The 144179-nt window shown below is 40.1% G+C and overlaps 1 protein-coding gene across 7 annotated transcripts; it reads right to left on the reverse strand.

Annotated features, from left to right (window-relative positions):
* Window positions 1-7842: 7842 nt before the first annotated feature.
* LOC124622961 (solute carrier family 25 member 45-like) lies at window positions 7843-111469 on the reverse strand. 7 transcript variants are annotated; one of them, XM_047148759.1, is made up of 7 exons: window positions 111341-111468; window positions 77383-77477; window positions 45977-46089; window positions 39436-39685; window positions 20619-20745; window positions 15852-15961; window positions 7843-8471 (listed from the first exon to the last, which is right to left on the reverse strand). In XM_047148759.1, exons 3-7 carry the CDS (start codon window positions 46028-46030, stop codon window positions 8206-8208), a joined length of 807 nt encoding a protein of 268 aa, XP_047004715.1. In that variant the 5' UTR covers window positions 46031-46089; window positions 77383-77477; window positions 111341-111468; the 3' UTR covers window positions 7843-8205. The 7 variants fall into 7 exon arrangements, with proteins under 7 accessions (XP_047004715.1, XP_047004722.1, XP_047004730.1 ...); XM_047148766.1 differs by lacking the exon at window positions 111341-111468 and adding an exon at window positions 86714-86737; XM_047148774.1 differs by lacking the exon at window positions 111341-111468 and adding an exon at window positions 83296-83342.
* Window positions 111470-144179: the final 32710 nt, after the last annotated feature.

Raw genomic sequence — 144179 nt, forward strand, 5'->3', positions numbered from 1 at the left:
GAATATTCTAGAATGGGTTGCAGAATTGTGTGAGTGGGGTATTTGTTTGAAATGACACTGAAGTTGTTTTTGAGCTGTTCAGCAACTGTATCATTTGAAGTGGTCTGACTGTCCCCACCTCATAGTTGCCTGAAGTTGGTTTATTAATATTTGGAGTAAATTAGTAACTTGGCAGCTGATCACATTTTTACAGCACTTGCCATGCTGAGATAGTGACACATTGCAGCAAATGACAGGGACCGTCGAACTTAAACAACCACTTCTGTTAATAATAAAAATACTTATCTTCTTTGATGCTCTTATTTGTTATGTATTGATGGCTCGTTGTTCTTTTCCTGCATCTAGAGGATGATCAGGTTGACGTTTCAATAATAATATGAATTCTGGTGGACTTTCTGCAGGGTTACACACATATTTTCAGTCATTTCACTTCACAATACAAATCAGTAAAATACACATAACTCTTTCCCCATCATTGCACTTCAAACTCATACAACCAACTGCCCAAAAGAACAAAGATTTATTGATAACAACATATAGCAAAGAAATTACTATCATATATCAACCTATATATGCAGAACAATCTTTAGACAATATGTTTCATAAACAAAATACAATTAATTGCCTATCTCTTTTTTTAGACACCCATAATCATTGTTATAATTACATTAAGTATTTATAAACATTCACATTTTGTTCCAGAATATTGACAAATGCTGGCACAAAGATAAAAACCACAAGAGCAGAGAAGGCTGCGAGACAACGTCAGCCAATAGCCCACTGACTAGGACCACACCACGACAGGAGGTGCCTCTACAAGAAGAGAATATAAATGATGCTTCTGTGAGCCTCGGCTGCACAGTACTAGACCAGCACTAGGAGAGCATTACAATAGCAGCTATTAGTAATCCATATCCATTGCTTGTATGGACATAGTATATAGAGAAAGACACTGATTGTTTGCCTGTCACCCATCAATTGTGACACGTTCTTGTAATACAATGTTAAGTATAGTCTATCTTCTTTATTGTAATAAAAACTACTAATGTGATTTGCTTTAACTGTTGTATAGTATTTCAAGAATACAGCATCCTTTAGGCACCCTATACAAGATGAGTGGGCAGGACCCCGCATTGGTGACGAGAACTTACAAATAAATCCCCGCTCCTGACGGCTGCAGAATTTTTTGTTTGCCTTTTGCTAATCAGTGTTTTCAGGTGGTAATTGCAGAAAATTTCTTTGCTTTTGTTCTTATTTTGCTTGCATGCTTTGTCTGTTTGTTGCATTTGTGTCTTCCAACATGCCCACCCTGCCTATCCCGCCCCCTGCTCAGGCACTACAGCCACAAGCATAAGATGCCACACGGCTACTACAGATGTTTCAGTCCCAGACACAGCAAATCTCTACATTACTCAACATGGTGCAGCAGCTACTGGCCAATTATGGATGCCCCACAGAACAAGCACCAGCTATAGCAACACCTACTGCTATACCGCCTTTTTGACAGTTTTGTAAACAAGACAAGGAATGGCTCAATTGGTTGTCCCAGTTCGAGGAACACCTATACGTCACAATGTACCAGGTACTGTGAAACTTCCCTATCTATTATCCACAGTAGGAAGTGCAGTGTCCTGCCTCACAAACAAACTTTTTCCTAACGACACTCCAAGTGAACTTAGTTACAAACAGGTGGTACGCTTGCTGACAAACTAGTATGACCAGCAAGTGAATGTGGTAGCAGCTAGGTATCAATCTTTAATTGCAAAAAATGGCTGGAACAAACTTTTCGTAGTGGGTAACAGATTTTCTGTGTATGACAAGGAAATGCAAATTCACATGTGCTTGCGGTGCTTTATATTTAGATGTGATATTGCGTGATATGATCGTGTACAATGTACCTGATGTCAAACTCAGAGAACAGATTTTGAAACAGTCTGATCCACCATTTCATCAGGTAGTGCAAATACTGGATCAGTATGATTCTGGTGCCTTGTCGGTTCATAAATTTGAACAGCCAGCTATTCTTCAGTTTGTCAGTAGTTGTGATCAGCCCATTCGGCAACAGCAGCAGCTCACCATGCCGAGTAAACAACATTCCACACTGCATAAGCAGTTCGCTACACAGGTGACTACACAGGTGAACAGAATCAAGTCTTTCCCCTGGTGTTATTCATGGCACAAACGCCACGACTGCCCCTTCTGACAAGCTCAGTGTTATGCTTGTTGTATGAAAGGACATGTACTATCCTTGTGTTTGCAACGGAACAAACATAAGAATTCGGCCCATTCACAAAACTCTAATCACAAGGCCCATCTCATTAATGCAGTATATTCAGTCTGCAATAGGCATTCACAAACCTGGCATGCGAGCAGTTTCTTCAGTGATATGCCGGTTGAACAAACTCTTTGTTCATTTTTGGAACATAACCTACGACCAGATTAGAGACAGAAGTGATGACACTTTCTGCAGGACCTGAGCATCATTTTGCAGGACAATGCTCAAGCATGTACAGTGCAAGCTGTTTGACTGATGGGGCTACTAAGTGCTATACCACCTACTGCACTCCCCTGACTTAAGCCCTCATGAGTTCAACTCGATTTCTAAATTGAAGGAAATACTTCACCTGATTTGCTTCAGAACTGCTACAAATTCGTCGGGCAATAGAGCGCACCACTTGAACTGTTGACACAAGTGGCACTGCTAACAGTATCCTACAACTTCCACATCACTGGCAATGGGTTGTACACACTGTTGGTGACTACTTTGAAGGTCAGTAAAACTATTTTCCACGAGCTGTAAAGAAATAGTTGCCACTATTAAAGTTCCAACCCTTGTATTATATTCAGTTCATATCAAATGTTGAACAAATAGCAGCTCCATCGCATCACTTGCATTGCAAGAATGTCCCCTTTGTTTGGACAGATGAGTGCCAAGTAGCTTTTCAAAAACTTAAAGATGCATTGCTCAGTGATCGATGCTTAGTTCACTTTGATCCTGACAAACCAGTTGTATTGCAAGTTGACGCTTCCTCTTACAAAATCAGTGCAGCGCTCTTGCACAGAATTGGTGTTGCTTTCACATCAGAAGTGTCATCCCAAGCTCCTGTGTAACTATTCACAAACTCAGAAAGAGGCATTGGCTGTTGTGTATGTTGTCACCAAATTCCACCACTATTTGTATGGTAGAAAATTCTACTTAGTAATGGATTACAAGCCTTTGCAGTCCTTGTTTCATCTGACAAAACTGGTTCCTGTATGAACTGCCCAAAAATGGCAAAGATAGGCTTTGATGTTATCTGAATACCAGTAAGAGATTATGTATCATCCGACGACTGAACACGGTAGTGCAAACATGCTTTCACATCTTCCAATTGGCCCTGATATAGACTTTGAAGCTTCTGCTGCACCTTGTTGTCATACTGATGCTCAGGATTTTGAATTGCTTCAGTCTTCTCTGCTGAACTATAGGAAAATTGCGCAGGCCACAGAAGCTGATTCAGATTTGAACATTTTGCTAACATATATTCACACATCTTGGCCTCACTCATTGAACAGTATAAAGAACTCTGTAGTGCACCAATACTTTGCACATTGGCATAGCCTCAGTGTACAGAAAGGAGTGATTCTTGGTCAAAATGATAGTGGACAGTCACATGTGTTGATCCCTAAAGCTTTGCAAAAAGATGTGTTGCAGTTACTTCACCAGGACACTCGGAGATCATTTGTATGTAACAGTTAGCATGTTGACACTGTACTTGGCAGAATATGGATGCCTAAATAGAACAGATGATGTCACAGTGTCACACATGTGCAGAAAATCAGTCCACTCTGCCACAAAAATTCTCTGCTTGGCCTAGGTTGCAATCACCATGGCAACATGTGCACATAGACTTTTCGGGACCTTTTTGGAACACTCTTTGGTTGATTGTGGTTGACTCATATAGCAAATTTCCTTTTGCTGTGCCAATGAACTCGACAACATCCTGTAGCACAATTCAGGTGTTGTCCTCTATCTTTTGCATTGAAGGTTTACCTGTCAGACAACGGACCTCAGTTCATGTCAAATGCATTTGAAACATTCTGTGAACACAATGGCATACAGCATGTAACTAGTGCACCATTGCATCCATAGTCAAACGGCAAAGTGGAACATTTTGTCAGAACCTTTAAGCAGCAGATGGCCAAACTTCGCTCTGTACACACCAGGAATCAAGCATTGCAACTGTTTCTTGCCTCCTATCATTCACATCCACAAGATGGACTATCACCGGACCGGCGGAATTGCTTCATGACCCCTGCCATCGGACACTGCTCCACCCTCCCCAGCATCCGGCACCGAAGGAAGGCTGCAAGTATCACTTCAAACCAAATGATATTGTCTTTTACAGGATTTTTAGCAGCAGCAGATGGTGGGTGCAAGGTGGATCATCTGTTGCAATGGTGCTTGCATGTATCTTATTTCAGGTCCAGATGGCTGGCAACACCGCTATGAAAATCAACTTCACCTCTGTCATGTGCACGTATGATCTTGCAGTGTCTCTTCTGCCAGATTCATGGGTCCAGAGGACTGCGTAGCCACAGCAGCTGCCAGAGGGTGTCCTCACAACACCACAGGATGATCCTATGGAGATGGAGCCTTCATCTCCTCCTCCTCCTCTTGTCCTATCGATGGAGCTGGACCCGCCCATGCCACATCATTCACCGTCTTCTTCTTCTGGTTCCTGGCATCAGGAGGGGGATGCATACCCTTCTGGTCATTTTCTGGGGGATGTTTCCACCAGAGCACAGGCCAGATGGCAAGGTATGACCGGAAGCTTGACGTCCCCTGCCGCCACACCTTCCGATCCTGTGAGGCACCCACTCTCCTGCCTGCCCCACTGTGGTCGCACACCCCACATGATGACGGTATGTTGCTTTGGGAGGCAGAAATGTTTTGGTGTATTGACAAGCACTGGCATGAAGATGAAGAACACAAGAGCAGAGAAGGCTGTGAGATGATGTCAGCCGATAACCTGCTGACTAGGACCACACCATGATAACAGTGACCTCTACAAGAAGAGAATATAAGCATTGCTCCTCCCAGCCTTGGCCACACAGTACTAGGCCTGCATTAGGAGAGCACTATGATAGCACTTATTAGTGATCCATATCCATTGCTTGTATGGTCCACCCCGATAGTTGAGTGGTCAACATGATGGACTGCTGTCCTACGGGCCCAGGTTCGATTCCCAGCTGGGTGAGGGATTTTCTCCGATCAGGGACTGGGTGTTGTGTTGTCTACATCATCATTTCATCCCCATCCAGCATGCAGGTCACCCAATGTCGTGTCAAATGTAAGAAGACCTGCACCAAGGTGGCTGGACCTGCTCCGCAAGGGGCCTCCCAGCCAATGATACCAAACACTCATTTCCATTTCCATTGCTTGTATGGACACAGTATATAGAGAAAGACACTGACTGTTTGCTGTCACCCATTACTTGCAACACGTTCTTGTAATACAAAGTTAAGTATTGTCTATCTTCTTTATTGTAATAAAAACTATTAACGTGATTTGTTTGAATTGTTGAATAGCAGTCCGAGAATGCAGCATCCTTTAGGCACCCTATACAAAACAAGTGGGTAGGACCCCACACATTTAAACATTTCTGCATAGCTTTGAAGTAATGGATTTTTGTTTTTATATCTTTGGTGCAGTATTGTTCACTTCCTATGATCCAAGATTGTTTAGTATATTTATCTCATCATAATCAGTTTCAAGGAACCAGTTATTAATTTATTATGGTTGCCAAGTACTATGTCTATCCATAATAACTCACAAGAACTATCTATTTCAATTTTCCTAAATGCTAAACTACTTCTGACAGCAATAAAAACTCCACCACCAACTGTATTTAATACATACTTTCTGAATGCGGTTATGTCCTTTATAAAAATTTTGACTCAACTTAATTCCAGTTTTAGCCAGCTTTCCATACCAATAAAAATTTGAGATTCAGTGTTTTTAATTAGTGCTTGAAGCTCTTGTCCTTTCTAATACAGCTACGATAATTTATAACTACAGCATTGATTGTTTATATGTTACCCTCTTCCTGTGTTCATCCTTCACCCTACAAAACTAAAGTCCTTTTTGCACTTTCCTGGGATGCTCTAACCTAAAAAAACTGCTCAGTCCACTCCAAGCAGCCCTTGACACCCATGACCTATTTAGTGGAACCCAGAAATCCAGCACCCTATGGCGTAATTCAAGAAATCTGCAACCTACAGGATCACAGAACCATCTGAGCCTCTGATTCAGACCCTCCTCTCAGCTTTGTACCAACAGACCACAGTTGGTTCTGTTAATGAAGCTCCACTTTCATCTTGCAAGCAAGACTGGCAATTTTTACTATTTCAGCTAGCCACCTGAAAGCAGAGAGAATCTCTTCCAATCCAAAGCGACACACATTATCAGTACCAGCATGAGCCACCATCTGCAGTTGGCTGCATGCTGTGGTCTTTATGGCATCTGGAAGCACCTGTTCCACATCTGGAATGACTCCTCCCGGTATGCAGACAGATTGAAAACTGGATTTCTTCTCCTCCTTCGCAGCCTTATCCCTAAGGAGCGTCATTATGCACCTATGTTGGAACTATCAACCACCAGTAATCCCTCACACTGTGACTGCCCAAACTTTGCAGGCTGAGAGGATTTCTCTGGAACAGGCCAAGTGACTTCATCTGGCTCTGGGACTTCATCAGTCGCAGACAGCGCCCAATACCTGTTCATCAGATGGACTGGGAGACCCTCCAACCGGCCCCTCAGAAAGTCTTTTGCTGCTTGCCACACCTTGGAACAACCTCCCACTAGACCACAGATGAGGGATCAAGATCAGTTCATGGGGCAGTCACATAATGGAGCGTTTGAAGGACACATGGCTCATGCTGGACATCCCTCCGATTACGCCGTCTGGTTCCCCGCAGTCATGCTCATAGGCAACAGCTCAAGCTGCGTGACTAAAGACAACACTGGCTGGAGCTGTTAGTGAGGGATCACCAACTTGGCTCGCAACTGAACACAGCAATTACAGTTCTTATCCATACTAAAGACAGCCTGATAAATACCCATACATGCACGAAATACAACAGTTGACGCTAAAGAACGCTGATGAAATTTTAAATAAGTTGCTTCTTGTGAGAAGCTGTGGCAACTCACAATACTCTGAGGAGCTGCTGGTACTGCTGCTGTTGCTAGGAGAGTTACCATTTGACTCTTTATTCTATGAAATTCATATTTGCTGAATGTCCTGTGGAGTGGTGAAAATTGCAATATCAAAAATTTCACTTAAGAAATAAGAAAAATAATATATGAATGAGTAAAATCAGCAGATAATGGAATTATTATTATTATTTCAATGCAAGCATGGAAAGGTAATGAGTAGCAGAATCTGTAATGTTTTATACCCAGAATCTCCTTCTGTCAGACTTATTGGAAAGAAGGGAGATAGCATGTACTGAATTCAGAGAAAAACACTAAAAATCTAGAACTGAAAAAAGGTAATAATTGACAGTATGATATGAATTTGATTGTTCCAGCCAGCAAAAGTGATTGTGTGTGTATAAAAAGCTTAATAAAGTAACTGACAGTTATGGGTAGCTCTTCCTTCCTATTGCAAACATCAATATGATGTGAACTTGAATTCAGCAACTTTGTTTCAGATGTTTTAGTCTAACCAGGTGCCATAAAACATAATTTGTAAGAGAAAGGTCTAAATATTATTATTATTTTGGACATAATTTTTTATACATTCAAACTAATGAATCATATCACAAGCATAATGGATATGTACAACGAAGAGACCACATTAGACATAATAATTCAGATATGTTTAAATAAATATTTGCCAACACTAATATTCTAAAAGCATTTATGTACAAAATACAAAACCATAAATAATCAAGTTCAGAAATCTATGATGGTACAATTAGCAAATAATCCATTATCAAGAGAGAGATAAGGAAAATGACAGAGAGGTGACCTAGTTATTGATCTGCTGTCTTTCTATATTCTTTCTGCAATGTTTTGTCTAAGCAGTTATAGTAGTCTTGAGGAAAACTGCTTAACAGTGTTATAAAATTAAATTTCTTACACTGAAATTATTTCCTATAAATACTGAGACCTTGGTATTTTTAATGAAAGGTTAACATTATTATTAACTGATACAATGATTATTTATTGCATATTTGTTGTCCAAGATAAATACTTTCGAAAAATTGTAAACTTTTTTCTAGTCCAAGAAATGTTGCACCATTGACAGGAAATGCCCTTATAATTGTCATACAGGAACCTCTAAAAAATACTTTAAATCCATCACTTTGATAACTTTTGATGAAACAATCCATTAAACTTTTGTATTTTGGATTATCAGGGTTGTCTGCCTGGATCCTTGACTTCATCACATCAAGTGGTATAATACTAATCCAAGACAGCATACCTATAAGTAATCACAAAAATTTCATTTTCAGATTCCTGAGAGATTAAAAAAGATACCACACAATCAAAAATAATTTAAATATTGTTATTATGTTTTAGGAAATGTGAAACAATTACCAATATATAAATGCAGAAGACTAAATTAGAAAGCTTCATATTATACAGTGAAAGAAAATAAGTTATACTCACAAGGTATGGGAGCTCTGAGGCATAAATAATAAATATAATGTACTCCAAAATCAAACATGTACAACAGCAGGAGGCACAAATGATTGTGATTGAGCTTAGGCTTGTTCTGTGCGCCTATGCCATGCAGTCTCTGACAGCCAATGAGCATTCAGTAGTGTTCTCAGCGCTCTGCTGTGAATGTCATAACTAGTGTGAGCATTAAACATGATGGGAGTGATTTATTTGGCAATTTTTTATTGCAGATGTTACGAGATGTGTGATGTAACAGAAATTAGTGGCAGTTACACCATGATTCTTACCACAGCAGAGTGTGTAAGTGAAAATATAATGGCACAACAGCTATTAAATTATTTAAATATGATGTTCTGATAATTTTTATTCATAAATTTTTGTTTGAGTTTGTTTCATGTCATGAGGAAGAGTTCCACAATGCACCAATGGCAGTACCTTCATCGCTGCCACCAGAGAAAATAAGCCAACCACTGCTACACACTAACCAGCAGCCAGTATGAAGAAGATTCTGCCAGCTGCTACTGCTGATCTCTGCCCTCGTATGAATTCCTTACAAAAAATATTGTAACTGAAAAATAAATTAATAGCTTACTGTTAACTGATTGACATGTGGTGAGATTATTTAACTGTCAGTAGCAGTTGTGAACTTGCGTGTAGTTACTACTTTGTAATAAAGTCCACAAGAAGTGAAAATTAGTTGTCTGACTTAACATTCAAGCAGCATACAGTGGTACATTGTACACAAATATCAAACAGACAATTATCTCAACTGTGTTGCTTGAAAGAACTGTGTTGATTCAAAAGTACTGTGGAGAACTGAAAATAATTTGAGACTGATGATTTACATGAATAGGACATCTCAACCAGAGATTAGTCAACTGCGCTGCCCATTCCAGAGACAGGCTTTATCACTGACATTTTAAGTGAAGTTAACGTGATTGTGGACATGGAAAAATTGGAAGATTATTTAGATACTTGCTCTAAGTGTGAATCATTAAGTTTGAAGGAGAAATAAATACATAAAGTTGCATTGGACAAATAAGTCATCTTGGAAACACACATAAATCAGCAGTAGCAGATCATGCTCTGGGGAAATCATCAAATTCTTTTCTCTGATAAGGAACTAAAATTTTGTAAAGGTCTAATTATTATTCACTATGATGTAGAAATTCAGAATGATAAAAAAACTTACTTCATGGTTACAAGTAAACAATTTTGCAATTTTGGATAGCTGAACTAGTTTATGTTGGAGAATGTACTACCTACATCTCCATTACCTCTGAAATTGTCCCCACAGTATGAGATAAAATGTTAGGCATCAAAATATGCTTTAAGCTACAGCCTGATTCCTGGGAAACCAGTGTTGCCAAGTTTGTCTGGGATCTGCTGGTTTTGTGTGGAAGACAACAGCCTTTACGGAACATGCGCCATCAAATCTCAGCTGCCTATATGTGACTTAAGGCAGCTTGTGTTAGTAAAGCCTCTGTTGATGACAACCTTTTTCTTATTGTTTTGGCCAAAATTTGGTGGTTTCTGGGCCATATACTATGTTTTTAACTTTCAAGTATGTATTCTCTTTTTTAATTTTATCTTTGGAATTTTCTTTTCATCCAGAAAAATCTGAACTCATGTCACCAAACATGCATTTCACTCATAGTAACGGAGCTGCACAAGGGTGCCCATCTTCAGCTGTGTTTGACAACATTTTTGACTTGTTGCACATGTATTGCATACTGTGGTTATGTGTCCACAGTGATGACACCTGAAATAACAGATATGGCTCATGGACATATATTCTCCTTTACAGGCAGCTGTTATATGCTCAGGCAAATTTGCTTTCTGTACCTATTCAGCTTGATGTGATGCAACTGTTTCCATTATGATGAGGGTCAGTGTGCTGACCAGTCTGGATATAACATTTAGACAGTTTTCCCCACCCGACTGGGTGAAACTGGGCTGGTTCACAAGCCTTACACAATTTTCAAATGTTAAGAAAACTTTTGCTCACTTTCACCAGCACTATACACAGATAGTTGGTGTACACATATTCCAATCTGGTGGGGGGAGAGGGCTGGAGAGGGGAGGGGATGGGAGGGAAGGGGAGGGGAGGGAAGGGGTGGGAGGGGAGGAGTGGGGAGGAGAGGGGAGGGGACAACAGGGTGGCAAAAGGAATCCCATCTGGTCACCCCTTAAATTAACAATGCCAGAGCCATTCATAATGATGCCAACCCTGTGCTAATGTGGGACCAAGGCACAAGGAAAAGAAGAAGGTTGACCCCCCAGAAAGGAATGTGTTATGAGATGACTGAGTTAACTAGAGCTAAATACCCAGTTTTAAAGGAGGTCAAGTTACACTTTGACTAAGAACTCTTAAGGTATAACAGAGGCTACTCATTTTGCACAATAGGTTAACTCAGTGGATATTCCATTAAATATGCTATGTGTTGTTATGCTCTGATATTGTTTTCTGAAGTGAAGTCCTAAAGTGGACTGTATGAAACCCTTTTTGTTCAGCGGGTGGTACTCTTAGCAGATGGTACACTGCTCCTGGTGGGACTGTTCTTATGTATTAGACTGCATGCCACTATTTTCATACAAGTGACTAGAATTATCAAGGTCAATGCAGGTGGGGCACTGCTTATCTTTACAAGCCTTATCACACTGCAGGTGTATATCTGCTCCACTTTATTGGCAGACTTTGGGGTTAAACTTCTTTATACCATCCTGACAGTCCAGGAAATTAAGACAAGGTCCCTGCTCCCTGTGATAGACAAGCTTCTACCACCACACTGCATGGTGGTTGCTGAAGTATTCACAAAGCTTGGTTGTTCATGTGAAATATGAATTATGAATAATTGTGCAGTGGGACAAACTACATAGACCTAACTTTTGATGACTTTTGATTACCTTTCACATGTATGTCCACTGGAATACTCTGGGAAGCTCCATTATCGTACCAATTTTAACTAACATCCAGTTTTCCTACAGGTGAAAATTTAGGCAAAATTGTATATTTTTATGAATAGAAAAATCTAAGAGCAAAAATAGTTACAAAATCTGCTGTAAAATAAAAATTAACTAAAAACTGATGTTTCCACAGTATGATGTGTAAAAGATAATTTACATTTTTGTAAATCTGTGATTTTGCATGATATGAAATTGTTTTTCATGGAGTTAATTACATTCTAAAAACATAAGCCGAATATTTGCCTAGCAAAGAACAAATTACCACCTGTAAAAAATTAAATAAAATTTTGAGATTTTGCAAGAACATTTGGTATGTGTTATTATTTGAATGACTTAAATGATGACAAATTGTGATACTTTCAGACATAATTTATTTTCAAAATTATGTACCTATTAAATTTTCCCTGTTTTAAAGTGACGGTGATAAGATGACTATCTCTCTATGATTTAAGGTTTAAGACTTGTAACTTGTAAAAACATTGTCGTCATTTATAAACAAATACAAGAAACATGGATGTTGAAAATGTTCCAAAATATTGCAAACTTTAATAAAAACCATGTATTGCATATTTTAAAACTGAAATGTCATCAAGCACTGTACAAGTAAAAGTGGTATCAAATGATTAATTTTGTCTAACTGTCAAAGCTTCACCTTCCTGCTCTCCCCATAAAATTACCTCTCTGCAATTTTTCTATGCAGATTTACCACATTTTATAATTTTGTAAGTAGATTAATATAAATGACAGATTACTGAAAAATAATGCGTAAATGAGCCATATCCATGGAAATATTGCACACAACAAATTAAATGTATCATTATAATAAATAAATAACAAAAGATAGACTTTCTGAAGAAAACTGGAAGGCAAACAAAACCAATACATTTTTTGTTTATGGCCAATTTTGCACAATGATTTAGCACGATGTCTAATAAAGAACGGACTCATACTATTACTAGTGCAAAAATATTAATTATAAATAAAAGAAAAAGGCTATAATTAGTAGTTGAGAAAAGGAATTATCTTTTTAATCTAATTTTAAGTTTCATGTTGTTGCTTTCAGCAAAGCAAATTACTGTTCATGTCACTGAAGTCAATATTGGCCGCTGCACTGTATTCTATTGACAAGATAGTTAAATCTGACAAGTTTGGTAGTTAAATCTCATAATTAACTCCACATAGTTTTTTTTTCATGGCCTTTAATTTGTGTCTCATCAACTGTGGACTTTGCTGTCTATGGGATGGCTTGCATGCATCAGCAATACAATAGCCATACCATAGGTGCTACCACAATTGAGAGGTATCTGTTGAGAGGCCAGACAAAAATATGGTTCATGAAGAGGGGCAGCAGCCTTTTCAATAGCTGCAGGGGCAACAGTCTGGATAATGGACCAATACGGCCCTGTAAGATAAACCAAAACAATCTTGCTGTGCTGGTACCACAAACAGCTGAAAGCAAGGGTAAACCACAGCCGTAATTTTTCCTGAGGGCTTGCAGCTCTACTGTATGGATTAACAATGGGGCATTCTCTTGGGTAAAATATTCCAGAGGTAAAATAGTCTCCCATTCAGATCTCCGGATATGGGTTACTCAGGAAGAAGTCATCAGGAGAAACAAAACAGGTGTTCTATGGATCAGAGTGTGGAACATTAGATTCCTTAATCAGGCAGGTATCTTAGAAAATTTAAAAAAGGAAATGGATAGCTTGAAGTTGGATTTGGTGGGAATTAATGAAGTTTGGTGGCAAGGATGAACAGGACTTCTGGTCAGGTGAATAAAGATTTATAAACATAAATTCAATTAGCAGGACTGCAAGAGTAGGTTTAATAATGAATAAGAAAATAATAATGTATGTATGCTACTGTGAAGAAGCATAAAGAACAGAATATTATAGCCAAGATAGACAAGAAGCCCACACCTAGCTCAGTAGTGCATTTTTATGTGTGAGGTAAGTCCACAGATTATGAAGAGAATGAAGAAATGTATGATGAGATAAATTATTCAGATAGTTATGGAGATGAAAATTTAATTGCAAAGGGGGATTGGGATCCAATAATAGGATAAAGAAGAGAAGAAAAATTGCAGAAGAATATGGACTGGGAGAAAGGAAAGAAAGAGGAAGCTGTCTGGTACAATTTTGTACAGAGCAGAGTTTAATCACCATGAACACTTGGTTTAGGCATCATAAAAGAAGGCTGTATACATGGAAGAGATATGGAGACACCAGAAGGCTTCAGATTTATTACATAATAGTAAGACAGTAATTTCAGAACCAGACTTTTAACTGTAAATTGTTATCAGGGGCAGATGTGGACTCAGACCACAATTTATTATGAACTGCAGACAAAAAAAAAAAAAAAAAAAAAAAAAAAAGATAGGAAATTACAGAGATGGGACCTGGATAAATTGAAAGAACCAGAGGTTTCTGATAGTTTCAGAGGGAGCATTAGGCAATGGTTGACTAGAACAGGGGAAAGGAATACAGTAGAAGGCAAATGGGTAGCTTTAAGAGATAAAATAGTGAAGGCCTAGTAGAAATCCTTGAATAATGTTGGAGATACTGAATTTAACTGATTAAAGGAGATACTGAATTTAACTGATGAAAGTAGAAAATATAAAAACGCAGCAAATGAATCCATTGAAAGGGAATACAAATGCCTAAAAAAAGAGATTTACATGAAGTTCAAAATGGCTCAGCAAGAATTGCTAAAGACAAGTGCTTGTGTCTGTGTATGTGCGGTTGGATATGGGTGTGTGTGCGAGTGTATACCTGTCCTTTTTTCCCCCCCTAAGGTAAGTCTTTCCGCTCCAGGGATTGGAATGACTCCCTACCCTCTCCCTTAAAACCTACATCCTTTCGTCTTTTCCTCTCCTTCCCTCTTTCCTGACTAAGCAACCTTTGGTTGCGAAAGCTTGAATTTTGTGTGTATGTTTGTGTTTGTTTGTGTGTCTATCGACCTGCGAGCGCTTTCGTTTGGTAAGTCACATCATCTTTGTTTTTAGATATATTTTTTCCACGTGGAATGTTTCCCTCTATTATATTCACTTGCTATTCTATCAGATACCCTGAACTGTTCTGGTTCATCTGCAAACAGCATAATTATATGCCTCAGAACATGCTTACTGACGTTTGAGATCCTACAACACTACAGTGAAATAGCAGTAAGATCTTCATTGCTGAACATGAGCTAGCTGTGTAGGTGCAGGTATGAGCAAAAAACTCATTGTTGCACCATTAACCATACTAGCGATAGATGACACTGTCATCACCATATTGTATCATATCATATCATCAACATCATTGTCATCATTCTTATTTTTCCAGCCCCTGATTGGGTCTGTCTTGCACATGAGCCTCTCCATCTTTTCCTGTGCCCCCACAACATTTCTCTCTCCATTCTGTCCCAAGCTTTTCCTCTTTTCTTAAAAAATTTTTTCACTCCAACAATTCATGTTTCTCATGATCTTTCTCTAGGTCTCTTTGTGATACTGCTCAGATAAAATGACACTACTGAAACTGCATTGTGACAACAGGATACACTTACAGTTATGGACTGAGGGAAAGGCTGCTTCTTGTTGGTAGAAGATTACAACACAAGTGATAAGAGAACACGAGTACCTCTCTTGGTTAATTTGTAAACTGTCATTCCCTTTTGCTTTTTCTTCCTTGTCGATACCTATGCCCTTGGTAGGACCCTATCTTACCAAAAGGTTGCCAAAACCAAACTCAGCCATTAAGAATGAGCTCCCTGGCATGACCCAGGAGGCATGCAAGCTCAAATAGAAAGCCATTAGAACAATGAAAATTACTACCCCAAAAATTATTTAGAGTTGGTGGAGAATATAAATTAGGAAATAGGTGGTAGATTAATGGTAGAAGTTCCAAACCATAAAAAAAGGACAAGATTGTGACTGACGGAAAGTGGATAGAAAATGTTATAAAACTTTCAGGAGCAGCATGGACAAGAACTCAATGCATAGAAAAATCTGTAGGCGGCCTTATTGAGCAATGGATGGAAAAGAGGACCCTGTGTATAAAACCTTGCTTATGGCCAAGCCTGTCAGTGGCATTCATTTAAAGTTCAGGTTCCACTTCCAATTTCAATGTGGCTTCACAACTCAGTGCAACTTATCCCTGGTTGTAATATTCCAATTAAAGTAACATTTCAAACTATCTCATTAAATAACAATACAAAATTATAAAAGTGTTACCTGCCATTCCACCTGCAAATATTATGCTTGATACAGATTTCTGTTGAATATTATTTGTGGCACTCAATGCTTCATATACAGCTGTGTATATACCAGATGAAAAAACATCTCTGTGGAAAAAGATACAAAATCCATGTGTCACCCTCATGTTTTCTTTGAATTTCAGTTCAATGGGTACATCTCATTTTAAATAGTGGCTAATATGTCTTCTGCAAAAACTCAAAGAGAATTATTGACAAGTTATTCATTTCCATATTTCTACTTTTAACACTCTACAGATAATGCAGACTGACGCTATCTTTGTTTCACAGTAAGGCACTGACGCATTTATTTGTGTACACGTTTGTTTCAGAAGTTATTTCATGCAATGTCACTAACATTGCTAGTGTGGTGAATTATAGTAAAGTTAGTCCCTGGTCACATTGTACAAACATAAGTTAATATCACCAGCACATGAAAATACAAGACAGTTATAAATGATTGCAGTGATTTCATAAATTCACCATAGCTACATTAATTGACCTATTGTCACAAAACTCAACACTCATATAGAAAAAGTAAATAAGTTATGTATTGTTGCACCCATACTGCAGATTTCTGCCATGAGAGCACAGCAGGTAGCAGTTTTCCAAAATGGTGGCAAGTGCTGAGAAAGTGTTTGTTGTGCTTGAAATGTTTTCACTTCAATCTGTCATAACAGTGCAATGACATTTTAGAACGAAGTTCAACAAAGATACAACAACTACCATCTTCATCTGGTGATGATAGGTGCAGTTTAGAACTTGAAGATACCTCTCCAAGGGAGAATCAGTGGGTCAGCCTGTAGTGAGCGAAGAAATGGATGACCACATGCAGGCGAGTTTCGTATGTAGCTCATGGAAGTGGCAGCTGCTGCGTAAGAGCACAAGAGCACGTGAACATCCTGACTTTCAACATAATGCAGATTTATTGGTTATTTTTCTTTGAATGCTCTTAAATGTAACACAGATGCTGCAATCTGTCAGATACAGCATGTAATCTACTGCGCTACTGCTCCAATAGACTCCATGAAACTTGGCGACATGGTCGTGAGAACACCTTCAGTTATGCACGTTTTAAGATGTGCAACTTGCATAATGTAATTACCCTATAGGCCAAATACATATGGATTTGATAAACAATGTACATGGTTCATAATGTGCACAGGTAGTCATTGCCACTCAACTAGAAGTTTACGTCAGTTCCATCAGATTATAGCACACTGCGGCAGACTTTTATCCCTGTTCACTTGGCATAAATCCTGCTAGATGATAGTACACTCCTCAGATATGCTAATTTACTCACTATATAGTAAAATTAGATCAGATGTCAGTATATTTTAAAGTTTTACTGACAGTAAATCTATTTGGTGGGTTTCTGAATGAGTTATTGTATATTAACTTATGAATTCGATCATACAGTAATCCATTTGAGGCACTGAGAATCACAAGTGCCTCACGCACATCACTGTCTACTGTGAGATTGTAGCATTTATTCATGTTTCTGAAATCTATTGATCTTATGATGAGTCAGGTTTATCTGTGCTGTAAGCCCACATTCTATGCTTGAAACTTCATGAACAGCTGTATCGCTAGTTTCTCTGGTTTTCATTTAAATGTGGGATTGATGGCAGTGTGGTTTAGGGTCTTATGGATCTCAGCACCTCATTTGTATTCTAGTCAGGTTACCACGTTAGTAGACATTACTACTTGAGTTTAATCATTTCCACAAATGGCAGTTTGTGTTTGGAGCTGATTGTTCATTGTACAGGAATCAGCTTTCGTGTGCAGTGTAAACATGAAGTATGTTGAATCAATTTTAAATTCTAACAGAAAAATAAAACTGTGAGAACAGGTTGTGAGCTGTGCTCAGGTAGCTAAGTTGGTAGAGCACTTGCATGTGAAAGGCAAAGGTCCCGAGTCTGAGTTTCAGTCTGGCACATAGTTTTAATCTGCCAGGAAGTTTCATATCAGTGCACACACTGCTGCAGTGTGAAAATCTCATTCTGGGAATAGAAAAGTAAATTACCATGAAAAGTTTGCCACAAAGGAACTGGGGCCTCTGAGAACAGATTCAGAGAGTGGTAAAATCAAATAAGCATGACTACAAGCAAACATTTAACAAGGAAGTGTACAGTTAGCACAAGTTGTTATGTGGGTGCAGAGTAAGAATATCCGATTTTCAGACCAGAAGTAAATTTGTGAACTAATACATCTGTTAGGGGATCTTGTACACTTGTCTGAAAAAATGGAAAAGTGTGGAAACTCCAACTCACACAAAGTGCGAAATGGAGAGTTGCGAAAGTTTACACATTAATTTGTTGTTGCCCTAAATTGTACATAATTATGTACAAAACAACAAAGTTCAACAAAAACAATTCTTTCTTTTGTCAGATAAGTTATGCATCTTATTCTTTATATGATGATAATAATAATAATAATAATTACTGTAACAACAGTTATTACTGTTGTTACTGTTGTTGTTATGGTCAGTGGCTGTAGTTGTATAAACTTGTTGATAAGCATAAATGTTGTACAACAGATACTATTAATTTCACACTCTCAAATTTATGTGAATCTAAACATTTGTGAACACCCAGAATGTTTACTCACGAGCCGCCCTTGCTCTCACATGACTATGAACAGAACAACCAGGGAGCTGAACATACCACAATTGACCATTCAGAAGATCTTAAGGAAATGAGTGAAGCTGAAGCCTTACATTATACACTCCTGGAAATTGAAATAAGAACACCATGAATTCATTGTCCCAGGAAGGGGAAACTTTATTGACACATTCCTGGGGTCAGATACATCACATGATCACACTGACAGAACCACAGGCACATAGACACAGGCAACAGAGCATGCACAATGTCGGCACTAGTACAGTGTATATCCACCTTTCGCAGCAATGCAGGCTGCTATTCTCCCATGGAGACGATCGTAGAGATGCTGGATGTAGTCCTGTGGAACGGCTTGCCATGCCACTTCCACCTGGCGCCTCAGTTGGACCAGCGTTCGTGCTGGACGTGCAGACCGCGTGAGACGACGCTTCATCCAGTCCCAAACATGCTCAATGGGGGACAGATCCGGAGATCTTGCTGGCCAGGGTAGTTGACTTATACCTTCTAGAGCACGTTGGGTGGCACGGGATACATGCGGACGTGCATTGTCCTGTTGGAACAGCAAGTTCCCTTGCCGGTCTAGGAATGTAAGAACGATGGGTTCAATGACGGTTTGGATGTACCGTGCACTATTCAGTGTCCCCTCGACGATCACCAGTGGTGTACGGCCAGTGTAGGAGATCGCTCCCCACACCATGATGCCGGGTGTTGGCCCTGTGTGCCTCGGTCGTATGCAGTCCTGATTGTGGCGCTCACCTGCACGGCGCCAAACACGCATACGACCATCATTGGCACCAAGGCAGAAGCGACTCTCATCGCTGAAGACGACACGTCTCCATTCGTTCCTCCATTCACGCCTGTCGCGACACCACTGGAGGCGGGCTGCACGATGTTGGGGCATGAGCGGCAGACGGCCTAACGGTGTGCGGGACCGTAGCTTAGCTTCATGGAGACAGTTGCGAATGGTCCTCGCCAATACCCCAGGAGCAACAGTGTCCCTAATTTGCTGGGAAGTGGCGGTGCGGTCCCCTACGGCACTGCGTAGGATCCTACGGTCTTGGCGTGCATCCGTGCATCGCTGCGGTCCGGTCCCAGGTCGACGGGCACGTGCACCTTCCGCCGACCACTGGCGACAACATCGATGTACTGTGGAGACCTCACGCCCCACGTGTTGAGCAATTCGGCGGTACGTCCACCCGGCCTCCCGCATGCCCACTATACGCCGTCGCTCAAAGTCCGTCAACTGCACATACGGTTCACGTCCACGCTGTCGCGGCATGCTACCAGTGTTAAAGACTGCGATGGAGCTCCGTATGCCACGGCAAACTGGCTGACACTGACGGCAGCGGTGCACAAATGCTGCGCAGCTAGCGCCATTTGATGGCCAACACCGCGGTTCCTGGTGTGTCCGCTGTGCCGTGCGTGTGATCATTGCTTGTACAGCCCTCTGGCAGTGTCCGGAGCAAGTATGGTGGGTCTGACACACCGGTGTCAATGTGTTCTTTTTTCCATTTCCAGGAGTGTAAATAACTTTAATCAAAATCAAACAATGGAAAATACAGGATGGAATGTAACAATATTATGAGGTGGAAAGTTGTTACCATATAGCAGAGATGCTGAGTCGCAGATAGGTGCAACAAAAACACACTCACAATTATAGCTTTCGGCCATTAAGGCCTTTGTCAACAATAGACAGACACGTATGATTCTAAAATCAAATTGCAATTTTACTTTGAGCTTAATTTGTGTATACGAAATTTATGCAACTATTGAGAAGAATAATTTACGTATGAAATTTTATTTCACTGGACTGATGTAAACTAAGATAATTAAAAGTATTGTAAAAGAAAATACAAATTGGAAGTGATGAAACCACCTTCGCAGAGGAGAGTCTATCAGAAAATGAAGTCATGGAACATTGATAATACATTTCTGCATAGCTAACAAATGTGCACAATGTAACTTTTTGTTAGTTTCCACCCACATACAAAGAAGAATTAAGATTTAATAGATACTATTATTGGTTCACGTTAAGCTACTCTGTAAATCTACTCTAAGCTTCCATCTATTATAATCATAAGATTTTAGTTGCAGAATATTAACATTGACTTTTACCCACCTACCGGTAGATTGTACAGCGGTATCCTTTATAAAATATTTTGAATCCATAATCTTTATAAAGTCCTCGTACAGATCCGATAACACCACTGTACTTAGATTCATATTGCATTTTCCAAATTGATGGAAGTCCTAAGGAAAGATATAATACTGGTCAGAATGTTTAATTTTAAGAAATTTACAGATAATCTGCATACAATTAATGCTAAGTCACCGTATCATGTTTAAGAGAAATGCTAACTGCAGAATATTATTTCATGTTTATGTTTAATGAGAAGTAGGACTGTTGATATTTTAAAAAATATTGGGAATCTGATATGCCAATATTTAAAAAATATCATTATCGGCTCTCAAAAAAAGTACTGATATAGCGATGGAAAAATATTGACATAACAACCTATAAAAATATCAGCTGCAATTTATAAATATACTGCCCATTTTAGAGCTGTATATTTAAGTATTGATTTATCTAAAAACAAAGATGATGAGACTTACCAAACAAAAGTGCTGGCAGGTCGATAGACACACAAACAAACACAAACATACACACAAAATTCAAGCTTTCGCAACAAACTGTTGCTTCGTCGGGAAAGAGGGAAGGAGAGGGAATAATAATAATAAGAAATTTAAAGATAATCTGCATACAATCAATGCTAAGTCACCGTATCATGTTTAAGAGAAATGCTAACTGCAGAATATTATTTCATGTTTGTGTTTAATGAGAAGTAGGACTATTGATATTTTAAAAAATATTGGGAATCTGATATGCCAATATTTAAAAAATATCATTATCGGCTCTCAAAAAAAGTATTGATATAGCGATGGAAAAATATTGACATACCAACCTATTTATTTCTATTATCTTTAAATTCCTCCTTCCCTCTTTCCTGACGAAGCAACCGTTTGTTGCGAAAGCTTGAATTTTGTGTGTGTTTGTGTGTCTATCGACCTGCCAGCGCTTTTGTTTGGTAAGTCTCATCATCTTTGTTTTTTTACACACACACACACACACACACACACACACACACACACACACACACACACACACTAACACACAGCACAAATGTCTGCAGTCTCAGAGAGCTGAAACCACACTGCGAGCAGCAGCACCAGTGCATGATGGGAGTGGCGACTGGGTGGGGGTAAGGAGGAGGCTGGGGCAGGGAGGGGGCGGGATAGTATTGTGGGAATGGCGGACAGTGAAGTGTTGCAGTTTAGATGGAGGGCAGGAGTGAAGGTGCGGAGGGGGGAGGAGGTAAGTAGCGGAATGAAGAAAAATAAAAAGAAATTAAAAGACTGGGTGTGGTGGTGAAATGACGGCTGTGTAGTGCTGGAATGGGAACAGGGAGGAGGCAGGATGGATGAGGGCAGTGACTAATGAAGGTTGAGGCCAGGAGGGTTATGGAAACCTAGGATATATTGCAGGGAAAGCTCCCACCTGCACAATTCAGAAAATCTGGTGTTGGTGGGAAGGATCCAAATGGCACAGGCTGTGAAGCAGTCATTGAGATGAGGGATATCATATTTGGCAGCATGTTCAAAAACAGGGTGGTCCACTTGTTTTTTGACCACAGTTTGTCGGTGGCAGTTCATGTGGACAGACAGCTTGTTGGTTGTCATGCCTACATAGAATGCAGCACAGTGGTTGCAGCTTAGCTGGTAAATCACATGACTGGTTTCACAGGTAGCCCTGCCTTTGATTGGATAGGTGATGTTAGTGAGGAGACTGGAGTAGGTGGTAGGAGGATGTATGGGACAGGTCTTGCATCTAAGTCTGTTACAGAGGTATGAGCCATGAGGTAAGGGACTGGGAGCAGGGGTTGTGTAAGGATGGACGAGTATATTGTGTAGGTTTGGTGGACGGCAGAATACCACGGTAGGAGGGGCGGGAAGCATAGTGGGCAGGACATTTATCATTTCAGGGTACGCCGAGAGGTAATCATATTGATTTATTATTAGATACTTTGTACATTAACATGCTAGCAGCCTGCCTATCCCCCTTAGAGCAAGAACTGAAAGGAAAACAATACACGTTCACATTTGGCAATAGTCACTTTGCTTACAATGGTAACTGCATGTTAAATGCCACAATAGAAGGTGTCTGATAGGTTTGTCATTCGGTTTCGTCAAATATCAGATTTGTTCTTTTCATTTCTGCCAATGCCAATGACCTAGCAGTGGTAATGTCAAAACTGCATAGTGAAACTAAATGTTGCAGTTTTTTTCTGGTAGCACCAAGTGCCAATTACATCAGCATTTCCCTCACACATTTCCACCCACTGCAAAGACAAAGCTTGTCATTTAGATTTTTCCTCATCATTTTCAACAATTGTTTTTGAAGAATGCGAAAGTGAAGAAACAGCATATCAGTTGTGTTAAAAATCAATGAAGATAAATGTGAATTTTTTAGAACTATTGGAAGCTACCATTGTCTTGTGCATAATGTAATTTGTAGCAAATTGGCATTTGTAATTCAGATAATGTAACAGATACTCTAACAAACATATTGTGTTGCATCTAGTTTTCCCTTGAAGAGGAGTAGCCCAATACATCACCTGTATTCATTGCAAATTAACTCTGTTTTTGAGTTTGCTAACTACTGTAGTTAACCTCAAAACAGCTGAATACATCATCTGCATTCATCATACATTAACTGCATTTTTGAGTTTGCTAACAACTGTAATTAACCTCAAAATGTTTTAGGAAACTAGTAATTTTTCTGTAACCTTAATAGTATTCTCATCTTGTGTATTTGTTTTAATTCTCATAGGGCATTAGCAATTTTATAGTTCAACAAATTAAGAGATAATCAGTGGGATTACTTTGTTCACTTCCTTGTAATGCATCACACCAGCCAAAATGCAACCCCAGTGTGAAAACTGTTCTCGAACACAGAATGGGTTAGTTGACAATCATAAGCAGCTGGAAATCACCTTGACTACTATCAGATGATTGGCAGTCACTGCAAATCAGTGTGTTGGAAGACCTCCCGAGAGCAGTATATCTATGATACTGGTACCAGAGCTACTTCAAATAGTATCCTGTCTCTTCTGCAGAGAGTACAGGATCTGCCATTACTCATCCACTTGACTGTACAGAATGGTTGCAGACCATGGAGGACTCAGGGTGTTGTATGTTAGATCAATTGCCCTAACTGTAAAGTTTGAGGTGTTGTTTTTCATTGAGTTGGCCTCACTTCACCTGTTTTGGGGAAACTATTTTTGTCTGGTGTCAAGAGGAGGCAAGTACAAAAGGGTATGGGTCTATTAACTGTCAGCAGTTCAAACGTATGGCGAATGATGGTACCCCTCAGGGAAATGGCAGCAAGGAACAGGAAGGGACAGAAGGTGCACTCAGTGTGTAAGCCAGGGGACCTCATTCAACACATTGAAGAGGCTATTCTGTCAGCCACTGAGTGATACAGTGTAACCACCTGCAAATTGTAGGGCACTTTGGAGCGACTGTGCTCTGGGGTCACACGTGGATCATTGCATTGAATGGCAGAGAAGACTGAGAAGACAAGCCTTTCACATGGAGTTTCAATGAAGCTCACAATTTGCAGCACTATCTCAGAACTGATCATGATCTTCTGGTTCTGAGTTGAGTGGAAGGACTGAACCAGAGACTTCAAAGGTTCTGTGATGAGCTAGGCTGCAACTTCCTGGACATGGGCCATAGGGTTGAGAACTTTAGGGCCCCCCCTAAATGGGTCAGGTGTGCAATAGACAACAGGGGCTGCTACTCAGGTAGGTGACTGTGTGTGGGGTGCACATAAAGGTTTTTTAGGTTAGGAGACCCTCCATCCAATCCAGATAATGATAGTTGTAGAAAACCCAGAAGCATCAGTGTATGATCGGAAAAAATGCCTCCCACGGGTCCTAATGTCCTAATGGTAAAGTGCCAAAGCATTCACGACAAAGTGCCATAGATTGAAGCACTCATGAAAATCAGTGGACTTCATATAATACTAGGAACAGAAATCTGGCTAAAACCTGAAATTGGTAGCAGTGAGATTTTTGGGGAAAATTTGAGTGTATATCGAAAGGACAGGTGAATGGGAAATGGAGACAATGTATTTGTGGCAGTAGACAAGGAACTCAAATCTACCAAGGTAGAAAGAGATACTGCATGTGAGTACCTAGAACAGGTAGTTAGGAACCCCACTCAATATGGAAATATATTGGATCTATTGGCAACAACCAGTCCTTACCTCTTTGAGGATTTCCACACTGAAACTGGTATTGGTGACCATGACGTGGTTGTGGCAACAATTATTACCAGAGTGCAAGGACAACTAAAATGCACAAAAAGATATGTATGTTCAATAAATTAGATAAAATATCAGTGGTATCATATCTCGATGAGGAACTTGAAATTTTCAACACAGGGCAGGAATATGTAGAGGAACTGCAACCAGCAGTACAGTTCATAATGGGAGGGAACCTCCATTGTATACAGTCACTGTAAAGAAACTTCTAAGGAAACCGAGATTAATGCACAACAGGTGTAAAACCAAGCAATCCATGATGCCTTCAATGATTACTGTAGCAGAATATTTTCAAATGATATTTCATGAAACCCAAAGAGATTCTGGTCTTATGTAAAGGATTTTAGTAGCACCAAAGTTAATGCCTAGTCCCTAGCGAAAGAGACAGGAACTGAAATTGAGGGTAGCAGAGCAGAAACTGAAATGCTTAACTTTACTTCTGAATGCTTCTCTACAAAGGAAAACCAGGAGAACTGCCCCAATTTAACCCTCGTACCACTAAAAAAATGAATGAAACAAGTATTAGTGCCAGTGGTGTTGAGAAACAGCTGAAATCATTAAAACTTAAAAAAAGCTCCAGGGCCTGTTGAAATCCTTGCCAGATTCTATACTGCATTTGTGGCCTAGTTAGCCCCTCTTGTAACTATAATCTATCATAGATCCATTATTCAAAACACCATGCCTAGTTCTTGCAAAAAAGCACAGGTCACACCAATCTACAAAAAGGGTAGTGAAAGTGATCCATAAAGACACCCTTCAACATCCTCGATATCAGTCTGTTGTAGAATCTTAGAACACATTCTGAGTTCAATCATAATGAGACATTTTGAACAGAATTCCAACCAACATGGGTTCTGAAAACACCAATCATGTGAATCTCACCTCACACTTTTCTCACAGGACATACTGAAAGCTTTGAATCAAGGCAGCCAGGTAGATAAAGTATTTCTCAATTTACAAAAAGTATCTGACTTAGTAGTATACCTACATTTATTGTCAAAAGTAAGATCATATGGGGTATCAAGTGAAATTTGTGATTGGACTGAGGACTTTTTGGTAAGGAGGATGCAGAATCTTGGCTGGAGAGTGTGAGGTAACAGGCAAATTGTGGTGCCCTGAAAATATTCTAAGTTGGTGTGGCCACTCGGCCAGCCGGGGCCCAGCAGCAAACATGCGGTGGCGGACGTTAGCTGGGCGAGAGGGGTAGCCCCAGCGCATGGTCCAGCCACATAGCTGAGAATTCCATTGTCAATGAAAGAGATTTGTATGCCGAAAGTGCCAAGGATGGCTGACTTTGTGAAACCATCATGGCACACATTTCACAGTTTGTATAGAAATTAATAGTAGCCAGATGAATGATGAGACCTCAAAAAGAAACATGTACATTACTATTATTTGCATGACGATTCTGATAGTGTAATCACATTTTCAATACCTTTATTAGTTTAAAGTTTAGTCTCTGACGGTAAATTATACAAGTAACATCCAGCAATGAATTTCCAAAATTTAAATGCTTCATCCGATTTCGTCGATCGATGTGTCTTTAGAAAGCTACTAGTGTAAACCTAAATTGGCATGAATTACAGGCATGTAACTTGAATAGTACATGAGTTACTGGAGGTCAAAGCGGCCAATTACTATCAATTGCGTCAGGCCATAAGTACTCCACAGTTACACGAAAAAATGGTAGCAGCATGCTTGTAAATATATTTATTCGTCTATGTATTTGTTTATATTCCAATATATACTATTCATGAAGAAATTGGTTAAATATTTACTGTATGTTAGAAAGCACAGAGACATTAGGCTCCTGGCCTAACTTTTGCTTCTTTTCTTTTGAAATATTTTTATTTAATTGTTTATGTATTTAATAATGTGTGTTAGAGCATGTTTATGGTCCAGCTGTAGGAATATTTATTTTATTTCAAGGATTTAAATGTAAATCCAGTATTTTGAATATGTTTCAATATGTTTGTGAGTGCATGTTGGCTTGGAGACATGGAGGAAGCACTCTTGCCAATCACAGCGCTTGTTACTAAGAGAGATATATGGAGGTTGGGGAGGAGCATCGTTTCTGGAGAGGACATGATACAGTGGGCAGGATGGCACAGGACATGGACAATATGGCACATGACACAGGAAGTGCTGGACACGACAGCAAGACAGATGTGGAGTTGGTGGAAAGACTTGGACAGTGGAGCAGTTTGCATGTGGTCACGAAAGATAGAAATATTTCAGAGTGCGGAGCTGTGCTCTTGTGTGATTTCCGTGGCTTCTGCAGTGAAGACGTAGTGTGCATTTAGAAGTGAACATCTTGCAAGCTATGTTGTTGTTCATAACTAATTACGTGCAGTAGGAATCTATTGTTTCCCTGTTATTCAACTCATATTTTATTTAATTGCTGGACCATCAACACCAATAATTGTTTTGCAGAAATATATCGCATTCTCAAAAGGACTTCTACTATCGTACTCATCATTTAAAGTCATTAAGATAGTACCTGCCCTCTCAGGGGACACCGCCTTATAGTAGGCACCTTCAGTGCCGGGCGGGAGGGTTTGCGTGCTTCGGTGAAGTCGAGAGCTATGCCGGCGGTAGCATAGCTACTGGCAGGGTCTCCCAAGCCGGACTGGTCCCGACAGAGGAGCCAGACAAAGTGTGTCCCACAACATAGGGCAGGGAGGGCTCTAGAGGCGTAGTGAAGCCAGCTTCCCTAGAGGAGTAAACCTCATACAAATCCTGGTCCTCCAGGTTGGGGGTTGGGCATGGGGCTAATAACCCCATACTGTAAAAAAAAGAATATTATGGAAATTCAACAGAAGCTTCGGAAACTGGATGGAAAGCATGTATCACGACCCTGGCAAAGGAAACGGATAAAGGATCTAACAGTAGCATCATGGAATGTGAGGACAATGCTTCAGCCTGGAAAGATGAAAGAAATAGCCAATGAAATTTTAAAATTCAAATATGATATTGTAGGGCTACAGGAAATAAGATGGCAGGGGAATGGGCAGATAGATAAACCTGAGTACTCATTGGTATATAGTGGACCAGAAGAAAGAACAGGCCAACTTGGAACAGGGTTTATAATAACTAGGGAAGTTAGGAAAAGCCTTCTAGAATTTGAACCCATAAATGAAAGGATGTGCAGACTCAGACTAAAAGGTAAATTTAGGAATATATCAATAGTTAATGCACATGCACCAACAGAGGAAAAAGAGGATATAATTAAAGAACAGTTCTACGAAGACTTGGAAAAAGTATACGGTGCAGTACCTAAATATGACCTGATGCTAGTAATAGGAGATTTTAATGCAAAAATAGGGAGGAATGAACATCTGTATGGAGTTTCTGGAAAATATTCACTACATGAAGAAAACAATGAGAATGGAGACTTATTATGCCAATTCGCAGCAAGGAATAATATGATTATTAAAAGTGCCTGCTTTCCACATAAAAGGATCCATCTGGGAACTTGGAAGTCTGCAGCCAATGGAGTAGTCAATCAGATTGATCATATTTTAGTGATTGCACGCCACTCCACGTCAGTTACGGATGTACGGAGCTGTAGAGGACCAAACTGTGATTCAGACCACTTTCTGATAAAATCAGTCTTGAGAGAGAAACTGTCACTAACAAATGGCAACAGAATGGGAAAGATGATGAAATGGAATACAGACAAACTGAACATCCCTGATGAAGTAAAAAAATACCAAGTAACGCTAAGCAAAAAGTTGAACAATGAAGAGACCACAGTAGGAGTAGATGAAAGGTGGAACAGGTTTGAAAAAGCCATTAAGGATGCTGCAGAGGAAATAATAGGCATAAGAAAGAACAGAAGAACCCAGGAGTGGTTTGATGAAGATTGCAGGTCAGCAATAGAGGAAAAGAACAGGGCAAGAACAAAAATGCTACAGAGAGAAACCAGAAATAATGTGGAACAATATAGAGAATTAAGGAGAAGAGCTAACAGACTGTGCAAGAGAAAGAAAAGAGAGTGGAATAAGAAGAAATTTCAAGAACTAGAAGAACTAAAGGAACAGAGTGAAATAAGAAAGTTCTATCATGCCATAGGCAAAACGAAGAATAGATTCCAACCAAAAACAATGGCCTGTTCCAGTAAAGATGGGAAATTGATAAGGGAGGAAGAACAGATAGTGGGAAGATGTGCAGAGTATTTCAAAGATACACTAAGCACCAGCCTAGAAGATGAAGAGACAGCTGCACAGGAGGGAAGAGTGGAGCTGGAAGTAGACAATGAAACCAATGAGGCAAGAAAACCAACACTACAAGAGGTCTCCCAGGCTGTGCACAAGTCAAAAAACAATCGAGCCCCTGGGGAAGACAGCATAATTGCTGAATTAATAAAAACTAGTGGTGAGGCTGTAATAAAGGAACTGCACACATTAATATCAGATATATGGGAAACAGAAACTATGCCAGATAATTGGAAAATTGGAATAATAGTCCCCATTTATAAGAAAGGGGACAGAACAGCATGTGAAAACTATAGAGGTGTAACACTCCTAAGTACAGCTTATAAGATCTTCACAAGTATATTAAACGAAAGGATACGGAAGTGTGCAGAAGGCATACTAGGGGAATATCAGTGTGGCTTTCGACTGGGCAGAGGAACAACTGATCAAATATTTGTGATAAGGCAAATGATGGAAAAATTCTATGAATATGGTATAGATCTGCATTTCTTATTCATCGATTTCAAACAAGCCTTTGACAGCATAAATCGGCAAGAACTATACAGAATACTAAAAGAAGTTGGTATATGTGCTGAATTAATAAGACTAATCAGAATGACAATGACAGAGACGAGAGCAAAAGTAAAGGTCCTTAGCAGAACAAGTGAAAGCTTTGACTTTAATAAAGGTGTGAAGCAAGGGGATAGTCTCTCCACTGTCCTATTCAACATTGCCCTGCATAGTGCAGTAAATAAAATCAACAAAAGAGGCACCATATTTATGAAAGCTACCCAGATATGTGCATACGATGATGACATTGCTATAGTAGGAAGAAATACCAATACACTCCTAGAAACATACCGGGCAATGGAAACAGAAGCCTTAAAAATTGTCCTCATAGTAAATGTAAACAAAACAAAATATATGGTAATGTCACAATCTGAGGCCAGAAGAACCCCTAAAAACCTAAACATCAATGGGAAATGCTTCAATGGAGTGTCCTCTTTTAACTACTTGGGAGCCCTAATAACAAATGATAACAGTATTGGAAAGGCTATAAGGGAAAGAATACAAGCAGGAAACAGAGCTTACTTTGCAAATATGCAGCTTTTCAAAAGTAGCCTTGTTACAAGAAAAACTAAATTGCTAATATATAATTCCCTAGTCCGCCTAGTTATCACATACGGCTCAGAGGTATGGACGTTGACAGAACATGATAAAAATGCTCTAAGAAGCATTGAGCGGAAAATACTACGCAAAATCTATGGGCCAATAAGGGAGGAAGAAGGCTGGAGAATACGCTACAATGCTGAATTATAGGAGTTAATACAAGGCAGGGACATAGTAAAATTTGTTAAATCACAGCGAATACGATGGCTAGGACACTTGGAGAGAATGGCAGAGGATAGAATTCCAAAGAAAATGATGAAAGGTATGATCCATTCAGTTAGGCGAAAAGGGAGACCTAGAAGAAGATGGATCGATGAGGTAATAATGGATATCAGCAATATGGGAGTCCAGGAGTGGAAAAGAGCAGCAAATAACCGAGAAGTGTGGAGGAAGATTGTTGAAGAAGCCAAGGCTCACCAAGGGCTGTAGAGCTACTGAAGAAGAAGAAGAAGAAGAAGAAGATAGTACCTGCAGATTTTATTTAATTGCAATCTTTCATTTATAAATTTATACGTTACATTCATAATTCACAATTGCCGAGTGAAAGAAACCTTCGACCATTCGATTCATGTGTGTATTCTTACCATATACTGTAGACTCAGCAGTATTTGGCCTGTAATGCAGCAACTATGTATCCCAGCCCCTAGACAATGAAACCAGCCAAAACTTTTCGTATTGCAACTCTGAGTCGGAGGGTATGTAGCTGAGGGCCCACATCCTTTCGTCGTTTTATTGTTAGAAAGCCAGCAAGAGTCATAATGAGATGTTGACATAACTTTAGGTGTGTCCCAGGGAAGTGTGCTGGGACCCTTACTGTTCACGTTGTACATTAATGACCTTGCAGACAATATTAATAGTAACATTTCGCAGATGATGAAGTTATGTACAATGAAGTACTAAGTGACAGAAGCTGCATATATATTCAGTCAGATTTGATAAGATTTCAGCCTGGTGCAGAGATTTGCAACTTGCTCTAAATGCTCAGAAATGCGAAATTTTTACACTTCACAAAACAAAAAACTATGGTATCCTATGACTATGATATCGATGAGTCACTGTTGGAATCAGCCAACTCATACAAATACCTCGGGGTACCGCTTTGTAGTGATATGAAATGGAATGATCACATGGATTCAGTTCTGGGTAAGGCAGGTGGTAGACTTTGGTTTATTGGTAGAATACTGGGGAAGGGAAATCAGTGTACAAAGAAGATTGCTTACAAATCACTTGCACAACCAATTCTAGATTATTGCTCAAGAGTGCGGGACCCATACGAAATAGGACTAATAGTGGGTATTGAATACGTACAGAGAAGAGCAGCATAAATGATCACAGGTTTATATGATCTGTAGGAGAGTGTCACAGATATACTGAAGAAACTGAACTGGAAGACTCTTAAAGACAGATGTAAATTATCCCAAGAAAGTCTATTAATGAAGTTTCAAGAATGAGTTTTAAATGACAATTGTAGGAATATACTTCAATCCCTTAAGTGTTGTTCACGTATGGATTGAGAGGATAAGATTAGAATAATTACTGCACACACAGACACATTCAAACAATCATTTTTCTCGCACTCCATATGTGACTGGACCAGGAAGAAACCCTAATAACTGGTACAGTGAGATGTACCCTCTAATATGTACCTCATGGTTGTTTGAAGAGTATAGAGGTGAATGCAGATGTAGAAGAATGGTTTGGTTTCATATAGAGGTGTGTACTTTGTTTTATGTAGTATGGTACGAAATAGAGCAGACAGGGTCGGTGTACCAAGAAGAGAGGACATAAACCTGTGATGAGGTATTAGGGGAGATAAATTTGGGGATGATTTAGGTACATCATCTCTGAAGGGAAAAGAAGGAAACTGGATGTGAAAAGAGTATGCCTGAGCAATGAGGAGAAAATAATATGTTACTTCAAAAAGTAATGAAACATTTAATTTTTTAGACCTACTCTGATATTGTGCAAAATAAAGGTAGCCTGATTTGTAAAATAATAGGGGATTAAAGTAAAGAAGAAGGTAATAAAGATATCAAAAAGTCTGAAATTGGGTAACTGAGGTAGTGCAGATAAAAAAGGCAAATTTAAAATAATAAATTAATACAGGAGTTACGTGAAAACTTTAAAGATTTACAAGTCTTCAGAATGTAATTTCAATAAACTGACTTTAAGTCAAAATAAAACCTTTTGTGAAACTACACAGGGTGGTTCAAAAAACCATTTACAAACCTAAATCATACATCGGGCATACAACAAGGATCAGTAATCACGTAGGAATAAGGCTTCACAAACTCCATGAGAGGGCTCTTCGGTCACGAGAAGGCATTATTATACAAACATTGGTGAAGTGCATGGAGACCATCGTCATTCACACCACAGAAGTGTTGGAAGTTACATGACTATCTACATGTACCACTAAATAGCTGAGAGGCATTTGATTCATGGTGCGGCCAACCACCTTTCAACACCAGTTGGGCAAAAGTGGCTAATTGCATGTCCACCAGCTGGATGCTGGTCACCAATGAACAACACAGACATTTGCGGGGGAAGAAATGGTGCAGCATATGCTGTTAACAAGTACCTAATTTTCTGTGCCACCGATATCATCCAACCATCTGTATGGCATATTATACATGAGAAGGGGCTGCATCCATTTCATTTCCAAAGCATCCAGGCATTGCTACTGGGGGACTACAAACAAGCACATGTGGTTTTCTTGGTGGTTTCTGCAGGCATCTGCTGTAGACTGAAACTTCACCGCAAGTGTCCTCTTCACCAATGAGGTTGCATTTGCACTCACTCAAAGGTGTGATGAATGTTCGCAACCTGCATACGTCGGTGGATGTAAACCCACATGCTTTATGTATGAATGCCTCACAATGTAAATTTACTGATAATGTGTGGGCTGGCACCACTGGAGACCATTTAACTGGGCCATCCAGTCTCCCAGATCAACTTGATGGTTGCATGTATCTCATATTTCTGCAAGAGGTTTTGACAAACATGCTGACAGCCATGCCTATTTGTTACACATTCAGTTTCAGCATGACTGAGTTCCCATGCATTTCAGCAGACAAGTGAGGTCACATCTCCAGGCAACCTTTCCTGGCCAAAGGATTCGTCCTTTGCGGGCCACTTGCATGGCCATGACAATCACCCGATCTGTCCCCAGTCCATTTTTTCCTGTGAAGGTGCCTGAAGGGCCTTGTGTATGAAACACTTCTTACATCACCAGAGGACCTAGTGGGTAGGACTGTTGTGGCAGCAGGATATATTTGAGATACACCAGATATTTATGAGAGAGTGTGCTGTTCAATGCAGTACCAATGTCAGGCGTGTGTCGATGCATCTGGACAAAACTCTGAGCATCTCCTGTAGTGGACATCCATTTGTAGCATGTAACTAAATAACAACAATGGCATTTAGTAGCCCTGGATGGCATTTGCGGCCCTCAATTGCTATGCAATTTCTGATCCATGTTGTATATGCGAAGTGCCATGTCAGTCTGTAAACGTTTTTTGGTTGGCCCTATATAGTGGCCAGAACCTGTTATGCCACTTATGAAAGTACAATGGTTTTGAAGATTATTTCTTGTAATTATAGCCTGTAGGCCTAAGCATGGTTTATTTTTATTATTGAAGCTCATACGAGAAAGTGTGCTCCTTTAAGTTGAAAAAAATCTTGCTGCTGTAACCATTAAGTTGTCAAAGAGCCAGTTTTCAACATCTACTAGTCATAAACACTAATAATAAAAATAACAGACTACCATAAATGTCTGTTACGGTCAAGCAACAAATTGTCAATGATTTTAGTACACTACTTTCACCTCTACAAATTTTTCATTAACTTTCAAATATTTCTGATGAAAACTAGGAAGCTATAGTACAGGGAAAGTATATTGTGCGCAGAGTCTAATCTCTTTGTCAGAAGTAAAATCAGGAATGAATATCAAAAGAATCATTTTTTAAACTGTCTATGCTTTGTGTAAATGTGTGTAAGCAGATGTAGCAGAAAGTGTTATTACTCGCAGATGAAGTCTGAACATTACAAACATATCATATTAAGTGTGCCATGTAGATGTACCATATGACAACAAGAGCATTTGTCTCATGTGAGGGGAATGGAGTATTTTGTGATAAGAAAGTGGAAGGGCAATTTAGTGATATGAAACACCAAATTGGACATAGTAATAAGTATTCCGTGTATCGCTATTCCACCCTGGAGCAGCACAGAATACCCAAGAAATTACATTGTAACAACAAAGGTGTATTGAAATGAGCCAAAGAGATGCTGATGTACAAGAAAGGTATTATATTTTGAGGAACTAATATCTTACATTCATGAAGAATGTTTATTTTTGAAATACTGTATAAGGCAGAGGAAATAATATTTCTCTCAGTATAAGAAAATAAATACAGCTCTGTTGACAAAGTCTTGGAGATCAAAATGGAAAGTATATTAATATCCTCAAGCTGCTGGTATGTATCACTAACACAGATCACACAGTAACAGCTGAATCACAGAGTAGATGTGAAAACATCTATATTCACCTACAGAAAGGAAGTTCAGCAGCCAAGCTTCTGCAGGAAAGTTGATGACAATGTTTTGGAATATGAAAGGTCCACTGCTGATTCATTACACTCCTAAAGGTCAAATAGTAAATAATGACAGCTACTGTGATATCTTAAACACAAAATCACAACAAACAGGAGACGGAGGCTTACAGAAAGTGTGATTTTGCTTCAGGATAATGGACACCCTCATACATATAGTAAAACAACCCAGGGTCATTCAAAGTTTGGTTTAGAGCTGCTGGCACACTGTCCAGTACTGATCTAGCTGCAAGTGATTTTCATCTTTTTGGTCTGGGGAAGTAACACCAAGACGAATTCAAGTTTTCATCAGATGATGAGATTGTGGAGGTGGTGCAAGAGTGGATATGCATGACACCATAAAGCTTCTTCCATGACAGAATTAGGAAGAGATGGACCAAATACATACAAGTTGAGGGGGAGTATGTATAAATCTGATATTACTGGCAGTGTTCCTTTCCCAATGAAAAGCTGAATTTAAAAAATTGCCCATACTCTTTTATTTACCCTCATATTATTGTTTGCTTGAAACTTTTATTTTTTTGCTTAAGAGTTGCCTTTCCCCTTTCAAGATTTTCTATTCTTTTATCTACATCATACATGAAACACTTTGTACAGTTTGCCTAACATAATTGTCTCTTTTGTCTTTGTCTGTATAATCTTCATTTCTTAAGGTACCAGTATGCCACTTCATGATTAATTTTACCTCATATTTCTCCCTATTCTTAAGTGACCACTAATAATCTACATTTATGATTTCCTACCTGGTTAGTGTGTCTTTGCAGCTCTGTATCACATTTATTCTGCATTTAGTTGGCTGCCATCAGTTTAATGTCTGAAGTTGTTTCTGACCATTACATCATGTACAATTTTCATAAAATATAGCTGTTTTATTCAATTTAGCTCTTGTCAGGTCGTCTTTCTATTTACTTTCTTCTAGAAAAAAAGAGTTACAGGTGGAAATGTTGTTCTTGTTACTGTATTCGACTGATATATGACATTTATCATTTCTAGTATCATATCCAAAATATCCCATTGAAGATGTTTCTTTAGTTTTTGTTCTATTTCCAATTAAAACACTTGTTATCAGCTCATAGTGGACTTGCTGTCATTTTTCATCTTCTATAACTTCTGGCAGAGGTCTTCTACCTCTTATTGTAAGTGAGCACATACACTTTGATAACTTATATGGGATACCTTCTGTTAATTTTTTTGTAAAAATAGTCTTGCTCTTCTGCTTGAAATTCCGCGAATACTCACAATTCTGATTAATTATCTTGTTCGCAACAAAGGCTGCACCTGAATGTCATCCATTCCCCATTTCTCTGTAATAAAATGTGTATTCTGGGTTTTATTCTATTTGGTCTTTATTTTAATTGCGAATTATGAATGTAACATATAAATTTATAAATGAAAGATTGCAATTAAATAAAATCTGCAGGTACTATCTTAATGACTTTAAATGATGAGTACGATAGTAGAAGTCCTTTTGAGAATGCGATATATTTCTGCAAAACAATTATTGGTGTTGATGGTCCAGCAATTAAATAAAATATGAGTTGAATAACAGGGAAACAATAGATTCCTACTGCACGTAATTAGTTATGAACAACAACATAGCTTGCAAGATGTTCACTTCTAAATGCACACTACGTCTTCACTGCAGAAGCCACGGAAATCACACAAGAGCACAGCTCCGCACTCTGAAATATTTCTATCTTTCGTGACCACATGCAAACTGCTCCACTGTCCAAGTCTTTCCACCAACTCCACATCTGTCTTGCTGTCGTGTCCAGCACTTCCTGTGTCATGTGCCATATTGTCCATGTCCTGTGCCATCCTGCCCACTGTATCATGTCCTCTCCAGAAACGATGCTCCTCCCCAACCTCCATATATCTCTCTTAGTAACAAGCGCTGTGATTTGGTAAGAGTGCTTCCTCCATGTCTCCAAGCCAACATGCACTCACAAACATATTGAAACATATTCAAAATACTGGATTTACATTTAAATCCTTGAAATAAAATAAATATTCCTACAGCTGGACCATAAACATGCTCTAACACACATTATTAAATACATAAACAATTAAATAAAAATATTTCAAAAGAAAAGAAGCAAAAGTTAGGCCAGGAGCCTAATGTCTCTGTGCTTTCTAACATACAGTAAATATTTAACCAATTTCTTCATGAATAGTATATATTGGAATATAAACAAATACATAGACAAATAAATATATTTACAAGCATGCTGCTACCATTTTTTCGTGTAACTGTGGAGTACTTATGGCCTGACGCAATTGATAGTAATTGGCCACTTTGACCTCCAGTAACTCATGTACTATTCAAGTTACAAGCACATCTGATAACCATACTATATCCCATTTGATTTTATTCAACACAACTTTCAACTTCACTAACTTTTGAAACAACAGTTTTGACTTTTATTGCCCATAAATAAATGTGAAATGAGATTTATTCATCAATTTTCAAGTCATTGTATAATAGAACTGTCTTGTTTGACAATAAGAATGTTTTAGGAGAAATACAAAAATTTATATATTTTATACAAATTTCTGAGCTATAGCTACACAAACATCTATTAAAGTTTTTCAGTGCACAAAATAAAATACACTCCTGGAAATTGAAATAAGAACACCGTGAATTCATTGTCCCAGGAAGGGGAAACTTTATTGACACATTCCTGGGGTCAGATACATCACATGATCACACTGACAGAACCACAGGCACATAGACACAGGCAACAGAGCATGCACAATGTCGGCACTAGTACAGTGTATATCCACCTTTCGCAGCAATGCAGGCTGCTATTCTCCCATGGAGACGATTGTAGAGATGCTGGATGTAGTCCTGTGGAACGGCTTGCCATGCCATTTCCACCTGCCGCCTCAGTTGGACCAGCATTCGTGCTGGACGTGCAGACCGCGTGAGACAACGCTTCATCCAGTCCCAAACATGCTCAATGGGGGACAGATCCGGAGATCTTGCTGGCCAGGGTAGTTGACTTACACCTTCTAGAGCACGTTAGGTGGCACGGGATACATGCGGACGTGCATTGTCCTGTTGGAACAGCAAGTTCCCTTGCCGGTCTACGAATGGTAGAACGATGGGTTCGATGACGGTTTGGATGTACCATGCACTATTCAGTGTCCCCTCGACGATCACCAGTGGTGTACGGCCAGTGTAGGAGATCGCTCCCCACACCATGATGCCGCGTGTTGGCCCTGTGTGCCTCGGTCGTATGCAGTCCTGTTTGTGGCGCTCACCTGCACGGCGCCAAACACGCATACGACCATCATTAGCACCAAGGCAGAAGCGACTCTCATCGCTGAAGACGACACATCTCCATTCGTCCCTCCATTCACGCCTGTCGCGACACCACTGGAGGCGGGCTGCACAATGTTGGGGCGTGAGCGGAAGACGGCCTAATGGTGTGCGGAACCGTAGCCCAGCTTCATGGAGACAGTTGCGAATGGTCGTCGCCGATACCCCAGGAGCAACAGTGTCCCTAATTTGCTGGGAAGTGGCGGTACGGTCCCCTACGGCACTGCGTAGGATCCTATGGTCTTGGCGTGCATCCGTGCGTCGCTGCGGTCCGGTCCCAGGTCGACGGGCACGTGCACCTTCCGCCGACCACTGGCGACAACATCGATGTACTGTGGAGACCTCACGCCCCACGTGTTGAGCAATTCGGCGGTACGTCCACCCGGCCTCCCGCATGCCCACTATACGCCGTCGCTCAAAGTCCGTCAACTGCACATACGGTTCACGTCCACGCTGTCGCGGCATGCTACCAGTGTTAAAGACTGCGATGGAGCTCCGTATGCCACGGCAAACTGGCTGACACTGACGGCGGCGGTGCACAAATGCTGCGCAGCTAGCGCCATTTGACGGCCAACACCGCGGTTCCTGGTGTGTCCGCTGTGCCGTGCGTGTGATCATTGCTTGTACAGCCCTCTCGCAGTGTCCGGAGCAAGTATGGTGGGTCTGACACACCGGTGTCAATGTGTTCTTTTTTCCATTTCCAGGAGTGTATATAAAAGGCAAAATTTCATGCTATGTGCTGCATTCACAAAATTAGCCAGGCATGCCCCACGGCCTGATGCGTTGCCTGAGATCTCAAATCCACAGCACCAAATATTTATTCATGTGGACAAGAATACTGACACCTCACAGGCTTGCATGTGGCCGTAGGGATCTGAAAATCCTATTTATTCTACATAACAGAGGCTGAAGAGATTTTCAAGACACATGAACAGTAGTAAACTCTGATAGAATTATATACACTATGTAAATTTGTACACATCATAAATTTGTTATTAATATTTGGATTTTTGCCTAATCTTTATCATTATACTAACTGAAAATCTTGGGTGGAATAAAACTGTGAGTGTTTTCTTTTGTCATACCATTGTTTGTCTAAAGCTTTATGTTGATCAAGAAAATAGTCTCTTGTATGGTTAAGACGGAACATGGGAGGTTAGTAAGAAAACTTTTAAAAAACTAAAATCATTTAAATTAAACACTAGAGAAAATCATATGCATTCTAAAACCAATGAGTTTTCACAAACAAATTACCTGTCTTGGACTGAAGCTTTATTTTCAGTACTTCAATAGGGCAGTTAACAACACTCAGCAACAGGCCTGCAATACAGCCTGCAGTAAAGACATTCCAATTCCAAACATTCGGTTTTTTTGTTTTCTCCTCAGCTTGAATACCTTGAGGTTCGAGTACTTTAAGTGTGTTTCCATAAGATCCAAAAAACAATGCATTCAGCACACCAGCTGATATGATTGGAAAGGCCATTCCTTTGTAAAATCCTCTTATCTGAAAATAGACAACTTTAGTTTATCGTGGAATTATAGAAAAGAAAAAGGCATATATTGTCTCTGTTTTTGAATCCTTTCTTTAGTAGTCACTGTTTTACAATATGGGAGTAATGCTACCTTTTGAAAGAGTCTATACCAGCTCTCAGACATGTTGATGTACTGCATCTGCCACCAGGATCTCATCCCTATGAAACAAACTGCCCTACATTTCCTCACTAAAACATCAGGCCCCTCCTAGAACTAACCATGATTGCTGGTTTCAAAGCACCCACTGAATGTATATATACCTTAGTAGATCAACACCTGTAACCTATAGTACGAAGACTTTCCTTCTGTATTAAAGACACGAGCCATTTCCTAGATGATCTGTAATCTACATCCATCCCACTCCTACTACATACCTTGACTTTCACCATTGATGTCACCTCCGTCTATACCAACGTATCCCATGTACATGGTCGGTCTGCTGCTGAACATTACCTTGACCCATGCCCACCTGATTCCAATACTATGATGTCCTTCCCACTCACCTTAATCAACTTCATACTTACCATCAACTACTTTATGTTTGAGAAGCAGACATAAAAACATATCAGGGGTACAGCCATGGGAACCAGGATGGCTCCTCCGTATGTGTCAAGTTCACTAGGACTTTTCTGAAATTCATGTCATTCATCCCCTTGTTTGGTTTAAATACATTGATGATATCTTTGTCATATGGACTCACTGTGAGGCTGACCTGTTTAAATTCTTGGAATCTCTAAATACATTTCCCCAATTAAATTTCACGTAGACCTATTCTGAATCCCATGATGTTGACTCATTCTCAATAAGGGTCAGCTACACACTTCTGTTCACATTAAACCTACTAACGATATGGAGTACTTACATTTTGAGTGTTTCCATCCTTTGCATGTCCAACATTCTCTATCATGCAGACTTGGGATTTGAGGAAAATTTCTTTCTTTTCATGCAGACTCTTTACAGCAATACACCACCCATCTCACTTCGGCTTTCACTGGGTATAATTACCCTACCTGCCTAGTTCAAAGGAAGATTTACTGGGTCATCACATCCAACCCTGATATTGCTGATCCCTCAAAAAACAGCTGAGGAGTACACCTCTCATTATTATTGTGGCCTTGAATGTATTAAGCAGCTACTTCAACAAGGTCATGACTTCCTAAATTTCTGTCCTGAAATGAAGTCCATTCTCTTGAAAACTTTGCCCACCATATCTCTAATAGCTTTCTGGCACTACCACCCTCCCATCCCCCCCAACCCCTCCCCCTCCATCTCCCCCGCCCCTCCACTCAATTGCTGCAATTCTCTGGTCAGTCCCTATGCTGCTCCTGCACCCATTCCCCTATCCTATGGCTCATACCTCTGTGACCATCCCCATTGTAAGACTTGTCCTATGCACCCTACAGTCACCACCTATACCAGCCCTGTAGCTGGCAAAATATATAGTATCAAAGGGAGAACCACTTGTGAAACAGTGCAAGTTTTGTACCAGCTGTTATCTGAACACTATTCAGCCCTTTACATTGGTATGACTATCACCAAGTTATTGGGTAGGCTTAATGAGTGTAGACAGAGGGTGCATACTGTTGGCACACATTATCCTGTAGCAGAGAATGGTCTGCAACATTATAGTTGTGACCTCAGTGGCTGATTCACCACACATGCTATCTGGAGTCTTCTCTCCAACAGCAGTTTCTCAGAACTACGCAGGAGGGAACTGGTGTTACAATGTGTCCTTGTTTGTCATCATTCACCTGGGCTTAATTTATGTTAATTTCTTTGGTCTCAGCATTAATTCTCAGTAACTATTCCTTTCTTCACTCCCTTTTAGTTTTGTATACTGAAGAGGCAAAGAAACTGGTACACCTGCCTATGATAACGTAAGGCACCTGTGATCATGCAGAAGTGCCGCAACACGATGTTGTATGGAGTCAACTAATATGTGAAGTAGTGCTGGAGGGAATTGATGCCATGAACCCTGCAGGGCTGTCCATAGATCTGTAAGAGTATGAGAGGGTGGAGATCTGTTCTGAACAGCACATTGCAAGGCATCACAGATATGCTCAATAATGTTCATTTCTGAGGAGTTTGGTGGCCAGCGGAAGTATTTAAACTTGGAAGAATATTCCTGGAGCCACTCCATAGCAATTTCGCACATGTGAGGTGTCATATTGTCCTGTTTGAATTGACCAAGTCCATCAGAATTCACAATAGACATAAATGGATGCAGTTGATCAGACAGGATGCTTACATATATATCACTTGTCAGGATTGCATCTAGACGTATCATAGGTCCCATATCACTCCAACTGCACACTCGCCACATCATTACAGAGCCTCCACCAGCTTGAACAGTCCCCTGCTAACATGCATGGCTCATGGACTCACAAGATTGTCTCTGCACCCATACATGTCCATTCGCTTTATACAATTTGAAACGAGACTCGTCCAACCAGGCAAGATGTTTCCAGTTATCAACAGCCCAATGTTGGTGTTGATGAGCCAAAGCTTTGTGTCATGCAGTCATCAAGGGTATACAAGTGGGCCTTCGGCTCTGAAAGCCCATATTGATGGTGTTTCGTAGAATGGTTTGCACGCTGACACTTGTTGATGTTCCAGCATTGAAATCTGAAGCAGTCTGTGGAAGGACTGCACTTCTGTCACATTGAATGATTCTCTTCAGTCATCATTGGTCCCATTCTTGTAGGCTACAGTGACAATGGAGATTTGATGTTTTACTGGACTCCTGATTTCACAGTACACTTAAATGGTTTTATGGGAAAATCCCCATTTCATCATCATTACCTCAGAGTTGCTGTGTCCCATCACTTGTTTGCTGACTATAACACCACATTCAAACTCACTTAAATCTTGATAAGCAGCCATTGTGACAACTGTGCCAGACACTTGTTGTCTTATATAGGTGTTGCCGTCCTCAGCACCGTATTCTGCCTGTTTATATATCTCTGTATTTGAATACACATGCCGATACCAGTTTCTTTGGTGCTTCAGTGAGTATCTCTTATTTTCTGACCTGTCTATTTTTCTCCACCCTCCACCTCTACCACATATAATACATTTAGCTTTCCACCCTTATTAACTCTTGCATGTTATTTTGCCAGTAATCTTTGTCTTGCTTATTACCATACCTTCCACCTTTAAGTTCTTAGGTCTTCAAATATTGTCTGGTGTAGTGCTGAACAGTCAGTCATTCCTTCTCATCTCATTCAGTAAGTCTCCCCTGACTCTGGGTTCTTGGCAATGTCTCTGAACTCTCCCCATTTCCCAAACCTTACCAGTCCTTTTTCCTTAATCCCTGTTCCATCCTCTTCATCTCTTCTTTCATAAGAAGGAGACACTGACTCTGAAAGCTTCTATGTTTACTTAACATTTAGGTATGTTTTCTCCTGCCACAGCGTTATGAGTATATTTTTTATCTAGCCAGTTACATTATAACAAATAAGAAATCACACAGTAATTACATGAGAAATAAAATCTTGGTAGTGCTCAGAGTTATTCTGCTCAGAACTTAAATATAGTAATGTCTTTCCTACACATTGCAACATTCCTTGACAGTTACTTTTTCATTAGTTTTGATTTATAGTTGACTTTTTAAAATATATTTTTCTTTGTTCTTCTTTCTGGTGAAGGTAATTTCATCTGATTTATTTATAGTGACATGTTTCTTACAGTTCTGTACTGTTCTTGTTGGTGAGTTTCTTAAGTTAGTGCTATATGGTGACCACTGGACTACCTTTCACTGAACAAACATTTTAAGCACTGTGCTGCACTAAGCTAGTTAGTGGAAAATGTAACAATGTAATTACAAGTATTCTCTGATGTGTGCGTGATTTTTTTTTTTTTTTTTCTTTTTTTTTGGGGGGGGGGGGGGGGGGTTTGCATACGTCCTGGTTGTGTGGGTGCGCATTTTTGTGAGCATGTACGCCTTTCTTATTCGACTAATTTGCACTGATTTTTTTATTTATTTCTGTGTGCGACAGAACTAGCAGAAACTTGCCATGATGTATTTGACACAGAAAGATCTATTACAGAATACTCCCAGAGGAGGGTAAGCTATTTTAGTTAACCATCCTCATAAATGTCCTGTTCACACAATATCAGAGTTTCACCTATAACAAAGCCCATAATGTAAACACTGTATACCATACCAAAATGCCAATTAGTGTGCACTTCACTGATTGCATTACAACTGACTCTGACCAGTCCTGGGCAGGATTTGTAGAGGGAGCTTCTGGAGACAAGTGCTCTCTATATAGTGGCACTATGGTGGTCACCAGTAATGTTGCACTAACTACTGTTTCCATAGTGATGTCAGGTAGCATTACCATATCCCATTCACCCCAAAGTGACAACTGATGGAGCAAAATGTAGGTGGTCTATGGTCTGGGCGGGACATCCCACTGGACGGAGCAGTAGATCAATGTCCTTGGGCACTGCTGCAGAAGGCCCAGGCAGGATGAGGCTGATGGAAACAACACAGGTTGCCCCACGACTGGAGGGACTGCCGGGGGCAGAAAATGAGGCAGCTGCTGAGCTGGGTGGTTGAGACAAAGTCAATTTTGTTGGTGCTGTGGAAGTTCATCTGTGAACAACACAGTATACACCACAGAAACATGAAATACTGAGAATATCCTGTGGATACAGGGTAGATGGCACCTGAACTCATCAGCCCTTACATGAGGCATCCATCTGGAAGGAAGAGGCCTCATTGTCAACATCTGCTGGGGTGAATGCAACATGTCCAAGTGAGTGCAATGAAGGTAACCATGAAGATGCTACATCAGGCTGTGGCCTTCACCTGGGGAGGCCCTGTAAGTTATTAGAAAATTGCAGAGGCCATTAGGTGCAGTGTTGGACATAATTTCCTTGGAGGAGAGGTTGAACCACAAATAGGTCAAGGATGGTTGCATGAAAGAACAATAGCACAAGTTCCATTTTAGCCCTGTACCTGTATTTGTAACTAGAGCTTGAGGTTGTGCCAGATGTCCTCTAGAGTCATACCTGTAATCAAGATCACACCAAAGTATGTGGTTTAATTTGAAATACCTTGTAGCAATTGATCCATGAAATGCTGGAGTATAGGATTGGCTGAAAATATTCCAAAAGGTAACCAATTACGATAGTAAAGGCCATATGACATATTTAACACTAGAGAAGCTTCTGGCGCTGGAACCAAGGAGACTCAAAAATATGCCTCAATGAGGTCAATGTTACTGAATAAAGTGCCATATGTAGAGTAACAGAATAGTGGAAACTGTCATGCTGCTGTTCTTACCTCCTTAGCAAATACAGGTGTTAAGATGACTTAATTACATTTAATGCATGTAAAGGTATTTGATTTAAATTTATATTATTACAGCTGCTTATTGCATGGATGTTTGGTTTCTTTGTTTCAAGATGAAATGAAGGACAACCAGATATGCCAATGGCAGAGTTTTTGCTGCTCTGGCCAGAGATGCTGAACTGTCCACTGCTACAACTGAAGTGACAACCAGCAATAGTGATAAGATCCTGGCAGCAACTGTTGCAAAACTCTGGTTCCATTGGGCATCAGTTGATGCTATTGTAATTTAAATAATCTAACTGTAATTGTAATGAAAATGTAATGATAGAGAAGTAAATCTGCAGTTGTCTGCTACTAACAACATACATTTTGACACTGTCTGTCTAATTAGAAGGCAGTAAACTTGTACAGAGCTGAAAGTTAATTTTCCATCTTACTTGCTCATGAAATGATGAAGCAATTTTATTTACAAAGAAATATTAAATGACAGTTTAACACTGTTTATACATTCAGGTATTAGAAGAACTTTTTCAACCATACAAATAGTTTGAGAGTACGATCACTGTCTGAGATAATTAAATTTTGGATCAAATTTCAATAGAATAAAGCATCTTTGACTTGCTATTGACTGAATTGCAGTTTCTAGAGAACAAGTAAATGGAAAGTTTATTCCACCCAAACCACATTTCAATACAAAGGCTCTGCAAGTTTAACAAAGAAATATGGCAACAAAAATGGAGGTAGCTTTACTGAATAATACTTAGCAATGTTTTGAGCTTATCACAGTGTGTGCAGTCATTTTCAGTATATTATTCAAGTTACAACATGTACTTCATAGACCTTTCCTTGCTATATTTGCTTATAATATAGCAAAATAAGAAATTACGCAGTAGTACTTTCAAAAAAAAAAAAAAAAGTGTTGCTTCCAACACAAACAATTTTTATGGCCTTCAAGCTTACCCCTTCATGTTTGTATGTCCGTCTGATAACATCCACTAGGCCTGTATCACCCATTAACTGTTGACGCACTTTTATTGTGTCTGCTGGGTGCCCAATTACAATGCCACATATCCCTGTAACAGATTATAATACATGCTTCTTTATAATAAAAAAATTAATTTTATGAAATTTGTAGACAGACATGTGGATATTTCTAACAACTTTTCTTGTCAACATTACAAATTAATGCAACATGTTAGTACCAATAACTGGGTCCTATATGTTGCATTAATTTGTAATGTTAACAACTGCAGTTGTGAGAAACTTATATGATGTGAATGCCAAGTTTTGCAAACATTTCATATGTTATCTTTCTTTCATACAAATTCTAGCTTAATTCTCCAACTTTCAGATCAAAAACACATTACTTTCAAGTTAAAACTGAAGTGTAGATGCCATGTTTCGTGCTAATCATAACAGCAGAAACAGCATCAGTATAATAATATTACATTTTTCTAAAAATACCTTTCATGTTAGACATGATAAATAGTCTCTAATAAAAAAATATCACATTAAAAACGCCTAGCCTGACATGAAGCTGTAAGCTCCCTCCAACCACGTATAAAAAAAAAAAGACAAATTTTTCCATGTAGATTGGAAAGTTACACCTTCACTATCAGTTAATTGGAAAAATAATTTCCCTGCCATTTCATTACAAAATGCATTATCAGTTAGCAGATACAATCAAGCTGGTTCACATCACTGTCCATCGCATCCCTAGACACTTCTTTGCTGGTCATTGGGGCTCAATTTGAAGCGGGATCCATCACCGAAGTTAATTCTACTCCAGTCAATGAGATTCCAGGCCAAAGACATGTCTGTTGATGCCCCAGACAGTGGTGGGATACCAAAATGACTGTTGCTTGCCATATGACCCAACAAACAGGAGTGATGGTCTGGGGTTGCATTTATTTCCTTAGCAGGGCCCCTTTTAGTGTCATCTGAGGCATCCTTTCAGTGCAGCGATACCTTGATGATATTCTATGTCGCATGGCAAGCCATCCTGGGCTTACATTACAGCAAAATAATGCCCAGCTGCACACAGTGGGAGTTTCTACTGCTTGTGTACTTGCTTGGCAAACCCTACCTTGGGCATCAAGGTCACCGGATTTTTCTCCAGTTGAGAATGTTTGGAGCATTATGGGCAGTGCACTCTAATAAACTCAGGATTTTGATGTTCTAATGTGCCAATTTGGCATAATATCCCTTAGGAGGACATTCAATATCTGTATCAATTAATGGCAAGCCAACTGCTTGCATAAGAGCTAGAGATGGAACAATGTGTTATTGACTTCCTCAATCTGTGAAGCTCTTTCTCTTGAATAAATCATCCAGTTCTTCTGAAATTGTAATCACTTGTTTGCTTGTACATGTACATGTACATCACATCTACCAATTTCTAACTCATTTGGGTAATACCTATGCAGCGCAGCTTTTTTTTATGTGGTACTATAGTGGACCTAGTTTCAATCCTTGGGGAACCCCATAAGTTATTTCTCTTCAGTCAGAAGCCCACTCACATAGGTCGCATTATTATGTATAACTTTCCACATTCTTTTTGTTAGGTTTGATGACATTATCCACTGTTTTCCTATACCACCAGCTCCATAAAACCTCAATTAGCTCAGGAGGCTATTATGATTCAAACAGTCAAATGCCTTAGGTAAGTCACAGAAAATACCAATTGCTGCTGTTTTGTTATTTAGTACTTGTATATTCTGGGTAGTGAACATTTAAATGGCATTTTCAGTTAAGCAACTCTTCTGAAATGCAAACCATGATTCCCTTTTGTTACTCAGTGGGATACTATTCTAGAATACGTCACCTGCTCAGAAGTTTTGGAAAATGATGTCAGTAGTGAGATCAGGTTGTAGTTGCTGACATCTCTCCTGTTACCTTTCTTACAAAGGGGTTTAACAATAACAGATGCCAAACTCTGGACAAATGCCCTGAGTTAGTGATGCATTATATATTTCAGAAACACCATGGCTCATTATATGGGAACAAATACTTAGCACTCTATTGGAAACACCAGAAAATTGAGAAGTGATTTTTCAGAAGGAAAAGTGGAGGAGGCATGCATAACATTGAATTTCATGTATGTTGCTGTTTCGACATACTGTTTTGGTTTTTCCTCTTGAACAGTTTGTTCTTATATTTTCTACTTCATTTAAGAAATGATTATTAAACAGACCTGCTACCTATGACACCACCTGCAGCTGTTTTATTTAAATCAACAGTGATGTATTCCATTAAGTGGCTGTTTTCCTGTCCCTCATTTTACGACATTCCACAGAGAATTTCCTCCTCTAGAGTAATGGTGAGTAATGAAGATGGAAGAAGTAGTGATAGTGTCAGTGGAAGTGGTGGCAGCAAAAATTATCAGTTAAGAAAAGATGAAATTTTATTCTACATACAAAAGCAGAAAATTACAGGGTGTAAATGGAATTGCGAAAGTAGAACAAAAGACATGTTTAAAGGACTTTAGAGCTTAAAATCCAATTGTGCCAAAAAGACCCCACAGCTCAACAGAAGGAATAAGGACAAATGGGCAAAGAAGGAGGAAGGAAAGAATATTAAGATTTAACTAACATCTTATTGACAGTGAGGTCTTTAGAGACACAGCAAAAGTTTGAATTGGAGAAGGAACTTGGCCATGCCCTTTCAAAAAGAACCTTTCTGGCAGTTGCCTTATGCAGTTTAGGGAAAACCTGAGAAAATATAAATCTGGATGGGGATTTGAGGAATTGTCTTCCTGAATGCAAGTCCAGGATCTTACCATTGTGCCACTTCACTCAGTTGAAGAGAAAAGTAAGGAAAGATGGCAGGAGATGCAAATATATTCATCCTCATTACAGCAAGTATAGGGAAATCTAAAGCAACTAAATAAAACCATATTAGAAAAACACAGTGAGAAAATTCGAGGAGAAGATAATGGAAATAAACACTACACTGATAAGCATGAAGAACAAAACATGAAAAAATTGTGCCTAATTATCTGTTATATCAAAGTGTAGCACTTTATCCTATACTTTTAGATGGGGAATGCTACTGGTATGGTATTGTGAGCAAACAACAATGCATGGAGTAAACATGTCGCTAAGCCCTGAAGATGTTGCAAAAGCTATTGCATTGGTGGAAGATAGTCATAGTGTGCACTACTTTGCAGTGGTATTGGAACTACACTTTTGACATATGCCAGAATCATAAGAAGGTACAGGGAAACTGGAGGCTAAGCAAGGAAACTTGTATCAGGCCCAAGAAGAGCAGCATCTGCAAGAAGATGACCACTTCTTACAACTTCAAGTTCTCTGCCACCGTCTCATCACTGAAGCATGAAATCAAATCCAAGTTTGAGGGGCCAATGTTAATGAAAGAACTATCTGAAAAAGACTGGAAGAAGCCAATTTTCAATCCTGAAGATTTGCTATGAGCCCAGAACTCACCAGAGAGCATCGCACTGCTTGCCTACCTTTTGCAAGGGAATATTGATGCTGAAGAGTACAACAGTGAGTGCACAAATGTTGTTCGCCATTGAGTCCTGATATGGCCTGTGGCAACCTGATGGTAGAGAGTGGGTAAGGAGAAAACCCATTCTCATTCAGGATGCCTTCTAGGTGGTTCCCTACTGGAGTGTGAGGAATCAGTATAACTGCTGAAACGAATTTGATCTTCAAGGAGCATGGGAGCTTTACAGCACATCAGTATGCCTAGAAAATCCTTTTGGAGCATGTTGCACTCAGCACTATTTACTGATGATGGTTTTACATTAATGCATGACAGTGCATGCCCACATAATCCAAGAAATGTGCAAGAGTTCTTGGATGAACCAGGGATTCACATTAGGGCTTGTTCTATTTGAAGCTCTGATTTAATCTTACTGAGCACATACAGGACCAGCTGGAGAGAAGGGCCCATCAGCACTACTCAGAGACCCTACAAGGCCTATGGGAACCCCCTTGAAAGAATGGGAGGTGATTCCTCAAAAGGACATTGCAGCATTAACCAGGGGCAATCTTGAAAGACTGGATGCCATGATTGGTGCAAGAGCAGATATTAATGCTTTTGAAAATGCATTACCTTTATGAGCTTCCTCATAATTTGCCTGAAGTGTGATTCCATTCATGTCACTTCCATGTCTCTGGCTTAATTTGTTTATAATCCCTTTTCTGATAGATTTGTAGATAAATCTACATCATAATATTCTATCACAAAGTACTACTTTAGAGTCATAAAAGTGACAGGAATTTCAAATAAAAATTTACAATAAAATTGTTTCAAGAAATTGCAGTATTCTGTTTTTTATTGTGTCAGTCAGTGTAGAAAGAGGATGGGGGAAGAAAATCACTGGAAGAGAGAGAGGAAACATGGAAGTATAAAATTTCAAGTAATATATTGTAAATATACACAGAACCACCAAGAGACTGGTATAGGCATGCGTATTCAAATACAGAGATATGTAAACAGGCAGAATACGGCGCTGCAGTCGGCAATGCCTATGTTAGACAACATGTATCTGGTGCAGTTGTTAGATCGGTTACCGCCACTTCAATGGCAGGCTGTCAAGATTTAAGTGAGTTTGAACATGGTGTTATAGTTGGCGCATGAGCAATGGGACCCAGCATATCTGAGGTAGTGATGAAGTGTGTATTTTCCCATACAACCATTTCATAATTGTACCATGAATATCAGGAATCTGGTAAAACGTCAAATCTCCAGCATCGCTGCAGGATGGAAAAGATCCTGCAAGAATGGGACCAACAATGACTGAAGAGACTCATTCAATGTGACAGCAGTGCAACTCTTCTGCAAATTGCTGCAGATTTCAATGCTGAGCCATCAACAAGCGTCAGTGTGTGAACCATTTAATGAAACATCATCAACACGGGCTTTCAGAGCCCAAGGCCCACTTGTGTACACTTGATGACTATATGACACAAAGCTTTACACATCACCTGGGCCTGTCAATACAGACACTGGACTGTTGATGATTGGAAATATGTTGCCTGGTTGGATTAGTCTCATTTCAAATTGTATCAAGTGGATGGACGTGAATGGGTATGGAGACAACCCCATGAATCCATGAACCCTGCATGTCAGTAGATGATTGTACAAACTGGTGGAGGCTCTGTAATGATTTGGGGTTTAAGCAGTTGGAGTCATATGGGATCCCTGATATGTCTTGATATGACTCTGACAGGTGACATGTGCGTAAGCATTATGTCTGACCAACTGCATCCATTCATGTCCCTTGTGCATTCCTACAGACCTGGGTAACTCCATCAGGACAATGCGACATCTCACAAATGCCGAATTGCTATAGGAGCACTCTTCTGAGTTTAAGTACTTCCACTGGCCTCCAAACTCCCCAGATGTGAACATTATTAAGCACATCTGGGATGCCTTGTAACGCGCTGTTCAGAAGAGATCTCCTCCTTCTTGTACTTTTACAGATTTCTGAAAAGCCCTGCATGATTCATGGTGTCAATTCCCTCCAGCACTACTTCAGACATTAGTCGGGTCCATGCCACGTCATGTTGTGGCACTTGTGTGTGCTCATGGAGGCCCTACACAATACTAGACATGTGTACCAGTTTCTTTGGCTCTTCAGTATACATCAACCAGGCCCACAACACCTACAAAGATGCTGCCATCATCAGGGAAACATTGGGCAGAGGTTGTCAAGTTCTCTCAACTGTGCTCTGAACTGCAGATATGCTCAGTCTTCAAAAAGCACATGAACTATACTGAGAACTTGGCTAGCTTCTTGTCATATACCAGATCTGCTGTAATATCTGCACAACATTTTATGTGGACATGACAACTGATCAGCTGTCCATATTAATGAATGGCGACCACCAAACTGCGGCCAGGAGCAGAGTTGATCATGCAGTACCACACATATTGCCAAACACAACATGATCAATTTCAATGGGCACTTCACAACCCACATGATCTGGATTCTGCCCCACCAGTCTCTCTGAATTAAGTAGATGGGAATTTTCCTTGCAAACTGTAATCCTCCCTCCTGGCCTCAACCCCCTGCCCACACCCACTTCCTCCCTGCTCCAGGTTCCCAACTTCATTCCTCATGCATCCATACTGTCTTCATCATAGTCTCCTCTGCCTCTGTTCCATCTCCCCATCCCAATCCACACTTCACATCATCATATGCAGAGAGAGAGAGAGAGAGAGAGAGAGAGAGAGAGAGAGAATGCACAGAAGTGCACTGTCTTTCTCTGTATCTCTGGGAAAGGTATCACCTAAAAGCTAGTAAAATTCTCAGTCTTATATGTGTGTCTTTTAAAGCCTCAGCACCTGAACTAGCTCTAGACTTACATGTCAAGCATAGCAGTGAACAAGAAGTACAGGTCTATAGTATTGTACACACAATCCTTTTCATTGATCAGTTGTGTGTTCAACACCAAACAGATTTTGCAGCCATACTCATGCACTTTCTCACTTATCTTCTCAGAATCCAATTCCTTTTTTATTGTTCTTTTCTTTTCTTCCAGTAATCTTTCATCTGTTCACTATGATCTTTTGTCCTGTTCTCTGTTCACCTCAGACCAGTTCTTTTCCTCTCTCGTCCTTAGAAACCTTCTATATCAATATTTTTCTCATAAACACTTTTCTGTCAGTTGTATTTTCAGCTTTTATATGGATCCAACTTATTGTTGACCTTTTATCTCACAAATATTGAATATCTTTTTGGTTAATCTACTGTCTTCCATTCAATATAAATGTCCAAAAAATACCAATCTTCTTTGTCTCACTATTTCAAGTATGTTCTGAATGTTTTAATAAATTTCATTGTTACTTCATAATTTCCAACCTTCCATAGTTTTTTGTGGGCCAAATATTTTTCCAAATGATTCACCATTCTAGTCTTTCTAATTTATTTAAATGTAGTTTAATGCTATATACTTCCTTCCATAGAGACATTCTGGCTTTACTACTGTATTGTACTACCTTGTTTTTGCATTTTTAGACAAGCATTTTTTTATTGTGACATTCTTTAATAATTATACCGTATGCTCTTCCCATTTTATGTATTCTTTTCTCAATAGCATCTTTTTCCATACCTTTTTCTTGGATTATCTCCCCCAAAATATTTTACTTTTTTTACCTTCTCTATTTTTGCCAATATAAATTTTTATGAATTTCAGTGTATTTTTAATGCTTGTTTAACTTCATTTATTTATCTTTTATGCAGGAATTCTTAAGTCAGTCCTACAGGATATTTATTATGAAAGACAGCAGATGTCACATTTTCAGAAAGTACAGCAAAGTCATCTGCAAATCGAGACAGTTTATTTCAACATTTTTGTTTTCCCTTCTCAACCTTGTTGGTGAGCTCACATGTTCATTTAGATTTTCATTCCAAATTCTTACTCTTTTTCTAGAATGCAATTAAAAAGAATTTGGGACACTCCATCAGATTGCCATACACCTGTGGTTATTTCAAAGAGCTGAGACTTTTCCCACAAAATTTCACTTTCTGTACTGTCTCTAAAAGTTTTTCATGAACTACATTTGCTAATTTAGGCTTTATACCAACTTCTCAGAATATTTTATCTATAGTTTTACTGTCAACAGAATCAAAGTCCTTTTTGAAATCAACAAACATTGCTATAATATCTTTCATATTCAGTAATTGGGGTGAATTATTGACTTCAGATACATTCATAACTTGTTTAATTATATTAGCACCATTTTATTACTATTTATTGTATAAAAGTAATTATCATTCTTTAAGAAAAAGGGATGTAAAAAGTACTACACATGTAAAACCCTGGTTCAGTGTAAGAGTGTGTTGTAAGGTACAATCTTGTCAGGTAAAAATAATTAAATAAATAACCAAACTGAGACTACAAAAAGATCAATATTAAAATTTACATAATAAAGAAATATTATCTAAATCTTTGTTAAGGTTAAAGACAATATTAACTGTTTCCATATTCTAGAATATTCGATGTTTGTATCAATAGCAGCACTCTCTGTCAACGAGGCAGTTCCATTCTGTCTGTATGTTGGTGTCCATAATAAATGTGCTTTCAGTGCTAAGTGCTGTACGTCACTGATGACCCTGTTTCAAATTTGGACTTGATTGTGTTTATAATGTGGGATTGTTTGATGGAGACACCAGGTACTTCAATACATGTACATTATATTGGCTTCAATTAGGCAACTTATAACACACTGGCTACATGAACTGAAACTGCAATACAAGCAGTGCATCATTCTTAAGGTCCATAGGATGGCACAGCCCAACGGTAATTTGCAGACCCAATGGTTTGTCCCTATGCCACATTGTGAATCCAAGTGAGAAATGTACCAAGGTTTTCTGGTAAAGGATGTCATGACAACAGAGGAATTAATCAAGTGGGGCCAAGACATTTGGGGAAAAAAAGCTTCCCAAACGGGTCCCTATAGCAGTTGTGGAATACTGCTATGACCTCACCACTCTTATATGTCAGGTAGTAAGGGAAGAAATACAGCAGTTTATGGCAGTGAAAAATATGAGACCAAGAATGCAAGAAATAGCTGTTATGAACCTTTAAGACGAGGTGTGTCAGTCTTCAGCATCAATCTCGGCCACCAGACAAAAGTGCCAATGAAGAATGGACTCTGCCATGTTGGACTTATACCACAGCCATCAAACACTAACTCAGTATCTGACCAACACAAGTACAACCAACTCCTCTGCCAAGTACAACACCCCACAGAAAAACAGACATCTTGAGGACAGAGGACAACATCCTAATATGTTCCCATTGTGTACACCCTAGACACATTGCACACTGCTGCTGCAGAGGAAAAAGACAAGTGTTCAATGACTATTATGCAACATAATGTCAACCATCACAACAGACCTATTCACAGCCATTACCTGCAGATGATTCTATTTGACCTGTAGAAGGTAGCCCATCGTCTATCCTGGCTTACCGTGACAGAAGGGGTGAGCAGCAATCTGTGGCTGTTTGCTGTTGATGCTGAGAAGTGCAGGAAGCTTTGTGGTTTAGTGGCTGTAGGAGGATACAAGATGACAGACAGAATTTGTAGATGGTGTGAGAAATGGCAGCTTGCTCTGAATGTAGAAAAAATGTAAGTTAATGCAGGTGTGTAGGAGAAAAATCTTGTCACCTATTATAGAAAGGATAGGTAGCTACTTACTGTAAAAATGACACACTGAGGTGCATACAGGAACAATGAAAAGACTGTTAGAAATTGAGCTTTTGGCCAAAGCCTTATCAGTAAAGAAAAACACACACACATTCACACAAGCAAGCACAACTCACACACACGACTTCTATCTCTGTCAGCTCAGGCCAGACAGAAACTGAAAAGCATCGAACGGTAGCAACAGAACATAGTGGAGTGAGGAGGGGAAGGGATAGCAGAGTATGGGTGGGGGAAGAGGAAACAGTGCTGCCTGGGAGAGTGTGGAGGGACTAGAGGTGGGAGTGGGAGGGGGGGGAGTATAAAAATAGTGAAAAGGAAAGGAGCAGAGAAGATGGGTGTATTGGCAGAGAGCAGTGCACAATAAAAATAAAGGTGAGGGGACATGAGTTTTGAGGAGATGATAGGACAGATGAAGCAGAAACTATCTGACAGAGGGTATGGGGACAGTAGGTTACCATAGGTTGAGGCCAGGAAGATTTCAGGAGCAGAGAACACATTGTAAGGATAGCTCCCATTGGAGCTGTTCAGAAAAGCTGTTGATGGAGAGGAGGATCCATATGGCCCAGGTTGTGAAGCAGCCACTGAAATGAAGCATGTAATATTCACATGCATGTTATGCAACAGGTTGGTCCACTTCACTCTTGGCCGTAGTTTGGTAGTGATCCTTGCTGTGCGGGATTAGCCGAGCAGCCTAAGGCGCTGCAGTCATGGACTGTGCGGCTGATCCTGGCGGAGGTTCAAGTCCTCCCTCGGGCATGGGTGTGTGTGTTTGTCCTTAGGATACTTTAGGTTAAGTAGTGTGTAAGCTTAGGGACTGATGACCTTAGCAGTTGAGTCCCATAAGATTTCACACACATTTGAACATTTTTGGTGGTGATCCTTCCTCCTGTTGGATGGCTGATTGATGGTCAAAGCAATATGGTAAGATGGCGCCAATAGGAAAGTGTAGTGACGCTTCTCTCTCGTTAAAAAGGCAAAAAATTAACAGTTCTTCGTGTAGAGAATGTAAAAAGCGGGTGATGAAGGGTATTCTGTGTATCAAATGCAACTTCTGGTTACACGAAAAGTGCGTGAAAGTAAATCTAAAGTTCATCAACGATGATTTTCCGTGGACATGTCACGGTTGTTTACCTGACGAAACGGCCGATCTTGTAAGTGCAGTTGATACAAAAAACGAAATTATAAAGTTACTACGAAGTGACATTGAGGCATTAAAAACCGAACTTTCAACCATCAAGAAAGAAAACGATACATTAATACAAGAAAAGAAGTCCTGTGTGTGTAAAAGCCATCAAACGGAAAAGCAAGTAGATCTCAAAAATACGAATGACCGATCGTACTTTAAAAACAACATTTCAAGTGTTCCCGTTGATGTCTCGGTAAACTCAGTAAGCCAAAAACCGGAAGATAAATATAAATGGAAGGTGGTGACATACAGCAAAAGGAAAAACAAGGCGACAGATACGCAACAAAAGGAAAATGACTTTTTAATAATTGGCGATTTGCTGCTGAAGAATATCGCTGTCCCCAATTGCAAGATCGACGTACGACCTGGTATTAGAACGGATCAACTCGGTAAACATTTTAAAAATATGGTAAATGCAAGACAAGATACTACAGAACCAGATTCTGAAACCAGACATAACCATAATGGGGTGTTTATACATGTTGGGACGAATTCGTTAAGGAGCAGCAGTGAGGAAGAAATGGCAAGCGAAACAAGAAACATGATTCGTTCTGCAAGAAATATGTATGCAGGATCTCATCTGATACTTAGCGGAATCATAAACAGAATGTCAGTGAGTGAAAAATATATCGCCAAAATAAACTGTGCTCTTAAAGAACAATGTGATCGTCTTGGGGCAATTTTTATAGACCCAAACAAATTCCTATGTGAAAACTCACTAGCGAAGGATGGCTTGCATTTAAATAGACTGGGGTCTGTAACGTTCAGCAGAATGTTTGCAGATGTCTGCAAAATCATTAGATGCAAGGGAAACTAATATGGCCTGAAGGGGATGAAAAATCATACACTCCAGCTGGAAATGAAAAATATAAGCACCATACAAAAAAAGGCGATACTAAAGAATTTGCCCCAGAATACAGCTCACAACATGTAAACCAACAAAAGAAAAATTACATAAAAGTACTTCATCAAAATATTCAATACTTTGGTAGCAAAAAATTAGAAGCAGAAGTACTCCTGAGTGAAGTAAGACCAGACATATTATGCATAAGTGAACATGGACTAACTGAAAGTAAAATACATAATGTGGCAATAAAGGACTACAAACTAGCTAGTTACTTCTGCAGATCTAAATATAAGGGTGGTGGCGTTTGTATATATATTAAAACAGGTACTCTATCAAAGAATGTAAACAGTGAAGCTGCTACATTTCCCATAGCTAGAGAAAAAGACTTTGAAGTTACTGGTATAGTGGCAGAAAATTTTAGAGTGTTTTGTGTGTACAGGTCACCATGTGGCAATATTAGCATCTTTCTAAAAAAAGTTGCTAGCTTATTGAGAATGAATATGAAGATAAATCTTATTATATATGGAGACTTCAACATTGACATGGGAAAAGACACAAAAATAAGACAGGATTTTGAAGAATTGTTAATACAGCATAACATGAAAGTGACAATAACTGCACCAACAAGAGTGACTTCACAAAGTGAGACAATTATTGACAACATAATTACTAATATGTGTAACTATGAGTCACATGTAGTTCAGACAGAAATATCTGATCATCATGGACAACTAATCAGCTTTTGCAGAAGTAATGACACAGTATCAGAACCAAAACAAACAACCAAAGAAATTAGGATCATCAGTGAACAAAATATCAACATCTTTAGAACAATGTTAAGTGAGGAAACCTGGAATGAAACCCTACAGGCCCAGAGTGTAAATGAAAAATATGATGCATTTATTTCAACAATTAAGTACCATTTTAATGTAGCATTTCCCAAAGTAAAGAGACAAGAAAGGCATCAAGATCAAACACAGTGGATTACGAGTGAAATACTAGAACAGCGAAGGAAGCTTCAGGACGTGAGACGGATGGCCGAAGCTGAAAACTATAAAATGTTAAAAAAGAAGTATAGAAAAACAATAAGAGAAGCGAAAGCAAGAGCAATTGACACCACTATAGCGAACTCAAAAAACAAGGCAAAGGCAGCTTGGAATGCAATCAATGCTGAAAGAAAGGAAAAAGATGGGTCAAACAAAGAAGAAGGTATTAGGTCAATTAAAGTAGACAACACAGTGGTCACAGATGGTATGGAAATAGCAAACATACTGAATAATAACTATATCAGTGTAGTAGAAAACCTAAAATTGGAAAGAAATAGTCAAAAACAGAAGGGTATTAAGGTACCAAAAAGATCATGCAGTACTATGTTCTTAAGACCAGTCACGGAAGATGAATTGCGGAAAACTATACAGAAACTGAAGTCCAAGAAATCAGCTGGTGATGATGAAATATCAAATCATGTAATAAAGCTGGTATGTGAGGAGATAATAACACCACTGCTGAACATAGCAAACTGTTCTTTCAGAGATGCAATTTTTCCAGAAAAACTGAAGATAACGAAGGTAGTGCCAGTGTACAAGAAAGGGTGTAAGGATGATCCCAACAACTACAGACCAGTTTCATTGATATCAGGTTTCTCAAAAATCCTAGAAATGCTTATGTATACCAGATTAGTTAACTATTTGGACAAACATAACATTCTCATGACCTCACAACATGGTTTCAGAAAGGGTAAATCTACAGAATCAGCAATTGTCAGTCTAACAGAATACATTTTACAGTCCTTAGATGAGAAAAAGGTTGTCTCTGCAATGTTTCTGGATCTTTCAAAGGCATTTTACACCATTGACCATGAAATGCTGATACAAAAATTAAGCAACTATGACATTCGGGGGCAACCAGGTGAATGGATAAAATCATACTTGTGCAACCGCAAGCAGTATGTATCATTAGGAAACTCGTACCAATCAGGAACCAAATCCATCAAATATGGAGTGCCGCAGGGTTCGGTAATGGGGCCATTGTTATTTAATGTATCTGTTAATGATATAGGTGTTGAGGAGGAAGAAAAGAAAATATTGTATGCTGATGACATGACAATACTAAATAGTGACCAAAATATGGAACAGCTTGAGAGAAGAGCATACATATCTGCAAATGTCACAGCTCAATGGCTGTTGGAAAATGAACTGGTTAAAATCTAAAAAAGACTATGTATGCAGTGTTTAAAAACAAGGAAAAGGCTGTAGACATGGATTTAGAGGTTGACGGAACAAGGCTGGAAGAAGTAGAATCTGCTAGATTCTCAGGTATTCTTGTGGATAATGAACTGAAATGGAAAAAACATATTAATAATGTCTGTAAGAAACTGAGCTCTGTCATATTCTTAATGATGCAGCTATCACAGTATTCAGACAAGAACCTTCTGTGTACAGTGTATCATGGACTTTTCGAACCATACTTACAGTATGGAGTGACGGTGTGGGGAAACTCAAACAAACAAGAGACAAAACGAGTGTTCACATTACAAAAAAAAAAAAAAAAAAAAAAAAAAAAAGCAATTAGGACCATTTTAAGAAGAAAGACCTCTGAAACACGCAGAAACTGTCTCAAGAATTTAGGTATCTTAACTTTTTCATCGTTGTATATATACAAAACAATAATGTACATCACAAAAGGTAGTGGGGACTGGATTACAAATGCTAGTGTACACACCCACAATACAAGAAAGAAGAATGAAGTACGGAGCATACCCCACCGACTGGCAATGCTAGAAAAAGGACCCCAGTACTCTGATATCAGACTACTAAGAAGTCTGCCCAAAACCCTGCAAGATAGTGTACTTCACAATGAATTTACAAAGAAACTTAAAGACTATCTCATTGAAAAAGAGTTTTACAGTGTTGCAGAATACTTATGCCATTAAATTTGTTACTCATTATCAGTGATGTAAAAATGTAAGCTAAAGGTGTAGAAAAATAATTGATAAAGAATTTTAATACTTTGACATGTCCTATATTACACGTACATTTACTGTACACAATGTAATCTTACAGGATCAAATAAAATTCAATTCAATATAAAAATCTGAGCATGTTTGCATCAGAGCTATTACACAAAGTGGTTGCTCCCACAGGTGGCCCATCCTCTGATGTGGTAGGATAAGCCTGTGACAGGACTGGAATAGGAAGTGCTGAGTGGGTGTACTGGGCAGTTCTAACACCTGGGTCTTCCACAGGGTACTACATGCCACGTGGAATTGCCACCAATGCCAAACCAACACATTCAAGCACTTTTACTGGATGGGGAAAAGCTAAAATTTAAAAAAAAAAAAAAAAAATGATTTTTGCAGTTCCTCCAAGGAGGACAAACACTTTCTTTATCTAGACAAGATGTTAACTAGGACTTCATTACATTTAGAAGCATAGTCTCAGGAGGATTTGAGAATGTGAAATAAGCACATAGTGATGCTGTCCATTGCATCCAGGATTATGTAAATCAGCAGTGGCTGATAATGGAGCAGAGAAATCTTGCAGATGCTCAAGACGTTCCACCCACAGACTTCAAGGAAAACCGCCTGAGCAAATACAGGTCAGCGACAATGATGTCAATGCAACACTGTGTTACCTGTGCTCTGTCATTTGTGGACCAGCCTCCAGCTGTGAGTGGTGTCAGAGACAATACTGTGCATAAAATCAATACTCTAGCAGAATCCACAGTCTTCCACAAGGTTTAATGTATGGCACCAGACAAGTTACATGCTACAAAGGCAGCAATCAATGAATTGTCACAGTTGAGGATTGTGCAACTTTTGGATAGCACTTGGGTCTCCCTTATTCACTTGGTTCTAAAAAATAATTCCTATAGATTGTGTGGGGACTGTTAGGTCCTGAATGCTTGTATGGTGACAGATGGATACTCCATACCCAACATTCAGGATTTTGTACACACATTAGCCAATGTGTCAATTTTCAGTGTCCTCAACTGTCAAAGGGCATGTTTACGCATTCCTTTAGCCTTGAAAGACACACCAAAAATGCCATTATTATGCCTGTGGACTGTACAAATTTCTTTTCATGCCACTTGGTTTAAATTAGGCTGCCCAGATATGGCAGCATTTATTCAACAAGGTCCTCCATAAATTTTCTTTCTACTTCCCTTACTTGAACAACATTCCTATATTCTCAGCATCTTCATAAGAGCATGAGGAGGATCTGGGGAAAATCTTTGAAGTGCTAGAGACATTTGTAATACAGGGCATTAAGTAAATAATGCAACACTTTTTTTTTATTGGCCAATTTTGCCTGAAAAATATGGACTTTGTTGTGGGACACCATGGAATATTCACACTTCAGTGCCTATAGTTTCGTGAAGTTTCAGTAGGTGGCAGTGCTATATGTAGCCTTCAAAATGATGTCTGTAGTGGAGGTGCATCCCAGGCAGAGAGCTGTAATTGAATTTCTCTTGGTGGAAAAGCAGAGTATTGTAGATATTCATAGGAGCTTGAACAATGTTATGGAGACTGGCAGTGAACAAAAGCACAGTGAGTCATTGGATGAGGTGTCTGTCATCATCTCAACAAAATCATGACAAACCTGCTCTAACTCTTGTATGGAAGCCAACTGCACACAGCTGTGACAACTGCAGTGTTGCAGTTTGTAAACTCTCTCACTTGAGGTGATCGATGGACCACAACCAAACACCTCGCTGGTCAACTGGACACTCATCCACCAGATGGGGTACCCAAAGGTGTGTGCCCACCAGATTCTCTGCTGGCAAACAGAAGGCCTTAAGAAGCAACAGAGAGCCATCCGTGTGGAACTGCTTTTGTATTACAAGACTGTTTGTGACAACTTTTTGTTGAATATCATTGCAGGTGATGGTGCATGGGTTCATCACTTCGAACTGGAAACAAAATTGCAATCCATGGAGTGGTGCTACACCATCTCTCCTACAAAGAAACAGCTCAAAGCTGAGCCCGCAGCTGGTAAAGTAACGGCAATGGTCTTCTGGGACTCTGAAGGGGTTATTCTGTTTGATGTCCTCCCTCGTGGTGGCACAATTAACTCTGAAGTGTATTGTGCTACCCTTCTTCTTCTTCTTCTTCTTCCATTGGCACTACATCCTGGGGTGTGGCTTGGCCTCCTCAATTTTCTGCCATTCCTCTCTAGACTTCGCCGTTGACCTTCAGTTATGGCAACCGGTGCTTTCCTTGCAGAATCTGTCACATTACATGTTCAGCCCATCTAAATCTACACTGCTTTATGAACTTGACCACATCATCCTCCTTATAGTAGTCATAAAGTTCATCATTCCTTCACCTCCTCCAGGTCCCATTTTCATATAAAGGTCCAAAAATACTCCTCAATATACATGGTGATTCAAAAAGAATACCACAACTTTAAAAATGTGTATTTAATGAAAGAAACATAATATAACCTTCTGTTATACATCATTACAAAGAGTATTTAAAAAGGTTTTTTTTCACTCAAAAACAAGTTCAGAGATGTTCAATATGGCCCCCTCCAGACACACGAGCAATATCAACCCGATACTCCAACTCGTTCCACACTCTCTGTAGCATATCAGGCGTAACAGTTTGGATAGCTGCTGTTATTTCTCGTTTCAAATCATCAATGGTGGCTGGGAGAGGTGGCCGAAACACCATATCCTTAACATACCCCCATAAGAAAAAATCGCAGGGGGTAAGATCAAGGCTTCTTGGAGGCCAGTGATGAAGTGCTCTGTCACGGGCTGCCTGGCAGCCGATCCATCGCCTCGGGTAGTTGACGTTCAGGTAGTTACGGACAGATAAGTGCCAATGTGGTGGCGCTCCATCCTGCTGAAATATGAATTGTTGTGCTTCTTGTTTGAGCTGAGGGATTAGCCAATTCTCTAACATCTCCAGATACTGTAGTCCAGTTGCAATAGCACCTTCGAAGAAAAAGGGACCAAAAACTTTATTGGCTGAAATGGCGAACAAATAAACAACTAAATGAAACTTTATAGCTCCCTTAATTCGCCGACAGATAGTGCTTAGCTCTGCCTTTTGTCGTTGCAGAGTTTTAAATTCCTAAAGTTGTGGTATTCTTTTTGAATCACCCTGTACTTCTTTCATGTCATCTCAGTTTGTTTTCACCCTGCTTTGTCATTGTCCATGTTTCTGAGCCGTAAATAAGTACTGGGCATATCAGCGTTTGTAAAGTCGGAACTTAGTCCCTCGTGATAGAAGCTTGGATTTAAAATGTTGCAACATTCCAAAGTAGCATCGGTTAGAAGCACTTATGTGAGCCATAATTTCAGTACAGGTGGTGCCATTTTCTTCTATCTTTGAGCCTAGATAGGTGAAACATTCTGCTCGCTCAAATGTCATTCGATCAAGGGTTGTCGGCTGTAAGGATTGGTTAGTGCCATTATACATATACTTCATTTTTCCTTCATTAATTCTCAGGCCCCTCTTTTCCGCACTCTGTTTTAGAGCTGAAAATGCGCTTTGTAGATCTCTAAGTGTTCTGCTCTTTAAATCCACGTCATCTGCATATCCCAGCAATTGTACAGACCTATAGTTGATAGTACCTCTTGTCTGAATACCTGATTCGCATTCCACTGTTTCAAGTGCGATGTTGAAAAGTAAGCAGGAAACTCCATCTCCTTGCCTTATCCCAGTTTGAGTGGGAAACTGAGGTGATAGCCTGGACTGCACTTGCACAGTACACTGGGGGTACTTCAGGGTTACCTCTATTAAACACACCTACTTTCCAGGCACTCAAAATTCCTTCACTGCCTCAAAGTTTGGCCCAGTTTATTGTGTCATATGAAGATTTAAAGTCAATGAAAATATGGTACACACCAACATTGAATTCACTGGTCTTTTCTGCTATTTGTTGGAGAGTAAATATTTGGTTTACAGTTGACTTTCCTGGTCTGAACCTGCACCCCTTGATAGCTTCTAATAAGGTCTTCTGCTGTAGGTGAAAGTCTATTAAACAGGATACTTGATAGTATTTTATATACAACATTTAAGAGTGTTATGCCCCTGTAGTAGCTGCATTCAAATAGATCTCATTTCTTATGCACCATACATACTATTCCTAATTTCCATTCTTCTGGCAACTCTTCCTTTTCCCAGATGAGGCACACAATCTTGGAGATCCTATGATTTAGCCCAACTCCTCCAGCTTTCAATAGTTCAGATGTTATATTATCAGTCCCTGGTGCTTTATTGTTCTTTGATCAGGCAACTGCTTTGTTCACTTCTCCTTGGGAAAGGGGGAGATACTATGGCATCATCTTCTGGAGAGACTGGGATATCTTCAATAGGGGACTCTGAAGCATCCAACAGGTCACTGAAATACTCTACCCAATACCCCTTAATAATTAGTTAGTAATGTCCCATAAAATTTTCTAACATCATTTGTTTTTCAAATTGTTTCCGGTTCTTCAATCTGCTTTCTTTCTCATTCCCTTTTCTTTCTCCAATACAGTTCCTTCTCTTCTTTCCTTTTTTCTTGATAATTTCTTACTGCTAGATGAGTATATGATTCCTCAGGCATTTTCCTGTATGACAGATTTTTCTCCTGACTTATTATCTTACATTCTTCATCAGATCAGGAATTCCTTGGTTGTTTTCCTTCTTTCCCTAGCACTTCTTCTGCTGCCTTAATGACTGCATCCCTGCAAGCATTCCATTCCTGATCCAGATTATCACTTAAACTAGGGATGTATAATGAAAGATTCTCAGTAACCTTCTCAGAGTATGTTTTAGAGATATCTTCATTTTTTTAGCTTTGATACCATGTACTTACTTTGAGGTGTTCCTTTGACTTTTCTTGAATTTGATATTCTAGCTCTTAGTTTCACAATTACAAGGTAGTGGTCTGAATCTACATTAACTCCTATGTCAGTACGTAAATCTAGTGAGGCCTCACAACAAAATCATGCAAACCTGTCTATCTTCCATATGGTAGCTGACTGCACACAGCTGTGACACCTGCAGTTTTGCAACTTGTGGATACTCTCACTTGAGATGATCGACGGATCACAATCAAACACCTCACTGCTCAACTGGACATCTCTGTTGGTAGTGCTGACACATTCGTCCACCAGACGGGTACTCAAATGTGTGCGCCCACTGGATTCCCCGCCACCAAACAGAAGACCATAAGGAGCAACAAAGAGCTACCTGTGTGGAATTGCTTTTGCGTTACAAGGCTGATAGTGACAACTTTTTTGTTGAATATCATTGCAGGTGATGAAGCATGGGTTTATCACTTAAAACCAGGAACAAAATGGCAATCCATGGAGTGGTCCCACTCCATCTCTCCTCCAAAGAAAAAGCTTAAAGCTGTGCCCTCAGCTGGAAAAGTCATGGCTATGGTCTTCTGGGACTCTGAAGGGGTTGTTTGTTTGATGTCCTCCCTCATGGTGGCACGATCAACTCTGAAGTGTATTGTGCTACCCTGGGGAAGCTAAAGCGATGACTTTAGAGTGTTCTTCACCACAAAAATGCAAATGAACTTCTCATTCTCCATGAAAAAGCAAGGCTTCACCTAAGACTGGGCATCTGAGAGGACCTTGCAAAACTTCACTGGACTGTTCTTCCTCATCCACCTGACGGAATGGATCTCACACCTTCTGACTTCCAGCTGTCTGCCCCAATGAAAGATACACTCAATGGGCAGCAGTGCATGGATAATGGGGAAGTTATTGATGCATCAAGATGTTGGCTCGATGTCGACCAGTAGAATGGCACCATGTGGGAATACAGACTCTCCCAGTAAAGTGGTAAAAGTCATTGCACTGAATGGAGATTATGTTGAAAAAATAGGGCTTTGTAGCCCAAAGAATGGGGAGTAATATGGTGTACTGGAATACTAAATAAAACCACCCTGCTTTCACACAAAATGTGTGTTGCATTACTTACTGAACGCTTCTCATATTTGACAAAAATGGAAAGTGCCACCTGTGCAGGCAGGAAGTTACCGTTTTAGGCCACTAAGCAATTTGTACACCACTTGGCCAATACAAGAGCAAATTAAACTCACGAAGCGGATGACTCAACTGATAACTTTTCACAAACTATGAAGTTTCCTGGGGATTGTAAACTTCTACTGCTGCCATATACATTAACTAATATTTTAGCCAGCAAGAATGTTCATGACAAGCAGACTCTGAAGTAGCATGAGCAGATGCAACAAATATTTGATTCAATGAAAGGTTACCTCCACCAAGCAGCAACCCTGGTACATCCCTTGCCTTCAGCACACATATATTTCAAAGGATGCCAGTGGCACTGCCCTTGTTGCAGTTTTACAACATATGACAGAAGGTCAACAACAACCACTCTGATTATTTTCTCAGAAACTCATGGAATCACAGCGAAAATGGTCAGGTTGACGAAGGGTTATTGGCACTCTATGAAACGGTCCAACATTTTTGTGATGGCATTAAAGGATGCCCACTAACAATTTTCACAAATAATTAATTGGGTGGTGGTGGTGCAGGCTATACTCAATCCAGGAATGGCTGGTACACTCCACTGGTTCTCTCACTGCAGTCTTACAGGATCATTCACAACGACATTCATTATACTAAGGTAGCAGACAATGTAGTGCTCAAGTTTCTCTCTCATATCAACTCAGTGAGTGCCAATATAGATGATGAATTGGCTGAAGTGCAGCAGCACAACCTGCAAATTGCAGCACTCCTGCAAGACAGCATCACCAAATTGATACTGGAACAAGCAACAATCTTTAGTATGGACAAACAACTTTGGTGTGGTATGTCACGACATAGGTTATGTCCAGTTATTCCACAAAAATTCTGCAAAGTGATTTTTGTTGATTAGTACAGTATGTTGCATGCTGGAACTGGACCAATCACCAGGCTGGTCAGAGATTCATGTGACCTAATGTGAAATCTGTCTTCAGGGAGTAAACATGATCATGCATCAACTGCTAGGGCAGCAAGGCCAAACGTCAAGCATTTCTGAAACATGACACAAATACAATACCAAAGGGCTCATACAACACACACACTTCAGCCTAGTGGGAACAGTACATAAAATAAGGGAAAGGCAATCACTCACTTATAGTGGATCAGTGTGTGGAGCACAGAAAGACATAACATTTGAACACTAGCTCTCTTTTTAGCAATAGTATACACATTGAAGCAGTGGTACCTCTACCAGAATTCAACAGCTATGGTTATATCCTGCCAGCAATAGATACTGCCACAACTTGGGTAGAGGCCTTTTGGTGGATATGACAGGAGAGAGTACAGTTCTGGCTTTCCTACAGATGCTGATAGCAAGGTTCATCTGTCTTAAGTCAGTCACCACAGACAAAGGATGCCAATTCAAGTCACACCTTGTGACGGTTTGCCTTCTTTATTTCTTCATTTGTTGTCCTTGGTGTTGATGTACTGCATTGTGATACTGTCTGAAAAATGGGGTGTGGAAGTACAACACTGACTACTTTAAATAATATAGTCGACAGGTACACAGTTGCATTTCACAGAAGTTTACCTTCATTGTTCACAAACCCCCCCCCATGACACACAGTTATATATGGCCAGTGCACTATTGTTTTAACTTTCCAAAAGCCTCATTAATAGTTTGCAGGCAAAGCTCCACATACTGCTACAATAGTTTACTAGTGAACATCTACAAACAGTAAAAACCTAACCACAAAGTTCACAGTTCTTGAAGGATAGAAAGGTACATATGGAGCAGACACTCATTGTTTTAACTCATGGCCTAATTGTGTTACACTTATTTCACGGATGCATTGTTGTTAATCTAACCAATACAGGTTGCTCGGCTGAAACTTGGCTGTGGAGTGACTGTCTCGGAACCAAAATATCCTCACAATAATAGGTACTGAAACTTCACATTGTCCAATGTTTAATTTACAGAAATTACAATTACAACTTAACTCATTAAATTAACTGAATACATAAAAAAAATCAGTCTTTTCAACAGTTTCTTCTACTACAAGAGTTGGGCCTAATTATTTGTTTAAATCATGAAATTAACAAATATAAGTATGCAAACAATAATTTGGACAAAACTGTTAATTACCTCAGAATTAATTAAGAGCCAGCTTTGCTAACATGTTTTCGAGTAGAGCCAAATAGTTCCTTTAAGAATACTATTAGTTGTTCCTCCAAATGTTTATAAATAGTACAGAAATTATATTTGTATAATGGAAGGAAACATTCCACGTGGGAAAAATTATATATAAAAACAAAGATGAGGTGACTTACCGAACAAAAGCGCTGGCAGGTCGATAGACACACAAACAAACACAAACATACACACAAAATTCAAGCTTTCGCAACAAACTGTTGCCTCATCAGGAAAGAGGGAAGGAGAGGGGAAGACGAAAGGAAGTGGGTTTTAAGGGAGAGGGTAAGGAGTCATTCCAATCCCGGGAGCGGAAAGACTTACCTTAGGGTGAAAAAAGGACAGGTATACACTCGCACACACGCACATATCCATCCACACATACAGATACAAGCAGACATATTTAAAGACAAAGAGTTTGGGCAGAGATGTCAGTCGAGGCAGAAGTGTAGAGGCAAAGAAGTTCTTGAAAGACAGGTGAGGTATGAGTGGCGGCAACTTGAAATTAGCGGAGATTGAGGCCTGGCGGATGACGAGAAGAGAGGATATACTGAAGGGCAAGTTCCCATCTCCGGAGTTCGGATAGGTTGGTGTTGGTGGGAAGTATCCAGATAACCCGGACGGTGTAACACTGTGCCAAGATGTGCTGGCTGTGCACCAAGGCATGTTTAGCCACAGGGTGATCCTCATTACCAACAAACACTGTCTGCCTGTGTCCATTCATGCGAATGGACAGTTTGTTGCTGGACACAGGCAGACAGTGTTTGTTGGTAATGAGGATCACCCTGTGGCTAAACATGCCATTCATGCGAATGGACAGTTTGTTGCTGGACACAGGCAGACAGTGTTTGTTGGTAATGAGGATCACCCTGTGGCTAAACATGCCTTGGTGCACAGCCAGCACATCTTGGCACAGTGTTACACCGTCCGGGTTATCTGGATACTTCCCACCAACACCAACCTATCCGAACTCCGGAGATGGGAACTTGCCCTTCAGTATATCCTCTCTTCTCGTCATCCGCCAGGCCTCAATCTCCGCTAATTTCAAGTTGCCGCCACTCATACCTCACCTGTCTTTCAAGAACTTCTTTGCCTCTACACTTCTGCCTCGACTGACATCTCTGCCCAAACTCTTTGTCTTTAAATATGTCTGCTTGTATCTGTATGTGTGGATGGATATGTGCGTGTGTGCGAGTGTATACCTGTCCTTTTTTCCCCCTAAGGTAAGTCTTTCCGCTCCCGGGATTGGAATGACTCCTTACCCTCTCCCTTAAAACCCACTTCCTTTCGTCTTCCCCTCTCCTTCCCTCTTTCCTGATGAGGCAACAGTTTGTTGCGAAAGCTTGAATTTTGTGTGTATGTTTGTGTTTGTTTGTGTGTCTATCGACCTGCCAGCGCTTTTGTTCGGTAAGTCACCTCATCTTTGTTTTTATATAGAAATTATATTTGTTTATACATCAACAATAGAATTTAAGTTATGAATCAATTACTGATTTCACCCTATAACAAAAGATACTAACTAGGCATAGTCAAAATAAATTAGAAAATTAATTACATACATAAAACTAAGCACAAAATTAGATCTGGTGTTATATTCTATAAAATTGAGGGCCAACCTTCCTCTTTTATGAAAATGCAGATTATATGCATGTATGTTAATGATAATTAGTTAAAATTAAAAAAATGAATTCCAAGGAGGCAGATGACAAAACAAGAGGGGAAGTAAAAATATCCCAGCTTGCTTTGTCACAACCGATTCTCCAAACTGTACAAATTGTACAGTGTTCAATGCTTTCAGACAACAGCATACCATTCCCAACGTAATAGCCTTGAACATTGTCACTCCACACTTAAGACAGTACTAATGTAACACATTGGCCAGTGGACTGAAGCACTGCCTTGGATGCTGGTCCTCCTTGGGGGAATGCCTACAAAGCAGATTTACAAGCATCCATGGCAGATATTTTATGTAGAGTATGTCTTGTTCTCACAGCAGATGTTATGAATCCTGTTCCACCATCTGCTGACACTGTGTTACTGGAATTGGTAAGGCAAATCAAGTGATATATTGCTCATGTCAACACACCTCCTCTACAACCTCATGGTGATCATAAAATGTTGGCAGATCGTGCACAAGTACTGCTTCGCTAAGGCAATATTCACATCTGCAACCGTCTTACACTGGTCAACATTATTCACACCTGCAACCGTCTTTCACTGGTCAACATAGGGTCCAAGAACAAGATGAACAGACGTTCTACATCTATGTCTATACTCTGCAAACCACTGTGAAGTGCATGGTAGAGGTTAAATCCCATTGTACCAGTCATTAGGGTTTCTTCCCATTCCATTCACATATGGAGCACAGGAAGAAAGATTGATTGAATGCCTATGTGCATGCTGTATGTATTCTAATCTTATCCTTGTGATCCCAATGTGCATGATACCATTTAAAACCAGTTCTTGAAACATTGTTAGAGGACTTCCTTGGAATAGTTTACATCTATCTACAAGAGTCTGCCAGTTCAGTAAATTCATGTACAAATTCAGTGCCATTTTGAAAGTCTAGATTAGCATATTTTACTGTTTGCATTGCTTCTGCATAATTTTTCATTGATTGTATCAATACCTATTTGTATTGTGATATACTGTGAAATTTTGAAGAGCTGCGAGGGCCACAGTATAGTCTTACCGTTATTGTCAATTGTAGGCTTAAGCTTATTTACACTCTCTTAAAGTTTTTGAAAACAGTAGGCCTATCCTCATTCAAAACAATAATTCTTTAATTTCGTTGTATAATTATATGAGAAATGGTTGCTTCTGAGAATTTTCAGATGCTTACAAAACTATATTTTTGTAAGTTTACCGGTACAAGGGTTTTGGATATGTAATTTATTTCATAGCAAATCAGCATTTGTGGTACACAGTTACTGCCAAAGAATACATCACCCTTGAATTTCAAAGTATTTCAATGAAGATAAATATGCATATATGAGAACTTCCAGAAGCTACCATTGTCTTTTGCATAATCTAATTTGTAATAAATAGGCATTTGTGATTTGATTACTGTAACAGATATGCTAACCAACATATTGCATGAGATCTAGTTTTCCCTTAAAGAGGAGTAGCCATATATACTATCAACATTCATAGTAAATTAATAGTAAATCAATTCTGTTTTTGAGTTTGCTAACAAATGTAATTAACCTCAAAACGTTTTAGGAAACTAGTAATTTTTACCACAGATATTCTGTCACCTTTTCAGAAATCTCATTTTGTGTATTTGCTTCAATTATTAAAGGGAATTAGCAACTTTTTAACTGAACAGATTAAAAGATGATCAGCAGGCTTAATTTGAAGTTATTTGTTCACTCTCGTGTAATATATGGCACCAGTTAAAAATGCAGCCATTCAATATGTTGAAGAGACTGTTCTAGCGGCCATTTATGGATACAGTGCAACCAACTGCAGAGTGTGGTGCACATTGGAACAAATTATGCCTGACGACTGCACTCTGAGTCATACATTTGTCATTCCAGTGACTGGCAGAGAAGTTTGAGAAGACCAGCCTTGCACATTGTCCCCAGAACTGATTGTGGTCCTCTTGTTCTGAGTCAATGGAAGGACTGAGCCAGAGACTTCAAAGGTTCAGTGACAAGCTAAGCTGTGACATCCTGGACGTGTGCTGTTGGGTTGAGAACTGTGGGTCCCCCTAAATGGGTCAGGTGTGGACTACACATCAGAGGCTGCTAAGTAGGTAGCACAGGTTTTTTTTTTTTTTTTTTTTTTTTTTTTTTTTTTTTTTTTTTTTAAATAAGCAACTCTCCATACAATACAGATAACAATACCTGTAGGAAACCCAGAAGTATTGGTGTAAGATTGAAAGAAATGCCTCCCACAGGTGAGAGTATTAAAATCCTAGTGGTTAACTGCCAAAGCATTCACAACAAAGTATCAGAGGTTGAGGTTCACCTGAAAAGTTGTGAAGCTCACATAATACTTGCTACAGAAAGGTGACTGAAGCATGAAATTGATAGCAGTGAGATTTTTTGGGAAAATTTAAGTATATATCCAAGGGATAGGTGAATACTTATAAATGGGAAATCTTCCATAGTTTCCTCTCACTTTCTGAAACTAGTTTAGAACCCAGAAGAGGATATTGGACGTCTGCCTGAAATATAGCTCTTACAAGCTGACACACCCTCTGAAGAGTTTCATCACCATTTTCCTCTCATGGAAATTGTCAACATTGAAACACCACTCTCACAACAGGATGACACCAACCACATCCCTCACTCTTGTTACGGCTGTGTCTTTAGGGCCCCATAGTAACTGAGTCAACACCTGTGGGAGTAGGGGTACCACCTCAGAACCATGCAGAAATGGTCACAAAATGCTCCACTTGGCAGCCTGCAACAGAACAATAGCTGTAGGAGACCCAGAAGTATCAGTGTAATATCAAAAGAAATGACTCCCACAGGTGAGTGGGCAGGGGTGGGAGATCCCTCTATGGGGATTTCGTACTGATCATCAAAATCAATTGTGCACACAGTGACCTTAGTAGGTCTCTTTGGTGTGCTATTTCATATCTGCTGTTAAATAGTGATTCAGTCTACTCTTTGAATCCAGCTTATGATAACCTGTTTGTATGACTGCATGCATGCACTATTTGTAATAAAGTATCACAGTTTAATCCTCCTATCTGCACAATTATTTTCTAATTCAATTGTGAACTTAAGACTGGAGTGTCTTGAGTTCAGATGGTCAAGAAACTCATGCAGTTCTTCCCAGCCATGTGGCCAGATGACAAATGTGTCATCAACGTACCTAAAGAAACAGGTTGGCTTGTAGGCAGCGGTCGTAAGTGCCACATCCTCAAATCTCTCCATAAACAGATTTGCCACTACCAGAGATAAGGGACTACCCATCACCAATCCTTCAGTCTGTTCATAAAATTGGCCTCCACATAGGAAATAGGTCGATGTGATATGCTTGAAAAGGTCCAACACAGCTCCACCAAATTTTTCACTGACTAAATTGAGTGCGTCCTGAAGTGGTACCCTAGTGAACAGAGTCTCAACATCGAAGCTGACCATGGTGTCTTTGTTAGAGATTCGTAGGTTTTTGAGATGTTCCATGAAGTCTGACGAGTTGCAGATGTGGTGGACGCACTTTCCCACATACGGTGCTAACATCATCTTAAGGTGGGTGGCTGCGAAGTTGAGGCCCATTCTGAGTACTTTTAAGGTGGCATCTTCTAATGGGCGACCACTCAAATTTACCACCTTGCAAGTATCATGTGCCTGTTGCACTTTTTTATCCATGCGCTCAAATTTTGCCAGTTGTTGAGCTCTAGCGTTGTGTTTAATGCATGCCGCCAGCAACCATGATGTACCGTCCATCCTGTTCCAGTCCTATGGTGCTAAGCTGTTTGCCAAGTCCAGATGTAGTAGAAGCAGATTCCTGGAGGTGATGTCCAGTCTATGCTGCATATCATGGATCATTTCCCTTACCAGGGCCATACTGGCACTATGCCACTTAAAAAGTACTCAGAACGGGCCACAACTGTGCAGTCACTCCTCGAGACCTGCCAATCTCCAGCTTCATCAGTTCTGTGGAGCAAGTGGTCAATACACTACCATCAAGTGCTGCAGAAAAGATTTATAGAGATACATGCAGGGCACTCACAAAAGCCAGACCATCCAAAACAAACATTTCAAGAGATGAGAAGATGGCCCTCAAGAGTTTGCGGGAAGATGAAAGTGTAGTGGTGCTACCGGCAGACAAGGTGAATTCTATTGTCATACTGTTGAAGATCGACTATGACCAGAAGATAAGTCAGCTTTTACAGGACCCTGCTTATAACTAGAGAATGACCCCACCAATAGAGTGGACAGGAAAACCAGAGCTCTGCTCAAGAAAACAGGATGGCCTGAGAAGGTTGTCAAGCAACTGAAAGCTAAGGCACTAGTACCACCTAGATTATATGGATTGCCCAAGGTCCATAAAGAGGGTATCCCGTTGTGTCATAAGTTAAGCAACATTGGTGCAGCCATCTACCCTACAGCCACCCACCTTAAGAAGATGTTAGCACCGTATGTGGGAAAGTGCATCCACCACATTTGTAATTCATCAGACTTCATGGAACATCTCAAAAACCTAAGAATCTTTAACAAAGACACCATGGTCAGCTTCAACGTTGTGTCTCTGTTCACTAGGGTACCACTTCAGGACACACTCAATTTAATCAGTGAAAAATTTGGTGGAGCTGTGTTGGACCTTTTCAAGCATATCTTAACATCGACATATTTCCTATGTGGAGACCAATTTCATGAACAGACTGAAGGAGTGGCGATGGGTAGTCCCTTATCTCTGGTAGTGGCAAATCTGTTTATGGAGTGATTCGAGGACAAGGCACTTATGACCGCTGCCTACAAGCCAACCTGTTTCTTTAGGTATGTTGATGACACATTTGTCATCTGGACACATGGTCAGGGTAAACTGCACGAGTTTCTTGATCTGATCTCGAGATGCTCCAGCATTAAGTTCACAATGGAACTAGAAAATAATTGTCAAATTACTTTCCTGGATGTCCTGGTGAAAAGAAAGACAGAAGGCACATTAGGCCATAGTGTGTATAGAAAACCTACACACACCGACCTATACCTACAGGCTGACAGCTACCATCATCTGGCACAGAAGAATGGGGTGCTGAGAACACTTTTTCACTGAGCCAAAACACTGTCAGACTTGGACAGCTTGGCAGCAGAGTTAGAACACCTACAGCAAGTGTTTGATGACAACGGATACTCAACAAGGGACATCTGCAAGACGCTACATCCCTCCAAATGACCTGATACTGAGGGAGAAGAACAAGAAGAAGAGGCCAGGAGGGTAGCCTTTCTACCGTATGCAGGACCTGTATCTGCTAAGATCAGCAGAATACTGAAAAAGCACAATATCGAGAGCATGTTCTGCCCACAAAACAAGATCAGAGCGCTTCTTGGAATGGTTAAGGATGACCTGGGATTGAGAAAACCTGGTATCTACCATATACCATGTGAATGTGTTATGTCTTACATTGGCCAGACCACCAGGACCATTGACATAAGATGTAAATAGCACCAAAGGCATACCAGGCTACGACAAGCCACTAAATCAGCAATAGCAGAACATTGCTTGCAATTTGAGCGCACCATGAATTATGATAAAACCAGGATCTTATCTCAGACCATCAAATTGTGAGACAGCGTCATCACTGAATTGATCGAAGTCAAGATGGCAGAGAACCTGATAAACCGGGAAGCTGGATACCAACTCAGCACAGCATGGAGTCCGGTTTTGGACCTATTACAAAAACAATGGGAGAAAACACAAGACCAGGAGAATGACAGGGGCACTGGAGAAAGTTGGAACAGTCGCCAACAGCAACTGCAGCCTGTCAACAGTGCAAGGAACATGCCTGGTGGGCACAGACCTTGTAGGGAATGCCATGAAACAGCTGCCACTGGAGAAAACAGCGGAAGTGGGCATGGACAGAAGACAGAACACCTGGTGACCAACAGACATGGTCATGCTGGAGAAAGTCGGAACAGTCACCAACAGCAAACGCAGCCTTTCAACAGTGCTAGGAATGTGCCTATCAGGTGCAGACATAGTAGTGTACACCATGAAATGGCAACCACTGGGGAAAATAGCGGAAGTGGGCATGGACAGAAGCCAGAACATCTGGCGGCCAACTGACACGGTCGCAGCGGGAGCAGATGGCATAGGGAATGCCAGACACTGTCCAGATATAAGTAAGGGACACAGTCAGCCTGTCATTCAGTCACACGAAGCACCTGATGAAGATGTCGAGGTACGGCATCGAAATATTGTGTTAGAAAAACACAGACCACCGGCAGTACACCCGCTTCAACAAAATGTCAACATCGCTTTGGTTCACTCCAAGACAACTGGACACTACTGTTGTTGAGACCCCTTCCTGGCACAATGTAACAATTTGGACATGATCGTACCGTGGTATTGACCATCTAGGACGACATGAGCTGTGTACCTCCTTCCTGGTGGAATGACTGGAACTGATTGGCTGTCAGACCCCCTCCATCTAATAGGTGCTGCTCATGCACGGTTGTTTACATCTTTGGGTGGGTTTAGTGACATCTCTGAACAGTCAAAGGGACTGTATCTGTAATACAATATCCACAGTCAATGTCTGTCTTCAGGAGTTCTGGGAACTGGGATGATGCAAAACTTTTTTTGATGTGTGTATATTGAGTTCATCAGAAGAAAATGCTGTACATGGCCTGAAACACCTTTTTCAAAATTACCATAACTATTTCACATATATAGACAGCTGTTTATCACTGCACTGCACTTCCAATTATTAAGTGGACTACTAACTAATTAGTTACCATCACAAACAGCGCCACCATCATTATTTTACTGACAATGAATATGTTCTGTCCTTAACTGTATCACAACTGACACAAATAATTTTCAGATCCATTTATAAAATTTTTAATGACTGTCAATACATCAAAAGAATAAGTTATAGTTCAATAAAAAGATTTTCCAGAGCATGTCATCTTTCTTTTGATTTTTGTCTATTATTCATATTGTAGTCTCACTTTCTTTTTTGATTTTTTGAAGCATTGTGACCAGTTTTGTTTGCATTTGTTTATTTATTTCCAATTAAAAGCATCCTCTCTCTCACCTTCTTTTTTTCATTACCTGTTAAAAGTACCCTCCATCACCTTCTTTCTAAATTCAACTTCAATCTTTTGAACATGTTTCCCCAAAATCTACTTAGCCCTCCATCTTATAACTGTAAAGTTAGTAGGACTGCATCATTCCTTAAAAATTATTGAGTAATGTTAGCTGCACACAGATATTACCAGGAATTACATAACTGCCTAATTTGTAATGTCTGAGATAGGAATGACAAATTTGTAGAAAATTCATCATGAAATTGAAGGTAATATAATGTGAAGTTTTTACATTTAAAAAAAGCTTACTCCATGAGCTCTCTGTCTATTGTCCACTTCCAGAGAAAATCAGTCCCAGTTGAAAGAATCTGCATGCAGCTTGACAGCAACCATGGGATCATCACCTACGACACCAATAATGTGACCACATTTAAATATCAGATGGTCTAACACCACAGTCAAATTACTGACATTTTACTTAGAAAATAAATCCAAAATCAGCTCTATCATATTGTAAAATATGCATTGTAAAGCATCAAAAAAGCCTGTGGCTACCTGCAGCAACTCATATCTGAGAAACATTTTCTAATCTGAACTTTTGTTGTATTTTGTTTCCCTCAGAAACATAATGCTACTCTTTATTTTACAGAACACTCTGAAGTACTGTGTTCTTGATGCAATGGAAGAAACAAATTAAATAATTTAGTAGCATTTTGCTTATATAAGCCAGTAGACATGCATCCAGTTCCCATCTCATGGCAATTGTATATTGCTAACAATTCATGTTGTTTTACGATTTGCAGAGTCTTCTCCAATATAAATACATGAAAAAAAGTTCACATCACCTCTGTTCCAAGAGTTCCGGGGCCTGTACAGAAAATTTGAATAGAGATCAACATAAACGTCATTTCCACCCATTTTATTGCTCATGAAAACCACACAATTCATGTTGTACCACCATAAAGCGAGACCTTAAGAGGTGGAGGTCCAGATTGCTGTACACATCAGTACCTCTAATACCCAGTAGCACATCCTCTTGCATTGATGCATGCCCTTATACATCGTGGTATACTATCCATAAGTTCATCAAGGCACTCTTGGTCCAGACTGCCCCACTCCTAGATCCATCAGAGTGGTTGGTGGGTCATGTCATTCATAACAGCCATTTTCAATCTATCTCAGACTTGTTTGATAGGGTTCACGTCTGGAGAACATGCTGGCTTCTCTAGTCGAGTGTTGTTATCCTGAAGGAAGTCATTCACAAGATGTGCACAATGGAGGCACAAATTGTCGTCCATGAAGAAAAATGCCTCACCAATATGCTGCTGATATGGTTGCACTATCGGTCGGAAGATGACATTCACATATCGTACAGCCATTACGGTGCCTTCGATGACGACCAGCAGCATATGTCAGCCCCACATAATGCTACCACAAAACAGTAGGGAACCTCCACCTTACTGCACTCGCTGGACAGTGTTTGTAAGGCGTTCAGCCTGACTGGGTTGCCTCCAAACACATCTCTGACGATTGTCTGGTTGAAGGCATATGCAACACTCATTGGTGAAGAGAATGTGATGCCAATCCTGAGTGGCCCATTCAGCATGTTGTTGGGCCCATCTGTATCGTGCTGCATGGTGTCACTGCTGCAAAGATGGATGTCCCCATGGACATTAGAAGTGAAACTGCACATCATGCGCCTATGGCACACAGTTTGAGTCATAGCGTGACGTCCTGTGGTTGCATGAAAACCATTATTTAAACATGGTGGCATCGCTGTCAGGGTTTCTCCAAGCCATAATCCATAGGTAGCGGTCATCCACTGCAGTAGTAGACCTTGGGCAGCCTGGGCAAGGCATGTCATTGACAGTTCCTGTCTCTCTGTAATCTCCTCCATGTCCCAGCAACACTGCTTTGGTGCACTCCGAGATGCCTGGACACTCCCCTTGCTGAGAGCCCTTTCTCACACAAAGTAACAATGCAGATGCAATCGAACCATGGTATTGACCATTAGGCATGGTTGAACTACAGACAATATGAGCCGTGTATCTCCTTCCTGGTGGAATGACTGGAATTGATCGGCTGTTCGACTCCCTCTGTCTAATAGACACTGCTCATGCATGATTGTTTACATCTTAGTGATATCTCTGAACAGTCAAAGGGATTGGGAACCCGGGTGGTGCAAAACTTTTTTTGATATGTGTGTGTGTGTGTGTGTGTGTGTGTGTGTGTGTGTGTGTGTGTGTGTGTGTGTTGTTGTTATTGTTGTTGTTGTATGGGTCTAGGAGAATGAACCTACTAAAACAGGAAAAATTATCAATGTAGAAGTGTGAGCTGTGTATGATTCCCTGGAGTGATGTCACAGTGTAATTGGCTTACTGGACTTATTGATATTCATCTAGTTATGTAAGAGTTCTTGAGCTGGCAAGAGTTTGAGGGAAATTCAATTTGTGTTATCCTTGTAATTGCTGATACATGTAACAAATACATTATTCATGTTCATGTACATTATTCATGTTAATGTTGGTGCAAGTTATTGTCAATTAGATAATTTTGTTGAATATTAAAAGTTTGTATTAAGTTTAAAGTTGGCGAGATGAAGGTGTAAGATTCTAGATTTGAATCAGCACAAGAAATTGGATTCATAAATAAAACAGATGCATGGTGGTGTGAATTTGATCACTAAAAGTGAAGATAGTCTTCAGAGGTTGATACAATGGGCCTGGATCCTCACAAGTGATGCCCTACCATCCATACTTCAATCTACTGTGAGAAACGTGGAATATTAAGAAGAAAAGTGAAGGTGTATCCAAATGCTACAAGTGCAGAGGGGTGGAATAATAGAAAATGTACATAAAAGAAGAAAGTCACTCAAAGTCAGCACATAAATGAAGAACAATGATACAACTACAAGAACTGAATATGTGAAAGAATAGTTCCTCCAGAAGTAAAAGTGAGGGGCTTTTTGTGTATTAATGCTGCACTGTGGTAGCAAGATATGCCCATGTATAGCGAATAGTATTTCTTGCTGCACTTTGCTTACTATCCAGATCATTTTGTTGATGCTATACAAGAAAAAAATTATAATTTGAAGATTTGCTTAATTAATGCAATGTTCATCTATTTGAACCTGGTTATTGCAGACAAGCCTTGGTCTCCTTCTACAAATTTTACCTTCCCACACTTATATCCATTACCAAACAGATGATTTCCTGATAGCTGAGGATTGTCCTATGACCTTATCCCTTCTATAGTCAAGTTCTGCCGTGGATCTCTTTTCTCCCCAATTTAATTCAATACCACCTCATTAGTTATTCAGTCTATCCATGTAACCTTCAGTTTCCTTCTATAGCACCACATTTCAAATGCTTATACTCTGAAAATTCTATTGTCCATATTTCACTTCTACATAAAGCTATACTACAGACACACTAAAATTTATATTCAGCTGGCAACCTGCCCCACTTTCACATGTGTATGCATCTACTGCCGGACAACTAGTATGACATAGTGCTAGTAAATTATTCCTTCTTCATAAATCAGTTAGTCTATTAATGAAAACCATATCAAATCAGTAGTCGTTCCTGAAATTAACCTTCACATACATTGAGAAAAACAAGATGGGCAGTTTTCATAAACGCAAATAATTTTTTCTTTTTCAAAAATGCTTTTCTTGCTACTGCCAGCCTGCATTTTTATATTCCCTGTAATTCAGCTATATCCAGTTACTTTTTTGTTTAAATAGTGAAATTCAGCCACTACTTTTGGAGTCTCATTTCTTAATCTAACTCCCTCAAAACTGTCTGCTTTAATTCAACTACATTCTATTGACCCTGTTTCAGTTTTGTTGATGTGCATCTTATAACCTCAACTGATCTTCTAAGTCATTTGCAGTCTCTCATTGAATTACAAACTCACTGTCAAACCTCGAAGTTCAACATTGGCAAAAGCTTTCTCTAAATTTACAGATGATATAAACACAGGTTTGACTTTCTTCAGCCTGTCTTCTAGGGTAAGCTGTGGAGTCAGTACTGCCTGTGTATTCCTATAGAACCAAAACTGATGTTCCACAAGGTAGACTTCTACCAATTTTTACAGTCTTCTCTAAATAATTTGTCAATACTTTGTACCCATCACTTATGAAACTGATAGTTTGGCAGTATCGCATATATCAACACCTTCCAGTTTTAGAATTGGAATTATTATATTCTTCTGAAAAGTCTGAGGATGTTTTACCTGTCTCTCAAATACTGCACACCAGATGGTATGTTTTTGTCATGGCTGGCTCTGTCAAGGATCTCAATAATTCAGAGGGAAAGTTGTCTACTTCATGAGCCTAGTTTCAACTTAAAGTCTTCCAATGCACTGTGAAATTCTTCTCACAGATTCATAGCTCTCATCTCATCTTTATTTACTTCCTCTTTCCCTTATACAATGTTGTCACATTTATTTCCCTTGTATTCCCCTTCTATATATTCCTTCCACCTTTCATCTTTTGGCTTTCAGGTTAGCTCTTGATATTCAAACAGCTGCTTCCTATCCTTCAACAGTCTCTAATTTTCCTAGTGATGACATCTACCTATCTTTTAACTAGTCAGCATGCTCCAATAGCCTTGCATTTGTTCTCTAGTCGCTCTTGCTGAGGTATTTTGCAGTTTATGCCAATCTCATTTTCTACACATTCATATTTTGCCTGCTTCAGTTGCTGTATTTTTATTTTTCCTCCTCCCACCAATTAAATTACATAATTTGTGTTTTATCCAAGGCTTTCTACTGGGCCTTGTCTTCTCCCTGTTTGTCCTCTGCTGCCTTCACTATTTCATCTCTCAAAGCTACCTATTCATTTTTTATATTTTACTCAACTAATCTGTTTCAGTCAATCAATGCCTAATGATCCCTTTGAAACTGTCAACAATCTCTGTTTCTTTCAATATATCCAAGTCACATCTCCCTAATTTCCTATCTTCCTGGAAATTCTTCAGTTTTAGTATTTAGTACGTAACCAATAAATTATGGTCTGAATCCAAATATGACCTTGGAAATGTTTTGGAGTATAAAATCTTATTTTGAAATCTCAATCTTACTAATATATAACCTATATGAAAACTTCTAAAGACTCTAGGCCTCTTCCACATATTCAATCTTCTTTCACTTTGGTGACCAAGCCCCAGCATAACTAGGGCCACAATGCTGTATTCTGAAGACTATGCCCAAGTAAAGCTCACTTTGTGGTTTGCTAGATGCACAAGCCACCAGTCACTCAAAAACATGACACATTTCATATAAGAACAATGTATGGACATCTAACTACCTTTCCCTTGATAGAAGCTCCCATCTGCTGTCTGTTTCTAGAATTGCTTTGAAAGAAACTGTAGCAAAGTTGTTGTCATGACTGACTGACCCAATGTGAGCTCAGTTGTCATGAGCTTCATGCATGTTCCCGTTAGATTTTTCCTGTTTGCTGTAATTCTGCTACAAATATGTAATATTTGTTTAGTGAGCATAAAATTTGAGAAGTTTAAGAAGAAAAATTCAATGATTTTGGATTGGAGGGAAAAATACCTGAGTGGTAACTTGCTGAAGACATTCATAGTCAGGTAAGTTTCTGTCTGCTACAATTTCTCATCACTAATATCCTTGCTACAGCCACTGCTGCTGTGATTACAATTTAGTTCTGTTTTACATTTCTTAATCTCATCTTTATTGTGGTCAAATCTCATGACACATATCCAACACAGGTTTCCAAGAGATGCGTGGAGTACACAAGACGATTTACTGCCAAAACAAGCAGGAAAGAAAGAAACTAATAATGCCCTGACTGCAACACACCTCCTGGAACGCCAGTATACTTTTTTTTCATAGAAAAGGCAATTACATATGAAATTGTTCAAGATATCAACATAGCAAGGCCATGTTGGCTAATACTTCAAGGCCAGATCAATCTGTCATCCAGACAGTTTCCAGAATGAATTTTCACTCTGCAGTGGAGTGCACATTGATGTGAAACTTCCTGGCACATTTAAACTATGTGCTGGACCAAAACTCAAACTTGGGCAAAGGTCTTGGGTTCAAGTCCCATTCTGTAACACAGTCTTAATCTGCCTTGTAGTTTCATTCAAACAGTTGCCACTGCAACTATCAATAAGACTGCTGCCCCACTTCCGGAACCACAGGTTTGTTTGGCCTCTCCACATATACCCCTTCTATTGTGACTGTACTTACATTATGGCTATCTGTATCACTGAGGCACACAAGCCACTCCAGCTCGGCAAGATCCATGTTTCACAAGGGATTTCTTGCATATGATGAAGTTGTCTGTAAAGATGTAGTCTGTAAAAAGCTGCACAAGAATTCACTCTGATCTTAATAAGATTTCAAGGTGGTGCAATGATAGGTATTTTCCTTTAAATGTTGAATAACAATTTCTGTGCACTTCACAAATGTGAAAAATGTAGTACTGTGCAACAACATTATCAATGATTCACAAGTGGAATCAGTCAATTGAGCAAAATAGCTGGCTTTAACAGTTGGTAGGGATATGAAATGGAATTATGACATAGGTGCAGTCACAGTGTATTGAAATATAATGAATTGCATTATTCACTAAAGAAATGGATAATAAATTGGATCAGGTAGAACACCAAAAAGTACTGACATTGTGAAAGTCAACACAAAAGTTTCATGAACAGTTGACATGTGATCTATACTCAACAACTGAGACATGTATTTCAATTTAACTTTAATTTAAATGAAATTACCCTATTTAAATCATAAAAAAATAAACATTTTAAGAGGATAAATAAACATCTGTAGCACGGAGTAAGTGAGAAATATTATTACTTTCCTTATCTGTTAATGGATAGAAATGGTAAAATCTTTATTTAATGTCAAATCATTTAACTGGAAGTATAACAAAATTCAACATGTAGAAGAAAGTTGCTGGTTATTACATCTATGGTGTTTGTCAAAACAATATCCATAAAATCAAAGTCAATAAACATGTGGTAAAAGAAATGAAAATTATCAACTGAAAATTATTTGTTGTAAGATAATAGAATTGTATTAAAAAAGAGCTACATTTTGTCAGCCAATTTTACTGCTAAACTTCACATTCTACATATTTTCTTTGTTTTGACTCCAACATAAATGGGGTGCTTGTCTACATGAAGTATCTGTGAGAGGGAGCTCATAGTGTACAGTTAAAGCTAAAGATATGTAACATAACAACAGTAGTAAAAAAAAAGTCAGAACTGAAAATATGAAATTTGTCAAGAGCAATATTTTGTTATCTGGCTGAACCTTTTCTGCAACTTTGCCAAAGGTAATAAATAGAAGATATTTTTCAAAACTGTATTTTCATTTACAACACAAGAAATGAGAGCCTAGATTTATCAATTTCATATATTTCTATGCTGATCCTGGGACCATGATGAATAAATACAAGCAACAGATAAAGCCAGACAAATATTCTAATGTTATCAAACTATGATAATCAATTTTCAAAATTGGTGATAAAATCTTAAAAAATATTTTTGCATGCTTAACGTGTGTGCGTGTGCGTGTGTGTGTGTGTGTGTGTGTGTGTGTGTGTGTGTGTGTGTGTTTATTTTTTAACTTGCATGGAATTTCAGCAGGAAAGATACAGTGATGCAGTAGATAAACTAGGTAGCAAACTTTGGTTTGTTGTTGGGATGCTGGGAAAATGTAATCAGTTTACAATAGAGTTAGATTATGGAACACTCACACAGAGCAGCCTAGAATATTTGTCAAGTGTGTGGGAGTCATAACAAACAGGATTAACAGAAGGTACTGAATGTACGCAAAGTATGGCAGCACAATTAGTCGCAGGTTTGTTTCATCCACAGGACAGTGTCATGGAAATTTATTCCCTTTCACAGATGCCAGCTGAAAGACTACGTACCAATTTTTGAAGTACAGAATTGAGGAATGTACTACAATCCTCTATATATCACTTCTGTATGAGCTGTCAAGACAATGTTAGACTAATTACAGTGTGCATAGAGGTATTTCTGCAGTGATTTTTTTCCCTGCTTCATTTACAAATTAAATGGGATGAAGTCCTCATACACAGTACAATGACAAGTAGCTTGTGCCATGCACTTCACAGTCCAAAGCATAGACACAAATTAGTCTCTCTTTTCTGGGTGGGAAGATGAGGAGAAGACTATGCTTAACAGCATTAGTAAACAAGCTCTTCTAAGAATGGTTAGTACTTAATTTATTTTGTTGGTCACTCGCAGCATATCACAACAAAAAGAAAGAGTTGAAAGCAGAAATAAAAGATGAAATTATCACTCTGTTTTAAGCCAAACGAAAACAATATTATTAGTGTGAAAAGAAGCCAGATGACAGTAGAGACTTTTTTTGTCTTTGCCACAATATACCTTAAATGTACAAAGTGCAATTTTAAGGAATATAAGAGAGATGAGGGAAGAGAGGGGACTAATTTAAAAATAATTACACTAAAGTGAGAAATAAATTTTCCATCATTTCACTGTTTGTATTGATAGAATACTGGTCTCATGCTATTCAGACTGAAGAAATAAGTCTGTGGTGGCAAGTACTGATCTTTATCACAAATCAGCAAAATGTAACAACTATTTTGTCCTATTGTTTGAGTTGCAGGGAGAATTAAATAATGGTTAACTAAACACAGTGATGAGCTGTGGAGGTGCAGCACAATTACAACCCGAGGGACATGTGTTGCTGTGCTGTTTCACAAGTAATATTGTCTTCGCTCCACAGTTTCAGCTGGTGTGAATCGAAGTTTGGGTATTTGGCAACTCATATCTGCCTGTACAATGCATACCCAATTACTTACTTAGTTTCATCGTCTATGGACCATTTGTATGAATAATTGGAACGATGTGGAATACAAACATTTTATATTCACATTACACATTAGTATGTAAATATGTTTACATGGTGACAAATTACAAATGTGTTCTTTGTTTGTTTCTTTCATACAGTTGTCAGTTAGTAATTGCTAGCCACCATTTACTATATATTACAAAAATAATAATAATTCTATGGAATAAAAGGAGTAATCAAGGTGAAATTTTCTCAGTTTATTTTCAAATTTAACATTGCTCTTTGTCAGGTGGGTTAAGTGACCCAAACTTTTGGTTGCACCACTGAGCAACATAACCTTAATGTGCACTAACAAATGTCATTTTTTCTTCTCTTATTGTAATTATGTACATCATTGTTCCTTGTGAACAGCAGTGTATTATTTACAATGTGCTTCATCAGGGAACAAAATAGAGAGCGTGAGGCAGTAGTCAGAATGCTTGACTCTTTAAACAAATGTCTACAAGATGACCAGAGTGAGCACTACATGTTTTTATTACAGTAAATTTTTGAACAACGAACACTTTCTTTCTTAAAGATGAGTTACCCCAAACAATTATTACATATGATGTAATTGAATGAAAATACACAGCATATAACTTACTGATTTCTCACACCCCAAGATCTGCAATGATTCAGAATAAAAATGTGTTTGAACTAAGTCATTTTAGGAGTTCCAGTTTAAATTTTCATCAATATGAACACCTAAAAATTTTGGAGTTCCTATCCTAGTTATTATTTCCTCCCAAGAGTATTGCTGGAGTCATACCTCTAGGTGTGCAGAATGGAATATGTTGTGTCTTTTGAAACTGAAAGACCATTTGCAGAAAAGCACTCAGTAGTACAGGGTGTATCAAAAAGCATCATCCGATTAGGCACATCTACATTTCTGAAACTAATAAACACATACAATGAATTTTATTTTTTGATCAGTGGGAAACTCAAAAAGTTTTTTCATACCTTTTCATGGTGTTCACTATCCCTCCTTGAGATGCATGGAATACACCAATGTTGTATTCAAATTGTTCCCAGATTGCAGCAAGCATGTCTTGAGTTACAGCTCCCACTGCTGCTGTTATGCTATGTCTCAGTTCATTCACTGTTGTTGGTAATGGAGGCACATAAACAAAGTCTTCTGTAAACCCGCAAAAGAAATAATCACATACAGTCAGGTCCAGTGACCTTGGAGACTAGTAATGTAAGGTTGAATCATTTGGTCCAGAGTGACCGACCCATCGTTCAGTAATCCTTTGATTTAAAAATTCCTACACTTCCAGACGCCAGTGAGGCAATGCCCCATGAAACTGTTCAAATCAGTATCCAACTGTGGGAAAAGAAAGTTCTAAAGTATATTGAGATATGTGCTTCATGTAACAGTGTTCTCGGCAAAGAAAAATGGACATACGCCTTTTCCCATGACCCTGCACAAAATGCATTAAATTTTGGAGAGTCCCTCTCATATTCTACAGCTTCATGTGGTTGTTCCGTATCCCACATTCTCACATTATGATGGTTCAGCTTTCCATTTAAATGGGATGTTGCCTCATCACAAAATACTAAGTGTAGAAGAAAATTGTCATCCTACATCTTGCCAAGAATGAAATTACAGAACTCCACACATTGTCTGTCACCTTCATGAAGAGCTTGCAGTAGCTGAATTTTGTATGGTTTCATGCGTAAACGTCAATGTAAGACTCACAGTGAACAGATTTCTGTGGACTCCTCGTGAAACTATGGCAGATGCCTCTTCTGTGTCACACACTGGCAGATGGCCCAACAATTTGCCTTTACACAAACAACCTGTGTCTCAGAATTGTTCATGCCATCATCTAATGCTCTGTGCTGTAGGAGTTCACACCATACCTAGTATGAAAGGCATGCTGAACAGTTATCACTGACCCACACTGTGCAAAACATAGAACATAACATGCTTTCTGTTGTCCAGACACCTATTTTACTGTAACTGAAGTGGGTGCACACTGCTGCTACCTAGCAGGAACCATGTAAATTTCAAGAGTTTGCTCTTTCCAACAGTACGTTGCTCATGCACATATCTCAAACAACATAATAGTTATGATTTTTTTTTTTAAATCAGATAATTCTTTTTGACAAATCCTGTACTTTTAAGAATATTATTTATCACATCTTCTCTTGTTGTATGTTTGGAATTGTTACAAAACTAATATCACCTACAAAAAGAACATTATGCTTGTTGTACAAGGGTTTTTTTATTTTTTTCAAACTCTGGTCACTAAATTAAAAAAGCACATAAGAAATCTGATGAAGCTTTGCCTTGATGTGTTGACAGTGACTCTAGTATGCCCGTCAATTATGTTGCATCACATTTTTCGTTTCCAAATGCAGTGTGAGGAAATAAAGATGCCTAGAACAATAGTGACTCGTGCCAGGTGTTAATTGCATGCTGTCATTCGCTGAGGGTTTCTGACCGATATCATGCAATCCACATACATAACTGTCATGTGTGACAGCAAAGAGTTGTAATTTTGCAGAATCTCACTGCAGCTGCAATAAGGATACTCCTGCAGTGTTTTTAGTGGGAAGTGTTTGATCGCCCACCATACAGCCTGGATATTCATCCTTTGCCCACATGAACAGCTGGCTATGAGGAACAGCACTTTAGCACAGATAAAAAACTGCAAACCAGAGTAAGGAAGTGGTGGAAAGCACTGTCACCTGGCTTCTTTGACAAGGGTATTGAAAAATAGGCCCAATGCCATGACAATAGTCTAAGTTGGAGTGGCGACTATATAGGGAAGTAGCAGGAAGGTGTAGCTAAATGTTGAAAACAAAACATTTTTTTATTTTCACTGTGGTTTCCATTTCATGACCAAATGGAGGTTGAAAAAAAAATAGTACCCTTATTGTGGTGTCAATGCCAGACACCACACTTGCTAGGTGGTAGCCTTTAAATTGGCCGCGGTCCGCTAGTATACGTCGGACCTGCGTGTCGCCACTGTCAGTGATTGCAGACCGAGCGCCGCCACACGGCAGGTCTAGAGAGATGTCCTAGCACTCGCACCAGTGTACAGCCGACTTTGCTAGCGATGCTACACTGACAAATACGCTCTCATTTGCTGAGACGATAGTTTACATAGCCTTCAGCTACGTCATTTGCTACGACCTAGCAAGGCGCCATTACCAGTTTATATTGAGATTGTTATTAATGTACAGTCAAGAGAGATGTTCACCAATTGTGGATTAAAGTTAAGTATTCTACCAGTTACCTCCTGTTTTGCTAATCTTATTTCTCTGACCTGTTCCAGACCTCACGCCAGCCTGCATGAGCTTAAATGCGTGCCTTTCGGCTTCCTCCAAACCCCGTGAATTGGCTCCTGCCAAATCACAACACATGCGGCATTGGCGCGGCCGGAGTGGTCACACCAATTTGGATCCCATCCTCATCACCATGTGTTGTGATTTGGCAGGAGCCAATTCACGGGGTTTGGAGGAAGCCGAAGGGCACGCGTTTAAGCTCACGCAGGCTGGCGTGAGGTCTGGAACAGGTCAGAGAAATAAGACTAGCAAAACAGGAGGTAACTGGTAGAATACTTAACTTTAATCCACAATTGGTGAACATCTCTCTTGACTGTACATTAATAACAGTCTCAATATAAACTGGTAATGGCGCCTTGCTAGGTCGTAGCAAATGACGTAGCTGAAGGCTATGCTAACTATCGTCTCGGCAAATGAGAGCGTATTTGTCAGTGTAGCATCGCTAACAAAGTCGGCTGTACACTGGGGCGAGTGCTAGGACGTCGCTCTAGACCTGCTGTGTGGCGGCGCTCGGTCTGCAATCACTGACAGTGGCGACACGCAGGTCCGACGTATACTAGCGGACCGCGGCCGATTTAAAGGCTACCACCTAGCAAGTGTGGTGTCTGGCGTTGACACCACACTTATATTAGAGAGAAAGTCATTTAAGAATATGAGAAGCAACATTGGACCTAAGATAAAGCCTTACAGAATCTCCCCAGTCAGAAGAATCTCTGCTGTTTACATTTGTTGAATTATTAAGTATAACTTACTGCAATCGTTTGGTTTGTATCGTTAGCTGCAACAGGCAGAAGCATGCTTTGTTGATGGTGTACATTTTCGCAATTTTGACTGAGATAAGCACATGCTGCAGTGTCCTCCTTTGGCACGCAAATGTAGAAATTGGCACAGACACAGTCAAGTGAAAAATCCATACAATTCACCTGTTTATTTATATGTATAAGCTGAATCCAGAATTTTCCTTTGTGTGAGATCACGCGTACAAAATTCATGTGCCAATTTGAAAGTCTAGATTTCCATGTTTTACTGTTTGTGTCATTTCTCCATAAGCTTCCATTAATTGTACAATATCAATTTGTATTGTCAAATACTATGAAATTTAAAACATTAACATCATATCAGCATTTGTGATTCACAGTTACTGCCACTCTGAATTTCACTGTATATCAATGCAAATAAATGTACATTTTGGGGAATTTTCAGAAGTTATCATTGTCCTGTGCATAATCTACTTTGCACAAAAACCAACATTTTTTATATAGTTACTGTGGCAGATATCATAACTAACATATTGTGTGATGTCTAGTTTTCTCTTATAGAGGAGTATATACACTGAAGAAACGAAGAAACTGGTACACCTGTCTAATATTGTGTAGGGCCCTGCGAGCATGTAGAAGTGCCCCAACATGATATTGCATGGACTTGACTAATGTATGAAGCAGTTCTGGAGGAAATTGACACCATAAATCCTGCAGGGCTGCCCATAAATCCACAAGTGGTGAAAATCTCTTCTGAACAGCACACTGCAAGGCATCCCAGATCTGCTCAATGATGTACATGCCTCAGGAGTTTCGGGGCCAGTGGAAGTGTTTAAACTCAGGAGTATACCTGGAGCCATTCTGTAGCAATTCTCGATGTGTGGGGTGTCATATTGTCCTGCTGGAATTTCCCTTGTCTATTGGAATGCACAAGGGACGTGAATGGATGCAGATGATCAGACAGGATGCTCGATACAAACTGAAACTAGTCTCATCCGACCAGGCAAAATGTTTGCAATCGTCAACAGTGCATTGTCAGTGCTGACAGACCAAGGCGAGGCATAAAGCTTTGTGTCATGCAGTTATCAATGGTACACAAGTGGGCCTTCAGCTCTGAAAGCCCATATCAATGATGTTACATTGAAAGGTTCGCACACTGATACTTGTTGATGGCTCAGTATTGAAATCTGCATTAATTTGCAGAAGGGTTGCACTTCTGTCACATTGAACCATTCTCTTCAGTCATTGTTGGTCCCATTTTTGCAGGATCTTTTTCCAGCTACAGAAATGTTGGAGATTTGATGTTTTACTGGATTCCTGATATTCAAGGCCCACTCATGAAATGGTCGTACCGGAAAATCCCCACTTCATCGCTATCTTGGAGATGCTGTGTCCCATTGCTCATGCACCAATTGTAGTGGTAGTAACTGATCTAACAACTGCACCAGACACTTGCTTTATATAGGTGTTGCCGACTACAGTGCCGTATTCTGCCTGTTTACATACCTCAGTATTTGAATACGCATTCCTGTATCAATTTCTTTGGTGCTTCATTGTATTAACTACAATCATCATGAACTAACTCTATTTCTAAATTTGCTAATAACTATAATTAATCTCAAAAAGTTTTAAGAAACTAGCAATTTTTACCACAGATTTTTCTGTTGGCTTAGTAGAGAACTTGTTTGTGTATTTGATTCAGTTGCTACATGGAATTAGTAATCTTTTTAGCTTGACAGATATAAAAGATAATCAACAGGTTTAATTTAAAGTTATTTGTTGACTATCCTCTAACACATTTGTGCCAGCCAAAAGGCAGTCTCACTGCAAATGCTGTTCTCAAACATGGGACGAGTTATTGATTTATTAATTTTTTTTTTTTTTTTTTTGTGGTTTTAGAGCGCACAACTACAATGGTCATTAGCGCCCAGACTAAGTTAGGAATGCACCGCGATGCACAAGATTAAAACAGCAACTAAAAGGGACAACACTATAAAAGACATATTAACAGGCATAGGATTAAAAAACAGCTTAGACAGGTTTGTCAAGTGGATAAAACGAAGAACGCGAGCAGCTGCTCCTGGGTCATCCGCTAAAATGGCATCCAGAGTACATGGCAGGCCAAGATCAATGCGCAGTGTATTAAAATTCGGAGAGGACATTAAAATGTGGCATACCGCCAGCAATTGCCCACATGGGCAGAACGGCGTCGGCGCAGCCGTCAGCAGATGGCGATGGCTGAACTGGCAGTGTCCAATTCGTAACCGGGCCAAAATGACCTCCTCCCACCGAGAAGGGCGTGAAGAGGTCGTCCAAGCCATGGGAAGAGGTTTCAAGGCCTGAAGCTTGTTGTCCGTAAGTGTAGCCCAATCAGCATGCCACAGCGATAAAATGCACTGACAAATAACCCTGCTACAATCTGATGAAGGGACACAACAAGAAGCTGTCCGAGGCTGGAGGACCGCAGCCTTGGCCACGGCATCTGCAGCTTCATTCCCAGGGTTACCGACATGGCCAGGAACCCACATAGAGGTAACCAGAGAACCGTCATCCGCCAGCTGCTGAAGAGAGCGTTGGATCCGGTGCACAAAAGGGTGGACCGGATACGGATCACTGAGGCTCTGGATGGCACTCAGGGAATCGGAGCAGATGACATAAGCAGAATGTCGGTGGCGGCAGATGTAAAGAACAGCCTGGTAGAGGGAAAACAGCTCAGCTGTGAAGACCGAACAGCCGCCATGGAGCCGGTATTTGAAACTGTATGCCCCGACAATAAAAGAACACCCGACACCATCATTGGTCTTAGAGCCATCTGTATAAATGAAGATCATATTAATGAACTTCGAACGAAGTTTGACAAAACGGGAGCAGTATACTGAAGCTGGGGTAACCTGCATTGGGAGCGAGCTGAGGTCAAGGTGAACGCGAACCTGAGCCTGGAGCCAAGGTGGTGTTTGGCTCTCGCCCAGGGTTGCAGGGAGTGAAAAATCAAGGTGCTGAAGGAGGCGATGAAAGTGAACTCCAGGGGGTAGCAGGGGAGAGATATGCAACCCGTATTGATGGTCGAGAGATTCGTCAAAAAAGGAATGATAAGACGGGTGGTCGGGCATTGACAATAGCCAACAGGCATACCAACAAAGCAGTATATCGTGCCGGTAGGTTAGTGGCAATTCACCGGCTTCAGCATGAAGACTCTCGATGGGACTAGTATAGAATGCTCTGATCGTAAGACGTAAACCCCAATGTTGTATAGAGTTGAGGCGGCGTAAGATGGACAGCCGTGCAGAGGAGAATACGAAGCTCCCATAATCCAGCTTTGAGCGGACGATCGACCGATATAGGCGAAGTAGGATGGTTCGATCCACTCCCCACGACATACCGCTGAGAACACGGAGGACATTTAGAGAATGGGTACAACAGACAGCCAAATATGACACATGTGGAGACCAGCTAAGTTTCCTGTCAAATGTAAGACCTAAAAATTTTGTTGTCTCCACGAATGGGAGAGCAATGGGACCAAGTCGTAAGGACGGCGGGAGAAACTCTTTGTAGCGCCAGAAGTTAATACAGACCATCTTCTCGGAAGAAAAACGGAAGCCATTGGCGACATTCCAGGAGTAAAGACGGTCAAGACAATGCTGAAGACAGCGCACCAGGAAACATGTACGCTGCAATAGATGGTAAAATCGTCCACAAAAAGGGAGCCTGATACATCAGCTGGGAGGCAATCCATTATGGGATTGATTGCTATGGCGAAGAGAGCGACGCTCAAAACTGAGCCCTGTGGCACTCCATTCTCCTTGCAAAAGCCGTTTGACAGGACAGAACCCACACGTACCCTGAACTGTCGATCCATTAAAAATGCACGAATAAAAAGAGGGAGGCGACTGCGAAGGCCCCATGTATTCATGGTGCGGAGAATGCCCGCTCTCCAACAGCTGTCGTAAGCCTTCTCCAAATCAAAGAACAAAGCCACAGTCGGGCGCTTCCGCAAGAAGTTATTCATAATGAAGGTTGACAAGGTAACCAGATGGTCAACAGCAGAGCGGCGCCTACGAAATCCACATTGTATATTGGTAAGTAGGCGTCGAGATTCGAGCAGCCAAACCAAACGAGAGATAACCATTCGCTCCATCACCTTACAGACACAGCTGGTAAGGGAGATGGGTCGATAACTGGAAGACAAGTGCTTGTCCTTCCCCAGCTTAGGAATCGGGACAACAATAGACTCGCACCAGCATGTGGGAACATGACCCTCAATCCAGACACGATTATAAGTATGAAGAAGAAAACCTTTACCTGCAGGAGAAAGGTTCTTCAGCATCTGAATATGAATAGAATCAGGCCCTGGAGCGGAGGACCGTGACCGGGCAAGTGCATTTTCGAGTTCCCGCATGGTGAATGGGGCATTATAACTTTCACGTTTCGAGGAGCGGAAGCTAGGTGGCCTTGCCTCCTCTGCCTGTTTTCGGGGGAGGAAGGCAGGGTGGTAATGAGCGTAGCTCGAAACCTCTCCAAAAAAGCGGCCGAAGGCATTGGAGACATCCTCAGGGGCCACAAGGACGTCATTCGCGACCGTAAAGCCAGAAACTGGTGAGTGGACCTTCGTGCCAGATAGCCGGCGCAGGCTACCCCAGACAACAGAAGAAGGAGTAAGACTGTTGAAGGTGCTTGTGAAAGCAGCCCAGCTGGCTTTCTTTAATAACACGACGATGCTGCACATGTAATCATTTATAATTGATACAATTCGCCATTGTAGGTTGGCGTTTAAAGGTGCCATAAAGCACGTCGACGAGCACGTAAAGCGTCTCTACATGCTGCGGTCCACCAGGGGACTGGTACGCAACGTGGAGAAGAATCAGTGTGAGGGATGGAATATTCAGCAGCAGTCAGAATGACTTCCATGAGATGTGCGACCTTACTATCGCAGCTTGAGAAGGTTTGATCCTGAAAGGTCGCCCTGGAAGAGAAGAGCCCCCAGTCTGCTTTGGAGATGTTCCAACTAGTTGAGCATGGAGAGGGGGTATGATGCAGGAGATGGATAACACAAGGGAAGTGGTCGCTCGAATACGTATCAGAGAGTGCGTACCACTAAAACCAGTGTGCATGTTGGTTAGTACATATGGAGAGGTCTAAATAGGAATAGGTGTGAGTTGTGTCCGAAAGAAAAGTAGGGGCGCCAGTATTGAGGCAGACAAGATTGAGCTGGTTGGAAAAGTCTGCTATCAGGGAGCCTCTTGGGCAGGATGTTGGAGAGCCCCAAAGGAGATGGTGGGCATTGAAGTCTCCAGTTAACAAAAATGGTGCAGGTAGCTGAGCAATAATTTGCATCATGTCTGCCCTGGTAACGCCAGACGACGATGGAGTGTAAACGGTACAAATGGAAAATGTAAAAGTGGGGAGAGTAATTTGGACGGCAACTGCCTGCAGGCCGGTGTGCAACGTGATGGGATCGTAGTAAATATCATCCTGGACCAGCAACATAACCCCTCCATGAGCCGGAATACCTGCCACAGGGGGTAGGTCAAAACGCACAGAGGCATAGTGTGCCAAGTCAATTTGATCGCATGGGAGTAGCTTCGTTTCCTGGAGAGCTACGACGAGTGGACAGTGCAAGTGTAGCAGCAACTTTAAGTCCTCTCAGTTGGAACGAATGCCATGAATATTCCAATGAAGAAGTTCCATCGTGAGAAGAAAAAGGAGAAGGAAGAATGGGTCACCTTGAAGGCCGCTGAGGGCCTGGCTTTGAGCAAGCACTGCCGCCGCTATCAATAGGCGGAGAGTCATCGTCCATTGGTTCAATAGGTTTGTCGGCCATCTGACTTCTGGGTCTTAGTCTTGGCAGAAGCTAATGAAGGTGCTTGTGTCTTAGGGGTGACGGGAGGAATAGGAGACGTTGACCGGGCGATCTTAGCACTGGCCGAACGAACAACCGTAGTGCTGAAGGTCAGATCACATGTCTGTGTCGCCACCTCCCTGGTAGTCTGAGGAGAGGCGAGGAAAGTACTGTATTTCCCTGCTGGGAGCAGCGTGGGATTCCTACTAGCAAATAGCTTGCGAGCAGCGGAGGTGGACACTTTCTCTTTGAGCTGAATTTGCTGTATACAACATTCATCCTTGTAGATGGGACAGTCGCGGGAGAACACTGCATGGTCACCCTGACAGTTCACACAACGAGGAGACGGAGGTGGACAGTCACCCTCATGGGCATCCTTGCCACAAGTGACACATTTAGCCGCATTAGAACAAGACTGGCGAGTGTGATCAAAACGCTGACACTGGTAGCAGTGCGTAGGTGTTGGGGCACAGGGAGAACAGAAATAACCTCGTAGCCCACTTTGATGTGCGACGGCAGCTGAACACTATCAAAGGTCAAGAAAAGTGTCCGGGTCAGTACAAGGTCATTGTTGACCTTTTTCATGACCGTATGGACAGCTGCCACACCCTGCTCAGTGAGGAAAGACTGAATCTCCTCGTCAGTCAATCCGTCAAGTGATCTAGTATATACCACACCACGCGGCAAATTCAAAGTGCGGTGAGCCTCCACCCGAACAGGGAACGTGTACAGGAGTGTGGCCCAAAGCAGTTTTTGTGTCTGAAAGGCGCTCTCAGTTTCTAACAACAAGGTACCGTTACACATCCTGGTACAAGACTTGACTGATCCAGCTATGGCATCTACGCCCTTCTGGATAACGAAAGGGTTGATAGATGAAAAATCCTTTCCGTCCTCAGATAGAGAAACTACGAGGAACTTTGGGGCAGACGGTAGTACTTTTGTCACTGGTGGCTGGTCAAGTTTCCGTTTTTGGGCAGAAGTCGAGAGAGAAAAAGAAGAGAAATCCATTGCGGAGGAATCCCCCATGATCGCCAGCGTCTCCGATGGCACGCTCCTTCCTTGTGGGGACCCCCACAGAGGGCACTCCCGCCTTAGGTGAATGTTTACACCTCAGGTCACACCTCCTGAGAAACAGACGGAGGGACCAATCGGCATGGTCAGAAGGTATCAGCTCAGGCAATCACCCCTCCCCGGGCCTGGCCTTTAGCAGGGGGTACGTGCGTGCCTTACTTCTCTACCCAGGGGGCACGCACAGGGAGGAAAGAAGAAGAGGAAAAAAAAGGGAGAGAGGGAGAGAAAGGACAGACTGTCTCAACGCCGAGGCGGAGACCAGAGGGTGGACAAGAAGGCAAGGAGAAGAAGTAAGGAAGACAGTGAGAATGAGAAGGACAAAGAAAGGAACCAAACAAAGGAAGGAAGAAAGCAGAATAAGTGAAAAACCAAAATGACCATAAATATAAGTCATGGAACCATCCGTCTCTGGACGCAGGCGCAAACTACCCCCTTGAGGGAGAGGGACTCCTTTTAGTCACCTCTTACGACAGGCAGGAATACCTCGGGCCTATTCTAACCCCCAGACCTGCAGGGGGGCAGTTGGTTGATGTTTGCAAGCAGCTGGAAATCACCGTGACTACTGTTGATTAATTGGCAGCTTTGAATTTGAGAGTTGGGAGTGCTCCTGAGATTCATGTACCTGTGGTATCCATACCAAGGTACTTCAAATACTATCCTCTCCTGCAGAAAGTATGGGATCTGTCATTACTCGTCCACTTGATGGCAAGTGGGGTTTCAGCGGTAGATCTAGGTGTCCTGTACAGGGTGGATATGACCCAGGAAGGACTCAGGGTGATATGCCAATCCCCTTACCAAAAATTTTAAGGTGCTGTCTTTCACTGAAAATGAGCCAGTGAGACTCACATCATCTGTTCTGGGGAAACCTGTTTTTTCTGGTGTCAAGAGGAGGCAAACGCAAAAGGGTAGACATCTATAAATCATTGGCAGTTCAAATGTACATTGTGCCTTTGGGAAATGGCAGCAAGGGACCGAAAGGACACCAGGTGCACTCAATGTGTATGCCCAGGGTCTCATTCAACACAATGAAGAGGCTATTCTGACAGCAATAGGGGAAACAGTGTGTGACCAATTGCAGCTTGTGGGGCATCATGGAAAAATGGTGCCCGTCATCTGGGCTACAAGGTCATATTTGGAACAGTACAGTGACTAGCAGAAAAAGTGGAGATGACCAGACTTGCACATGTAGTTTAAACAAAGCTCCCAATTTGCAGTATTGTCTCCAGAATTTATTGTGGCCACTGGATTCTCAGTCAAATATAAGAAATGGACTAGAGACTTCAAAGGTTCTGTGACAAGCTAGGCCGTGTCTTCCTGGACTTGCGCCATTGCATTGAGAGCTGTATGGTCCCCATACATGGGTCAGGTGTGCACTACACGTCTGGGGCTGCTACCCAGGTAGGTGACTGTGTGTAATGTGCACACAAGGGTTTTTAAATTAGGGAACTCTCCACCCAATCCAGAAAATGATAGCTGTATGAAACACAAATGTATCAGTTTAGGATCAAAAGAAATGCCTCCCGCAGGTGAGAGTATTAAAATCCTTGTGGTTAACTGCCAAAGCATTCACAACAAAGTGCCAGAGGTCGAAGTACTACTGATAAGCAATGAAGCTCACATACACTAGGGTAACAAAGGTCATGGGATACCTCCTAATATTGTGTTGGACCTCCATTTGGCTGGCATAGAGCAGCAACTCAAGGTGGCATCGACTCAACAACCCATTGTAAGTTCCCTGTAGAATTATTCAGCCATTTTGCTTCTATAGGCATCTTTAATTGTGAAAGTGTTGCCACTGCAGGATTTTGTGCATAAACTGACCTCTTGATTATGTCCCATGAATGTTTGATGGGATTCACGTCAGGAAATCTGTGTGGCTAAATATTTCATTCAAATGTTCTTCAAACCAGCTGCAAACAATTGTGGTCCAGTGACATGACGCACTGTCATCCATAAAAATTCCATCGCTGTTTGGGAAATGGTCACAGAGAGTGTCAAAGATATGCTGAAGAAACTGAACTGGCAAACCCTTTAAGGTAGACCTAAACTATCCTGAGAAGGCCTACTATCAAAGTTTCAGGAACCAGCTTTAAATAACAACTCTAGGAATGTACTACAGCCCCATATGTATCACTCACATAGGGATCATGAGGATGAGATTAGAATAATTACAGCAGGCACAGAGGCATTCAAACAATCATTCTTTCCACACTCCACACATGAATGGAATGGGAAGAAACCCTAACGACTAGTACACTGGGTCATACCCCTGTCGTGCACTTAACAGTGGTTTGCAGAGTGTAGATGTAGATGTAGACACTATCTATTGGTCAGCTACACCATCTATTCCCTTAGACTTTAACTTACCTAGGATAATATCGTGACATACACAGTCAAATGCCTTAGACAGGTCACAGAAAATACCACCTGGTGCTATTTTGTCATTTAATGCTTGCAAAATTTGATGTGTGACCTTGTAAATGGCATTCTCAGTTGATCAACTCTTCTGAAATGTGATTTACTGAGGATATTACTGTTGGTCAGATGGGATACTATTCTAGAACCAATGACAAACTCAAAAATTTTTGAAAATTATGTGAGCTGTTGGTTATTGACAACTCCCTTACTTTTCTTACAGAGGAGATTATCACTGGCATATTTCAGTCTCTGGAAAAATGCTAAGAGTTAGTAATCAACCTCATATTTCAGAACAGACAGTGCTTATTATATGGCAGCAAGTCCTTACTACTCTGTTGGAAACTCCATCAAATCCAGATGAGCTGCTATTTTTCAGAGAATGTATAATTTTCTTGAAAATGTTGCTCCATCTGAGTCATGTGGATGTGTGGATAGCAGTGAAATTGCAAGCATAAACTATGCATAACCACAGACCCATGGAATTAAAATCCACTGGTCAAAATAATAACATTAATTTATCACAAGACGTGGTTTTGGAATAATTTTTATCTGTTTGTGAGGTTATTAAAGAAATTATCATGTTACATGCCTCATTTTGATATCCACCATCACGTCTAACACGAATCTCTGCCAATTTTACATCCATTTATTCCTTAATAACTGAATTCAAGACGGATTTGGTCAGAGCCAAGGTTTTTGTGACAGAATAATCCGTACACTGACCCACGGAAGAACAATGCTCAGCCATGGCTGACTTATTGGGCTGCAAAAGGCGAGTGTGGTGATACCGTTCTGAGTACCCTTCATGAACTGTGCTTGTGGTCTGAGCAATATATGCTTCGTCACAATGACTTGGTATTCTGTAGATTCCACCTTTCTGAAAAACCCAAGGCACAAACACTAGATGGAAATAACATTCATTTAACATAATGTTCCTTTAGGGTGCTGACATATAGGAGGAACACTCTGGACTTAACAGCCCATCACCCTCCTCATCTTGTAACTGGTCATTTTTACTCCTTGTTAAAGTTGTACCAATCTGATAGGAAGAGCATCCATTTTCTTTGAACACATGTTGTAGGCACAGGTATTCCAGCTCCATTGCAGTCTGTCTGTCAGACACAACATGTACTTGTGTCAAACATAGATTGCCTTGCGAAGGAGCTGGAACATCTACAGTGTGGAGATTAAAATTTTTAAAAAAATTGCGTAAAGGTACAAAATGAAGAAGATGGGACTTGGATAAGTTGCAATAACCAGAGGTTGCTGCGAGTTCCAAAGGGAGTGTTAGGCAACGAGCCAACGGCTGATAGAAACAGAGGAAATGAATAAACCAAAAATAAAGGGGCAGCTTTGAAAGCTGAAATAGTTAAGGCAGCAATAGAACATCTAGGAAAAAAGCCAAGACCCACTAGAAAGGGGAAAATATAAAAATGTTACAAATGAAATAGGTAAAAGGAGAATACCAAGCTCTAAAAATGAGATTGGCAGAAAGTGCAAAAATATAAATCAGGAATCACTAGAGGAGGAATGCAAAGCTGCAGAATTTTACATGACTTTAGGAAAGTTATGTGGCGAGCATAGCAAAATTGAAGACATATTTGGATAAAAGAAAGGACATGTATGAATATCAAGAGATCAGATGGGAAACCAATATGAAGCAAGATTGAATGGTGCAAGGAATATGTTAAATGTCACCTGAAAGGAACAAAACTTGAATGCAATATCATGGAAAGGATGATTGGGGATAGTGCAAGAAGAATTTGGAAAAGTACTAAAAGTCCTCAGTCAAAACAAGGCCCGGGCAGTACACATCATTCCCTCAGAAGTATCTGGAGAACCAGGAGACACCTACTCCACTAGGCATGCAAGGTGTATGAGACAAGTTAAATGCCCTCAGACTGCAAGGATAATATAATAACAATTCCAAAAACGGGAGTTGCTGAATCTTACTGAACAATCAGTTTGCTAAGTCACGGCTGCAACATGCCGACATGACTTATTTGCAGAAGAAGGGAAAAAACTGTTAGAATCTGACCACAGATTAGGTCAGTTTGGGTTCTGGAGAAATGTAACACATGAGGCAATAGTCACCCAATGACTTCCCTTAGGATGTAGGTTAAAGAAAGGTGAACCTATGTGTTATGTCCACACTATAACACAATAAAAATTCCGTGATAACCAAATTTATTTGACCTTCTGTCACTTACAACAAAACTTAAGTTCGACTACCTACACTTCGCTGGCTGTAGCGCCAAGGAGAAATCAGAGTCACTAGTAGAGAATACAAGTCCAAACCACTGCTAACCAGTCAATACCAACACATCGTAAGTTTCCAGCCAGGGAGGCCACAGTACAGTTCGGTCATCGTGAATCCAGAAGCCGGGTAGTAACACAGTCATAGGCGAAGATTGAACTGGTTAAACGGGCTCAGGGAGCTCGCTTAAATCCACAGGTCCGGCCAATAAGAGTGTTGGTAGATGGCGCCCTTATACGGTTGCTCACTCTTGTGGCAAGGGCAGTGCTGCCAGGATAATCTGTATCGATAGTGGTGTGTACACTGCCACTAACCCCACGACGACGCGTTCACTTGCGCCAGTTGTTGAGATCGTGTGTGGCACCAGCGGTACTCGCTGTGTGCCACACGTGTTGCAGCACATCGCGCCGAGTTGACGGCTGCTGTGCGGCGGCCGATACGACACTATGTTTATAGCAGTGGCATATAAATATGGGGTGGGGGCACACCCCTCCCCCCCTTGCGGGGCTGCCCACTTTGCCACCATTGCCACCCCCGCCAGTCAGTCCGCACACTATTCATTTGGTTATTTCATCAGTTGACTCGAATGAATTGAGTTATTGAGTATTTGTACATTCCTATGTAGCATGAGTGTCCATGTTGTATTTTATATGTTTCTGTCCAGCACATAGATAGCTAACAAATACCTACAAGAAAAGTTGTGGCCATTCTAGTGATCTTGATACGCTATTCTGTCAGACATTTGTTAAAGAAAAGTCCCGAATATTCTACTGTTTTCTTGGACAGAGAACCTACAATATGTAGCATTATAAATGTGGACTATTCGTCGAATAGGAAGCTAGTTTACATTAAGAAGCAGAAATATTAAGACTGAAGAATGAATAAGTAAAAAGCTGTCTGTTTGTCCTAGAAATGACTATCCTGCTTTGCACAGGTTGTACAAAATATTTGCTTGTCTACATGCATCTATTGCTACAGTAGATAGAAGTTTTTCAACATTGTGGCATACAAAGACATGGCTGAGATCGAAAATGAAGGAGGATAGACTTAATGGCTTAGCTCTGTTGAACACTCACCCTGACATAGATTGTCCTAACCACAATTGTAACTTTTTTATATCATAAGATGGCATTGCCTTGTATAAGCGTACAATCAGCTTAAATAAAACTTTCTTCAGCTTTGCATGTGACTTGATTATTTTTTATTATGGGAAAAGTAAAGGTAGCTCAAGATATATTTACCACCCCCTCCTAGAAGTTTTTCTTCTGTATCTGCAACTGGTTTATATTATTTCTAATCTTAGAGAAATCTTTTGACAATGTTGACTGGACTAGACTCTTAGATATTCTGAAGTCATCAGGCATTAAATACAGGTACCAAAATGTTATCTACAGCTTGTACAAAAACTAGACTGCAGTTGTAAGAGTCAAAGAGTGTTGAAATGAGAGTGTGAACAGTTTGTAGCCAAGGGGCTACGATTAACTCATTTCTATGCAGTGTCCTTTCTTACAAGAGTGCTAGTTCTGTAATGTTAACAGTAGAACTTCTGTAAAGTTCCGAAGATTGGGAAGATACACCAGCAGAAATGAAGCTGTAAGGACACATCTTGAGTCATGCTGGGACACCTCATTTGGTAAAGCATTTGTCCTTAAGGAGCATGGGTTCTGGTTTTAAATCCCAGTCCAGCACACAAAGTTTTAATGTACTGTATTAGAAAGTTTCAAATGTCATCGACATGACTGTCAGGGTTTTTGGGATAAAGCAAAATGACGTACCTGCAGAGTTGCTACAGATACTGGTAGAGAAAGAACTGCGACCCAGTATGTGTTCTGCTACTTCATTGTTCCATGAAAAGGTCTAGTGTTGTGGAAAAATGGGTGGAAGTAAATGAGGACTAGCAAGACCGTGTTGGTAAAGCCCTCAGACCAGTTGTCTCAATTCCTAAGTTTATTACTCAGGTGAAAGGGAGTAGCTATAACATCACTAAGAATGGAGACATGTTCCAGTCTCTACAAAAGAAGAAACCTGGCATGAGTGCAACATTTCTGGAGTGCAGCTTTCTATGTATCAACTGACTTTTTTGTGACAAAGAGCACTTTGCTTGCTTCAGTTTTTGTCAAGCTTCTTTCCAATAGGGACAGTGATTATGATGAAGATAGATTGTAGAGTAGTAGAGTTAATGTCGTAGATATACTCAAAGTACTAGTAATTCCAATCCAAAATGCTAATACTGGTACAGTTATTTTTTTAAATTATCTTGTCAGAACTTTTATAGTTCTTTCCAGCTACCTTCTGGCATTGGCTAATGAGTGTATTACTATATTTTATCTGTTTTATGTAATGATTCTGTCAAATAATTAGAGAATATTGGAGTCATCCATGGGTGTACAAGTTATTGTTGTTTGTTCACTTTTTGAATGCAATATGAAGTGTGATCAGTAGCACTAGTATACTATTATATATTACACACCATACAGGAACATACAGAGTGCAGCTATTAATGTTTATATGACTTTTCAGGCTTTCTCTGAGGTTGTGTTGCAAACTGCTCGCTGTGGCCATGGTGGCCAGAGACTGGTCGTGTGTATGTGAGAGTTGCACTTTTGTGAATGTGTATGTGTTTTCAACTTTGGAAGACCTTTATGGCACAAAGCTTAAATATATAGTGGTCTCTTCATTCAGCCTGTCTATGGTTCCGATCTATACTTTTCATAATATTGCTCAAATTCATTCCTGGACCTCCCACTGTTTAACCACACATCTCAGGTTTGACACTGGATAACACTGATTAAGTCATATAACATTTCATTGCAGCAGTTATTTAATGTCTGTAGGTAGTTGTAGAAGCTGCTGCAGCAAGACGCGAGTCAAGGCCAAGAGCAGGAATCATACATGCACAGAAAAGTGCTGACAGTTGGGTGAAAATAGAGATAATAATCCCCCCTCCCCCAATGGATGCCAAAAAGAGGCCTTCTACATGTGCATTGTAGGCACCAACTGTGCTGTCAGATGTTGCTGAGGTTAAAAGCTGAATTAAAATTCTAGAGTGCGCTGTATCAAGTCTCTAATTTTAATATAATGGCAGCTAGTGCTGTATTTTGCCAATGGCCTTCCCAAAGTGGTACCACCAAATTCCATCAGATCACAAAAGTTAAGCATTTTCAGGCTTAGCTAGCACTTTGATGGGTGCCCAACCAGGCCTGCTGATTGCTGTTGACATGCCCCTACACATTTGCATCCTCTGCCGCCTATCGGCTGAGGATGACACGACAGTCGATCAGTATCACTGTGCCTTACAAGTCCTGTTCAGATGGAGTTTAGTGCTGGATTCCAGACAGTGCTTAGTCATCTTCTCATAAAACATGTGATGTTAATGTTCAAAAAATGCTCTGCTGATTTAACTTCCTCCATCTGACTATTCAGTTGACATGGAAGTGGCAAAAGATGGCCACTTACCATTTTTAGATACTGGGATAATGTGACTACCACAAACCAAATCAAAAAGAATTATATTTGCAGGCCAAAAGCTGCAATCACCCTGCACAATGCAGTATAGCACATGTGGTCTCAGACCATGACAGGCTGCCAGGTGAGCTTGCAACACCATGAGTTTTCTGATAAATAGATATGTAATGCATTCCAATAAAAGAGAATTTAATCTACGGATGTAAATGAAGCTGATGAGGCACCCACTGCAGTGGCCTTCTTGCCATTTTTTTGGCAGCATGCCCTCAAGAATCAAAAGGATCCTCAAGAGATATGATATTAATTGTGTTCTTTACCATCTGGCAAAATAGTGTAATCTATTACAACTGAACAATCATGAACTTGGTCTTAGGAAACAAAATATGTAAAATTCCATGTCAGTCTAGGAAGTCTTATATTGGATAGGCACGTTACACAGTGCAAGAATGCTGTGTTGAACATGATCGACATACATGCCTGGGCCAACCAGATGAATCATCAGTAGGGAAGCATTGACTAGACACAGAACATTGCATGTTTTCTGAGAAGACTGAAGTGTTACTCTCGGCATCACGCACAAAAGCTTGATAAAACTGAAGGAAACGCGCCCTGTTTTGCATGTCACTGCCTTGTTAAAGTAGCTGATTAATACATTCGAGACAAGGATAATACTCAGTGACAACAGGTATACTCCTAAGTTGTTTTTGGAGGGATCAGCAGTACCAATACTAGGATTGTATGTGATGGCCCAGGAAACTGCTTTTGAACTAGGCTGGTGCGCTAACTACAGCCAGTGAAGGCTGAGGTGAGAATGGTGTATTGCTATATTTTGTATTTCAGCACTAAACCTGCATTTAAACAGGTTGCTTACTTTTCTTTACATGTAATGTCAACTGCAAGTATCATTTTGTAACCCAACCCTTTCCAACAGCAAACCTGACGTTGGACTCTGTCTTGAACAGTTCTGACAACAATCCCAACAATCCCAATTATATCCACCACCATTACCTCAGTTCAGCCCTTACAAGCCTTCCAAGAATTGCCTAACATCCAGCATTGTTTCAGAACCCTTCCTCAAGTCCCTACAATATGACACTGATCTGTTCTCTGTAGAACTCCAGGCTCTTCATTCTCTAAAAATTGGTGATTCCATCATTATCCTTCTGGTGGACAAGGAAATTTCCACTGTGGTACTTGACCAATGGGAATCCTTAAGCAAGGGTCTACACCACGTGTCCGACATCTCTACATACAGCACCATGCCATCAAGACCCCAGCCTTGTGGTACAAACTGACCTATGGTCCCTCCTCAAAACCTCAGGCCCCACACGAAGACTAACATCTTAATCCAAAGAACTTCTACCCCACCCAAACCACATATCTCCACTTTGACCTTCTTCCTAAGATCCACAAACCCAATCACCCTGGCAGTCCCATAGTTACTGGCTTCAAAGCACCGCAAAACGTATATCAACCTTAGCTGTTAAACATCTGCAACCTGCAATACAAAGACTTCCCTCCTATATTAAAGACACCATTTCTAGATCGTCTGAAATCTGTGTCAGTCCCACTCACACCACACACCTTACTTGTTACTATTGATGCAACCTCCCTCTATACCAACATCCTTTATTTATATACTCTGTCTGCTGCTGAACATTTCATCAGTCAGTGCCCAAACCTACGGCATCCTTTCTGCTCACCTTAATCAACTTTATACTTTCCATCAACTACTTAACCTTTGAGGGGCAGACACACAAACGGATTAGGGGCACAGCAGTGGGAACCACGATGGCTCCTTCCTATGCCAACCTTTTCATGGGCTGCTTGGAGGTGGCTTTCAAGGGATCCATAAGCCTTGAGATGCTGGTTTTGTTTAGATACATTGATGATACCTCTGCCATATGGATTCATGGTGAGGCTAATCTACTAAAATTCTTGGGAGTCTCTAAATACATTCTCCCAATTAAATTTCACGTAGTCCTATTCTGAATCCCATGATGTTGACCTCTTCCTCACTGAGGGTCAGCTACACACTTCTGTTCACATTAAACATACTAACAATAAACAGTACTTACATTTTGAGTGTTTCCATCCTTTCCATGTTCTACGTTCCCTCCCATATAGACTTGGCATTCAAGGAAAATGTATTTGTTTTGATGCAGACTCTTTACAGCAATACACCACCATTCTCACCTCAGCCTTCACCGGGTGTAATAACCCCACCAGCCTAGTTCAAAAGCAGTTTTCCTGGGCCCTCACATACAATCCTGGTACTGGTACTGCTACTGCTGATCCCTCCAAATAACAACTTAGGAGTACACTTGTTGTCACAGAGTATTAAGCTGGTCTTGAATGTATTAATCAGCTACTTTGATAAGGTTAAGACTTCCTAAAATCAAGCCCTGAAGTGAGGTCCATTCTGTCCAACATTTTGCCCATCACACCTAGAATAGTTTATTGTCACCTTTCCAATTTTCACAATATCCTTTTCAGGCCATATGCTCCTTCCGGACCCATTTCCTATGGTTCGTACCTGTGACAATTCATGCTGTAAAACTTACTCTATACATCCTCCTACCAACACATGTACAAATCACATAACTGGTAAAACATATTCTATCAAAGGGAGAGCCACCTCTGTTCAATGGCACATGTCATGTACCTTCTATTACATAAACCCGAGTTTCTGGGAAGTTTTTCTTAACTCTTCCCATTTCCTAAACCTCACCAGACCTTTTCTTTAATCCCTCTTCCTTCCCCTTCAACCCTTCTGCCTAAAGGAGCCATTGGCTCCAAAAGCTTGCAGATTTTAGTACCTTTATATGTTTGTTGTTCTGCTGCTGCTTGGTAAGCAGATTATTTATCTCTCCAGTTACATTAATTTAAGCTGTGCACATATTCTTCATTTAATATATTCTCTCACTAAAAATCTTAAACAAAATTTGCAAAATCACTTCAAATTAAAAGATATTTTCAGCAATCACTTATCATTAATGCACATATGAAATATGAGCAACCACAGAGGCTGCTTCTAGAGCATGCACAGGCAATCCATGTGCCACTTACACACAGATTACTGCCAGTATCTTAAGTTCAGTGTTCCACAGTATATGTTTATATCAAAGTGTTCGGTGTGGAGGTGACCAGTATAACAATTATTCCTGCAACAATCATTTGCCACCAGACTTTGATGTATGAAGGACACACACAATGCTGAATTTTCACACTATGCAACAAAACATGGTTGAAATTCCAAGATTCCTACAGTAATCAAGTGAGGAGAAACAGCAATCCTGCATCTCCCTTTTCTGCCAGCTAACGAGAAAAAATGTTAATAGCTGTTAGAAATTAGATAGAGTAAAAACATTCTATGTGTATAGAAACCATTACAATATTAAAAACTGTGATGGCCATTACTCAAATGCAGTCCCACTTTTGCAACAGATTTTGTCATGAAGCATTTTCTGTAATTTACGTCAACATCTACACTTTGCAAACCACCATGACGAGCAAGGCAGAGGATTACTCTAATCTTATCCTCAAGATTGCTGTATGAGTGATATGTAGGAGATTGTACAATATTCCTACAGCCATCATTTAAAGCCAGTTCATGGAACCTTGTTAGTAGACTTTATTGAGATAGTTTGTCTATCTCCAAGAGTCTGCCAGTTCAGTTTCTTCAGTATCTCATGTGTAGACTGCACAGCTCACCCCGTTATTTAGGAATTGAAAGAAAGAAGATTAGCAAATTAAAGATATACTTCACTAACACATATAAAACGTCATCTGAAAGAGTTCATCAAATTACCTGAATAAATATTAAGTCCTAATCACAGCATAACCTGGTTTCAGGAAAATCTAATCAATAAGTTGACAGTACTGATTCCAGCTTTCAACTGCATGGTGCAAATCGCTGGAGGCAAAAGCAATAGAAGTCAAAAGAGCAGTGACAGGACTGACTCATTGCCACAGAGACATCTATGAAATGTGTTATGTCATTGGTTGAGATAAACTTGAGAAGTAGCCGCACCAAGCCCACTGCAACTGTAAGGGACTTTCTTTCACTGACTTTATTACAGTTAATTGTAATTTTGTGTAGTTCAGTTTGCAGAAAACAACTGTCTTAAATAAGACTGCCAACAACATGTAAATCTGGTCATTTAATAGAGGACAGTAGGAATCAGCTATTTTCTTCTGCAGAAGTGAGCCACATGTCGTATGGCAGCACTGTCCCATGAGAGCTAAGATTAAGAAGATTAGTGGCAGTAAGCATTATCCATATTGGAGTAAAGAAGGAAATTTGGGGTTATGATTAAGATCTCATGCCTTCCTTGATGAGGAGGTTGTTAGAGATTGAACATAATCTCACAGTAGGGAATGATTGGAAAAGAAATCAACCTATCATTTTCAAAGGAACTCTTCTTACATTTGCCTTAAGTGATCTAAGGAAACCACAGAAAACCAGATTCTGGATGGCCAAGATGGGATTTGAAACACCATTCTCCCATACGTTAGCTGAGTGTCACTTTATGCCGTACCACCTTATTTGGTCGCAATTTGGAAATGGGATTCCAAGTAGGGGCATGGTTCTGTTGTGACAGGTGGAGTCAGAGAATGGACAATTTGTGAGATTATTGGATGACTAAGATTTAACAAATTGGGTGATCATCCACATACTTAACATAAAGAGTCTCAGTTAGCTAATCTATATGCATTTCTTGTCCAGTGTGGGGTAGTGTATTTACACATATGATTCCATGCCTTCATCCAAAGTTTCGAAAGAACACTACAATTTCACGAATAAAAATTATTTTTTGATCGAAAGTTACATTGAAGTTAGGCGTTCTGTGGCATCAGAATTACAGTTTTAAGGGGAAATTATTCCCGATAAACGCTTTATTTACGGCGGGCCACGGGCTATTTCCTCTTCCGATTCTTGTAAAATACGAACAGAGAACAGATGTTGTTGCTTCAATTATTCCGATAGTTAGTTGGTTGGTTTGATGTTTAAAGGGACCAAACTACATGGTCATCGGTCCCATTTCCGCTAGTATAAAAATAATAGTGATACCAATAAATAAATGCCGAAGATAAAATGATTCGAGAGTCCATTTCTTTTTTATTGTTGGCCAGAGAAATGTCCTGTTTCTCTTTACTTCACCTAAATCTTTCTTTGCTCATTTACATTTTGATGTTGCTAGCGTCATACTTTTGATGGAGGACACTCTTACAGTTTCGAGAAAATTTGCGCCTTTCCTTCATACTTTCTGGAACGGATAATGCGAATTGCCGAAAATGTGCAATTAACTTGTACCGGTACGAAGAAAACAAAAGGAAAGAATGTATGGTTTGGTCTCCTGTCGACGATAAAATTACCATAGCTGTAGCTAAAGCTCAGTTTGTACAAGAGTGGCTCGGGAAAAAACCGCTCCTTTTTTTTCGTAAATTTCCCGATATTCACCCGAGTTATTTAGAGAAACTGCGAAAAGGCTAAACTGGGATGGCCTAAGAGGAATTTTAACCCTGCCCTTCAGGAAACGAGTACAATGTACGGTATGTGTATTATTTTACTATTGGTCTCGTAAATCGTCATACGCTACCGTACACGACACGTACGATGTAGGGCAGACCACCGAGAGCAGTGCTTACAGAATTATCTGTCCTTAGAACTGCATGTGACAAATCCGTGCGTTAGTTTCTTACTTATCACATTAATGTAATCTTTCTACTTGCGAGATTAATTCGATGTTTCTGGGAAGTCATTGGTCTTGCCAGTATCGCTGTCTTATCCGTTCTGTCCATATTTCCCAGTTCGCAAAATGGTCTTTCCGAGACATCGCCCCCAAACGTTTTTTTTTTTTTTTTTTTCAACAGGAGACATACAATCGTTTCTGCCTTTTACGCGACCTTCTCAAATACCGAGGAAGGCAATGTGTAGTAATGAATACTCTACGAACAAGGCAGCTAACAAGGATATAATAACACGTACCGTAAATAAAAATTCTCTGCGACACACTGTATGTTTTTCTGCGTGCTGGAGATAGCACACAGTGTAGCATACTGTAAATTCTGAATACTTTATACTTCACAGCGCTGCCAGTAGTAATATTCACATGGGAATATACGGTAGTTGTAGTTTCATATTATTTAAATAAACATGTCGTGAATGAGGTGCATAAGCTTAGATTAGTTCTGTCAGAGTTTCCTATCATTCCTACCATCTCTTGGATTTAAAAAACCAAAGTACAGGAAACAGTTGTGCAGGAATTATTGGTGTTAAATCTTGTTTCATACCAGCGTTCCAACCAGCCAAGAAATCGGCGAAAGTAAACATCTCGGCCCAGCGACTAGGTAACTTCTGCCCTCAGTACTGTAGGCATTCGACACGTTTTGTACTTTGCTCCCGTCACTACACTATCTAGATAACACTGTATACTTATTTCTAGTTGCCTCGACTGTAAACGGCGAGCGTTTATCGGTTGCCCAACAGTTTCCAGAAGGAGTCGTAAAGATAATCCTAAGTAGTATGTATTTCCACTTACGTTCTACGGGTGTGTGTGTAATGCATATATTTTTTTTGTCCATTGAACATTTTAATCCTGCTGTGGTCGCGTGAAGTTCTATTACATTGGACGCGTGGATGATGGCTCTCACCCATCTATGTTTTCAATGTTACTTTAACAACGATGAAATAAAATTGGATACGGTATATACTTGCATAATAGTATAGATTTCAATTAGTTACTCAACTCTAGATCTGAATGCCCTATATTTACTGTAGCACCCACACAAAACCTACCGGTCTTTTAATGTAAACAAACAAAAATGCACATATATTGCACTACAAATTAATAATAAGTGATGTTGGTGCACCATACATTATAATAGCTGTGTATGAACCTTACTAATACAGCAATTAGACCGAGCGAGGTGGCGCAGTGGTTAGACACTGGACTCGCATTCGGGAGGATGACGGTTCAATCCGTGATTTCCCTAAATCACTCCAGGCAAATCCCGGGATGGTTCCTCTCAAAGGGCACGGCCGACTTCCTTCCCCATCCTTTCCTAATTCGATGAGACCGATGACCACGCTGTCTGGTCTCCTTCCCCAAACAACCAAACCAAACCAAACTGCAATTAGACCAGTATTTTCAAAATAACTTTTTTTGACCCAAGTATTATTACAGTCTGCACTGTCCAAACAGTTGACATAAACTTCCTTCAAATGATCAGGGAGGTCCACTTATCAAACGCAGCACGGCACTTCGTGGTTGATTTGTCCTGTGATCTACTACGTTCTTAACATTTTCCTCTTCACGCTAACTTATCTCTTGCGACCTGGTTGAAGTGTCTTTCATTTCAAGCAATAAAAGTCCACGCCTCTCAATCTCGGAAACCTGCTGTGCTTCACATCTTTCTGTTAGGGCCTTGATAACTTCATGTACAAGATTGGTTCAGAAAGTCTCTTCAGTGCTATACCTTCATTTTATTGAATTTATTACTGCAAAATGCTTTTTTGCATCTATGTTTACTTTATTATAATTCCAGGCTTGGATCACAATGTTTATTTCCGATCAAGTTGTAGATTGGTGCATACGTTAGAAGCACTTTTGTTTTGCATGTTGGTATTCCGGTTGCTAAGGGTTCATTTATCAATTGTCATTTTTCATTTGTAGTTCGCTGTTGTTGTTTTGAGTTTAAGTTTGCCGTGTGAAGACAGGGTGAACCCGTAGACGCTAGAAATTTGGGTGCCAAGTCGAGAAACCGGAACCTTTCCAGCATATTTTTTTGTTTGAATTCAATAGAAGGGTGATCGCAGCGGAGGCAGCCGGAAACTTTCGCGCCGTGTATCGGGATAATGCCACTGAACAAAGTACGGCAAGAAAATGATTTTCTACTTTTAAGGAGGATCAATTTCGAACTACATTTTTTTTTGAGACAGCTGGCCAGCTTTGGTAATGTAAAATGATATGATCGCAGGCTGTTTTGAGTCCCCTGTATCGCTGTCAATAACATCCTCGTGGTGCATTGTAGAAATTGCCCGCATCTCGTGGTCGTGCGGTAGCGTTCTCGCTTCCCACGCCCGGGTTCCCGGGTTCGATTCCCGGCGGGGTCAGGGATTTTCTCTGCCTCGTGATGGCTGGGTGTTGTGTGCTGTCCTTAGGTTAGTTAGGTTTAAGTAGTTCTAAGTTCTAGGGGACTGATGACCATAGATGTTAAGTCCCATAGTGCTCAGAGCCATTTTGAACCACTGTAGAAATTACAAGCATAGCTTTACTCGTCTTGGGACAGTGTGAAACAAGGGCTTTGTCGTTTTTAAAGACGAAAATTGATGGTCTTTCTGTTCTTCGTTAATTTGAAAGAAACGTCAAAGCCACTTCCCGTTTATTTCGGCGAATTGTTCCCGCGTAGGAACCTTGACTTGAGATTTTCAGTAAGGGACTACGTCGTAGGCTGTACACTGTTATTCATTAACTGAAGAAAGACGTGCTTCGGCCGTATAGGCCATAGGGCATTATCAGGTTATCTTAAAATGTAAGGTGGTGGCGCGATGGGAGGGGGGGTTGGCAACGGTAGAATAAATCCGGCGTGGTTCTTTCTCAGACTACTATAAAAGCAAAACAAGCTTCGAACACTGACCGCATAAAATTACGCAGTGAAACTATGTAACTAGCGTTAAAAATGCCAAAAACCGTCTGTCAAGGAAGATATGATACCGAATAAGACAGTAAAAAGCAAGCTATACGGAAACATTAAAAATATGAGTAGAGAATGAAGGAAAAACCGAAACATGCGTATTACCTCATGGAGGCGACGACAGGCGTAGCAGCACAGAAAGTCGAAATTCAGTTACCAATGGTTACATTTCCTTAGTCCCCGCAATCTGCTCCACCATTCTTATTAGAACATCGAGTAGGCTATTGTCTTATGTATAACGTCCATCTGGCTGCGAACCAACATAGTTTTCTAAATTTACTGTACTTTTTGTCTTAGCATCAACTGAAGCAAATGTTTCAGTCCATAGGCTAATTAGCTGGTTTGCTAGGTATGAACTGCTGAAAAGGACAGTTACCCCTAAATGTTAACATCTGTTTATCTACAGTAAGATACTTGCTTTCTCAAGTCTGTCTCTTACATCATCCAAACGCAAGTATCATAAGAGAAAGCGGGAACTTTCTTCAGTCATTGGTTAGTAACATGATTCTAGACCAGTGGTCATGAAACGTTTTTGCTCAAGAGGCATTACTGACATTGTGTGACGGCGCCTCGGGCTCCACGTATGTACCGAACTTATTATTTATTGTACATGACTTAGGGGTTGCAGTCAAACACGTGATGCCAGTTAAGAAGCTACTTGGCCGAATATTAGTGGCTCTAGGTAACGAAAACTGACAACGGCCGGGAGATCAGTGTGTTGACCGCATGCCTCTCCATTTACCCATCCCATGACGCTATTGGCGCAGGATTGCACAACGGTCGGTCGCTACCGATTACCCGTCAGGGCCTTTGGACAGAGTAACGTTTTCTTCACACGAATTAGTATATTATTAGCCTACAACAGAACAGCTATAGAAAAAGCGCTAGAAGTTGACCACCGGCAACACGCGGAACACTTCATGTCGACTGTTTTCTGTTTCTTATTGCCGCCACCCCTCAATGACCCTAGAGTTGTTGCAGCCACGGAGTGGTATTCTGTTGTCTGTGTGAGCGGATGATTGATTGATTAATGACAGTAATTGCACATACATATAAATGCATTATGCAATGTGAGACAGATCACAAAAGGTTACTATCTGTTTTGAATGCCACTTTTCTTTTGCTCATTGCATTTATATTACAGCAGCCTTAATTTAATTTCATATTCCTTGCTGCAAATAAGTATCGCATATTAAGATGACAGTCTCATTCACAAATCCGTGTTATTTCCGTGTCTAAAGTTACACCACAGCTGTTTATCGCTACGAATTGTGCACGTCAGTGCTGCTTATCGCTACGAGTTGTGCACGTCAGTCAACTATCAGCACTGCAAGACGAACAGTAAAATATTTCCCTTATCACACTCTTTAACCCCGCATTGGCCACGCTACTTACACCTCAGTATCTAAGGTATGTGGCCAACTTAGCTCACGGCCGATTAACCAACTTCAATTAAAATTAAGAAGCACATCTAAAAATATTACTGTCTCTGTAAGTATTTTTGTCTGTTACTGAACAGGAAAATTACACCCTTAAGAAGCTGTTAACATTAGTGGACGTTCTTGGGTTGGACTGTTTGTTACTAGGTGCATATTATTACAAAAAACAGCCGAGAACGGCGGGCCGCACAAATACTTGACTCGGACTGCATGCGGCCCGCGGTTAGCCGACCTGTGTTCTACACCATTGATTGTCGAATTGCCGTACATTTGATTAGATTTTTCCTAAATGACATCATTGTACCTGTAAGATGCAGTAAACCCTCTCTTTCGTGTTTCAGCGATGTTATGGACATTTCACTTCTTGCCAAAATGCTACCTGACAGTATCTCTGTAAATCTTTGCAGTTTCTTATCCTAAGAGAGGACGAAACTGGTCAGTTTCCGGATTCATCTGTCAGGCTCCGTTTTAAGTTCCAAGCAGATGTGTGATTACATTGTGTGTCCGCATAAATGTATGTCGGTAGAGGGCTTCTGTTTTAGCCACTTAGTAATCTTATCTTTACCCATTTGTATCTTCAATTACAACACCCTCTTCTTCATCCTCTGACATCTTTTGCTTGAAAGCTGAATTGTGCTTACTGAAGACTACAGTGTTTTCCTCAACTTCTGAATCATCAGACAAGATGAGAACCTCCTCTGCATCCATGATGTCAAATTTGGAATAAAAAACCTAGTTAACAACCACAGATAACATTTAATAACAGGCCGCTTACGTCCTTCAAGATGGCGTCAACAAGATATACCATTATGGCCGCAAAGAAGCGTAAGAAACACGCGAAATATTTCAGTCATCCAATAAAACGAAACTGGCGGGACAAACGCTGAAATTATGGTTTTTTTGGGACAAAATAAAAATACAACAACACTAACATCATTCCAAAACAACCACATAATCTAACAATAATACACACGAATTCATATAGAATAAAAAGAACTAAAATAAAACTGAATAAGAAAATGGAATTGGAATCGAATATTTCACTTGACCTACACATCTCAAACGAAGACATTAATACCAGACACCTCCCCTCACAACCCAAAAATCGGTATCGCAAAACACATTTAACCCATAGAGCTCAAACAATGACAAAGATACTAAAAATCCCACTCACAACCATAAGGAACCCAACCTTCCTACCCCAAAAAAATTAACCAACCCCCCTCAGCCTGCTCATTTTCCAACAGATTTCATGAAAGCTTTAAATGGACAAAAATTATAAGGCACACTTCTTCACTAACGATACACATCAAAATGAGGCTGCAGAGTAAAAATGTAACTCTACGCCATCCTTACAACAGATGTAACTCGCCACCCTCCAAATACCCTCTACCATGATAATACATGCCCCCGTTTTGTAGTCTTTAAATTCCAAACTATGATTAACTGTAAAACAGTGTAATCCCTACGTCCCAAATCACTATAAAGTGAAAAAAAATCTGAAATAAATATAGACTTTCCTCAATATATTGCTCAATTCATCGCTCCAAAACCCGTTTAGTCACCGACCAACAACCCCAAAAACAGAGTCAGAACATCCACCTCCCGAAACACCAACCCTTCCCACTGTTTCTCCAACGAGCTGGTTCCCTCTGACATATTTCCTTTTACGAAACTGTGACTCGTCAACCTCAACAAATGCACTCCTCCTCCCCGCCTCCCCCCAAAGATTTATTATCTATACTAATAATAAATCTGTAAAACTGTCATATCTGTCTGTTTGAAGACGATAACCTCCAAAACTACTAGACGAATTGCCATTGTGCTTTCACAAGTAATTTGAGTATAGCTTTGGACACGATATAGGCTTTATTTCTTCAAAATAGTCTCAGGGAAGAAAGAGATATCATGCTTCAAAGTTTTATCTAAAACCGTCGTATCTATCTACCTGTTTGAACACGCTAATCTCCAAAACAACTCAACGGTTTTTCATATGAGTTTTCACAGGTATCTTGAGCGTACCCTCGAACACCATATATGCTTTGTTTCATCAAAACTGGATTACAGAAACAAAGTTCCATGAATTAAAGTTTTATCTAAAACTGTTGTATCTGTCTCTTTATCTGTTTAAATACGCTTAATCTGTAATGCAGTTCGAGTTTAGGGGGAATACCAAGTGGGCTGAGGCTTGAATGTAAATTTGGATTCAGGAGGGAGGCATGCTACGGGTAGCTTGTGCAGTTGTGCAAAGGCAGTGTGCCAGGGTGGTGTAGTGGTTAGTTCATCTGTGAAGTGAACAGGAGACTCTGCTTCAAATCCATGCCTTGGTGCAAATTTTCATTTCTTGCAGCAGTCCACACACATATATCAAAAACATTTAGCTTTAGAAAAAGCGTTCTACTCTTTGACTTTTTATCGTTATTGTACTCCTGAAAATGCATTTATTAGTTGATATGTGCCATGTGATAGATTCAAAGTAATGAATACAATTTTCAGTACATTTAGTCCACAGTATTTGTTGCATTATCTACACAGTGTATACTGTACAGTTACTTCGATAACATAATGCAGAGATGCATACTCCAACCCATGCCCCATTGTATGCACTGCTTGGCTGTGATGCTGTACATGCTGACACATCGAGTTTTGGAACAGCATGGGAGAGGGAAGAGTGAGGTACACATCAGAAGCTATGCTTACCAAATAAGCAGACACATGAGGGCAGTTGATATTACCTGCGCAGTAGATTACTTACTCACCATAAACCAAACACCTGACTAGTAATAATAATAATAATAATAATAATAATAATAATAATTTTATTGTCATTCGGCCATTACAGCAATAGACAACGTCATATACATACTAAAATACAATTAATAGTTTGAAAGAAACAACAGGTTTCTTGTTAACATTATAGTATTATATTACAGTTGATAAATTCTCTTATGTCATAGAATGGGTGGAGGACTAGCCAGTCATGAATTGTTTGTTTGAATAATTGTTCAGGTAATTCTTGAACAGATTGAGGAAGTTTATTAAATAATTTGTACCCCATGATTTCGTAGCTGTTGAGTGACTTTGACAACCTGTGGTAAGGAATATAGAGGCACCTATTCCTTCTTGTATTGTGGCCGTGTACATTTTCTCTGGTTTTTGTTTCTGGTAATTTCTTCTTCGTATAAATTAGAACATAGTATATGTACAAGTTTATAACAGTCATGATTTTCTGTTCACAGAACAATGGTTTACAGTGTGCCTTATATGCAGAACCAGTAATTATCCTAATAGCTTTTTTTTGCAGTATTAATATGTCATGTACACAGCTAGAGTTCCCCCACAAAATAATTCCATATGTTATTATACTCTGAAAGAATGAAAAATAGGATGTTCTAACATATGTTTCAGGAACACAATCCTTAAGTCGCCTTAACAGGTAAATAACTCTAGACAATTTACCACTAATATATTGTACATGTTGACCCCAAGATAATTTATCATCAATGTATACCCCCAAAAATTTGACATAACTTGGATCGTCTGACAGAAGCTTGTCTCTAAGACTACAGACCATCTGCTGTGTTTTGTTTTCATTCAGCAGGAATCCATTTGCCTTGAACCAATAGGATGCTTGGTCAATTGTCTTTGCTGCACAAGTTTTAAGGCTATTGAAATCCTCACTAGCATGAAGAAATGTTGTATCATCTGCATACAACACAGTGGTGGACTTGATAAATGACGGCAGATCATTTATCATTATCAGGAACAAAAAGGGGCCCAGCACAGATCCCTGCGGAACACCTACCTTGACTTGCTCTATACTCGACATTTCTCTCCCTACACAAACAACTTGCTTACGATTCTGAAGATATGATTTTATTAATTTAAGGCTGTTATGTCTAATGCCATAGAATTCCAGTTTTTCTAGGAGTGGCTTATGCTTTACACAGTCAAAAGCTTTGCTTAGATCACAAAATGTGAGTTGAGCATAGCCCTTATCCTCAAACACTTGATGTAAGTATTTGACTACAAAGTCTATAGCATCCACAGTAGACAACTTTTTCCTAAAACCATACTGAGATTCACTAATTATTCCTAACTTTTCAAAATAGACAGATAGCTGTTGGTAAATTACACATTCCAGTATTTTAGAAAAAGCTAGGACTATGGAGATTGGTCTGTAACTGCAAGGTGAGTCCATATCTCCCTTTTTATATATTGGAATTACCCTAGCCACTTTGAGTTCTTCGGGAAAATATCCTTCAGATACGCATTTATTTATACAGAATGTTAAGGGGTACACAATATAGTCTATTACTTTCTTTAGTAAATTACAGGATATGTCGTATATATCTACACTGTCTGAAGATTTCATCTGTTTTACAATGCTTAGGACATGACTAGGTGAGACCTCGGAGAACATAAACGTACCTGTGTCTGTTGGTGTTCTGCAAACATTTTTAGAAAGTAACTCTGATGAATTGATATCAGGTTTGATTATAGTATTTCCTACATTTTCAACAGATTTAATAAAGAAATCATTGAATTTTTGGGGACTTATATTAATTTTTTTGCTTCTTACATCTTTAGCAACACCATTTATTAATTTCCATGCAGCTTTGCACTTATTTGTAGAATTATCAATGGTATTGAAATTATGTGCTTTTTTGGCTTCCACGATGGCTTTTTTATACTCATTCCTGCATTTTATATAGGCTAATCTGGCATGTTCTGTTTTCTGATTGCTACATATATTGTGCAACACCATAAATTGGTTTTTCATACTTGATAGTTGTTTAGTGAACCATGAATTTTGTCTGTTTGTAGCCCTGTTTGTAAAGCCTTTGTCAGTTAATTTGCATTTCTTTATGGGGATATTGTCATTAAATTGCGTCAGAAATGTTTTAAAAAATCTCTCAAATAATAGTTTCCCTGACAAATCAGCACTAAGACTATAACTTGTGTCATCATGACATTGGTTGAACCAGTCTCTCTCAGCAAGGGACTTACAGAGCTGAACAATTTTGTCATCTGTGACAGGCCTGGTGATTATAACTTTTGGGACAGGCTTAGGAATATTACTATTATCAATACAGAACCTACTTGTATAGTTTAAAGATACAGAGTCATGATCTGAAAATGGAAACGCTGTAACAGCACATGATTCTTCTGTAGTTTTAAAGTTGACAAAAATATTGTCAAGACATGCTTTATCTCTTGTGGGCCTGTTATTGATTGAGTGCAAATTGCACTGTCTTAAAAGGTTTTTCAACTCAGTCACAGTACGTTTATGTGTTGTTATATCAAAATCCGCATTCAGATCTCCACCAATTACTATGTCATAATGCAACCATCTGGTCCCTCTTAGTACATCTAACAGCATGTCCAATTTTTCTAGAAATACATTGATGATACCCTTAGGTGACCTGTAAAGGGATACTATTACTAACTTAAGACTGTCCATAACTATACCAGTGGCTTCAAAGTTCTGTTCCTCACATAAATAATCTAGGTCCAACTTAACAATGGAGCAGCTGAATGACTGATTAATATATATTGCCACACCACCTCTTATATGCAGTTTTCTACAGTAACTATTTGCTACATTATAGTTATCAAGTTTGACAACTGTAAGTACACTCTCAGTAACCCAATGTTCACTCAGACAGAAAATATCAAATTTGTTATCTAGTCCAAAACTGTTTACAATAAATTCTTTATCTATTAGTCCTTGAACATTCAGATAGCAAATTTTAAGATCATAATTGTTGTTTATTTTAGATTGAACGTTTTGGTGAGGTGTTGTGAAATTTGTTACACTACTTATCTCCTGGGCTGCTTCATCCTGCTGCCTTCCACTAAAAAATCATTTAGACGGACAGGAGGTGCTGTTTTCCGTCTACACGTAACACTTGATGCTGCTTCTCCTGCTGCAATTCTCATTTCTCCTTTTAGAGGCACTATAGTTACTGTTGCTGGTGAAACTTCTGCTGTTGATGCTACTGTTACTCCCTTTTCCACTGCTGCTACTGATAATGCCACTGGTGACTGTGACGCTTCACATGTTTGCACAGTTGTAATTTTTTCATCATAGGGTGTATCTGCAGATGTTTCTTCCTCATATGCTGTTGGTGCACTTTTCTTTTCTGTTGTCATTGGCAGAAAACCTGTTGCAGGTAGTGCTATTTTTACATAGGCACCCACTCCTGCTGTCTTTATCACCTGGAGAATTTCTTTCGCCAGCACTTTCTTGCCTAGGTTGTTTCTGTGCAGTCCATGTCTAGTAAAATGCTCTCTTACTGAACTCGTTGCTTCAATGAAAGTTGTGTTTACAAAACCGCTACAAATCTTCCTGAATTTCCGATTTGTCGCGATGATTTCTTTGTTTACACACGAGTCTTCCGTTAAGTCGTGTCTGTAGGGAATGTTTACAACAAATACCTTCGCCTGTGAAATTTTTCCTAGCGATTCTTTCAGTGTTCTTACAGCAAGGCTGCTTTCATTTTTATAGACATCGTTTCCCCCTCCGATTATGACACAGTTGACGTCGCTTTTCACGGAACTTTCACAGTTTTTCAGCACTTCTCGTAGAGGAGCACCAGGTTTCGAAATTCCAATCACTTTATATTCGGATTGCATATCAGACATGATTGTAGCCAGTCCCTTGCCATGACTCATCGATAATATGCATATTTCTTCCTTCTTCTTCTCTGTTTCCTTTTTTGTCTCGTGTTCAGTTTTATTACAAGTTGCTCTCACACGATTTTTTCGTTTAATAGTATTTGATGGTAACGTGTTTCTGCTGGCACTTTTTTGTTCAACAGATCTTTCCGAGCAGTTACCTGTTACACTGAGATTTTTTGTCCATGATTCTGAGCTGTCTGCACTTAGAACATCGTATTTATTCATTAGTGGAACACGAAAAACATTGGTATTTAAGACAGGTCGAGAGATTTTCTTAGGCCTAGTATATACACACTCTCGTTTGCCTGTTTGCGTATCTGTGGGAAGGTCCATATAGTCGATCAAACTTTTCAGCATTTCTGCATATTGTCTAGCTTTACTTAAGTCACTTTGCAGTTCTTCCCTCACACTTATTTCGAGTCCAGCGTTGCACATTTCAAATGCAGTTTCAAGACCGTTGCACTCAGTTCCACAGTCACATGTAGGCCTATGTTGACCGAGGTTTGCTTCCACGAAACAACAAGAATGATACCATTTATGCGCCACTACACATATTTTAACACCTTTTATCACTTTTTTTGCACATAGCATACAATTCACTGACGGTAATTTACCGATATTCACGGAGCGATTTGCCACTACATTCATATACGCCGCCATCTTGCCGCCATGGACGCAGCCATGGCTAAAAGGTATTACTTAATAAATTCACTGCATATCTTCTAGCAGAACAAATGCCAACTGAACACACACCTCCTACTCAGAACAGTCTCACACACACAGAATCACAATGGATACCAGTAACACCGACAATAAGTCACACACACATCTTCACACAATGCTAACCTAGAGTTTTTGAACCAGAAACCTCTCCTCATCGATCTCCACACATTATTTCTCCTACATCTGCAAATACAAAGATTTCCTGGTCTGATATGCAGGAATCTCGACAGCTTCATTATTTCCTTGCATTGCAGGCACGTCACACATTTGACAATAAGTTCAAATTGCAAAAATCTAATAATGCTACGCATATCTTTGCCCACACAGCAGGATGAAGTGCCTTTAATATAGTTTCACAGTCGGGTCCATACCTCGACGACACACACACACACACACACACACACACACACACACACACAACATTCAATCTAAAAAACGAACAAATTGCAAGCGAAAACTGACATCTCAAAAATCAAAACAAATAAATAACTGATAACTACTAAAATTAAAAATTTTGCAATACAGGCAGCCACAGCCGTTGAACTTCATAATGAATTAGAAATACTCACCTTAAGCCAACAATAAACTCCAAATCCAACCATACTAGAGACATCGGAATATTCAAACGCATCTCCAGCCCGAAACTACATACAAACGAGCGACACAACCACAACATTCAAACTGAAATACCAACAAACTGCAAACGAAGACTGATAGCCCAAAATCCAAAAACAAATAAATACAACTTTGAAACACTCTGCTCCATTCAACTAAACTAGGTATTACTACAAAGCAACTCGTAAACACAAACATTCACCACGTGAATACACCAACCAGAGCTTACTGAAAGGTATCCCCTTTAAAAACAGTTCATTTCAAATACGCCGCGCCATAGACCATTACACGGATTGTGCATGATGACATTGTTCTGAAACCAACATCTAAGTCACATGACTAAGGGCAAAAAGGTTCAGGAAGTTGAATTTCTGTGATTGTGTGCACTGTTTTGGAGGCGATTTTTGGAACACAGCTCACTTTATTTTAATTGTAGTACTTTCAGTTACAGTTTCTTTGTTATAATGGGCAGATATTGCGCAGCGTTTGGTTGCATTAAAAGGTATGCAAAATGAAGTAATGTTTCATTCTTGTTATAACACAAAAAGGTTTGTTTATAGATTTTATGAGATTATGTCAGTTTACTAACAGACTGAAGCAAAGGAGTGATATCATTACCACACAGGTGAAAATGTTCCTCGATCTGAGAGTAATTATTTGAGTCTAAATATCACGAAATGAATGTTAAGGGTCATTATACAGTATATTTATCCTGTAAAAATATGCGTGGAAGTTTATATAAATTATTGAGAGCAAATATTTGCTTTTTCTGTTCAGTTTTGTAACTTGTTGTCATGGTACTCTCAAAACTGATTACAGTTTTCCCGAAGATGAAATATGGAGGAATGTTTGGATCCTTGGTTTGAAAAATCGAGAATTTCAAACCAAACGACAACACAACGACATGGTGCAAACATTTTTTGCCTGAATGTTTTGATGCCGAGGTCTTTGCTACTGGAAAGAAACTGAAGACAGATGTTGTGCCATCAATTTTTGTTTTTCCTCTGCACTTGGCAAAAAAGGAAAGCATCAACCCACAGAAATTTGCAATAAACATAGTATGTTTCAGAAAATTATGTGTAAGATGTATTTTATTTGTACTGTAATCGATATCACAGTAAAGGAAGTTGTCAAGTGCATGTATCAATCGCTTAAATGTGCAACTTTATTCCATGTGTTAGGATTGAGCATAAGTCGTAAAATATAAACGGTTACTTTGTTTAAAAACCATATGTTGTGGATAAAAACTGATTTCTTTTCTTTTATGAAAATATAATAAAATATTTGAAACATGTTAGTGTGAAATAATCAGAAAACTAACCCCGCTTGCCAAAAATGTTATTTTGTCTTCTAGACCTGTAGAAGCAGTGAACTAAAAATTGACACTGCTACAAACACAGGTTTTCACTGAATAACTGTAATTCTGTCGCTTGTCAACAGAACTGTCAGTATTTTTCACCTAATCACATGTAAAAACGATAACGATCATACTAATATCAGGAAGTAAGGAGCAGTTGGGTTATCGGTAACTGTTCTACTATATGTGTAATTATAATACCACAATTCATTCAACTATTAGCACAAACACTTGATATCAGATATAAAAACTGTAATTGTCAGCTCCAGTTTGCATAGTGCGTAACAACAGGAACTTAGCTTTCTGCTCAGAGACACATGACTATGACTTTCACGCTGGTTTCAAACCTCAACATAGTAGAGACAGGGGCGTTAGCGGCCTGTGTTATTTATGGTCTATATTCTGCGCTACACGATGTTACACAGCCCAAGACAGTTACGTCACTGGACACAGGTCAAAGGCCAAAACCAACCAGTGGGATAGCAGTGCACACTTGACCCATATTTAGTATAAACACGATACGGAGTATACAGTATCAACAGCATATAAAACAAATATTAAATACTGAAAAATACGTAACTTAACTATCGAAATAGAAATGGAAATGGTAACATCGACAGTCGCGTGGGCGACAGTTGTTGACCAGAGTATACTATGTGGAGAAATTTATTTTTATACTCCCTAACAATAACCACATTGGAACAATAATGGTAAAATAATGACTGTTTAAGTGGAACTCAATGCATACAAATTCAGGTCTGTAGATGATGCATAAGGGCAATAACAAAAAGATAAATCACTGGTTGACATAACATCACCCATGCAACAACTCATGGGTTAATAACAATCAATAACAATCAAGGAATACACACATCAAAAAAAAAAAATTTTGCGTCACCCCGATTCCCAGAACTCCAGAAGATAAAAGTTGACTGTGGATAGTGGATGTCAGATACAGACCCTGTGACTGTTCAGAGTTGTCACTAAACCTGCCCAAAGATGTAAACAACCATGCGTGAGCAGTGACTATTAGACAGAGGGGGCCAAACAGCCAAACAGTTCCAGTCATTCCACCAGGAAGGTGGTACATGGTTTGTGTTGTCTGTAGTTCAAACACGTCTAGACATTCAATATCGCTGTTCGATCACGTCCACATTGTTAGTTTGTGGCAGGAAGAGCTCTCAACAAGGGAAGTGTCCAGGTATCTTGGAGTGAACCAAAGTGATGTTGTTCGGTCATGGAGGAGATACAGAGAGACAGGAACCATCGATGACATCCCTCGTTCAGGTCGACCAAGGACTACTACTGCAATGGACGACTGCTACCTGCGGATTATGGCTCAGAGGAACCCTGACAGCAATGCCATGATGTTGAATAATGCTTTTTGTGTATCCACAAGGCGTCGTGTTACGACTCGGACTGTGTGCAATAGGCAGCATGATGCGCAACTTCACTCCCGAAGTCCTTCGTGAAGCCCATCTTCGCGACCACGACACCATGCAGCACAGCAATATGTCGAATGGACCACTCACGACTGGCATCACGTTCTCTTCACCAGGTTGTGCCCCTTTTCCCTTAACCAGACAATCGTTGGAGATATGTTCGGAGGCTACCCAGTCAATGAGTGCAGCAAGGTGGGGGTTCCTGTTGTTGTGGATGGCATTGTATGGGACCGATGTACGCCATTGGTGGTAATGGAAGGCGCTGTTACAGCTGTATGATACATGAATACCATCCTGCGACCAATAGTGCAACCATATCAGCAGCATATTAGTGAGTAATTCGTCTTCGTGGACTAAAATCTGCGCCCCTATCATGCTCGTCTCGTGAACGACTCCCTTCAGGATAACGACACCGCTCGACTAGAGTGGCTAGCACATTCTCAAGGCATGAATTCCTATTGAACATGCCTGGGATAGAGTGGAAAGGGCTGTTTATGGACAACATGACCCACCAACCACTCTGAGGGATCTACGCCGAATCGCTGTTGTGTAGTGCAAACAATCTGGACCAACAGGCCTTTATGAATATGTAAAACATTCTCGGTTTTCTTGCCGCATCAATTCGGGACAAAATCTCAAGCTTACGATATCCTCCATTGTCATCGTCAGGAGCAACTGCCTGTCTTCACTGCAGCTGTGGCAGCTTCTGATTTGTCGGCGATTACGTACTGCTGTCGCAGATGGTGCCAATGTGTGCGCCGGTGGCGCCACCGCTTCCGTTGGAACATAAACCTTGGAAGGAACGTCTCTGCTGCTTCTCTGCACCAAGCGCTCGATTCCATACACAGCTCAGATGGTATCCACTATCGCAGCTTAGGTTCTTTTGGCTCATTCTTATTTCAACAGCAGCCTTAATAACAGAATCCCAGTACTTGGAGGCATGGGACCGATTATTTGTTTCATCAAACAATATTTTATGTTTGTTCATGAGGCTGTCCTTCGCAATTGCCGATTTCTCAACTTCTCTATTTTTAAAATGGCGTTGGAGTTCTGCACAGCGGTCGGAAACGGTACGAGTGGTCTGACCTATATAACTGCTTCCACACTCACAGAGGATATCATAAACTCCAGGGACCCTGAGGCCGAGATTGTCCTTAACAGGGAGGACGAAAAATCGTCTACGCAGGACTCTTCCTATTTTGCTGGAAATAGCGCCACAAAAAGGAAGACCCGCAATCGGTGTTGCATCCTGTGAGTGTACAGCATTTTCACGTTTCCTTTTTTTGAAGAATACTGCCTTTATATCGCATGCACCAGAGCCATTCTTTCAGAACACTTACTTCAGATGGTTAATCTTGGACCTTAAGCGGTCATCGCCAGAAACAATTTTTGCTCTATATATAAACGTGTTCAAAAACGCCTCTCTTCTGAGCAGGATGATGGAAACTCTGTGCATTCGGGAATAAATCGGTATGCGTCGGCTTATGATATACAGAGTGGCCAAGACGCCCGTCCGCCTGTCGTTGTACTAAAACGTCTAAGAAAAGCAGTCTACCTTCCTTCTACATCTCGGCAGTGAACTGGATGTTCGAATGTATGCTGTTCATGTGTTCCATGAATTGTTCGAGATGGTTCTGCGCCGTGTGGCCAGATTATAAATGTATCATCTCCATAACGATAAGATAAGGATGGACGGAGGGGAGCCGAATTTAATGCTCATTCCTCAAAATTCTCCATAAAAATGTTAGTCAGTGATGGAGATAACGGAGAGCCCATTGCCATACGGTCCGTCATTTCATAAAATTTGTTACCATACAAGAAGTGGGTGGTCGTCATCACATTCCAGAACAACTTTATAGTCTCAGGAGGAAAAAGATCCGCCAGCATTTTCAAAGTGTCCCCCACCAGAACTTTTGTGAACGGCAATCCACATCCGGGCTGACTAAAATGTCATTCGGACCAATTCTAATCTGTTTGATTTTCTCAATGAACATCTGGGAGTTATTGATGTGATGTTCACACAAGCCGACAATAGGAGTCATCAATTTTGTTAGGTATTTGGCCAGCTTGTAAGAGGGAGAACCAGTTGCACTGACAGTAAGTCTCATGGGAACATCATCCTTGTGGATCTTCGGCAATCCGTACAACCTGGGCGGCCTAGGAGCTCTGACTCTGAGATTTTTTGTAACATCGTCTGACAGCCCGGAATTCTTCAGTAACTTCACGATTTTTCTGCTGTATGTCAAAGTTGGGGCCCGTTTAAGACATTTATACGTACTGTCCTTCAACAGTGATGTCATTTTAGTATGATATTCGGTAGTGTTAAGGACCATGGTGGCATTTCTTTTGTCAGCTGGTATTATGACACGATCTTCATCCTTCCGAAGTAAACGTAGCCCCTCCCTCTCACTCCACTGATATTAGATTGGGAGGCTTAGTTGAGGCCGAAAAGCGACTGGTAGCAAGTCTCACTTCGTCGGCGTCGTCCTGTGCAAGATGCTGCACCGCCTGTTCTACTCCACTGATAAAATCCGCGATGGGTATAGTACGTGGTGTAGGAGCGAAATTCAAACCTTTATTAAGGGCTGAGATGGCTCCTTTGTCCAGGTTCTTGCCCGACAGGTTGACGACAGTGCGTGCTGTTTCGTATAATGACTCTGATCTTTGCGTAGCTGCAAGACGCTCAAATTTCTTTACTTGTTTAGCCGATGTGTTGCTAAGATGAGCTCTTTGATGAGCAGCCGTCATCATATCGACCCAATCCCAGTCAAACGGCGAGAGAACTGTAGATAACAAAAGATGGCAACTATATAAACTTCGTGCATTAAAATCCAGTTCGTACCTTGTGTGTAGTCACCTTTGTTTGGCGATCGCTCGGCTTGTCTTCTGTAACATATTCTTCTTTCCAACCGATTTTATATGGTGTTTAACCTCAGCAAACTTAGGCACAATCTTCTTATAGCGACAGCGTTGCAGAAATGACAAATTACTTCGCAACTGTGCATAGTTGACGCGCATCCTCTCCAGTTGACGAACCTGGGGTGCGATGTCCTCCCCGTAGAGGAAAGTAATATGGGAACGAAGTCTTTCACGACGGCACTTATATGTAAAACTTTCTGTTTTCTTGCCGCGTCAATTCGGGACAAAATCTGAAGCTTTCGACGATATCCACCAATTTTATCGTTAGGAGTAGCCTTTTTTATAGCCCGTGGACGGCTTCTGATTGGTCGACGATTACGTACTGCTGTCGCAGATGGTGTCAATGTGCAGGGTGCTATTTGTGCTTTCACCAGTGGGGGAGATGTCTTAGGGGGTTAGTAGAATTATATATATAACTAGCTTGGACCATGGCGCTACGCATAAGCCGATATGAAAGTACTCTCATTCTTCCCAAAAATTTGACCTGTTTTTGCATTTTCCGCAATGTTACACATGTTACCCCACTATGTAAGTTCTGACCCACAGTTTTTGACGTTGTGTTGCAGCGTTGCATCCTGTCGACGTCATGTTTCTCTCAGGCAATCAAAATGCATCATAGTCCCAATTATTGTATCATTACTAAGCCACCAGAACGTTACTAGTGTGTGTGACGTTATTGTGTGTGCATTAGAAACGAACATATTGCTAGAAATGATGATGTTACATCATATTAATTGCATTATAGTAAATTCTATATGTATCATCAGTTTCTAAACGAAGATATTGTATGTATAACAGAAATCTCACCACACTAGATAAACCCTGGCCTAACCACCACTACATTACTATTCCAACGCTGTTCGGGGCGTCTCCAGACACATTCTCGACCTGGAATCTCATGGACTGGAGTAGAATTGTCTTTAGTGATGAGTCCCACATCGAATTGAGCCCCAGATAGTGATGGGATACCAACACGACTGTCGCCCACCATATGGCACAACAACCAGAAGATATGGCCTGAGGTGCTATTTCTTTTCATAACAGGACCCACTGCATCTGCAGCAACCTTATAGTACAGCAATACATCGACAGAATTTTTCGCCCCATTTTGTTGCCCTTCACGGCAAGCCATTCCAGCCCTACAGATCAGTAACCTAATGCCTGACCATACATGGTGACAGATTCTAGTGCTTGTCTTCGTTCTTGCCAAACCCTACATTGACCGACAAAGTCGCTAGAGCTCTCCTCAATTGAGAACTTTCTAACATGATGGGCAGGGTCCTCCAACCAACTCAGGATTTTGACAATCTAACGCACCATTTGCACAGAATTTTGGCACAATATTCCTCAGGAAGGCATCCAACAACTCTGATAATCAATGCATCAAATGTTGGGAGGGGGGGGGGGCGGCTTAAAACTTTTTAAGGATATGAAATGGAATGATTACATAGGCTCATTTGTGGGTGAAGCCGGTGGTTGACTTTGGTTTGCTGGTCGAATACTAGGGAAATGCAATCAGTCTACAAAGGAAATTGCCTACAAATCACTTGTGCATCCAGTTCTAGAATATTGCTTAAGTGTGTGGGACCAGTACCAAATAGGACTAACAGAGGATATTGAACACATACAGAGAAGGGCAGTATGAATAGTCACATGTTTGTTTGATCCATGGGAGAGTGTCACAGAGATAATGAAGGAACTGAACTGGAAGACTCTTGAAGATGGATGTACACCATCCTGAGAAAGTCTATTAACAAAGTTCCAAGAACCAGCTTTAAATGATGGCTTTTATAGCTCACACAGGGACTGTAAGGAAGTAATTAGAATAATTACTGCATGCACAGAGGCATTCAAACAATAATTCTTCCTACACTTCATATGTGAATGGAATGGGAAGAAATCCAAATAACTGTTACAATGGGATGTACCCTCTGCCATACACCCCATGGTGGTTTCCTTAATACAGATGTAGCTGTAGAAATGTCAAGCGAAATAACTGCTTGCATGAGGGCCAAACATAGAGCAATGTGTTATTGACTTGCTAAATTTGTGAAGCTCTTTCCCTTGAATGAATCATCAAATTTTTATGAAATTGTAATGATTTATTTGTCTGCATGTGATCATCACATCTACCGATTTCCCTCCAGTTCGAATAATTCCTTTTTTCTACGTCACTTTTATTGTCTTAGAGTGGACATTCTTTTTATTCTGCTGCAACATGAATGTCACAAGAGCAAGAGGTAGGATTGATGCGATTTTTTTCTGTATGCATGAAGCTATCCAAAATGCATACTAATGGAGGAAATTCACTTTAAAGACATCCGGGTCACTTTATAGCAAGAGAGTAATTGTTTATTTACATAATAATGTACAACCAAAAAATGTTACCCAGAGGACGGAGACAAGAGTTTGCAAGAACTATCAGACATCCCTGGCGATTCAGCTCAGACTACCCAACCACAATAAACCTAGTGGTGAGTTAAGAAGCGGTATCGGCGTTGACTGTAAATTCGACCATCCATTGCCAACATGACTTCACTTTTCTTCAAATAGTTAATATTATAAGTGTCGAAAGCAATAAATTTGCCACAACTTGTAACGTCCTCCTTCCTAATCAGCATATTGGTTTGCAATATAAAAAACAGTTATCGCATATGCCTAACGAAATTTTACAATGAGTAAGGCCATCGTTACCGAAAAAAATCAATATTGGCTAGTTGGAGGAAAGTGTACAACAGACCCTTCTGATGACGGAATCTATTCTAAATCTAAGCTAAATACTGATAATAATTTTTAAATGGGGGGAATTAAGTGTAATCGCTCGCAAGTCGCACAGGGGCTAAAGGGCACCACGCAACAATTAATACAAAAAATACTGATTAGCAAAAGAAAGGGGTAACTACTATTTTATCATTGCTATTGATGCATTTAAACAAATTTTCCTTGCCAATTACCCAGCAGTTACATAATAATTACAATCAGTTGTATACATTCACAAACAAATACACTATTATTCATATTTTGTATTAAATATAGTGTCTGTAATAAAGATTACAGGTTCCAAAATAAAAGTATATTACAAATTATCAACAGATAATTTGTAAAACTTTGGATGTTTCAGAAGGTATTTTATCTGCACTTACAGAGTTACATGTGCCCATTTTACATGAGTTTTTTCCTGGAGGTTAACAGAATGTCTGAAGAAATACAAACGTAAATGCAGATGTGTAAAGCCATTCAGTTTTGTCTATATAAATGTTGTTAATCACTCATTAAGCTTCTCATTAATTATCATAATTATGTGTGGTCATGTAATTAGTATGACAACACTGTGTCATTGAAACTCAAAATATCATAGGGTACCATAACACAATTTAAACAACAAAATTATATCTTTCAAAAAACCATCACATATGAAGTGGTTCGTGTATTATGAAAATTTACTATAGTAGTACTATACAAGAAAAATAAGTAAGTAAGATAAAGGTACACAAAACAGTAAGTAAAAGGATAAGAAACCAGATAAGAAATCACTATTTACAAGGTTTACTGTACATACTTTTTCATAAATATCATAATCATTAATAGATTGCGTTTTTCATTATGAGAGTTCATGTGTTTCAAGCAAGCAACGAGGTAAAACCTAAATGCTTACATCAAAGCTTTACACTGGTTGTGCTGAAAGGAAAAAAAGGTTGTAATCCACACACTTATTTATTTACAAATGACGTTGCAGCGTTCTAAGATCCTCAGCGGCTCAGTCCAGACATAGTGTTGTTGCACGCGCCACAGCTGCACACTTGATCCCTCTATTTGTTTGTGCAGTGCCAGTCCACAAAGTCCACCCACCTTGCATTTTTTAAACTCATTCTCGGGTAATCTCAAGGTGTCCTTTTATTTCTGTGAGAGTGGATAACCTAACACTGTCCATATTCACATGCATGCATAGACCTGAAACATACACTGTCTGAGTGCGTTGATAAATGGTTCAAATGGCTCTGAGCACTGTGGGACTTAACTTCTGAGGTAATCAGTCCCCTAGATCTTAGAACTACTTAAACCTAACTAATCTAAGGACATCACACACATCCATGCCCGAGGCAGGATTCGAACCTGCGACCATAGCAGTCACACGGCTCCAGACTGTAGTGCCTAGAACCGCTCGACCACCCCAGCTGGCGTGCATAGATATTCACATACATAATACACGGTATAAAAGAATTTTTACATCATCATCATCACCATCTTGGTTTCGCCTCTATACAACATCTGTTTCAAATGGTTCAAATGGCTCTAAGCACTATGAGACTTGACATCTGAGGTCATCAGTCCCCTAGACTTAGAACTACCTAAACCTAACTAACCTAAGAACATCACACACATCCATGCCCAAGGCAGGATTCAAACCTGCGACCATAGCAGCAGTGCAGTTCTGGACTGAAGCGCCTAGAACTGCTTGGCCACAACAGCCGGCCATCTGGTTAGGATTGGGTATCAATGCTACTTGGCCACTTTACTCTGTCTTTCCACCATTCTTCTTCCACAATTTGGTTCCATAGCAAATTTCTCCTCCTTAAACTCATCTTTATTATATCAGTCCATCTTGTTCTCAGTCTTGTTCTTGGCATCATGCCCTCAGTCTTGAACTCCATCATTCTTCTTGGTATTCTTCCCTCTCCCACCCTCTTCACATGCCCAAACCATTTTAATCTATTCTTTTCAATTTTTCAGTCAATTTCTCCACTCCAATTTCGTTCCTAACATCTTTGTTTTTCACTTTGTCTCTTCTTGTCTTCCCTAGCATACTTCTCAGAAACTTCATTTTACTGGATTGTATCCTACTCTCCTCTCTCCTAGTCACAGTCCAAGTCTCTGAGCCATAAATTAGTATGGGTGTGAAGTAAAATAGGCACCAGCTTGCACCTCATTGGCACTTCCCTTCCACACACTGGTAAAATGTACTACTCTGTAGTATTCTTTTGCTAATTTCTCCAAATGAGCATTTCCCATAAATACACTCTCCAAATATTTAAAGTTGTCCACTGGTCCCTTATACCTTCCCTTAATAGGAATTTGCTCTTGCCCTCTCTATCCCATTTGGTTACCACCATGGTCTTGCTTTTCTCCACACTAAATTTCATTCCATATTTCTCGACCTTATTATTTAGTCTATTTGGTTTTTGTACCTCCTTACAGCTTGTTCCCCACACGACAATATCATCAGCAAACAGTAACAACTTCATCCCCCTTTCTCTATGGGCTTCTTTTGTCTCTTTAACTATTACATCCATCACCATTATAAATACTAGTGGGGATATCACACTTCCCATAACATTCGCAAACCATTCAGTTCTTCCAACTGGTGTCTGCACATAACTAGAGCTTTTTTCATACATTGCCTGAATGACTTCATGCGTTTGCTTTCCAACTCCCTTTCTCTTCAAGGTTGCCCATACCTTTTCCCTGGGGACACTGTCATATGCTTTTGGAAGATCGAGAAATATCGTCATCAGATCTTTCCCATGCTCCCAATGTCTTTCCATCAACTGTCTCATACTAAAGATTGGGTCCACTGTTGATCTTCTACGACGAAAGCCATACTGCTCCTCTTCTAACTGCCCTTCCACTTTTTCTCTCACTCTTCTCTCCAGTATCCTCTCCATTATTTTTGCTACTTGGGTTATGAGTGTGATCCCTCGATAGTTGTCACATACTTTCCTGTCATTGAAAACTGGGATTATTATTCCCTTTCCTCATTCTTCAGGTACACAGTTTTGGTTCCAAATGCATCTTATTTGTCCATATAGCCACTGTAGCCAACCTGGTCCAGCTGCTTTTATCATCTCCATAGTAATTTCGTCTATCCTATGTGCCTTTCCTGTTTTCATTTTTCTCAGAGCTAGTTCCACATCTAACATCGTTATATCCTCCTCTTCTTCCAGACCCCTGCCCCCTGCCGTACTTTTATTCCTTTCCATCGCCGTTCTTCACATTTAGTAATTTATCAAAGTACTCTTTCCATCTTTTCTTTATCTCCTCTGGTTGCATTAATAGCTCTCCACTTTCCTCTTTCACTGGCTTTGTGTATGTTTTTTCCTTCCTCATACTCTTTGTAATTCCATATATATCCTCTTACCACTAGAAACATCTTTTTCCAACTTCCGGGTGAATTTCTACCAGCTTTTTCTCTTTTCTTCTGCTACCATTTTCTTACACTTATTTTTACTATATTAGTATTTTCTTTTACTTTCAGCTCTTCAATCTCTATTCCATTCATGCCAGGCTTTCTTATTTTCCTTTACTGCCTCCTTCACCCTCTCATTCCACGATGGTGTCTCCATTTCCTTTACCCTTCTGAACATTCTGCCACAGGTCTTCTTAGCAGAGCAAACAAACTTACTCCATTCCTCTTCCACATTCCCATACTTGGTGTATGTAACTACTTAAGTAACTACTTAAAATTTTCTTGTACCATGCCATCCTTTAGTTTCCACACTTTTATTTTCCTTTCCCTTTCTTCCTTTATGTCTTTCAATTAATCGAATCTCATCTTTGCCACCATCACTCGATGGTCTCCATCAAAAGCCTGGGAGTGCAGTTACAACCATCAACTTTCTCCGATTTTTCTTTTCCACCAGAAAGTAATCGATGACCGTCTTCGTCCGTCTATAACCCCATCCATATCTCGTTATCTTTTGGCTATTCTTTTTAAAAAACAATGTGTTGCCCACAATCTGCCTGCTTCTTTCACAGAAGTCAACCAGTTTCTCTCCTTCCACATTTTTCCTCCCATATCCGTATGGGCTAATTATCTCCTTCTTCCCTAGCCTTTCTTTGCCTACCTGCACATTTAGGTGACCCATTTCTATTCCTTCCACATCTGTAGTTATACTCTCTAATACCTCTAGAACTTCCTCCATGTTCTCTTCTTTATTTCCTGTTTGTGGTGCATATACTTGGATGAAGTCCTTCACTACATTCCTTGTCCTCAGGCGAATACTCGTCACCCTATCACTTGTGTATTCTACTGCTTCCACATATTACTTTGTTGTTGTTGTTGTGGTCTTCAGTCCTGAGACTGGTTTGATGCAGCTCTCCATGCTGCTCTATCCTGTGCAAGCTTCTTCATCTCCCAGTACCTACTGCAGCCTACATCATTCTGAATCTGCTTAATGTATTCATCTCTTGGTCTTCCTCTATGATTTTTACCCTTCATGCTGCCCTCCAATATTAAATTGGTGATCCCTCGATGACTCAGAACATGTCCTACCATCCGATCCCTTCTTCTAATCAAGTTGTGCCACAAGCTCCTCTTCTCCCCAATTCTATTCAATACTTCCTTTATTAGTTATGTGATCTACCCATCTAATCTTCAGCATTCTTCTGTAGCACCACATTTCGAATGCTTCTATTCTCTTCTTGTCTAAACTATTTATCCTTCACGTTTCACTTCCATACATGGCTACACTCCATACAAATACTTTCAGAAACGACTTCCTGACACTTAAATCTACACTCGATGTTAACAAATTTTTCCTCTTCAGAAACGCTTTCCTCGCCATTGCCAGTCTACATTTTATATCCTCTCTACTTCGACCATCATCAGTTATTTTGCTCCCCAAATAGCAAAACTCCTTTCCTACTTTAAGTGTCTCATTTCCTAATCTAATTCCCTCAGCATCATCCGACTTAATTCGACTACATTCCATTATCCTAGTTTTGCTTTTGTTGATGTTCATCTTATACCCTCCTTTCAAGACACTGTCCATTCCGTTCAACTGCTCTTCCAAGTCCTTTGCTGTCTCTGACAGAATTACAATGTCATCGGCGAACCTCAAAGTTTTTATTTCTTCTCCATGGATTTTAATTCCTACTCCGAACTTTTCTTTTGTTTCCTTTATTGCTTGCTCAATATACAGATTGAATAACACTGGGGATAGGCTACAACCCTGTCTCACTCCCTTCCCAACCACTGCTTCCCTTTCGTGTCCCTCGACTCTTATAACTGCCATCTGGTTTCTGTCCAAATTGTAAATAGCCTTTCGCTCCCTGTATTTTACCCCTGCCACCTTCAAAATTTTAAAGGGAGTATTCCAATCAACATTGTCAATAGCTTTCTCTAAGTCTACAAATGCTAGAAACGTAGGTTTGCCTTTCCTTAATCTTTCTTCTAAGATAAGTCGTAGGGTCAGTATTGCCCCACGTGTTCCAACATTTCTACAGAATCCAAACTGATCTTACCCCGAGGTCGCGTTCTATCAGTTTTGCCATTCGTCTGTAAAGAATTCGCGTTAGTATTTTGCAGCTGTGACTTATGAAACTGATAGTTCGGTAATTTTCACATCTGTCAACACCTGCTTTCTTTGGAATTGGAATTGTTATATTCTTCTTGAAGTCTGAGGGTATTTCACATGTCTCATACATCTTGCTCACCAGATGGTAGAGTTTTGTCAGGACTGGCTTTCCCAAGGCTGTCAGTAGTTCTCATGGAATGTTGTCTACTCCGGGGGCCTTGTTTCGGCTCAGGTCTTTCAATGCTCTGTCAAACTCTTCACGCAGTATCGCATCTCCCATTTCATTTTCATCTACATTCTTTTCCATTTCTATAATATTGTCCTCAAGTACATCGCCCTTGTATAGACCCTCTATATACTCCTTCCATCTTTCTGTTTTCCCTTCTTTGGTTAGAACTGGGTTTCTATCTGAGCTTTTGATATTCATACAAGTGGTTCTCTTTTCTCCAAAGGTCTCTTTAATTTTCCTGTAGGCAGTATCTATCTTACCCCTGGTGAGATAATCCTCTACATCCTTACATTTGTCCTCTAGCCATTCCTGCTTAGCCATTTTGCACTTCCTGCACTCATTTTTGAGACGTTTGTATTCCTTTTTGCCTGCTTCATTAATTGCATTTTTATATTTTCTCCTTTCATCAATTAAATTCAATATTTCTTCTGTTACCCTAGGGGTTCTACTAGCCCTCGTCTTTTTACCTATTTGATCCTCTGCTGCCTTCACTACTTCATCTCTCAAAGTTACCCATTCTTCTTCTACTGTATTTCTTTCCCCCATTCCTGTCGGTTGTTCCCTTATGCTCAACCTGAAACTCTGTACAACCTCTGGTTTAGTCCATTTATCCCGGTCCCATCTCCTTAAATTCCCACCTTTTTGCAGTTTCTTCAGTTTTAATCTACAGTTCATGACCAATAGATTGTGGTCAGAGTCCACATCTGCCCCTGGAAATGTCTTACAATTTAAAACCTCGTTCCTAAATCTCTGTCTTACCATTATATAATCTATCTGATACCTTTTAGTATCTCCAGGGTTCTTCCATGTGTACAACCTTCTTTTATGATTCTTAAACCAAGTGTTAGCTATGATTAAGTTATGCCCTGCGCAAAATTCTACCAGACGGCTTCCTCTTTCATTTCTTAGCCCCAATCGATATTCATCTACTATGTTTCCTTCTCTACCTTTTCCTACACTTGAATTCCAGTCACCCATGACTATTAAATTTTCGTCTCCCTTCACTATTTGAATAATTTCTTTTCTTCGTCATTTGCAGAGCTAGTTGGCATATAAATTTGTTGTACTGTAGTAGGCGTGGGCTTCGTGTCTATCTTGGCCACAATAATGCGTTCACTATGCTGTTTGTAGTGGCTTACCCATACTCCTATTTTTTTTATTCATTATTAAACCTACTCCTGCATTACCCCTATTTGATTTTGTATTTATAACCCTGCATTCACCTGACCGAAAGTCTTGTTCCTCCTGCCACCGAACTTCACTAATTCCCACTATATCTAACTTTAACCTATCCATTTCCCTTTTCAAATTTTCTAACCTACTTGCCCAATTAAGGGATCTGACATTCCACGCTCCGATCCGTAGAACGCCAGTTTTCTTTCTCCTGATAACAACGTCCTCCTGAGTAGTCCCCGCCCAGAGATCCAAATGGTGGACTATTTTACCTCCGGAATATTTTATCCAAGAGGACGCCATCATCATTTAATCATACAGTAAAGCTGCATGCCCTCGAGAAAAATTACAGCTGTAGTTTCCCCTTGCTTTCAGCCGTTCGCAGTACCAGAACAGCAAGGCTATTTTGGTTAGTATTACAAGGCCAGATCAGTCAATCATCCAGACTGTTGCCCCTGCAACTACTGAAAAGGCTGCTGCCCCTCTTCAGGAACCACATGTTTGTCTGGCCTCTCAACAGATACCCCTCCGTTGTGGTTGCACCTACGGTACGGCTATCTGTATCGTTGAGGCGCGCAAGCCTCCCCACCAACGCCAAGGTGCATGGTTCATGGGGGGGGGGGACATATTATTTTATGTTTGGTTTTACTGTGATACCTATTCCATTTTTGGCTTCTTGTCCACCACTCCAGTAGAGTGTGTAGCCTTTCCTCATTTTCCTCCTCATCAGTTCCCATCAGTTCTATGTTCTCCTTTTTCGTGAATTCTATCAACTCTTTCGCCTTCCCAGTAAGGGTCATCACATTAACGATACCCACCTTCATTATGTTGGTGCCTAGCCGCCAACTCCTCACAGTTCCCCCAGCACCCCAAGAACTTTGCGTCGCCTGCAGCGAACGCCCTTATCTTTTCAGAGGCTGGTTCTGAAGTACCATTTCTATATAGGCTATTATTACCATGGTGTCGCCACTCCCAAAGGCATTTTAGAGCTGTTGCCATCATATGTTTAAGCCGCTGTTAACATGGAGAACAGATGCCGTTTGTAGCCGCCCCTCTGGAGTACAGATGCTATGGGAAGTAATATACGAAGACAGTTCTTCCACTCTTCCACCGTTGGGACTTGTAAAACCTCTTCTGCTTTCCAACCGTTGTCTGTCTTCATCTTTTACCCTGGCAAGGGGCCCTTACAGAGTACTATCATCCGGAGCCAGATGGACCCAACGTTTTTTAACGACGTTGTTACTCCTCCCCCTCCTCCTTCCTCACCACTTGAAAGATGAGGCCCCAGGTTTGGAACCTTCACTGCCGAAGTTTACAACATATTACCTGCAAAATTACAAATGATACATATATCAAAGTGGTGTTTATACACATTGGTCACGGCTTGGGTTTTTCTTTCATTTCAGTTGCTTTCGCAACATTTACTCTGTAAGGTAAATACAATTTCAAGTCAACAGTATTACCTACAAATAACAGCTTGCCACAATTAGGAAAAGCTGAACAGTAAGCGTTAGAGTGAGGTATACTGACAATTTTAAGTGCTCCATTATGAATGAATTTAAATTTTGAAATCTCATTGTTAATCCTGCTTGATTTCTCGCTCGCTTTAACGAGAATCAGGGCACCAGTTACAAATTTAGTAAACGGCCCTTTCGCGTCATGACGCCGTATTCGCGCCCCGGCTTTCTTTTTCATTACCTCTCGTAAACGTTCTTTCTTCGCCTCAATGTCCGGCCCGGTAGCTGAGTGGTCAGCGTGACCACCTAAGGGTCCGGCTTCGATTCCCGGCTAGGTCGGAGATTTTCTCCGCTCAGGGACTGGGTGTTGTGTTGTGCTAATCATCATCATTTCATCCCCATCGACGCGCAGGTCGCCGAAGTGGCGTCAAATCGAAAGACCTGCACCAGGCGAACGGTCTACCCGACGGGAGGCCCTAGCCAAACCACATTTCCATTTTTATTTCACCTCAATGGCAGTACTAACTCGCGGAGGGAAATCGGTTATCTCTTCCACCAAACACTTAGATTTATGGTGTAATAGGATTTCCTCTGAAGTGAATCCTGTATATTCGTGCGTCAAAGCATTCATAATCTTTTCAAAATTGTTTATATATTTGCCCCACGCCCTGTGAATGTGGTGACAATGCGCTTGGCAAAGTCGCCCAAGCTCAAGCATGTACCATTTCACTGGAATTACGACCAGGCAGTAGCCCAAGATGTGCATCACTTAACACATTTGCGTTCCACATCTCCATTCCATAATTTGAAAGTAAAATGTGTCTCATCATGGGAAAGAATCCCTTTTGGTTCGTTGATGTGCACAAAGTAATCAATAGCAATATAGGTTGAGATGTGTATCACTTTAACTCCACCGCTCTCCATATCTTCATTCCATAATTTGGAAGTAAAGTGTGTCTCATTATCGCACAAAATCCCTTTTGGTTTGTTGATATGCACACAGAAATCGTTTGCAAAAGAGGCCGAGATGTATCTCACTTCAACCCCATCACTTTCCATACCTTCATTCTATAATTTGGAAGTAAACTGTTCCCCATTATCGGACAAAATCGCTTTTGTTTTGTTGATATGCACAAAGTAATTGTTTGCAAGTTTGTTACAAACCGCTTTAGCTGTCGCTTATGGTATCAGATATAACTTGATGGACTTCGAAAAGGCTTCCGGCACTACTAATATGCAGGCGAAATCACCAGAGGTCTTTGGCAGGGAGCTATAGAGGTCTGTGCACTATAACTCTAACTGTCAGGTATTATGCTCGGCGTGTGTCCGCGGTTTATGCAGTTGGTCACTTTACCCTCTGACAATATTATTGCAAGTCTTTATCTCAAATGTTATTCTCTTTAAAGGCAGTACGTATGGTGAAATTGGCCAAAGAGTGACATTTTCTGATTATTATATCTTCATAATATTAGATCCCTCCTGAAGAATTTGATGTGTCATCTGTCAATTAATTCCAATTGAAAGTATGCTTTTTATCATTTCAAAGTTAAAAGTGCAAGTGTAAAAAAATCCGTTGTTTCTGCATTGACTTGCTATCTCTGGAACTATTCAATCTACAATGCTGTGGTTTTCAACTATTTATACCTTCAATTCATGTTAAGAGGTCGGATGCACTGTGTAAACAGAAATGGGAGCATTGCACATGCATCTTGTGGATTTACTATGTGGGTGTAGTATTTTATAGGTATTGAACTGTAGACATAGTGGTTTGGTGTACTATTACACGTTCTTATACCTCTTTTCAAAATGACGAAAAGGGAGAGTTCTTTTAAGAAGCGAGGTTTCCATGGAAATCAGCATATGACTGGATCTGAATCCAGTGCTGATCCTGAAATAGATGTTTCACAGGCATAAGAAAAGGACATATCTACTAGTGCTTCGAGAAGGAAACTTGGAAACCATGAGGATTTATTTATTGACAAAGGAGATCTTGTAAATAGTTCATGTTATCTTTTATTATGTCTGAGTGTGTTAGGATAAATTTTACAAGATGCTGTATCATGTAATGTTTGTGGACAAGCTAACGAACTTGTTATTCAGAGCAAAGTTTGCAGGCTCTCTAGGTCATTTTGGATTTCTCAGAAGTAGAAGAATGACTTCTTCGAGAGCAATGGTAGATTCTTGTATGGAATGAGGTGCATAGGTAAAGGATTGACTGCAGCTCAAGTATTATGTGCGATGCTTAACTTGTCAAACCCACCAATCAGACCAAGTAAGTACACAGAGGTAAATGATGAATGTTGAGGTTGCTTTTATGAAAGCCTCTGTTAAAGAAGCAGTAGAATAAAATAACACGGCAGACTTATCTGTGCCAGTTGATGGTACATAGCAGAGGAGAGGCCACACATCTAAAATTGCAGTTGCGACTGTCACTAGTGTAGACACATGTAAAGTTTTAGACATCGAAATGCTAACTAAATACTTCCATCAGTGTAAATCAGTTGACAATGAAACAAGTGAAAATCATAAAACAAATTCTGCCAAGAATTATAAGGGAACTAGTGGGGATATGGAGGCTGCTACAGTTGTTTCTACATTCAAACACTCACAGCAGGAAAGAGGTGTGTGCTACGCTGAGTACTTGGGGGATGGTGATACGAAGGCCTTCAAATCAGTCGTGGAAATACAACCTTAAGGTGAAAAACATATTTTGAAGATTGCATGTGTGGGCCATGTTCAAAAACGGATTGGAGCACGTCTTCGAAAATTGAATGGCTCTGAGCGCTATGGGACTTAACACCTTAGGTCATCAGTCCCCTAGAACTTAGAACTACTTAAACCCAACTAACCTAAGGACATCACACACGTCCTTGCCCGAGGCAGGATTCGAACCTGCGACTGTAGCAGTCCCGCGGTTCCCGACTGCAGCGCCTAGAACCGCACAGCCACCGCGGCCGGCTCGAAAATTGAAGCAGACAAAAGGAAAAGAGAAATCATCAGATGGAAAGACTCTAAATGGTAAAGGAAGACTTACAGACAATATTATGGAATGGCAATAAGGAACAACATACATGACATACAACGAATGAAAAGAGCAGTGTGGGCTACATACTTCCACAAATCATCCACTGATGGTACACCTATACATGGTCTTTGACCACCTAGTGCTGATTCATGGTGCAAGTACTGCAAAGCTCAGGCGGCGGGTACAAAGGAACAATTTAGGCAAAAAAACAGCATATCATCTGCAGTGATGGAGGTAATTAAGCCAATATATGGAGAGCTAGCTCATCCTGATCTTTCCAAATGTCTCCGTGGTCGATCGCAAAACCCAAATGAGTCTTTCAATAATGTCATTTGGATCCGCATACCAAAAAAGTCTTTGTAGGCATGAAAACTTTATGCTTGGGTGTTTTTGATGCTGAGACAACGTTTAATGATGGCAATAAGGGAAGAACTAGAGCAACTTGGTATCACTCCAGGAGCCAACACTCTGCAAGCCTTCCAGCGAATGGATCGACTCAGCATCATGAAAGCCCAGTGAGCAGCAGAGGAAATGACTAAAGAAGCAAGAGGCAGGAAAAGAAGGAAGCAACTAGATTTGCGGGATGATCAAGTACACGATCCAAATAATGCTGATTATGGGACTGGCTGTTTCTAGGAGCTGGTCTGGCTCCATATGTGAGTTAATACCAAATAAAATGTTTAAACTTGATTTCCCAGAAATGATATTTTTTAAAATATTTGACCTATTATCTCAGGAAATATTACAAATGGATATGTCTTATTTTACACTATGTTACCTTTTAGTATACTGCACCTACTGAACCACCAAAACGCCTCTACGTGTAGTGGTTTTTACTTAAAGAAGGAACAGGGGACTTTAAAAAAAAATTAAAAAATTAAAAGAATTGAACGTAATTTTTGAAAAATCATAACTAACTAATAATTTGTCTGTATATTCTGATCCTGGTTCAGTAATCAGACAAGGAGTGAAACTATACTTCGTAAAAATTTCAGATTTCTATCTCTCAAAGGTTCTGAGATAATGGGTCATCAGTATTGCAAATTTAACACTGTAAGTATAGGACATACGTACTCCCC

This window comes from Schistocerca americana, chromosome 1 (genome assembly GCF_021461395.2).
Source record: "Schistocerca americana isolate TAMUIC-IGC-003095 chromosome 1, iqSchAmer2.1, whole genome shotgun sequence".
In the NCBI taxonomy this organism is placed as follows: domain Eukaryota; kingdom Metazoa; phylum Arthropoda; class Insecta; order Orthoptera; family Acrididae; genus Schistocerca; species Schistocerca americana.

What these genes read in the sequence shown, in the direction of transcription:
- LOC124622961 (XM_047148754.1), bottom strand. Translation starts at nt 111,380, where the DNA reads ATGTTTACTTTCGCCGATTTCTTGGCTGGTTGGAACGCTG. An exon ending in CTTGGCTGGTTGGAACGCTG is followed by an intron (nt 46,090 to 111,340) that starts GTATGAAACAAG and finishes AATCTGTTACAG; the next exon opens with GGATATGTGGCATTGTAATT. An exon ending in ATTTGCAGGTGGAATGGCAG is followed by an intron (nt 8,472 to 15,851) that starts GTAACACTTTTA and finishes GATTACTTATAG; the next exon opens with GTATGCTGTCTTGGATTAGT.